At 36.5% G+C, this 144,179-nt stretch overlaps 1 protein-coding gene across 2 annotated transcripts; it reads left to right on the top strand.

Annotated features, from left to right (window-relative positions):
• The first annotated feature begins 28,007 nt into the window (after positions 1–28,007).
• On the top strand, positions 28,008–83,878 carry Drl-2 (tyrosine-protein kinase derailed 2). Of its 2 annotated transcripts, none has more exons than XM_074101289.1 (13): positions 28,008–28,367; positions 54,813–54,940; positions 56,177–56,283; positions 57,139–57,269; positions 64,421–64,607; positions 72,100–72,227; positions 72,505–72,620; positions 76,487–76,664; positions 77,119–77,278; positions 78,359–78,502; positions 79,039–79,198; positions 79,277–79,413; positions 80,280–83,878. In XM_074101289.1, the coding sequence occupies exons 1-13, from the start codon at positions 28,259–28,261 to the stop codon at positions 80,389–80,391; spliced, it is 1,797 nt and encodes a 598-aa protein (XP_073957390.1). In that variant the 5' UTR covers positions 28,008–28,258; the 3' UTR covers positions 80,392–83,878. The 2 variants fall into 2 exon arrangements, with proteins under 2 accessions (XP_073957390.1, XP_073957389.1); XM_074101288.1 differs by having other exon boundaries at positions 77,116–77,278.
• Positions 83,879–144,179: the final 60,301 nt, after the last annotated feature.

Genomic DNA, 144,179 nt, shown 5'->3' with positions numbered 1-144,179 from the left:
TATATAAAAATCTATACTTATACCTGTCAATTAAATAAAGATAGTGTCAGAGTTTGGAAGAGTCAGAAAAATTGAAGCATGGTCTTTCACACTTTCATGTTTCAAAACGTGCTTGTAGATCAAACTCTTTCACTTTTCAAAACTCCACCATGTCGTTCCGCAACTTGTGCGCAACACGTTTAAGGCCCATTTAAAATTTCCCAACACAAATTTGCTAAATGCCTGCAATGTTTTCACTACAAGTTAGTAAGTACTGAATTTCTTAACTCGGTAATTACTTATACGGAGTTCTTAATAAGTTGTGGGTTTCGGAGTCCCGAGTAGTTTGGGTAGACGTGCAGTAAGGCTTAATTATGGATGATGAAGGGTACTTAAAAGCTGTGGAGAACCGATGTCGATCATCTCTTCGTTTAATTTTGGTAATGTTGGGTTAATCAGTACTTCTGTATAATTATGTATTGTGTAATTACATATCAAACATATAGCCGTGGTGGCCTAGTGGTTTGACCTATCGCCTCTCAAGCTGAGGGAGTTTTTCGAAATTCATGTGCGGAATTACATTTGAAGTTTACCACGAGCTTTGCGGTGAAGGAAAACATCGTGAGGAAACCTGTACAAACCTGCGAAGCAATTCAATGGTGCGTGTGAAGTTCCCAATCCGCACTGGGCCCGCGTGGGAACTATGGCCCAAGCCCTCTTGTTCTGAGAGGAGGCCTGTGCCCAGCAGTGGGACGTATATAGGCTGGGATGATGATGATGATGATATCAAACATTGCAAGGTAAATAAAAGCTCGCAACAATGAATATTTGATTGAATATCTCATTGGCACTTTCCGACATTGTTGATAGAACTCAACAAATCTGTCGCTCTAACCACGCTCTAACATAAAATTCACTGCTCTCAATTCGCTTAACACCGAGCTAAGGTGTCCCAGTGCTCGACTCGCTAATGCCCAATCTGTCTGACGAATGACACTTTGACAGTGGCATTAGGTGTCATCGTTGAGTGTAATTTTTGACAGTTTATGGCTTTAACACAGATACAGACCAAGAATTGAAAAAGTTTTAATGTCGGTCGCATAAAGTGTAGTATTACTTGCTCTGATTCACAGATAAGTTGGTCAGTTTGTAAAAAAATAAATAATGCTGTTGAGCACAGAGATTGAATTAATCAAATAAGCATTGGTGTGGCAGAACCATATTGAACTATGATGTCATCAACCAAAATTTACAATAGTTAATTTTATAAAAGTAATGATTTATATGAAAAGATTCGAAAATTTCTAATAATTGACTTTTTATACAAAAAGGAATAGGTTTTAAAAAACATTGGATATTATTTTTAGACAATCACATTTTTTCAAACAGCTTAATCTTCAAATCTCCAATTTATAAATTCTACACTGAACACCTATTTCAAATTCCAATATATCCATCCGTTTCACATTAGCATATAATATTCCCCAGCGCGTAAATTACTCCCCGAATATAGGAGAAAGGGAATAAGCGGTAATACTCTGACATATTCTACTATCCAAGCGAATATTTCGATTGCGAGGTATTTGAATAAAGTTAACCCCCTTCCGGGTCGGACGCAGTGTGAATATTGGGAGCAGTAATGCATTAATTAATTTAAAAAATGCTGGAAGAACTGAATTATGTTTACTTAATGCACCCAAATTACTGTTTGGTATGTCAAAACAATAATCAAAGTTGACGATTACTACTGAATGTTGAAAGTACTTACGTAGTACGAGTACGTAAGAGTACGTACGAGTTGTCCTTGACGCAAAGGTACCCATCAAACCGACCGCGTTACCACGCTGAATGGCGATGGACAACCTTTGCACCAGGTACGAACTCGCGCGGGTGTCAGAACCTCTTTCCTTAATTCGACGTCCCACTTCCCGAATGATCAATGATAATCAAAGTAGTTTTAGTAATATATATGTTTTAAATAATTTACATCATTATATGTTTTACCTAAAATGAACTAATAACGTAACGCGAGTACTGCCTTTTCGGAACGTTTGGCAACCTGTTTCATTTCGCAAACTCTAAAACTGTAAACATTTCAGGATTTATTTCAGGCCATCTCCTGAAAAAACTGAAATATTTACAGTTTCAGAAATATTAAACAGTTGGAAATGAAACAGGTTGCCAACGTTATTCGCCGAAACGTTAGTAAACCAATGTAACGTCACTGTCACAATAATAATTAAAATAAATATAATATCATAAATATCACGGGACAATTCACACCAATTGACAGTCCAAAGTAAGCTTAGCAAAGCTTGTGTTATGGGTACTAAGCAACGGATAAATATATTTATATAGATATAGATACATACTAAAATACATATTAAACAGACCGAGAACAAACATTCGTATTTTTCATACAAATATCTGCCCCGACACGGAATTGAACCCGGACCTCAAGCTTCGTAGTCAGGTTCTCTCTAGGCATCTGTCGTCTAAATTATAGTAAAGTACGACACTATTTAGTAGGTGTCTTTGTTGTATTTATCAGTGCAATTTTTACGGGACGACTCTAAGAGATTAATGCAATTGTTGTATACTTAGTCATAAATTCTTTAATACAATACTAATCTAACTGACTAAGTTCATCTGCGTGCGATTTGGAAAAGTTTGTAAGCAATATCAAAAGTGCGTTAGTGTTAAAAGTCAAGAAATATACCGACTACTTAACTCCTATCAAAAATGCGAATGCAAGTATATTTGTTTATTTGTTCTGCTTTCACGCCTAAAGTTCTCAAGCGATCAACAATTGAACTCCATACAAAGGACATAAATAAATTCCATTGCGGAAAATTGAGTATTAATTCACGGAGCTCGCTGTTTTAAACCTGTACACTGTTCCTAGGTCGTGATGAAACGATGATTGATTTCTGTTTGCACTGAGGGTGGGTTGCAATTTAATATCTTATTGTTAATCGAAGGCTGCGACCGCGTTTGCTTTGCGGCTCCACGCTTAATTATTGCAAACGCTATTATTGTTTTGGTAACAAATTTTAGTCAAACCCGGAACTCAGCTAAAGGTCTTTGATGTTTGAGTTCGATTGTTTGTGCTGAAATGGATTCTTGATGTAGAAAATTGTTTGTGGTTTGCTCTAAGTACATATAAACTGACAAACTCCCAAGAGATACTTTAAATATTTTTTTTCTGTCTTTATATAGGATGTTAATGTCGCTTGGTCTCGGTGTTTTTTTTTTTTAAATTAATGTGAGAATTAAAAAACGTGTAGATCGCTGTTATGCCCGCCTGCGAAAATGAAACCCACAGATTGCATGTGTAAAAAATTTGACAATACGCTTTAAAAAGCGTTACTTTTATTGGTTTAGTGTAAAGCACAAATCTGCGAGCCCGCATGTTACTTCAAACAGCCAGTGACCTACGTTCCCTCTCCAAGTGAAAATATGTCCTTTAGATCCTCAGTGACCCAATAGCCCAAATATTTAAATTTGGACACCCTAGACAGGGGAGTACCGCAGAGTGAGACTTTAGGTACTTGAGAATAGGTCTTGCTCCCAGCCTCAAAGATCATAAGCTCTCTCTTTTAGAAAGAAAGGGTGGTTATAGGTTTGGAGCAGGGATGTCATAAGTTGTCTGCCTGTCTTTGGCATCGCAGCTCTCCAACGGATGGGCCGATTAAGATGAGATTTTTTACGTGTAGTAAGTTTTTTACACGAGTACTTGTGACGGTTCAGCCGTTCAGATATTTAACTGTGAGATCATTACTAATTTTATGATTTAAATTCGGGTATTGTTCCGCGTACCTCGTACCTCACCTCGTACCTCGTACGAGTCGTCTCATGATCATGGCGCATGCAACCGTGCAGAAATATCGAGCTTCTCTAAAATCAAGGTACGCGGAACAAAACTCGAATTTAAATCATAAAATTATAACTGTGAGATGTTAATATCGGGGGTTTTAAACTTAGGTTATGTAGGTATAAATGATATTCTTAAAAATCTACACTCCTTAAAATTATTAAAACTAAAGTTGAACTATCTATCACAAGTTTTAGTTGCACATCTTGATGGATACCCCATGCGGTATTTTAGTCGTAAACATGATTCAGTCGTTATTATATTAACTCTTCCTTTCTAATGATAATTTCACATTTGACGGGATTAAAATAGCATCAATCTTCATTAGAGTCAGTGAGTTTTAACAGAAACTCTGCTGATTATGCCTTAAGCTGTGTTTAGATGGGAGAAAGGTCGTGCCGGTAACGTTTATATTGCGAGTCTGTCTATTATTACAACCGAGACTTCAATGTCAATACTTCAAATTATTGCTATACTCTGTTTCTAAGGCAGGTGAAAAAACGTACCTATTATGGGCAACCTTTCGCATGTATCAATGTCATTCTAAAACATGATACAACCAGTTTTATTGTCTTGAGTGACCACTTACAGCCCGTACTTTGAAAATTTGTACTAAGAGCAAATGATAAAAAGTGCATCGGACAAAATATCTATAACTTCATTAGAAGATACGAACCTACATCGAACATCACCGGTCTGATAATAGAATGAAATGTGTTTTAGGTATAATACATACATTTAGTATATTACAAAATATTTTAGAATTGGGTGTGCTATTTTTTAATGATTTTTAATTCATCATCATGTCATCCGAAAGACGTCCACTGCTGGACATGGGCCTCCCCAAAACTATTTGAAAGAAAGAAAGAGAAAGAAAGAAAATACATTTATTTAACGCCATAAAAACAAACATAGAACAAATGCAAGAGATACATGACGCTAAAAAGGTCCCTCAGCTCAGCATAATGCCACGGCAAGCTGTGGCGCTAATTTTCAGTGAAGACCATTTAATTTACAATTTTTAATTACATTCATACAACCCTATATCAACGTGTTCACAATAAAACAGCACTTACGTTGATATACAATTTGTTATATTATCTAATCAAGTGGAAGTAACTGTGGCATCGACATACCTGTTTAAGTTTATACCTACCTGGCAACCCAGTAGTTCATCCAAGTAAACAATAGAAAACTCAACGTCTACATATCCTACGAGTATAGGTTTTACTTTAGTCAGTATATAATTTTGCAACAAAAAGTTATTAAAAGTAATTTTTAAAAAAATAATTATAAATAGCCTGTCCAGGATTTTTTTAGCAAATCCATTTCTAATATATTTTTCAATGTACTAAATTTATTACAAAATACGTTTTATTCTATTATTTATGATACGATCGATCGAGTGAAGATCGATTTAAGTTAGGATCTTAGACCATAAGATTCTTATGTCACACATGTAATCACATTACAATAATTGCAATGCAAGGCGGAAACGAAGTCCATTACGTTATTATTGATGGGTTTCAAATTGCATTCATCCCTGGGGGACATACTAAACGTAGGGCGACTCGAATTGTTTAGATTGGCTTGCATGCTCAAAGGTTAAAAGTTACAACGTAATAACTAATAAGTTTTAGGTAAAAAAGACAGGCTTATGTCCAACAGTGGACGTCCTGCGGCTGTTGATGATGATGATTCGAATTCAGGCACCACTACCAGTACCACTACCAAGAGTTTACAGTGACCGTACTCGATAGCGACGGCGTAAATAATTTGTATGGAGAATATACAAATAATTTACGCCGTCGCTATCGAGTACGGTCACTGTTAACTCATGGTAGTGGTACTGATGTTACAACATCTCGCAAGCACGGTGAACCATTTGTGTTGCTCTGAAGATGAGCTCTGGTTGAGTTTGAAAAACGTCGTGTAGTGTAGTGGTGGTGAGTGATAGATGGGTTAGTGTGATTTGTGTATGTTCTTACAGTGGTTTTCGTCTTTCACGTCGAAACGGAGGACTTGGCCATTGTCTTTACCAAAATTGAGTTACTAAGGATGAGTTGGTACGCTGCCAAGTAACAGAAATGCATTGAATGAATTTATTTAGTACGATTCCAATGTGTATGAGTTTTTATATGTCGAATAATCGAACTTGTAGGTTTATTTAAATGAATTAGTGCAAAAAAAAATATTTAAACCAATAAACAATTTTTACGCACAGGTACAGGCGACACCCAAGATGCACGACAAAATATTAACCAGACAATGTTTTATTGTTTTTTTCAGCGTAATATATTATGTTTTAATTGCAATCTAAATAAAACCACAAACACAAACAAAGTGGGCGACATTAATTAATTTTCAAATCAGTGCTCAACACAACAATTTTATTTAGAACAAAGTAATTACATTAAGATATTTTCTAAAATATAAGCACTAGACTAATTTCCTAAAAGTGGTGTCGGGGTACCTGGGAATGTAGAATCTAATTTAAAAAGTAAGCCTATTTTTAGAGTAAATTTCCGGCCGAGGTTACCACAGGTTGAAAAAAAGAAGAAAGCTCATTCTCAATAAATAAAATATTAATAACTAAGTATCGTAGTTCCTTTCAGCACTGCCATAAATTGTTCGGATGTCGTAAGAAATGACGAAAGTTTCCAAATGTTCCTAAACAAATATAAAACTAAAAATATATTTGTAAGACCAAATATAAAAAAAAACTATACCCAAAAGTTGATAGATAGCGCTATTGTCACTAAGATAACACCAGTTCTTACCTTAATTAACTGCGTTACCTACATGGCCAAGTTTCCACATATTAATATTTTTTAGTTCAGCAGCCAATGTTGCAAACTTTTATTATCTCACACAAGGAATCAAGAGACTGTCACGGTCTTCTAAAATTATAAATAACACTTGTTTTAAAATTACGTAAAAATAATTATTTTAATTATTTTATTTTTGCAGGTGGTAGGACCTTGTGCAAGGCCCGCCCGGATGGCTACCACCATCTTGCTCGCTAACCAGCAGTGCTTGCACTGTGTGTTTCGCGTAGAGTAAGATAGCCGGTGAAATTACTGGCACTTGAGGTATTCCATCTTAGGCCTCTAGGTTGGCAACGTATCTGCAATACCCCTGGTGTTGCAGATGTTTATGGGCGGTGGTGATCTCTTACCATCAAGAGACCCACTTGCTCGTTTGCCTTCCAGTCGTATAAAAAAAATATATATATTTTGTAAAAAGATCCCTCTTCGAATAGAGAGCTATGTCATTCTCTTCTGAATTTGAGCTGCTGCCAAGTTTCACAATCACAGCCGTATGTAGGCCAAGAGGCTGCGCGGCTTAGGCCTCCTTACCAGAAAAAAGTTGGCCGCTGCTTTGAATGCAATGGCTGTTAATATTTCGTCTGTAATAAATTAGAAAATTGTTAGAGATTTTATTTTCATGTTTACATAAAATAAAAAAAGTTTGTGGATGAGCAAAAACAATGGATCGCTTTTCACACAAATCTGTATGGCTTCTAAACTAACTATTGTACAATCATAACAGAGCTCTCATGGTCGTTGGTTTAAGAATTGCTAGTGATATCCATGACGACGTTCTTGGAAACATTTTGTGGTTATTTATTACCCTTGTCTTTCACGCTGCAGTGTTGGAGTTGAAAGTGCATTGTTGGGTCAATATTCAATTCGAGCGTTTCAACCGCCTGATTTTCGTAGTCCCATTTTTAGGGTTCCGTAGTCAACTAGGAACCCTTATAGTTTCGCCATGTCTGTCCGTCTGTCCGTCCGCGGCTAAGCTCAGAGACCGTTAATACTGAAAAGCTGTAATTTAGCATGAATACATGTCAGTCACGCCAACAGTGGTAAAATAAAATAAAATGTTTTTAGGGTACCTCCCATAGACGTAGTGGGGTTTTTTTTTCTCGACTAACCCTATAGTGTGGGATATCGTTGGATAAGTATTTAAAAACCATTGGGGGTTGCCAGCACGATATTACGATTCAGTGATCTGTTTACGAAATATTCAACTCTAAAGTGCAAATTTTATTTAAAATCTAACGTCCCGAAAAAAATAAAAAAAAACAGGATGGTCTTACTACCATCTACTACTACGTATGAAACTTACAAGGAAAATTATAACGGCTAAGATTTGTTTAGAATTATTAGTAGTTTAAGAGTAAATAGCAGCCTAAGGTATAAAATATACCTAAACTTGGAAGATTACGTACACAAATAGGTAAGAAATCCTTAGAAAAATATTACTTGATATTTTCGTAATGGCTACAGAACCTTATCCCATGATAAGGGCCCATGCGTGTCTGACACTCTCTTGGCCGGTTTTTTATAAAGAAGTAGAATATGTAGAAACTATAAATTGTAACAGAATCTTCTACCATATAAACAAAAATGTGGTCCCGAAAATCACACGTAATTAACGCTCCAATAATGACCCAGTCCTTGATAGTGCTACTATCTACTCTTCCTACCCTTAGAGACAAGACCCACAGGAAGAGATGATATTCTTAAATCGGGGATGTCACTATGGAAAGAAATCTATTATTTTCAGAGTCGGTGTAATTCCTGATATCTCCATGTCCTATTGATAACTCCGATAATAACGATATCATCTTTTCCTGCCCATGGCATATTTGGCCCCACATCACGTATATTCTAAGCCGTGTATACATTTTGTCGGTAAACATGTCTCGCCGATCAAACAACATATCCGAAGGAATATTTGCTCGGAACTATCGACATTCTCAAAGTGTTCTGGTTTAAAATAAGAGCGAGGAGCCTAGCTTTCTCATTTATCTGTCGTGTTGTGTTGTGATTCTCTCTGTCTCGCTCTCTCTCTTTCTATAGCTTTGATGCAACACGACACAACACGTCAGTTTAGATAAATGTGAGTGCGGCTTGATTTAGTCAATAATTATTAATTTATTTGTCACTTAAGCATCCAACTACTTAAGCACTACCTACTTGCGGGGCAACTAACAATACCAGAACTTACTCGTCGTCTAAAAAAGAGACGAGATAACTTTGATCATGATGGTCAGATCAGAACATAAACTGACCACAAAAATATAAAGGGCTGTACGCCGCTGGGAGTATCTCCCTACTCATACGCCACTGACATGACATCTGCTTATAGCCATTAGGGCTGATCGCATGATTTTATAAAAAAAAAAATTGTCACTTAAGAATTACAGTAAAAACCAATGCGCTGTAAAATTGAAATTATACAAAAAAAATTAACAAATCCTCATCATCTCAGCCGTAGGACGTCTACTGTTGGATATAGGCCTGAACATAGACCTCCAGTCGCTTCGGTTGGCAGCGGCTTGTATCCACCGTGAATCCATCTCCATCTCGTTGGTGGACTCCTACGCTGCGCTTGCCGATCCGCGGTCTCCACTTGAGAACTTTTCGGCTCCAACGGCTATCTGTGCTATATGGCCTGCCCATTGCCACTTTAACGAGCTAATTCGCTTGGCTATGTCAGTGACCCTTGTTCTTCTACGTATCTCCTCATTTCTGATTCGATCCCGTAGAGAAACCCCAAGCATAGCTCTCTCCATAGCTCGCTGAGAAACTCTGAGCCTGTTCATAGGCCTTAAACTGGCAACGCTGGCAACATACGCGGTTTGAAGACTTTCTTCTTAAGGCGTTGAGGAAACTTGGACGAAAAGACTGTATTATTAAATTTATACCAATGGCTTTGTGACTTTTCGGTTTTTTTTTTCGGTGCCCTATAGTGAGTGTGTCCGTAGGCCCACATTAAGTTGTGTTGTGCTGTATTGAAAACGACCTGTTATTTTGTTCGACAGCATTATTAATAAAATTAAATATTTATTACGCTTAAGTCTATCTCTCACATCCCGTCGACGTCGTGAAGAGAGAATAATGTTCGAAATAGTTTCACTTTTCTGCACCGCTGAACTGCATGCCATGGTTATACGAAACTTTAAAACCGGAATCATTATTGTCGCTAGTTTGAATTTTAAAATGCACTTGGTACGAAGAAGTTTGCCAGATGTATTTTATGAGACATTTCGCGCTTGCCTCATTGAAGCGTTGCATTCTGCACTGGCAACCTTTCAAGTTATTGATAAAGCTTGCTCGACGTATGGTAGTAAAATATTGTAGATACTTGTATTTACCAGCGGCCTCGCTCGGGTAATTTATTAGAACCAGCAGTTGCATTGAAATTCTGGGATATTACTAAATTCTCGTGGGAATTCCCAAAACTTACATCGTAATCTTTTATTGACTTCATATTATATACAAGTGTCAAATCTCGGTCCCGTGGGAATAGTGGTATAAAAATTAGCTAATGCTTTATTCCGGATGTCGAGGTATCTACGTATAAAATGTACGTTTTACCGTGAAGGAATAAAAAACGAAAATTCCCGTGGGAAATCCCATAAACTAGATTGTTATCTTTATTTAATTGACGTTGTCTTATAAACAATAGTGCTTTTCTTGGAATCATATTGGTTGACAGTAAGTACCTACAACAGAAACTGAAATCTTAGTAAAATGTATTTCATAACTATGGCTGAAGTTAAACGAGATTGGATTCTAAAGACAATTTCCATGTTTCTAACTTCGACGGTTCTGAGGTGAACAATGCACTTGACACTACTTCCAGTTTGAAAGTTGCAGAGCGGGCAAGGACTTTGTCCTATGAATTCTGAGTGGAGTTTGCCTCTAGAGGAAGATTGATTCACGATTACCCTGGGTACGTACCTAGATGCGGACAGACGGTGCAGTCATAAAAAAGTAAAAAAAAACAAAGGAAAAGTCATCCGGGAATTGAAACTGCTAAAAATAAAATTAACACTCATTATTCGCACTGTTGTTTAGCGGCAGGACGGGAATTTTAATGGTAGAAACGATCTGAAGGGACCTGTACAAGGTCTTACCACCCTATCAAAAGTAGACTATTACCGGTGCTCAAAATGAAAAACACAGTCGAAATTAGTCATACCTTCAAAATTACATTTACCACTCTCCTAATAATTGCCAGAAGGGGACAAAAACGTACGCAAAAGCGTCCATTTCCTAGTTCAAAGGCAATGGTCGGTATCGGCTCTTATGGGCCAATTCTCCCGCTTCCCCAATTAGGGGGTAAAGCGGGGAAATCGGACGGGGTAACAAAGGGTAGTTGCCATTCCGGCCACTTAGCCTCGCAGTTTCTCGCGCTGGATAGTGCATTTTAAAATGTAACCCCTACTTTTTATTACATCGGGGGTTGGCTAGCTTAGAAACTATGAATGGACTCTACTACTAAGAACAAACTTCTGCAGTCAATACAGTCAAAGTAAATCAAAGCCAAAATAAATCCTGACATAGCACATCTATGTAGTTTTTGAATATTGACAATGTAATGTATGTTGTATGATGTATGTATGTATATATGTATGTATGTGTGTATATGTGTTGTATGTATGTGTTTGTGTTGAAGAAGTGCTATATACCTTGAATACAGTCTTTTTAAAAGCTTTTTATTAAATTGCAATGTGTGTTTAATGTATGTATGCACTTATGTGTGGGTCAAATCTTGCAAGTTAAATTTCACCCACTTCTAGTAGTCGGATTGTCTTAAAATTTGGCATACTAATGTAAATTGCGTGACAATACAATAATCTGGTAGTGTAGTGCCATCTACACTTCTCGTCAACGGTTTTAGGCATCGACTTGAAATTTGGTATGCAAATGTAGTTTCGTTAACAATAAAATAAAATAAAATAATCATGGGACACTTGACACCAATTTGACCTAGTCCCAACTAAGCAAAGCTTGTACAATGGATACTAGACGACGGATAAACATACTTTATAGATAAATACATAACTTTCGTATTACAATGAATTCTTATGACAATGCAAGAACAGTCAACAAAAGGTACAGTCAGCAAAAAAAGCTTGCATTAAAAATTAAATTTTTACCAAAACATTTTTTTTTACATGCTTTTAGTTATTTTGTTTGGGTCAAATCTTGGAAGCTAAATTTGACCCACTTTCAGTGGTCGGCTTGACTTGAATTTTGGCATACTTATGTAAATCTGGTGACAATGCAATAATCTGACAGTGACATCCCGATAATCCGGCCAGAATCGTCTCCGCAGGACGCAACTCCTCAACAGATAATGGCAGCGACTCGAAATTTGGTACGGAAATGTAGTTTTGATGACAGTGCCAGTACAGTCAGGAAATTTGTACTCAAAATGTTTTTTTTTAACAAAAGCTTATTTTATTTTAAGTTAGCTTATTGCATTTATTTTTAAGTCAGTCATCGAACTTAATTTCTAACTGCACTTGTAGTTTGTACTAATAACATAGTTGCGCATCGCCGTTTTTGGAAGAAAATTAAACTGACAGAAAACAGCCGGAGCGGTTTTTTTAAGAACTACAAATTGATTCGAAACATGTCTAGCACACTTCAATAAATAATACGCCATCGATAAATAATATAATAAAGAGTGATCCGTGTGTTTTATGTTAGTAGTTTTTTTTTCATACAGACGAATTTTAGGATTGTTTTATGGAATAGGAAGTTCTGCAAGCGCATAGACAAAAACAAGTAACATTTTGTACGGTGTGAACGCAAACTATACCAGAGATAACTGAAAGTGCAGTGCAGTTTCCACTCTACCAATTATTTCAGTTTTGACTTCACCGAGTGGAAAAATCCTTGGATTGGAAACAAAGGTTTTGTACCAAAAGGTATCGTTTCCGTTTTATTTCAACTTGTTTATTTTCAGAACGCGCAGACATAAGATACTCAAATATATTCGGTGATACTGCAATAACGCATAACTAGCTTTATCCACAAGGTATAATTTCCAATGTACTAACAGTACTAACATTGTACTGTTCTGACAGTGAAAATTAGACCTTATGGAAAATGTTAATTACGCGGTATTGCAGTATCGACGATATGAGTTGCTGCAAAACTAGCTGTTTCCTGCGGTTTCGTCTGTAAAGAATTTGTTTGTGGCTGTCCCGCGGGAAATACTCCTATATTTTTCGGAATAAAAACTAACTCTTTCAATGTGAAATGTAAGAAATACCGCTTTTGCATTAGTAGTGTACCGAACGAATATAGAATTTGTAATTTTTAGGGTTCCGTACTCAAGGGTGTCAAGTGGAAATCTATAGATGTCGACACTGTTCTATCGTCCGTTTTGTTCTTATGTCCATTCATAGAGCTATAGACTCAAGAATCGTTATACATACGGATAGACAGTTGAAATTAATAATTACCTACATATCGATGGTGGAAGTCTCAATTGGCGTAAGGGACAAAATACCGAAAATCACTTTTAAACATAGAAAATAAGAGTTTTTTTTTCTCTGTCGATTGGTAGTATTCAAGTTACGATACGCCCCTTACTTTTGCTGTTATCAACATTTATTATTTTAAAATAAAATAGCTTAAGGGACATGATATAAAATATTTGAGCTGAAAAATGGCGTAAATGTATTATTTTTTTAATATTTGGGTCGTAAGGGGCTGTGGCAGTCTCATATGTCCTTTACGACTCGGCTCATTTCGTTAAAAAAAAACCAACAAATATAATTAAAGGGCGTATGGGTCAATTATTGTTTCATTGCCCTTTTGATATGTACGTATAGTTATAAGGTACGCGCGCCGATGCAAAACCCAGTAATAAACTAGCTATTGAACTAGACGGTGGTTTAATTACAAGGAATACCTCACCTTTACACCCCAACATTTTATAACGAATTTAAGATAAAAAAGCAAGAAGTTGTTGGGCGTAACCTTACCGCCTGTACCTATTTCTTGTACCTAACATCAAAATACTAACGCGTCTACCTACCTTCCACGCGCCGAGCGTTTGCGCATTTCACATTCGGTCAGTCGTACCAGACACGTCAAACACGGAGGACGTATTTGATTGCCTACGTTTGTTCTTTGTCAACGCGCGTATTTTTTATAAGATGCCAAAAGCAAAACAAAAAAAGATTAAGTTGATGGATCCTCTAATGGCTTGACGTCGAGCTAACATTTCCGTATTGGAATTTCAGTCAAGGATGTTGAGATAAATTTCTCTTAGCTACTTTGTTTATTTTAAGCTGTCCTGACAGATCCTAATAAAGGAAGCCTGTGCCCAGCAGTGGGACGTATATAGGCCAAGATGATGATGCATACATAATAATAATTGGCCCGTATAATTAATTATGTATGTTGAGAGTTAAAAATGGTATAATCGGAACGTCGTAAGGGACATTAAAAAATAGCAATTTATAAAATAAGAAATACTTTTATGGGCGTAAGGGGTATAAAAAGCAAGAGCTAGAGTAAATTGTCGCTCGTAAGGGGCAGTAGCAAACAGACATTTAAAAAAAGGTGTAATTGGTACGTCGTAAGGGGCATTAAACAACAGCAACTTATAAAATAAGGAATAATCTTATGGGCGTAAGCGGCATCAAAAGCTAAAACTAGAGTAAATTGTTGGTCGTAAGGGACAGTAACAAACAGACATTTAAAAAATTGAGGTTACTTTATGGGTGTAAGGGGCACTTAAAGTAAAATACCTTGCTTGCTTCTTTTAGTTCATTAAAATTTCTGTTAATGTTAGGTCGTAGGAGGCATCAAAACAGATGGTTTTTAGAACTTGTAGTGATTGAAACAACAACTCAAGCAAGCATACTCCCAAATGTGCAAGAAATAGTGCAAGCAAGCATGCAAGCAAGCATGCAAGCAAGCAAGCAAGCAACAGCAACCACCTAAGCAAGCTTGCAAGTGAGCATGTAATTTTGTCAATTAAATCAACAAACATGCAATTTTATCGGCCTGGGTTAGATGAACATCGCGGGTTACCCCGATCCCGCGATGACCGGTCTATGGTATCTCCTCCAGCGCTCATGAAGCGAGCTGGCGTCCCACTCCCTCACAGCTGCAAGCAGTGTGTTAGAGGAAGCATAAATAGTGCAAGCATGCATGCAAGCAAGCGTGAAGCCAGAAGGCAAGCATGCATGCAAACAACAAATCAAGCAAGAATACTCCCAAATGTGCAAGAAATAGTGCAAGCAAGCAAGCATGTAAGCAATAATGCAAGCAAGCAGAGTTAGTACGCCAGTGGTGGTAGTGAAAATCAGTTCATCATCATCGTCATCAACAACATCATCAGTTCGTTTATCGATATCCCGCCGGAACTATGCTATTTTCCGGGATAAAAACTTATTTACTTGGCGATTTTTAACAGCTGCAATATCTTCCTTGACCCTCTCAGCTATAAACAAACAAGTCAGCCATAGCCAGCCGAGCATTTGTTGGAGTCAGGACCAAACCACTGGATTGAGGTTCACAATCCCAAAATTCTGTCCACGGAACGTCATTTCTACTCAAGAATGGTACGTGAAGCAGTTGAAATAAAAAAGCATAAAAATGACAACCGGGACGATGGATATAAGCTTTCATCTTCGTGGAACCCTGTTATTAATAAGTGTCGACGTCGGGATGAGTGTTGTGAGTTGGTGTGATGGGGTGACAAATAAAAATCACCAAGTGCGAGTAGTTCGTGATACGAGTGCTGGTACTATTAGTGATCAAGTGCGGGTAGTTCGAAGGACTCGCGCTGCTAGGCAGACTTGACACCCCTCACTTCAGTCCACTCGTGACCACGGCCACTGCAATGTTGCCGAAACATCGAGGTAAATATTACTCGTGTGTGTTAGCGTGATAAGTCCCGTTGGTGGTATTTTGACTATGAGTGAGAATCACGAAAGTTTAAAACGTTATAAAATTTATTTGAGTTTTATTTAACTTTTAACTTATTATGTCCATTTAAAGAAAATATTACAAATTACATATTTTTTAAGGGGACGTGCAAAAAAATATAGCTTTTGCGCGTTATTTTAAATAATTAAAGTGGTTCTTTGAGTTAATTCACTATTTTTTTTAATTTTACTATAGGAACTTACGTCCAAATATGTAGCAAATAAAATATATAATGTCCTATAAGACCAAAAATCGGTTACTACATTATTTATTTATTAACGGTTTATGAGTATAAGGGGCTATGACACCTGTATGTCACGGGCGTAAGGGACAGCTATTTTTCTTATTAAGCTTTTTACGAAAATGTCTATAGTTTCACGTTGAAAAGCAAGAAAATTCAAGATTTTACGTAATTATAACGTCCTGCTAAGTTAAACATTAACAATGCTGTGAGGGTTTGAAAATTACCAAAAACTTCTTTTTGCTCTCCTGGAAAGTAGCATTTTGTCCCTTACATCAATTGAGACTTCCACTATCGATATCGTATATTTGTGTTAAAACCGGCCAAAAGCGTGTCGGACACGCCTAAAATAGGGTTCCGTAGCCATTACGAAAAAATTAGGTAATATTTTTCAAAGGATTTCGTAATTTATACGGAATATTCCAAGTTTAGGTATATTTTATACCTTAGGCTGCTATTTACTCTTAAACTACTAATAATTCTCAAGCAAACTTAGCCGTTATAGTTTTCCTTGTAAGTTTAATATACTTACTACCATCCTGATTTTTTTTAAATTTTTCCACCCACCGGTTTAGATTTTAGAGAGGGGGGGGACGCTCGATTTTAATGATAATTTGCACTTTAAAGTTCAATATTTCGCAAACAAATCACTGAATAGAAAAATCGTCTTAGCAAACCCCTAATGGTTCCAACGATACCCACTATAGGGTTGGATGAGAAAAAAAAAATCACCCCCACATTACGTCTATGGGAGGTACCCTAAAAACTAGCTGTTGCCCGCGGCTTCGCCCCCGTTCCAGTTTTTTTTATATTTTGTAACGCACAAACCATGTCCTGACAATAACAAATACAACGAAGAAGTAACTATCTAATTCGGTGTTTTGTTCGGAAGTTATGTGCGTACATACATTTCGGCAATCCATTTATATATATAAAAGATATATAGATATAGATAGATTAATTTGAGCTATAGAACTAGTTGCAGGCAGGCAAAACCAGTTACTTTAGTCTGATATACATAAATATAAAATAATTCCACACTAAATGCTGCTGAGCGCACTTAATGCTGAGAAGCAGGGCTGTGCTGACACATTTTTTTATATTTTAGTGTATATTTTGACACAACTACAAGTTGGTCTTATCATAATTATCACTGTTAGTTGTTCTTGTATTCAGCTTGCAAGCAACCGTACAAATATTTCATTAAGTAAATAAGCTTACTAAGCAGACTTATGGCGCTGAGACGTGGTCCTTGACTGTTGGCCTCTTAGAGAGGCTCAAAGTCACGCAACGAGCTATGGAGAGAGCTATGCTTGGAGTTTCTTTGCGCCATAGAATCCGGAATACGGAAATTCGTCGAAGAACTAAAGTCACTGACATAGCTGGAAAAATATGCAAATTGAAGTGGCAATGGGCAGGCCACATCGCTCGAAGAACAGATAACCGTTGGGGGAGAAAAGTCCTCGAGTGGCGACCACGAACCGGAAGACGAAGCGTTGGCAGGCCTCCCACCAGGTGGACTGACGACATCGTGAGAGTAGCGGGAAACCGGTGGATGCAAGTGGCGAGTTGTCGTTCTAAGGGGGAGGCCTTTGTCCAGCAGTGGACGTCTTCGGGCTGATGATGATGATGATGATGAAATAAGCTTAAGATGATTTTATAATTTAATTAGAATAAATCTGTTATAAATATATTTATTACTTATGCTGAATAATCTACTGCAGTTTGTAATTGTTTAGCCTCACCGTTCCGTGGCGTGAAACCGGCCAGTCAAAATATTTACGACGACGCGACATGCCACAGGGTTCGCATGACTGCCCACCGTTTTGGTAAACGATTGCTTGTGGCTTAAGTCATCAGAGATTCAAGTAAAACTTGCACATGGGTCAGCGCTGGGTTGACAGTGAAAATAGTCATCTTTTTATTATTATTATTTATGTATTTAGGTATGTGTATCAGTGGCGTAGCGTCAGGTATTTTCATGGTGAAGCCGAAGCAAAGCGCATATGTCTTTTATACATATTCTGTAGTCCTATTTTGTAAATATTGAGCAAACCGATAGCTATTCCTAAATAGGGTTCTATGGACGCTTAGCCACTGATGTGTATTTATCTCTTTAAGTATGTTTAACCGCTGACTGGTACCCTTAACACAAACTTTGCTTACTTCGGGACTAGATCAATTGGTGACGAGTGTCCCGTAAAGTGTATTTACTATTCATTATTATTTTCGTTTTTATTTGCCTCAGTGGTTTCAAAAAATAATAAATAAATATGATGGCGCAATTAATAGGCAATCGATTAACAGAAAATTATGATATTTTCTTTTGTCAATTAAACAATAAATGATGAAGAGCCAGTTAAAGTTTCGCGTACCATCATGTCGTGTGATATCTATAGTCGGAGCGACTACCCGGAACTGCTATCAATCCTCCTGGCCCTATACCAAGAAGTGCAAAACTCGAACCTCGTATGTTGCTGTCCCGCTCACGCTTATGTCATTTAATACGCGAGTGAAAGGGACGGTGCGATACGAACTTCGATTTGCGAGTTTCGTAGTAGCCCTGCTGGCTCGTGCTGAGGCATTGACTTCAAACTGAACGGGATATTTAAAAAAAAGTATATATTTTTAATTTTCCCCCATTTCTAAGATCCATTTCTAATATATTTATATTATACTAAATACTTATTAAATTAAATCTAAAAAAGGCCCCCATGGCATGGTGCCCAAGAAGCTGGCAGCATTACCTCGTTGAATGGCGATGGCGATTCGTTGAGAGAGTCAGTTGATAGTTTATTTGGTATTTATTCTTACAAATTGACTTGTACCTCATAAAATACGCGAGGACTTACGTGGTTATGAGCGTATTTATTTTTGCATTGCCATGAATATTAATAAATGGGTCTAGACAACTTTATGCGAAATACTTGCTAAAACTCTACTTACTCTATCGTTTGTACTTTAACCCAATCACTAACTCAAAGGATTATAGGTTTCTAGGTTTACGACTTTATAACTACCCGACAAACAGGAAAAAGTGTGTATCAAGAGCTTATCTCGCACCAAATGTTAATACAACTATTACATGTTTATTGTAGTTGAAAATAAACAATAAATCATAACGTTAATTGAATATATGGCACGTGGTGTGGAAACTAAAAAAAAACCTGTACAAGGCATCAAAAAATAATCTAGAATAAGCTTAAAAAGTGCAAATAAACACTACTGCAAAGATTTTCACAATTTTTTTTAACATGTCACGTTTTTCACGCTTTGAACTTTGAAAATTTACAAAAAGTGGCCAACTTGGAATCCAACTCGCGCACCGAGGGCTCTGTAAAAATTTGTTGGTACCCATGATCGTCCAGGGTAAGCAGAGCCCTTGCTCCTAAGCAAAATGTGCCCAGTGTAATGTAATATTAGATTGGTCACCAACGCAGACAAACATAAAGAATTAAAATTTCCAGACTAAAATTAGATACTTACCCAAGGGACCCCATACATCCCTGAAAAATTTAGGTGTTATGGATGTTTTTTATTTATTTTCTTTATATTTGTAATTTACTTTATTTTGGTTACTTTAACAGCTAAGAAAACTGTAATACATATAATTTTTCTTTTGAAAAAATTACTTTCTTCCAAGTTTCTTGCAGCTCATTCTTCTTGGCAATGATGGTATTTCTAAAAGCACTGGTGGTTTAAAAAAGTGACATGTAAAATAATCCTTTGTGGCCTACTTACAGAATAAACGTTTTCAGTTTGTTGTGATTTTTAAGAACAAACAATAAGCATTATTAAACGGTTCTATTTAAGCGTCATCCAATTTATGGCAATCACTGAACGATATTTGAAACTCCGTTGTAACGTATCATCGGTACGTAAATACGAACTTGTAAATAACAACCACCACACTTTAGTTTACCAAGGTCTTTGAACAAGCAAAACCATACTTTATTCATTCTTGTCATAAGATTATCCACATGTGCTTCAGTTTATTTGTATTATTTACTCAATTCTGAACCTGTCGGTCCGCGCTCATTTTACTTGGCCGGATTTAGCAAACTTCGGCTAAGTTCGACAAACTTCGGGAAAGCTCGGAGAACTTTAGTAACCTCCGAACCGGCCTCGGTTGAGAAGAGCAAACAATATACTTAACATGTTATTGTCTGCTGTGAAAGGTAGCTAATTGAAAATAAATGTCTCACTTTAGTAAACCAATTGTGTAATTTGATATGTAAATTCGTCTCACTTTCTCATAAGAAAGAGAGACAGAGAAAGACATTTGTTTGCACATGGATATTCAATACATAAGAAAAAATGCATAATAGTACATTGTGTCTTAAGGGCGGTAAATAAGGAATTACGAACGAGAGTCTATTAGAAGCCCGAAGTCGAAGACTGAGGGCTTTAATGAGTCGATGTTCGTAATTCTAGTACCGCCCGTGCGACATACAATGTTTTTCATCACATTTGCAAGTAAAATTTTATATTTTTAAAAGAAAAAATATAATTCTTCCAAATATTGGCGATACCTTAGGCTGTGCTCTTGGCAACGTCGCCCTCTACCTCCCTCGGCATGCGCCGCAACGTGCGTGTGCATGTGGTGGTCCATGTAGTCCTGCAGCAGCGCGCGCAGCGCCATCAGTACGGGCACCGACTCATTTACCGACCTTGGGCTTCATGACAAGAAAATGTGTACGGGCAATGACTCATTTACCGACCACGGGTTTCATGACAAGCACATTAAGGTCGAGGGTTTTATTTGGGGGGTTGCAGCCAAGGTAGCCTGCATGTTACGACACAGTTTACGAGCAAGTGTGATGAAAAATACATGTTGTATTGTCTATTGTCTGCTATTGTGAGTAGAATCACGAATATGCGTATCGATGTCATTAACATTAGGTAACTTTAATGCAATTAATCATTTTTTCTTTATTTTTGAACAATAAAGGGTTTGTACATACGAAGCTTTTTAATTAAAAATCGACTATTTTCCTGAATGACTCCATTTCGAGGGTCAGTTTTGTTGACACACGACAGTCGAACTTTTTTTGTTGAACTTGAGACACGAGATGTGTTTTCAAAGTCACTACTTTGAAAAAAATTGAGGATATGTTTTTTCTGTGTTTGGCAAACGCGTTCAAGTGACAGGTAAAGGGCAAAGACCATCGGATGTTAACTTAACAGAAGCTTAAGAAGCGTATAAAGGGTTACGGAACAGTATTATCATTTCTTTATTCAACTCACGGATAACCGTTTGTTTACCCTGGCCACATGGAACGCGGAGTATCCGGGTATACCCGGGAGGGGATTTAAGGCTTCGCCTACCAATATTTGGCCGGGTACTGTAATTCGAGATAATGTATTTGGATTACAATTACAGCGAATTCGATAACGGGTAAGCGGATATTTTTGCTTAAAGGTTATACCGGTTAGTGTTACGATATCTGTTTGTCTTGAAAATCGTTCAAGGGTACGATACGAACGAAGGAAAAAAGTAGGATACGGGCGTTTAAACTGCCTCAATTTTCGTGATCACATTTTTATATGAATGTAGCTGTATATATACGTCCCACTGCTCTGTCTTATAATGAGAGGGCTTAGGGCACAGATATAGATTACACTAGATAACGCAAACACCTTAATCTGTATGAAAACCAACCGTGTCACTTTTTAGGGTTCCGGAGCCATAATGGCAAAAACGGAACCCTTATAGTTTCACCATGTTTGTCTGTCTGTCTGTCCGTCCGCGGCTTTGCTCAGGGACTATAAACGCTAGAAAGCTGTAATTTTGTACGGATACACATGTAAACTATGTCGACAAAATGGTACAATAAAAAATAAAAAACATTTTTTAGGGTATCTCCCATAGACGTAAAGTGGCGGTGATTTTTTTTTCTCATCCAACCCTATAGTGTGGGGTATCGTTGGATAGGTCTTTTAATTTGGGTATCGTTAGATAGGTTTGCTAAGACGATTTTTCGATTCATTGATTATTTTGCGAAATATTTAACTTTAAAGTGCAAATTTTCATTAAAATCGAGCATCCGCTCTCTAAAATCTAAACCGGTGGGTAGAAAAATTTGAAAAAATTCAGGATGGTAGTAAGTATATCAAACTAACAAGGAAAACTATAACGGCTAAGTTTGCTTGAGAAATATTAGTAGTTTTACTCTTAAACAGCAGCCTAAGGTATAAAATATACCTAAACTTGGGAGATTCCGTATAAAATACGAAATCCTTAGAAAAATATTACTTAATTTTTTCGTAATGGCTACGGAACCCTATTTTGGGCGTGTCCGACACGCTTTTGACTGGTTTTTTATATCTACTGTGACGTCTCAAGAGCGAATTAGCGATGTGAATTCCCCGATGTCCCCGCAAAATCGATTCAAATGCGCCGCCCACCCGCGCCGTGGGGCTCGAGTCAGTCACTAGTCATGATTAGTCAGTTAGCGGTCAGTCTTTGTATGGGGCCAACCCCGACGTTTGGTTGGGGTTCGGACACGCGAAGTAGATGCATTTGCGTAATCTAGTGTAATCTATATCTGTGGCTTAGGGCTTAGGTCGTGCACGAGCATTTAAGCATTTAACATCAAGATCTACCTATGGGCCATGTTGCCTGAATTAAACGGTTTATTATTATTATTAGGACATTGTTTCCACGCGGGCCCAGGGCAGATTTGGAACCTTACACACACCATTCAATTTCTTCGCCGGTGTATGCAGGTTATGTCATTATTACCACATTAAAAACCTTTTTTGCAGTTAAAAGCTTATATTTTTAATTTGAGAATCGATCCGATGTTTTACAACGACGTATAACTTCTGTCAATTTTATACAAAAGTTCGATATATGAAGTGACAGCGACGAGGTAGTAAAGTGTAAATATATCTTTGACCTCGACGTAGGTACTCAGTTTCATTTGCCATTAAACATTTAACGATCTACAAAAAAAATGCATAATGTTATGATCGGATTTTGTCCACAGGAAATTTAAGTTTAGGTAGGCAGTTAATTGCATACAGTGCAACCTAACTTTTTTTTAAAGCAATGTATGTAATTTAAATTCTTTCTTAAACAAAGATTTGAGCAATAATTGAACGCGTAGAAATTTCATAAAAATATTACAATCCCATTCTTATCATTAAGAAGTATCGATACATTTATAAAAAATACTTTTCCAGATAAAAAATATTTACAGGATGTTGTTGGCATTTCCAACGTTGCTGAAACAAATAGGTCGTCCTGATAAACACGCTTTACGCGACTTTATTTACGCAACAGACCACGTCGTTGTTAAAACATGAACATTCATTTGTTTTGTGTTACTCGCTACTTGTGCAAGTTACCTCTAAATTAACAATAGCTCATCTGAATAATTATTATCATTGAGGAAAAGTTTATGTATTAATCATCTACTTTATTATGCGAAAACAATAAGTATATAATTAGGTAGCAGTGGCGAAGCGTCCACAGAAAACAGAAAATAATTTTCTTTATATTGTTACTGATTTCAAAGAAATTTTATAAGTAGGTACAATTTTAATACAATTCAATTGTCAACGCTTCGAAATATCAAATCAATAAATGTGTGTCTCTATGTATATACTTGTGTTTTCTGTACTGTTAACTGTATTGGTGTGCAATAAAGAGTTATTGTATTGTATTGTATTGTGTGTCTTAGTACAGGTAATCCCTACTATCCCTACTAATATTATAAATTCGAAAGTAACTCTGTCTGTCTGTCTGTCTGTCTGTTACGCTTTCACGTCGAAACCACTGAACCGATTTTGATGAAATTTGGTATATAGGTATTTTGAACCCAAGGATCAACATAGGATACCTTTTATTCCGGTAGAGGGCGCCACCGCGCGATAACCTAGATCCGCGCAGACGAAGTCGCGGGCTTAAGCTAGTACATAATAAAAAAGAGAACCTTTTTTCAAAAACTTTTGAGGCTTCTCAAATGATTGATGGTGATTTTGGGTGGCGGCTAGATAATGAATGTCACAACTTGGGTAGATGGGCTAATGACTTGGCGACGGCATTCTTTGAGAGAGACCTATGTCCAGGAGTGGATGACTGTCAGCTGATGATGAGGTTTAGATTGTCATCCAATCCTCAGCATAGGCCTGCAGCAGTGCACGACATTTGTCTCGGTCTTGTATCTTACTCAACCACCTCTTCCCAGCAATTTTGTCCAGATCATCGGTCCACCGTACCGACCGTACGAATAGTTTACCGACATTTCTACGTCCTGTTCTAAGATTAGGAGCAATGCAATGTAAAATTTTGAAGGTTGTATTCGACAAGCTTCCATCTTAATACCAGCCAGCATCCCTTCTATTATCGTAAAACATCTCCGCAAACAAACCGTCCAATATTGTAAGAGATTGCTAAATGTTTGTGTAGACTGAACAAATATTCCCTTGTAAGTAAAGCAAAGCGAGTCACTTCGATACCTCACTTGATTGTTTGTTATTCTGGATAACGAGAAGCAATTTGTTTGAAGACTTTAGAGTGAACTTAGCTCTATACATCACTAATCATAATTTTCGACAAACTGAGTGTTGAAAGTTTGAACAAAACCTTCAAAATCTCCTAATAAAGAAAAATCCTGAAAAGACTCTCATTTATTATGTTCATGATGATGATGATGATGATGATGATGATGAATTCCTGTAGTCCCTCAGCAGGGACATAGGGCTCGTAATAGGGACTTCCATGCGTCACGGTCCTGTGTTGTGGCTTCTAGGTCTCGCCACTGGTACCCAATTAGGGAGATCTCCTTCTCAACCGACCGTCTCCAGGTGATTCGGGGTCGGCCTGGCCTCCTACTACGAGCAGCTTGCCACTCCAGCGCTTGCTTGGCGAGATGAGCATCGGGATCGGGGATATTATGTACATAAGGAATAAAAATTTTGCGTTTGATAAACAAGACTCGCGCGAAATCCGTACAATAGTGTGTACTGTACTCGCACCAAACTAGTGTTAGCACAGCTTCTCTGCTATCCAGAATGTAGCCAAAGTGGGTTCTTTTTAGATGGTTTAGTTGGTTTTAGTGTACTTAACATAAAAAAATATTTTTGTTAGACTTTTTTTATTGGTTGTGCTACAAGAGCAGCCATACCAAATTTCAAGTTTCTAGAGGACCACTGCAAGTACAAGCACTCTATAGGTTTTGACTCTCAGAAAAATTGTATGGAAACACCTTTTTAATGACTGTATCTTTTGACTGCATTGACTTGAAGTATGATTTATTAGCTATCCACTCACTTTTGAGTTGAACTCTATTTATACATATAACAACATAAAAAAATATAGGTACGCGTCGACTTGAGAACCGTTTTTTTTCACAGTCAACTCTAGTTGCCAAAAGCAAGTGAGTGGATAGAAGATGTAACAGATTTGAGTATTTGATAATTATTTCAGCTTGATACCTTTACTTACGCACAACACACAAACACACAAACATCACGCCTGTATTCTCAAATGGGGTAGGCAAAGCACACGAAACCACAGAATAAGTAATACGAAACTTCACCGCTTCGGAGCCACTTTTTGCAATTTTAGGTTTAAAATTTGACAAAAAAAGGTACAACAGCAGTTTACTTACGCATTCCTGATAAAAAGGGTCTTGACAAACGGACAGCGAAGTGAGGGTTAAGTTACTTTACCTAGTACAGAATCCTAAAAACGTGTCTACTACACATTGAAATAAAAAAAATTGTAGAAATGCCAGGAAAGTTGTGCACTGAGCGCACGCTTTGAGTTTTCCACATTTTACGGCCGAGTGCGCGACGAGCATTCTTCGCGCGAGGAAGCTTCGTAATAATATAAGTTAAGGATGACTATTTCAATCCTTTAGCCCTGTTTAAATTAAAAAAAAAACCGTGCAAGTTACGTTACATTGCTGTCTTCATCAGTTACGCGGGACACAAACTTCCACATTATAATATTGGAAAGTACTCGTAGTCATAAAAAATATTAATCTTTATTTTCAGAATGAGTATTTAGTAAACAATTTGTTATGTTATTAATAAGGTATCAATGGCACGGTAGTCTATCGCTTCAAACGACATCATCAACGACATCAATCAAGCATCATTCATCGGGTTTCAAAAAAAGAGCGTACTCCTACCTAAAAGGCCGGCAACGCACTTGTGACTCTTCTGGTGTTGCAGGTGTCCGTGAGCGACGGTAATCGTTTATCATCAGGCGATCCGTTTGCTCGTTTGCCCCCTATACCATCAAAAAAATACAAAAAAATTACTTTTATATCATAAACAATAATTTTGTATAATATTTTCAAAATAAATTTAAAATTAAATCATAATAATGTAAATAATACAGAAATATGCCAACATTAAATTATTACATCAAGTGATAGGGTCAAGGCGGGAACAGTGGTGCATTTTTTTTGTAGTGGCTTAAAATCCAAGTACGTAGGTATAGTTATTTCGAGAGGACTTAGATTTTTTTACTAAGGTAAAAGCGAACAATAGTCTAACTTTTAGCATAATTAAATTATCATTGCGATAGTTAATCGATAAAAAAATAGAGATTGGTTTTTTGGAATCTCGTTGTTTTTTTTGTTACTTACAAGTAACACAAAATTTGGATTTGAAATAAAAAATACAAAAAGATTCCAAAAAACCAATCTCTATTTATATATATATATTTCAAATATATAAAATAATAAGTAATAATAATAATATATTGCATTCAGTTTGTATTTTCGATAAAAAAAAGAGCCATTTAAAGAAAAAAAAATTGACCCACTGTGCACTTGGTGTGGCGTACTACAGTGACTCGTCTTGTTGGCGAGTGCTTTCAATGCGTGAGCAGGTAAACAGATAGCTCCTCTCATTTTAGTAGTAGCATAAGTGAGCTACGAGTCAGTTCACGCCGAGTCACTGTTTCCGCCTTGACACTAAAATACAAGTCTCATTTAATTAAACTGTTTTTTTTATCTTTGTCTCACTCGTATACAAAACAGGTGTGAAAGTGACACGTAATAAATAATGCCGTAACATAAGCTTTACCACCGTTTATGAATAAGGTATTAACTCCTATTGTAAGAAGTAAGATAAATTGCTAAAGGTATAAAGAGTAGTACAAAAGCTTACACCACAGCTTGCAATTATACAGCGTTGCCGAATGCATAAGTAATACCGGGCATTGATGGATCGATCTCAGGAAGAAAAATCTATGTATGTATTGCACCAGTACCAAGCGTTCTACTTTTTTAAAGATTACAGCTGTAACTTTGGATGTTTGATTATAATGTAATGATGGATTCAATGAATAAATAAACTAAACTAAACTATGTAAATACAGACAGGAATCCAGGGGGCAAAATTGTATGACAGGTAGAGAGTTCCTATATCGATAAACTCAATCATCGATGCTTTTTCTTTATGCTATGGAATGGTATGGAAAAAGGCTTTTTTACTAACTTAATTTAATTTAAAAAAATGCTGTAATTCCTATATTTATATAGGGGTACCTACTCCAGTCGAGTCGAACTAACCTGTTGGAATATTCTGGATTAATTCGAAATGTCTTGTACGGATCGTAAAAAAATTACTTTGTTCAATTAAGTCAGCAAACATGTTTTATTCCATATATATATGAATTTGTTGCCTATCTCATGAAAAGTACGGAATATCCTTAATCAATTTATGAAGCACTAAAGTGCTCACTTCAACTCCATTAAGGACATAATGCAAGATATTACAGTACAATTACACTTCGTTTCCTGAAACAAATCTATTTATCGCCATTCTTACGCACTGTCGCGCCAAATAAACTTAACAGATACTCTGTACAGAGAATAGAGCTTTATTTCATTAGTTCTCTCCAAGCGGGCCTAATGCAAAGCGGAAACTCCCTTGAGACAAACTCAATTAATTCCCTTTAAAACACAAGTCGCTTTCAATGAAAGACTGAAAATTTAAACATTTTCTGATACAGCCGTAATACACGTTTGCAATCCACTGCGTTTTCCGAGCTACAACGCTAGGATTTACCTACGTCAACGTCGATGGATGCGGTGAATGCTTCTTGAGACTAAGAAAGGGCTGCGCGAAGTGCGCATGTCAGCAAGTAACTTGTTGGCTCTGGAAGCGTTTTTGAACGGCAGTGCGGCGCTCGACGTCCTCCGCGTATCCCGCTGAGTTTTGTCCTTTTCCAAACGAACAGTTTTCGAACGCGAGAAATAACCGCGAAAAACGTTCATAATTTAAACGGGTAGCAACAGTGTTTTTTTATTCGCGATGGCTTTTCGGCCAGTTGCATAACAAGTTTGAAAAAGTTTATAATGGATACTACGTGACTGTTTTGAACTTGGTTTGACGAAATTTGGAGTGGGATTGAAATGATTGAACAGTAAAGTGATTGTAATGGCGCTGAAGAGTTTTGTTATGGCATGGGTGGTTTGGTTGGGGTTGCCATTGGCAACGGGCCATCTCAACGTGCTCATCAGCCAGGCCGAAGTGATGAAATTGTTAGGTAAGTCTGATTAGAAGGAATACTTCAAATATCTGTCTGGAATGTTCGCAACTTGATTGGAGTTGCGACTTGATATTAATCTTGATCATCCATGAAGCAATGTTAATAATTATTGTTAGCTTGAAGTTTTGTTTACTTATTTGAAAGTTTTTTGGTTTGTTATTAGAATTATTGGCATTTTAACTAAATATAGTTTTCATGTAAAATTTTGTACGTTTTTACGATTGGTTCTGAAAAAGTAATACTTATGAAAAATTATCGAGAAAATAAACGGCCATGAATTGCTCTTGCCTTGCGCTGCAATAGCGACGCAGTGTATGTATGGCAACCGCAGTGGCCAGAAGCATTTTGCTAAAATATATTTGGCAACCGTAGTTGCTCAAAGCACCTGAGTGGCTAGTAAATGTAAGAAGTTGCAAAGTCGACCATGAAAGATAATTGATTAAAAGTAATACATTGGAATGAAAGTGTCATAAATAGTAGGTACATTTAAATTATTATTTAATGAAACTATTAAAGTTTATTTTTAATTTGTTTTTGTATTTAAGGTGCTTTGGGGTAATTCTGTAAACGGGGTTATTCCATTTATTTAAGATTTCTCCTAAACGTGTTGATGTTTAACCACTGGCAGCACTTAAATGGACGCCCCATTTACCGCTCCTCGCGTCTCTCCAGATGATGCGAGGCGCTGACATCGGTTGGACGTGCAATATATATATTTTTGGGTCGAGTGCATTTTCGTGCCAAAAAGTTAAATACGAAATAACCCCAACACCGCTAACTCTAAAACCTGATAAGTTACAAGATTGAACTATTAATGTTATGACAAATAATCGTTTTTTGCGAATGACTGTGTCAGTCTAAAAGGCCTAGCTATAGTTTAAAAAAAATTCCCGAATTACCCCTTTAGGGGTTATTCCAGTGAAGTGATTCCCGAAATAACCCCAGCTTACTTTAGTATGGTAATTGTCTGAGGTATTCAAACTTTCAACTTTTCAAGATTTACATTTTTTTATTTGTGGTGCCAACCTCCATCTATGGACCCCAAGCCAACCTTACCTGCCCGTGGTGCACCCTGCCGTCTGACAGACTGGGCTCTGGCAGCTGGCTGATTGCGGCATAGCGCAGCCAAAATCGGCACAGTTAAGTCCCCGGGCCCCGGATGGGCTGCAGCATCGGCGGGGCAATAAACCGTGCCCTACGATCGCCAACTCGCATGCCCAGTGTGGGTATTATGGGCAAACCCCTACCAGAATGAAGCGCACGGCAAAGAGATGGCCCCCAGTTCCCGGTCGCCCCGCTATTCCTTGCCATAGTAGCGTTCATGGTAACGGTGGGCAGAGGATTCTAAGAATCCCGGTCGATCCAAGGCTACCTAAGTAAACTGACCCTGGCTGTAGAACGGACGGACTTTTAGGACTCTTCTAGCGCAGTTGGAAGTGGAGCTGGAGAACATAAGGTGGCATATTCAGGAGTTAAGTGAAATACATAGAGAGGGAGAGGGCACCATCATCTTAGACTCGGGCCACCTTCTGTACTTCCGCGAGGATGATCAAACATCACAGGGTGGCGTAGGGTTCCTTGTTAATAGATCCCTCTCTAACAACATTAAAGAGATCTCCAGTGTGTCGAACAGGGTAGCGTACCTGATACTTCGGCTATCAAAACGATGTAGCATGAAGTTTATTTAGTTGCTTGCATACTTGCTTCTTTGAAATCATTATGTTTCACGCGAGCGAAGCATGCTCACTTGCAAGCTTGCTTAAATGTTTGCTTGCATGCTTGTTTGCTTGCATACTTGCTTGCAAGCTAGCTTAAATGATTGCTTAAATGCTTGCTAGCATGCTTGCTTGATTGCTTGCTTCATTGAAATGTTTATGGTTCACGCGAGCGTAGCCGCGGGTAAAAGCTAGTTCAAAATATAAAAGTGACATGGCATTTCTAATTGTTTTATATACTTACTAGTATATTCCGCGGCTTCGCTCCTCTCCCCTATTCTGCTATTCGGGCGGAGACAAACTCTACAATCCACACATCAAAGATCATAATAATCTGTCCAGCTGTGCTCGAGTTATAAATGGTGTAACTAATCCAGCTTTGTTCTATAATGTATGTAGATTTAATATTCCTTTGCGGCAAATTTTGAGAACCACATTGCGTTTTGGGGTTTTTTACAGAATTACAGAGATTGAAAAAATCTATTAACTGTAAAATTATTAACGAAATAAAAAATAAAAATGAAAAAGTAATAGCTTAAAAAAATTATAATAAAGCCAAATTTAATAACACGCTTTCAATAACACGCAGTATATTCCGAAAACCGCTGTGCCAAAAAAATAAGTAACTAGTTTTTGAATATCAATATTTCCATAAATCGATCATATTTTAGAAATTTTATATAGTATATAAGATCGATAAGTTGAAACGACAGAAATATCCTAAGACTTTAAATATAATGTACCAACTCGGAGTAATTAACGAAATTACAAACGTCATGTCAAGTCATCAAAAATCCACGTGGAATTACCCCAAAGCACCTTATCTGGCCTTTGCCCAGCAGTGGGACACCGTGGAGTTTATTAAAAAAAAACCTGTCAAAATCATTATAATATCAACATTAGACTATACACGTATTATATTTTATATAGAAATAATATCTACGCTGTTGATTGATGAAAACTTTAAAGCACTAAACACACGAGGAAAAGGAATCACAAAAATACTCGAAGTGGAACTTCCTTATTTTGAATAGTTTGGTTGTTAATTTGTTTTTTGACAATTTAACATTTGATTTTGGCTAGGCATAGATAAAACAATTTTGTTACATCTGGTAAAATTAAAACTAAATCTATACTTAGATGACAAAGGCCGAGACGGAAAACCTAATTCACTACAATGGCACGAATTTCGTGATGCCGGTAGGTACTCTGTCTTAATGTAAACTTTAAGTTAACGTTAAGTGTAAAGTTAAGTTTAACCGATGTAATAAGAATTAAAGAACGAACGGTACCTTTTAGGATTTTTTAAGTATGATTTCAAGTTTGAATGTATATCGAAAAGTCCATAAGGTGCGGCTACTCTGTTACTCTATTGTATTGCTAAATGGAAATGATGATAATTACTTGATTGAAGATAAGCTTACTTGTGGTCAATGAGCTGTTTTTTTAAAGTAATCTAATTAGATCGTCAGTTAATATTGAGTTTTTTATTTTATTTTGTTAATCAAACAAAAACTGAAAAAGATATAGCTAGTAAAAGTTCCATGTAACAACACACGGGACTCCCACTTCCAAACTTTGTTACACTTCGTCTTTGTCAGTTTTTGTTTAATTTGCAAAAGAAATAAAAACCGGCCAAGAGCATGTCGGACACGCCCAAGATAGCCATTACGAAAAAATGAAGTAATATTTTTCTAAGGATTTCGTATTGTGTAGGTACGGAATCTCCTGAGTTTAGGTATATTTTATACCTTAGGCTGCTATTTACTCTTAAACTACTAATAATTCTCAAGCCATCTTAGCCGTTATAATTTTCCTTGTAAATTTGATATACGTACTTACTACCATCCTGCTTTTTTTTAAATTTTTCCACTCTACATTTTAGATTTTAGAGAGGGAGGGGGGGGGGGGGGTATGCTCGATTTTAATTAAAATTTGCACTTTACGTGTAAAGTTGAGTATTTCGCAAACAGATCACTGAACCGAAAAATTTCTTATATAATATTCTTGCGACCCCATCCAACGATACCCCACACAATACACAGACGGACAGACATGGCGAAACTATAAGAACTGATATGTTGACTACGGAACCCTAAAAATACGTGGCCAATGTTTTATGATTAATTTAACTGACGAACTAACCAGGATATTTTTTCAGCCTATTAATTTTTATGATGCTTTAAATATATAGAGCAGGACTGTGGTTGCATAAATAACACGGTAATCTGAGTGCAAAATACGGCACGTGTTCGCTTCGATACCGAAACGATTTTTCACAACATCGACGGGTATAATCGTGTTACATTTCCATGAAGACGTGTTGTTTTTCTCAATGTTTTTCTCTCACGTCTAGTTCCCACGGTATAGTTTTCCGAGAATCCATTATCATTCAACATGATCCTGTTTTTGTAATAAAAATATCTTTAATAGTGTACGTTGTGTGGTTATGTCAATTGAAACTTGTGGTTCTGCGAGTAGTAGACTTACGAAACTATATTTTATAATCTTTGTTCCGTCCGCCATTTTAGGAAAATTCCACACACAGTAAAAGTAAAAGTACTCGTACCATTTTAATTATCGAACCCGCTCACAAATTGTTACGAGAATTGTTCACTTATTCCTCGTAGTACCACCACCATTTATTGGACCAGTGGTACGAGAAGAAATGTCTTTCCGCGTGGTAAAGTACAGTCAAGTGCATAGATATCGACACGGCCAAAGTTACAAAAACATATATTATATACACGACTTTATGCACTTAATGTTAAGGTTGTGTATACATATTTTTGTAACTTTGACTTTGTCGATATCTTTGCACTTGACTGTACCACTGAAAAATAATGGTTAGCATGGTTGCACTACTAGCAATAAAATAAAAACTTGGGAGAAATTTTATTTCAAATGCCTACATCCTACTAATAGTAAATGTGAAAGTTTGAGAGTTTGTGTGCGTGTGTGTGTGTGTGTTCTCGCTTAAACAGTTGGACGGATTTGGATAAAATTTGGTATGCAGATAGAATGTTTGGAAACGCGACCTGTAAAGAACAGACAGCCGGACACACAAAACCATTTTTAATATTTGGCATTAAAAAAATAGTCATTTTTTAATTTCAAAAACGTGCCCTTCAGTGTAATATAATACTCACAGTTAAAAATGTCAGAATGTGTAAAAAAAATCCGTGGTGGCCTAGTGGTTTGACCTATCGCCTCTCAAGCAGAGGTTCGTGGGTTCAAGCCCCGGCTCGCACCTCTGAGGTTTTCGAAATTCATGTGCGAAATTACATTTGGAATTTACCACGAGCTTTACGGTGAAGGAAAACATCGCGAGGAAACCTGTACATACCTGTGAAGTAATTCAATAGTAAGGACGTAAATAGGCTGGAATGGTGGTGGATGGTGTAAAAATAAAAATTACCAAGTACAAATTAAAAAGTGGATGGGAACTGAAAAAGATACTGTTGGTGACGATACTTTTCTAATCTTTATTTTCAAATTTGCAAAATCCCGAACATATCAGAATTAGAACACAATTTTGTACGATACCTAGTAAGTACCAAGAAAATCAGTAAATGACAGGTTGTCAAGTATCCAATTTCCTCCAGAATCGTATCGAATAATCCCTCTGCGTTTGACTTGCGTCACCTTCGAACAAAACCTTTGACAGAACTGATGGTACGTCAAACACAAAGGCGTGGACACCACCCCCGCTTCGGAAGATCAAAAAATGTAATTATCTACCCTTGATCTACCCTCAACCATTTATATTTGTTCTACAAATTCGACGTATGTACGCAAGTGTACTTGTCCACTGCTTTGTAGCACGGGAAAGAAATGACGTGTGACGGTGAACAATGTTTTTTGTTTCATTTCGATGTCGATTTGATATTAAATATATTTATCATCATCATCATTATCATCCCAGCCTATTTATGTCCCACTGGGAGCCTGTGCCCTCTCAGAATAGAGGGCTTGGGCCGTAGTTCCCACGCGGGCCCAGTGCGGATTGGGAACTTCACACATGCCATTGAATTACTTCACAGGTATGTGCAGGTTTTCTCACGATGCTTTCCACGAGCTTTACGGTGAAGGAAAACATCGTGAAGAAACCTGCAATATATATAATATGAATTTTCATAATTACGATAGAACAGTGGGTGTTATTATCAGTAACAGTAACACAAATTAAACGAATATTAAATTAAATGATTTTTTTAATGAAATGGGATTTGATGGAAATTTACAGGACAACGAGTAGACAGTAGAAGTCATTTTAAGCCAGACCAACTAAGTTTACGTACCGTGAAATAAGTTATTATTTATCCTGTTCATTTTTCAAAAACAATTTTTACTCTAATTACAAAATAACAGAATCTTGTCTGCGTACATTTTTTTACGTACTTACGATTATAGTAGTTACATTTTTCTGAAACAGAAAATAATTTCCGGTAGTTAGGCTTAGTACTCAACTTTTGTACGTTCATTATGACATGCTATTTATGTATTCTCTCTTCCTAATTGGCTGTTTAGTAGAGATCATTTTCACACAGTTAGTGCGTTGTATCTGATACATTTATATAATTCTCTTTTAATATCATAGCACGGTATAGTTTCATGGATTGTTTATATTGTATTAACGTCTTCGTGTCGACAATGGAAACAGAGCAATATTACTCGCTAGTTTATTACTTTAGGGAGTACGTATACGACATCCGACCATCCGAATTCGAATCTTATTAGAGATAAAAGAAACTTGCCACCGTGCAATGCATACGGAATAAGCATTCGAGTCATAAACTACCCCGTCAGATAATGCAATGCGGTAAAATAATGGTCACTGCATGACGGCATGAAGGATGCATTCCTCTGATTTAATGCGATAGTCTTAGTTATGTCTGGATGGAGCTTAAATGAAACGTGATATACATTGTGATCAGAATCAACACAGAAAAAAATGGCCAAGAGCAAGTCGGAAACTATGGGAGGTACACTAAAATTTTTTTTCGGTCCGTGCAATATTACAGCTTTGTAACACTGATTGTTTCTGTTCTGAGCAAAGCCGCGGACAGACAAACAGAGAGACAGACATGGCATTCCGTTTTTGCCATTTTGGCTACGAAACCCTAAAAAGGAACTTCACCGAGTGATTGACAGACAAATAACACAGCTTAAACCACTGAAGCTAAAGACTTGAAATGGCAGACATGTTCCTTGATTTTGGAAGCAGTTTAAAGTCAGTTTTTCTGTTTAATTGTGGTTAAGTTAACTCGGTCTAAGTACCTAATCTTTATTTTATTAGTCACCCATTTGTCCATACTTGAGCCACATAAAATTGTTTTATTAAACTTTATTGCTTTTAATTCCTTAGTTCAACGTACCTATACATCATACGATTAAACAGCTACAGCATAAATCATTCAATGACAAATGACAGTCGCATGTGTCAAAAATAATAGACACATGCGACATCTGTCGGCGGGGGAATTAATGACTGTTCAAACATCAATTTAGATGGAGTCTTATCGAGTGGTTGCAGTAGGAGGGTCGTACGCCTTACCTAAGGGGTAACTCTTTTGTAAAAAGTTGCAGAGCTGAGCCCAATTGCACAATAAAGTACAACTAAATACCCAGTATAGCGATTTCGTATTGAAATCCGCTTGATTTATTTTTTTATACTTTATTATTTTAGTTGATTCTGTTCTAGAAAACGTATAAATTCGCGTCATTTTTTTAAGTACAGTAATTCTACTAACATAACTATTGAGAAAATTAACAAAGTTGTTTATAATTTACACAAAATTTGGTGTGAAGGTAGTTAAGGTGTTAGGAAAGGAAATAGATCGTCCAGATAGTTTTATTCTGGAAAATTGCATATTTCCCGTGGATTTTTTTTTATCAAACATGCTCACGTAATTTCATGAGAGTCGGTTAAGTAATGCAACTTAAAGAGGATGACAGACAGTCGGACATACGAAAGCATGTTTATCGAAGTTGAAACGGAGACCTTTTGCTCGCGCTTCGTGCTAGCTCACTTGTATTTAGTAGGTATGACCCGTTCATGTTTAAATAACGAGTCTACTTTTTATATTCTCAAACTGCGTTGTTTATTTTAACAAATCGGAACTTTTTCCATTATTAGGCCATATTCGCAACTTTGAAGTCGCAATGTTACGACTTTCATTCCCCGACACAAAATAGAACAACATACAGTCGACGTCATAAATAAGTGATCACTTTTGTACCTTGTCACTTTAAAGTCATGTTTGAAAAGCCATACGAAATCATTTAACGACCTAAAGCGACGAGGTACAAAAGTGATCACTTATTTATGACGTTGATTGTACCTATATGTAAATTTGAAACTTGTGAGTAGGTACGTGTGTGCATATAAGCGAACGTATAGTGTGTGTTTATAACTCTTTCACGCTAAAGCGCTTGGACGGCCATTTGGTGTGAAAGCTGAATTTCATCCACTTCTGATGATTGGATTCGCTTGAAAACTGGTATACCATTATCATAATGTAAATGGGATGACAATACAAATATGTCAACTCAAAGTATAGTTAACGAAGTACCTATGTATTAAAATATAAAGCATAGACTTACCTATTATTATATATAAATGCTTTCTAAGCTAATGTCAACCTAATACTTGTTTATCTTTGTGTATTTCTTTTTCATTTTGCTTTGGTAAATTAATTAATTTATCTATCAAAAAAAAATTACAGAATTACAGTTGTTACCAATGCGATGTAAATTTCAAAACATGACAACAATCACATACAATCATCATCATCATCATCCCAGCCTATATACGTCCCACTGCTGGGCACAGGCCTCCTCTCAGAACAAGAGGGCTTGGGCCATAGTTCCCACGCGGGCCCAGTGCGGATTGGGAACTTCGCACGCACCATTGAATCGCTTCGCAGGTTTGTGCAGGTTTGCTCACGATGTTTTCCTTCACCGCATTTCTGTATTGTATGTAATCACATACAATAGAAATACCAAATAATAACTATAAAATAAAAGCTATATTAAGTATTTACAGGGATAAAGACAGAACAGAACAACAACAGATACAATGGTTTCAATTCTATTTATACGAGTACCATAAAACATTTCGATAAACATACTCGTAAGTACAATTTATAGGTGCTCTATAATAAGTCACAAACCGTTACGCAACCCGCCCGTAAACTACTATCATAAACAAGGTTCAAGTACGTTTTATTGATATGATTCCGCCACGACGGGGGTTAGTTCAGTTACGACTCCCAACAAGTGGTTTATTTCCTTAATAATGGGAATAACACCCCCGTTTACGAGAAGCTAATGGTAGAAAGGTGGAGTGAATTAATACTTTCGTGTTATAGCTAAGGGAGAAAAGGTTGAGTATAAGCCACAGGTTACAGGTAATCATTAAAAATCTTTCTCCGAACTATAAACAACTACTTTTGCACACCCGCGAGTATGATAACTACATCTTTTGTTTCCACGCTAACCCAAATAATACCACCACCATAATACGCTGACGCGTTTAAAACTCAACCAGAGTTCATCATCAGAGCAGCACATCCGTTCACCATGCTACCAGATATTACACTCAAACAGTCTTTGAGTTTGCAGTGAGTTTAGTAATTGTTTATACTTAGTTCATTTAATATTGAACTCGGCAAAGTTACATCTGATTCAGTAAATTCTGTCTCGGAAGTATTTTTGTGAACCAATTAGCCCGCTAGGCCCGCATTAGATAAACGTTGATTGGTATGAACAAAAAGCAAAAGCTGTAAACATAATTTCTTCGATCACATGTTCCACAATTTCGCTGTACCTATATGCCAAAACTTGAAACAGAATAAAAATGTATTGTGATGGGATATAAAAATATCCCAATTTAAATATTATCTAATAAAGAAAAACAACGTGTGAAAACAAGACAACGTACTTGTATATAAATAACATCAGGGAAATTTGATAAACTCAGTGTAAAATATCACCAAAAAAACACCTTTTCTGGTTGATATACCCCGCTACAATAATCATTTTTTGAAATTTATGATCACAAACCATTATAACAAAGCATTGATAAGCAAATGGGCAATCAAACGAGCCTCCAAGGACCGAAGCGGGCCAAAAGCGATAAACATTGCAGCGAATTTGGCCCATGACATATTATTATGATTGTATACTCGTATTAGTTATTATTATTATTATATTACATTGCATACACTTTCACATAATCATCAAGGAGCGGAATTCTCATAGCAAAAAACAAATGTCACGAGGGATTGACCACTGTGTTTTATCGACTATTCCAGTTATCGATTTTACCCATGTTACCGACTTTTAACATTATTCTGTAACATTTGACCTCTTTGATAAGCCACTTTCAACTCTTTATTAAAATAAATTACGTCACGTCACATTCGACATTTGATGTCGCTTGAGTTTTCATTTAAGTATTATTTTATTAGGAACACGGGAACTTGTTATCCAAAATAGTTAATCGTAAAAGAAAAACGATTAACAAATGGATAAAGTAATATCCTTGTCTTAATTATAAATTATTCTCTTACTTCTCTTAGTTTAAATGGTGACAATGTAGAGAAAATAATGAAAATTCTTTGTTACCACAGACAAGATGAAGAAAAAATAATAAATTAGTACAGATATAGATTTCGATTCTGTTATTTTTAATGAAACTGAATGTCGTCAGTTACACTGTTTAACATTTCCGTTTCGGGTTTATGTTTAAATTGTAACAAACACACATGTCTTTTTTTGTAGCCAGTAGTGTCCCACTACAGGACAAAGGCCCCCCCATTACAGGTATAATTTCATTACCTAAAACATATCGTGCTAACTAACAATTAAACATCGACGGTCGATAAAACACAATGGTCAATCCCTCTTCACATTTGATTTTTGCTATGAAAATTCCGCTCTTAGCATATCATGTTACAAACAAGAACAAATCAAATCAAATACTCAATCACTTCTTGTAGTTCCTACATCGTTATTTCGGGCATCGCGTATATTACCAACTAGCGTTTACCCGCGGCTTCGCACGCGTAAACTATTCGATCTGGTAGTTGCAATTGAAATTCCGGGATTTTATAAAATTCCCCTGGGAATTCTCAAAATTTATATCGTGGTGTTTATTGAGGTTGTGTTAAGAACAACTGCCCCAAATTTCAAAGCTCTAAACCCAGCGGTTGAAATTTCAAGATTTTATCCCTATCCCGTGGGAATATCGGGATAAAAAGTTGGTAGCCTATGTGTTATTCGTCCAGCTATCTACATACCAAATTTCCTGTGTTTTAATCCAGGTTTTAAACTAACTTTTTGCCAAATTTCATCCAAATCCGTACAGCACTCACTCACTCACTCATAAACTTTCGTATTTATAATATTAGTAGGATACATAAAAAAAGGATTTTATTTGAAGGAATTGTATAAAAAGAACAGTACATATTTATTTTCAAATTGTTTGATCAAAACTTAAGCGTCGCGCAATTTTTCAATACTTCAAACTAATCGTCCGCAACAAAACTAACGACCAGTCATATAAATAATATAAATTATGACGTCTCATGTGTCGGCTAACCCCATCCGTCATACATGATGTATTACTTCTCGACTGAGCCACGTGAAAAATGACAGGAGCAAATCTGTCCAATTATAAAGTAACGTGAGACGGAGTCAATGGTTGTACATTAGTTACTCGCCTGTTTTAGGATTTCGTACCCAACAGCGGCGTAACGTGAACATTTTCGTTAGGAAACGTTTTCGGAAGACGAGTCTTCCGATGCACCTCCTCAGAGGTGTAGGTATCTTAAGTAAAAAGTTTTTTGTTTAAAAAATCATTTTTAATACAAGCTTTTTTGTTGACTGTACTTGCACTGTCATACTACATTTCCGTGCCAAATTTCAATTCGATGCCTATTACCGTTGAGGAGTTCCGTCCTGCAGAGACGATCCTCATACTTATTATAAGTCTAAAATGCATACTTATTACTATTGCATGCCGGACGACGGCATCCACTGTGATGGACTTTTAAAATATTGTAACACCACTGTAATGACTCACATTCAAGCAATAAACGTTTCATGCAATCATTCCAGAATTAAGTGTCTTCTATGAATGCACCCCAAACTTTTCCATCTTCATTATTTAGATTATGTTCCTTGAGCGGTCAAATATTTCCGCGATATATTTCCTCTACATACAGAAGCGTAAGACCTATATTCCCGAGGGATGACGCCCTCATTACCATAAGCATAACAAGAGACCATAAAACTGACCCAGTAAGGCATAAATTGAGGGCATGCGTCTTCGTTAGTGGATTCTGCTGAAAATGGTTCATCAAAACTGCGTAGCCATGAAAGGCAACGTCAGATTTTCATCAAATTTTTATTTACTTACATCCCTTTAACTACAGATTCATCATCATCATCTGCGAGCTATTTACGTGCCCTAGCTCCGCACAGGGTTTCTCTCAAATTAAGAAGGCTTGGGCTTCAGTTATACGTATATTATTCATTAACTATGATTCTACAACTAAACAAATCACCATTGGCGCAAGTAAATTTAAACAACCAATTAGATGCATACACAATCGCGCGTTTGCGTTCAGGGCTGCCTCTATAAATAGTACGGACAAAGAACACCGTGGGAACCATCTGGTGCGGACCGTTTGTCAACCCTTCCGAGGCAATTACAACTCCGTGGAAAATTAAATATAGCCTAGACTATTGCAACCATAAATTGACGCATGTTCGCGGTAAAAGGCGGTGTTTATTCGCTGTTGAAAGGTTTGACAACCCTAGCATTGATTGACAATGGTGATTTTCGCTTTGGTTTTGACGTCGATTGATATGAAAAAGAGGTTATGAGAGTTTGTGGTGCAATCAAATTCATCATCATCATCATCATCATCATTAGCCGGGAGGACCTAACGGTAAAAATATTTATTTTCATACTCATACGAGTAACATATTTATAAAAGAGTAGGTATGCTAGTTCAGTCGAGTCAGAATAATCTGCTACCAATGAATTGTTTTTCAATGTTCCAAAGAAAACAGCTGAAATGCTAAAACAGGGCAACAACGGTTTACCTTTCACGCCTGACTACACCGAAAGTGTACAATTTTCTCGCACGTGTACATTTTATGCCACTGCGTGACGGAGTTATGGCTTGTTTACCTTTTCCATTACACTGCCAGGCAAGTTAATGGCTTTTAGATTATGAACTGTAATTTGTTAAAGTGTTTACTAAGTTTGTTTAGATTTCTGTATTTTTAGAATCGCGACGGTGGGGCTTAAAGATTTTTTTGAATTATGTTTTGTGATAGTGGATGGTAAGGAAAACGACACTAGTTGGCGTCTGTCAACGACACATTTAAAGTTTCAGCGGATATAATATTGAGGCGGTTATAATCGGCTTTTGTAAAATAAATATAAATTATAAATCATAAGTGACATTGTAAATAAGATTTTTAAATAATAACAGGCTTCGTTCGCCCTAAACAATAGTATCTCTCGGAGTGGTGATACGGACTATAGCGGATCATGTATCGAAGTTACCGTCATTGATAATATCAATGTTATTCACGATTGTTCTCTAGACATAATGCCGCCTGCACACAAGTACAAATAAAACACAGTTTTAGTAAAAGTGACTATTTGAAGGTTTAATTCAACAGAATTTAACAAATACAAAATAGTTGGAACATTATTTGGTGCACTCGAATCAACGCCAGTGTTTGCGGTGGATATTTAGTTGGCGCAGTCTTTTGTTACAAAGTTAAACGGATAAGATTCTTTCTCCACTGAACTAAGAACAGCTAACTTTCTAACTTTTCTCGTCGCATATCGGCATCGTCTGAAACAAAATACAATCAAAGAGCGAACACAAACATCCTGTGAAAGCCAGGAGGAAACTTAAAAGTTATTTTAGTTCAGATCCAATGACACTTGTAGTTAGGTAAGTTTTAATTTTTATTAATTTGATTTGCTTCGAATGTTTAATGATAACCGTTGCCTGCAATTTTGTCTACGCATAATTCTTCTATCGAGCATCTGCGGGAACTGTCTTTTTCTGGATCTCGAGGATCTCGAGGTAGAACTTGTACATACCAAATGTTATCATGATCGGTTAAGTATTTCAAGTGTGAAAGCGTAATATACAAACAAACACTCACATTAGCAATGAAAAAAAAAACAACCAAGAAAAAAAAGAAGTTTGGTAAAATAGTGCTGGAAGGGAGACGAAGGCCTTTTAGTTTTCGCTCAATTGCGAATGCGGGTGCGACATCCCTTCTATAAATTTATGAAGTGCTTGATTATCGCCACAGGAAACTACAACTCGCGCGATATTTCTCACATCTATTTAAATAATAGCTTTTACGGTAAGAGACATTATATCAATGGACTATGTAGAGATAGTTATATTTTGGCTTCACTCACTTGTTGCCAAAGTGTCACAGCGGTTGTGACCCGAGGGGACAGCAATTCCACTGATTTGCATGTCGTCTTCAACATTGCCCTGTCAGTTATGGGAAATTGTGCCATTTTCTGCGCGGCTAACAAATTGTGAGGAGTTTAGACAGGTAAAATGAACATGGTAAATTAAGGGGCCAACTACGAATTATGTCACTAATTTTAGTCATTCTATACCCTTCCCCCCTCTTTGTCTCAAGTGGTGCTGTGAAAATCGCAATTATTTTGCTCTTGTGTTTCAAATCGTAAGACCCCCGCTGAACTAAATGTGTAACTTATGGATGGACTCTATAACCAAGTTTTAATCTTACTAATATTAATAAAATTTGGTATTTATGTTACATAGCTGAATGTTACAAATAATAAAATAATCTAAGATAAAGATCGAGGGGTCAGCAAGATAAAGAAAGAGAATACGGATAATATAATATAGATAAGGGATCGAGATGTACTTACGCAAGTAAAATTTTAACTGCACGTCCTACCGGCCCTAGAAATTGAGTCGTATCAGATATCTATGAACGATTTGTTGTCAGATATTGGTGCTGGTGAATGAACCGTATAGAAATACATAATATATACGTGTGTGTCTATTCACATGCGATCACATCACAATCAACGTCAGTCTTTATGAGTAATAATTCACACAAGTAATTACAAAGCTCCAACAATGAAAATAAACATGGTGACAGTTACAATTGAACGTTTGAAATGAATAATAAAATGAATGATGACGCAATAAATGTTTCAGCTACTGCTGTAGCTTTCTTTTTGTTTATGTTTCTCTGTAACCAGTGCGATATAATATATAGTTATATAGACAATAGTTTTAAATTTTGTATCTGTTTGATCAGTTTTATTTTTTGGAATTTTATTATAAAAACGTAAGCGATTTCCCGAGAACGATTTTTAAGGTTCCGTAGTCGACTAGGAACCCTTATAGCTTCGCCATGTCAGTTTGTCTGTCTGTCCGCGGCTAAGCTCAGAGACCGTTAGTACTAAAAAGCTATATTTTGGCATGAATATACATATCAGTCACGCACGCCGACAGTGGTAAAATAAAAAAAATGATAAGTTTTTTTTCTAACCTAACCCTATAGTGTGGGAGTTGTCAGAACGATTTTTCGATTCAGTGATCTGTTTGCGAAATATTCCCTCCCCTTCTAAATCTAAAATGTTGGGTGGAAAAATTTGAAAAAAATCATTATGGTAGTAAGTAAGTACCTACATCAAATTTACAAGAAAAATTAAAACGGCTAAGATTGCTTGAGAATTATTAGTGTTTAAGAATAAATAGCAGCCTAAGGTATAAAATATACTTACCTAAGTTTGGATGATTCCGTCCTTAGAAAAATATTACTTGATTTTTTCGTAATGTCTACGGAACCCTATCTATGACGTGTCGGACACGCTCTTGGCCAGTTTTTTGGTTTTAGCCAAGTTTATAAGTTGGAGTTCCAAGCTTCCTGTATTTCTAGTAGCCTTTGGCTTATCGCCGTTTGTGGGAAAATCACGTAATTATATATTTCCTAACATACACAATTATTTCAAATACATAAAACGACGACAGGGTTAGGATACCTCTTTCCTTAAAAAAAGATTTTAAAGATTCTCGCGTCTTCAAATTATAGATTTCTCTAATTTCCCTCTTTTGCAAGATAAAAATCGTCTCATCTGCAGCAGATCCCTATAAAATAAGGCCGCACGAAATTATGCAACTAAAGTAGGTAAGCAAAACACATTCAATAATATTCATTCAATAATAATTATTCTATAATATACATAAAGATTCCATGCAGAGTAACACTTGGATATTGTTTTAAAATATAAATAATGACTTAACAAAACTTCGTTTAGAGTTTTGAGGTAAAAATTGTAGTCATCGTGCAATTGTAAAGCGTGTAATACAAGCACCGCGTTAGATTGCTTCTTTTGTCCCATTCGTCGTGGGAAAAGCGGTGTGCACACGACAGCAACCATTAGTTAAATCTTGTGACCGAGCAAAAACAGCTATAAAGGAATGTTACATTTAAACGTTTTCAAATGATAAGTAGTTATAACAGTTTTGAACAATAGTTCGATGTTCTTGTTTTTGTTGGATGCATCACGATATTATTCTCTCATTAGACCTTCTGATATTTTCGATGGCTGATAATAACGACAATAGGGGAGGATTATGGGGAGGCCTGTTATCCAACAGTGGACATCCTGCGGATGATAATTATGATGATGATGATGATAATGATGATAATGACGATAATGATGATGAACGACAGTAAGATGACGCTGCTCGATTAGTCGAAATATAGGATTTTTAATAATAATAATAATAATACGCTGCTCGATTAGTCGAAATATAGGATTTTTAATAATAATAATATTATTCAAAAATATTTATTCTACAACTCTTGCTACATTTACTTGGTGGATAACCCGTAAATGTAGTTAATACCAGCCTAGAGCTGAGAAAAACCAATCCTTCGAAAATAATAATAATAATACACATATTACACACACAAAGGCGAACTTATCATTTTAAGGGACAAAGACTAAAGGGTAAAAGTCAGTGAATGTGAAAGCTACTAATACATAAACTCATAACAAAAGAAACCTGGTATAAAACTAAACTGCTACCTATAAATATATAAATAAGCATAATACAAGTGATACAATATGAATCTAATACAGTAAAAAACAAAATTATAAGACACACAGGAATTCCGTGAACGATGCTAAAAGTTGATTATGTATAGGAAATAAAAAAATATATAGTTTTTAAAACATCAACGTCGTAAAAACGTAACTTTCTAGCACGTGGGATCAAAGAGTAGGCGGCTGGTTTATTTATTTCAGTTCATTAATATTATTATTACCGAAAGGTATCGAATATATCCCCAAAGGACGTGACCCTGGACATAAATAATCTGAGGACGCCGCAACAAGTGGATATAATGTTATTGGGATAACAACGTATTGCTTTATAGGAGTTTATTGGTTTATTTTTTTATTTGCTTTTCCTGTAAATTTGATCAACTCTTTGTTTGTTTGTTTATACTCTTTATTGTACAAAAAGGAAAAACAAAAAGGTTACATAAAAAAAGTTAAGTGTTAAGTACAAAGGCGGATGTTTGATAGGATATCTTGTCTTTGTGTTATTTATTTACGTAACTTCAGCAAATGGAATTAAAAATAGATCATCAATATCGTCATCAGCCAGAAGTCGTCCTCGGCTGTACAAAGGCCTTCCCCTTAGAACGCCACAATGAACGACAACTCAAAACTTGCATCCACCGGTTGCACGTAACTCTCACGGTGTCGTCAGTCGCCTGCCTGCCATCGTTTTTCTTGCAATCATGGGCGCCACTCGAGGACTTTTCTCCCGCAGCGGCTATCTGTTCTTCGAGCGATGTGGCCCGCCCATTGCCACTGCGTTAAAAGTAAGTAGATACTAATACTATGTTGTATTACAATGACAAGTAGAACTACTGTCTTATTTCTGTCTGGATAGAGGCATTTAAAATGACTAGTAAACTTTCTTCATCATCTTTATTTTTGTGGTAGTGAAAAGATTAGTATGTCAAAGTACATTTAAAAATTGACTGCCTGTTTACGTCACTATTAAATACAAACAACATCAAGAGAACCATTTATCTACACATATTCGATCCACAGAAAAAAATACATTAGAAGGAAAATAAAATAAACATCAAACAGTACAAAATTGTGCCGGTCTCAATTGACATAATGGTGCGGCAAACCGCAACGCTGTTTTTCAGTGGGACTCGTTTAAAAATCTGAATCGCGTACGAGGGTGGGACCTTTACATAATCAATTTCGCTATCATTTCTTCAGCAGATGTACGGAATGTCAATATCACATTAGCAGCACTAAGGTTCCACCCTGGTCTGCAATTCAGTTTCTTTGATTTACGTAGTTTCAATTCTACTAACTTGTTTAGTTATCAAAGCTTTTTCGAAGTGCAGTAAGTATACTTAAGAAACCTCTTAAACTTGTTGGCATCAGAATTTGGCACCATTTAAGCTGGTAGTGCGAAACAATGTAACCACTCCAGCAAAATTGCGTTGTGTTTTTAATGGAAACAAAATGGCTGAGTCTTTGGTAGTTTCAGCCAAGAAATGAAGATGCTAATTTGTCATTGGTGTAATGGCTATTGTTTATTGTTGAATGTTGATGTTCGTCCTTACAATTTTGCTGGGGTTGCGGGACAAGGAATCTTGTGTAATGTAAGTTTGCAAAGCGTCGTTATATTGTGACTAGTGTTTACCCGCGTTTTCGCACGCGTAAGTTATTAGATTCAGTAGTTGAATTGAATTTCCGGGATTTTACTGCATTTCCGAGGGAATTCCTATAAATTAAGGGTACATCGGGATTTTAACTGAAACACACAAACAATACTCACGAACTTTAATATCAGTAGTAATTATTCGTGTTGATGCTGCATAGTTGGTTTCATTAGAGCTGAAGTTGAAGAACTTAAATGTATAACTTACCTTTTCTCCTAAATATCCAAAATATACCATTTTCAACAATTACTTATTTTTTTGGCATCAGCAATATTATGTGCCATGAGTCACTAGAACTAACAAAGGCTGAATGGAAGCTGTTGAATTATTAACGATTTGTTTAGTCACCACCCTTGACGGGCTTCTGACACAATAATGGGCTAGAAACTCAATATCGGTGGGCACTAAGACGTACCAAATATTTTCTTGTAAATGATCTTTAGGGATCCCTAAATTAAAGGTCAATATCAATGTAATGTATTTTCAAACAGGTGGGACGGATTACAATAATGGTCAAAAATAATATAAGCTTTGAACGGTATGCTTTACCTATGAGCATATGAAATGCTGATAGATATTAAATAGTAGCAGAATTTAAATTGACAAGATTTATATAAATAAGTAGTCGTGTTTCAGTCTTGATATTGGTAGCCATTTTAGCTGAATCAGTCAGTTGTTTGTCTTTATTTTAGCTGAAAACATTATTATTTATCTTTTTTCAGTTTAGTACGTCCTAATTTCAAAGAACAGTGCAGTTCTTAGTATCCCAATTAAGCTGAATAATTTTCAGACTTTAATCTGAAACTTTTTTAAATTGCACAAAGCGCACGGCCACGACTATTATAAGACTGCGATGAAATTATACGCGCGACCGGGTGGCATGACGAGTGTTTTCTCTGTTCATTACGAGGCTGAGGCGCTCATTGGCAACTGAGCAAACATTGTAGTTCCCATTTAAATTTTACGTTACACACTTCATTACTACCACAAGAAAATAAGGTAGAACGTTGCAACAGAACTAAGAAGAAAGAAGAAATTATTGGCGAGCATTCCTCGCTGACGATCATAAGGATGCTAATAAACTTGAGCATTCACTTCTAACAGAACATGCAGCATTCATCATTTTTCAATCTTGTCGAATTAAACAACTAACTGAGCCAAAAATAGCTATGAAAATTTACACGATCATTCTAGGGAACACAAACGAAATAGTTTGGCAGATGCTCGGTAAAAAGCCTGAAGCAAATTTTCCGTCGTTACGCTTGAATGCGCGCTAGAACGCCAACCAGAATGCTTGCTAAAACGCTCCTGTTTATTTTGTGATATTTGAATTGTAAATTGTAATATGAAATTCGCTAGAATGCTCATTACAAGTGAATGCTCAAGTTAGTCAGCATCATTAGGATTTTATGAAATTTAAAAATTCTCAGTACACGCAATGAACAGGGAAAACGCTCGCCGCTCCACGGATCGCCCGTACCGTGGTCGGGCTATAAACGAGTTTTTTAACGGGCATTGAAAGCAACGGTTGGTCAATTAAGGCGGTAATGATGAGAAACTTATCAAAGGAGATATTTCGAAAAAGGTGATAATTAAAAACATAAATTTTAACGAAGCCGATTGTGCTATGATGAGACTGTCCTTTGAGTGTTTTGGAAATTGTTAAGTCAGGCGTTACTTTGCTATTTATAGGTAAAAGTTTAAAAGCTTCTCTGGCATGTAGTAGTAACGTGTCTGCTTACACAAGATGTAGATTCATTATCAATTTCTATATCAATTTTGTAAGGATGTTGGGTTATTGTTTAGGATTTTTATCTATACCTAAGTCATTTACCTACGCTACTTTATTCCAACATAATTTAACAAATAATTTTGTATAAAATAATTGTGTTAGAGCAGGTAAAATCAATATTTATTACACCTACTAAATCCAGCAATATTAGAAGTAGGTATGGAATAGATTTTTTTTAAGTTCGTCTAGATTTTTTCACTGTTCTAATAATGCTGTGAAATGAAAAAATGTTTTTTTTTTTAAACTTCGGTTAGCGATAATTTTAGCACAAAAATCATAAATACTTAGGGTATTTTTTTCTCCTAAAGTATGTATCTATTCAATAGTATAAGTGAAATTCAAAGCAGAGCCCCAAACTCTCTTAGCTGTGAGAATGTCTACGCTGAGCACTGTGACGTAATTAATTAGCATTATTACCTTTATGTGCTATACCAAAAATATTCATTTAAAAGGTGCAAATGACGCAATTGTAGAATAATAACCTAAAGTATCCAACATGAATTAAAAAAAAGAACGGAATTGTTTACTTATTAAAATTGGAATCGCAGGCTAATAAATAATAAGCCTGAAAAGCACTCGTAAGTCGCATTCAATTATATTCAAAAACCAGAGCAGGATGGGAATTCGCGAATATTCCGCTCGTGAAAATAAGGAACAAACTCAAATTTATAGCGGCGATAACGGAACTTCGAAAAGGCGGCATAAATTTCGGCTGAGTGTACTTTGACTTGTACATTTTGGAGTTACGAGCTCCGAAAAAGTTTCCAGCAGAAGCATATTTGGTCTTTTCTGCATGTCAAATAGTTTTCAGTGTGGGAAGTTACTAAATGGCGATGTTAATAGTTACCACAAAAAAATTGGTAATGTTATTACCAGAATGCCACCAGAAAGGGCGGTTAAGTAGTAGTTTTAGTTGTATCCCCATTGTAAAGCATCGATGAATATGACGAACCATTAGCAAAAATGTTTTGAATAAAATAAAAGAAAATATTTTCAAAAACATAGTAACATTAAAGTTAGCATACTTTTCTTAAAGCTAGATTAGGTATTTAAATAATGAAATTAATGAATAATCAATTAATTTAAAAACGAGTTTTTCACAATAACTATTTTTCTTTATCTAGGTACCTCAGTAACGTTTAAAAACTATAAAAAGCTACGAGTATTAGGTACTTACTACTTGTTCTCAATACTCGAACTGATCATGTAGGACCTAACATTGTATATTTATTTTCTCATAAAATAAATACGAATACTCCAAAAGAAAGCAAAATAATATCATCATTACAAACTCTCAACTCTCGTACATTGCAATAAAAAGGCAAATAAAAACCTATTCCTTTAGAAACGGGTGATGTTTTTCAACATTAATATCGTTTTGCTACAATCACACCTTAGGCGGCCGAAATCCGAGAGTCGCGTGCTTACGGCGACTTAAGGAGGTAAGGAGACAATAAATATAACGTTATCACCATTTTAATAAATGCTACCCCGAGTTTTGTGTGTAAATAAGCGTGGTAGGCAATAAAGGTTTTATCTACTGAAGTTTCCGAGCGACAAAACGTCAAGGAGGTTTATGCTGTTCGTAGATTAGGTTGAGGTAATTGTAATGGTTTGTACCAATTTCTTTGTGATGGAAGTTCATATTTGAAATATTACTATAGTATATACTATTAGAAATTGTTTAGATGTATTAGATAAAAACTTCAAATGCCTAGAAATTCTTGACAATGACCCTATTATGCGTTCGTTTTTAGTTTATGTTATCCACATCAAAGTAACTCCTTATATCGAGGTTTGGTAAAACCTACAATACCTCCCAAATTTGAATGAAAATATTATTACAATATTATATTTAAAGCCAGCCAGTGACAGCTCGTATGTAATTATGAAAATGCACTAATGACAATACGGAACCCTCGAGCCATTCCTTTGTATTAATGAGTCAAAGGCGCTAATACGGAGCTCTGTAGCAACCATTTTCACCTCAGTACCGTGCAAGCTAAGTCCAAAGTTCTGTGGCGAGGTTTTACTAATGAGACGGTGTTGCATTTCATAAAGGTGTTAGGCAAAGTAATATGAAATTAACTGTATTTGTGTACAAGAATTGTGCTTTAGATGGTGTCTGAGATTGTTTTGGACTAATGAGGGAAGGAGAATGATCAAAGGCGACCGTGAGACGACAGCTTTGGTGGTAAAATAGTTGTTAAAAAATTTGTTATATTTTTAAACATGTAATCTTCAAATACATACCTACCGTTTACAGTTTTATTTAACCAAACTGTATTGTCCTTGAAGGTTTTGTCTGACAATTGAGTATTTCTCAAAAAGTTCTCCCGTCATGAAATTGACAAGAAATCAGTTTTGACAAGAAATTATTAACCCTAAGGACGAGATCATAAAACGTCACGAAATCTTGTGAGGATAAAATCGTAATTTTGTAACTACATCAAAACTTTTTATTGGATCCAGCAACAAAGATTATCTGACTTTTTAACATTTTTACCTCAAGGTTTTGTATATATTTAAAAACAATATTACTTATTTTTTGTGGTGAAATAGCGTCCGAAAATATACTTTTTTTTTATAAGTGGACAACTGAAAAATTGAAAAATGGACAACTTTTTGAGAAATAGTCAATTAGAAGTTCTCATGATATTTTTTCTACTTAAGTCTACTCTAATAGTTTAAAAAGTCATTATAAATAGATGCTCCATGCAAGTGATATTATTTTCTATAATTAAAAGCCTCTAAATAATTTAAAACCAAGCAAAGAGTTAGCTCTCCGGTTGTCAGACAGCGGATAGATGATTTTATTAATAATCATAATAACCTAGAAGATAAGTATGGAGCATTTATGACTCATGTACTCGTACTACAGGGGTTTGAACAGGATATTATCTACCTTAAAAATCAGCTAGCCAAGGTATACGAAAACTATATTGTAATGTGCGTTTTGGTTGTTAAAATATTTCATTTCCTTTAGAAGGGACCAAACCCTAAAATTTTACCATGTAACTGGTAAAAAAACAAACAATGTAGCAAAAAAAAAAAAACAGTAACTTCACGTACTAAATCTTCCAAAAGTAAGTCAATCTACTGTCGCCCCTTCGATCAACATAGGGTGTCCCGAAAGTTGATACAGAGAGGGGTGATTCATCAATCGAGCGGAGTGTCGCTTCATATTCGGACCATTTCGGTTCGCTGTGACGCCTCTGAATGCGTGATTGGATCATCAAATCGGTCGCCTTAGGGTGCTTGGGTCTCATAAAATAATGTTAGAATGTGATTATAGGGATTTACGTAAGTTAATACTTATATTTCAAATGATTGTTGCGTTCATGAAGGACAATATTTACAAACTTCCTAGAAAAAAATAGTAAATAATTTTACCGTATATTATTTACCTACTTAGGTTCATGAAGCGAGATCTTTTAAAATAATTTACATGAAAAATTTACTTTAGAAAAATAAAAAAAAATGTACTTACTAAGTCACACCTTCGTAATCAAATTCACAGCAATTAATTAGTATTCGTCCATAACAAGTTTCGTCAGGTAATTAAAAAAATAAATTAAGCGAATAAGTACGCACCTACCTACAACAGCCTCCTTAAAGACGATAGTTATTTTACTATAAAAAAAATCTCAAAATACAATTATGTACCTAAGTATAGAAAATGAGTAATTGAAATGAAAAAAGTTTATTCAGCACACACATAATAGTTACAAACAAAAATACAAAAATATTTGAAATACAAAATATGAAAATAGGACTAAATGCTCTAGAAAGAACTATTGAGTTAGACTGCAAGGTGATTTACATTATCAATCTGACTTTTTTATTCTTTTTAACTGTCACAGCTGATGCTCAGTATTGAAAAAATGGAAATTAGAAGCCATCGAATCACCCGTATAGATACAGGGTGCGACTGATTGAGAATTTGTAATGCTGAATCGAATGTCAAAAGAGATGGATGTGTCGGATTGCATGGTAATGAATTGGGTTCAAACAGAATGGAATGTATCCGTGTATATGATGAAATGTAAAATTGAAATCGCTGCCTCTTCAGAATATTGATGAAGGTACGAGTAATCTATTATCATGTAAGAGTCATGCGTATATTTTAATTTATTTTCCGCTATTTAGGTGGTTACTTATGATTTAGAGGCCGTAAATGCGTTTTATTGTCATTTTTATCCGCATTTTTTTTATTCGACTAGATGGCAAACGAGCAAGTGGGTCTCCTGATGGTAAGAGATCACCACCGCCCATAAACATCTGCAACACCAGGGGTATTGCAGCTGCGTTGCCAACCTACAGGCCTAAGATGGGATACCTCAAGTGCCGGTAATTTCAGCGGCTGTCTTACTCTCCACGCCGAAACACAACAGTGCAAGCACTGTTGCTTCACGGCAGAATTAGCGAGCAAGATGGTGGTAGCAATCCGGGCGGTCCTTGCACAAGCTCCTACCACCTGCAAAAGCTTAGCTAGCTATTCCAAGTTTATTTCACAATTTTTACCCACGATGGAGCGAAAAATAATAATATGTGAGGTTGAAAGGCAAGGTTTGTGTATGTTGTGTTCGTAAGAACGAAAACAGTTTGGTTATGACCGGAGATGGTTCTTAGATAATTATGTGTTATAGTTTTAACTCGCCAGGAGGTATTGCAACAATTTATTTACCCAAAAATCTCACGTTTAAATCCGTTGTGAGCACTTTTTACAAACTGGCTATAAAAATGAGCACCCGAAAATATTCTAACGCTAGCTGCGCTCATAGAATTCCCTCAACAAAATCGTATGCAGCTAGAGCCCAAAATTTTGAAATGAATAATAAAAGTAAATAAATTAAGCGACTGAATTAAATGATTTATTTGAATTTGCTAAATAAATAAAATGATTATCATTCTTGAATATATTTTGTAGTATGAATTACTTGGTTACGGAATAAATTGCAACTTTTTTTGGACGCTACTTTGGAGCTTAAATCTTTCGAGAAAATCTTCTTAGTAATATTTTCAACTCTTAATTCGCTACAGCTAGAATATGACTTTCTTTACTTACCTTGCTTACAATTTTGATAAAAAGTGTATGTACCTAAACTCTTTATTGTACAAATTTAGTAAAAAAACACAATTGACAAACAATGAGATATGTACAAAGTCAAAGATATATAAGGATAAGTCAAGGATAGTCAAGGATATATGTGTATGTCAAAGTCTTAAAATATGACGTTTTAAATGTCTCGCATGTGTAAGAAATGGACGATCTGATATAAATTTATACAAAGTCATATATTATACAAATATCTGTAGAATGCACCTACTCAATTCTTTCTTTTAACTCTAAATCATCAGCCCTTAAATGTCAATGTACCTTAACGAATTTACTCGCGCTGCACATTAATTATGCAAAAATGCACTTTAGAAAAAACCAAGTTACGCCGAAAAGCTTTTTCACTGTTCAATATTTCAAATGGGTACAGGAAATCTTATTATTCTAATTCGGCGCACGATTGCAGGGTGCATCCCTAACGGGTCCCTATGGACATACAATTATCTGACTTACACTATTTTGCTTTGGTATGTATCGAAAAAGGCAAAGGTTCCCAAGCTGTCAGCGCGATATTGCGAAACTTCTGCGTAAGTTTGGACATGAAAAATGCATTTGAGCTTCAATTTGATGATTTGTCGGCATCTTATATTTTTAAACGAGCACTCTTGTGTATTTTTTTTATTTATATATTTTTTTAAATCGGGGATTTCGGGAACGGCTGTAACGGCTTTTGAAGGCTGTAACGCGTGTTTCTTTCTGAATTAGGTACAATAGTTTTTTTAGTGAAAAATTTACGCTCAATACGATCAGTAATTTTAACACTTTTGTCACCAGCGCAGTGGTTCAACGTTAAAGTTCCAATCAAGGACGGACGCGACTTAGTTTTTTATTTATTTATTAAGGTTACGTTTTACTTTTAAAATATATTTAAATACGTTTCTTATCCATAAAAATAGATTTAACAAAAAAACGCTGCGTACATGCCGTCCAGGTACTTCTTTTTCAAAAATACTAACAGTTTTCATTTTCACTAGGACTTATACACACTTTCATTTTGTTTTGTCACTCAGGTTTGGATGCAGAGCTTTACTACGTGCGGGAAGGAGTAGTCAACACTTACGCTACCGGCTTCATAGTGCCTGTGCCAGCCCACATTGCCGATCTCGAGTTCATGTGGCAGTCACTGGGCAGAAAACCGGTAAGTGACGATTAGCCTAAAGCTGGCGCTTAAAACCAATGCAAAATACCTTACTAAGAATTACAAGCTTTTTTCTTCATATTCTTAACATAGTTAAAAAAGTGACACGTAAAAAAGCCCTTTGCATACTTACAAAATACTTAAACGTTTTGATTTTTTATTTTTTTAGCATTTTGTATTCTATGAAGTTGTTTAAAAATCTGAAAACAGGACAGTGGGTGGTTTCATGAAACATTTACAATGGCAAACGTTGTTATGACAAATATAGACCACGTCTAGATAGACGTTTTCTTCTTTTTAGTTTTTTTAAAGCAGTCGGATTGCAGCACGCCATAATTAAATATAAATCATAAAAAAACAAAACGACATTTATATAAAAACTTTTCCACCTCTCTTTTATCAGACAAATCCAACGGCGCTCAAACCTTACTAACGACACTATTCACCATTTGTATTTGTTTTTGCATTCATCCAAACGCTCGGTTCCAAAGGTCGTAATTGCAGGAGCTTCCTGTGTTTCCAATTTGCCATGAAAGCAATTTAATTTCAGGAAACAAAAGGGCAGATTAAGTATTCGTTTTTCACGTTCTAACGACTACGTTGCAGCGCTGAAAAGGCTGAAAGTAGCGTCAACTTCATTTAGTACTATAAATTAAGCGTATGAGTGCTCGGCACTCTCTCAATAGTTGTCATCTTTAATTTTACAGCATTAACAATAGACGAGCTATGGAGAGAGCTATGCTTGGAGTTTCTTTGCGCGATAGAATCCGGAATACGGAAATTCGTCGAAGAACTAAAGTCACCGACATTATCTGGAAAATATGCAAGTTGAAGTGGCAATGGGCGGGCCACATTGCTCGAAGAACAGATAACCGTTGGGGAAGAAAAGTCCTCAAGTGGCGACCACGAACCGCAAGGCCTCCCGCCAGGTGAACTGATGACATCGTGAGAGTTGCGGGAAACCGGTGGATGCAAGTGGCGAGTTGTAGTTCATTGTGGCGTTCTAAGGGGGAGGGCTTTGTTCAGCAGTGGACGTCTTCCGGCTGATGATGATGATGATGAACAATAGAAGTAACAGCAATTATTGTCCTACTAATCCTACTAATATTATAAATTCGAAAGTTTGTAAGTATGCTGATAGCTGGAGATCTGGAACAACACTTTGGCCACTTACCCAGACGTCGAACGGCTGATAGGTACATAATGATGATAAGGATCATAATTTTTTTGTTACAGTTGCCGTATGTGATGGGCATAGACTATGAGAGCCGGGGGGCGATGCTGCCTCCTCAAGTCAACATCTCTGAAAGGGGGATGGTGCCTACCACGCTACAGGCTTTCAGGTGAGCATACAGATGTGAAAATTATGGAAGATTTCCAAAAAGTTGGAAAAGTACTTGTTAAATTTCTAGAATTTTTCACATGATATATGTATAGGAAATGTAAATTATAATAATAATAACCTTACCAACAAAAAGTTGGTAAACCCCCGACTTTGTCACTTCAAAGTTCAATACCTCAAAAACGGCAGAAACGATTTTGATAAAACATGTCTAAGAATCGCATTTAAATCGGTTCACCCGTTTAAGAGCTACAGTGCCACATACACACACACACAGACACAATATAGCGGTCAAACCGATAACACCCCTCTTTTTGCGTCGGGGGCTAAAAACGGAAAGTATCAATGAGGAAACCATTGTTAGAGAGCTGAACCTCGAAGGGAAAACATACCATTGTCGGTCAATCACCACAAGTAAAGGAACTTTGCACACTGCGCTTTTTATTCGCGCCGATGACGCGCGTTTGTTTCGATATAAACGCAATATCCACTCGAGTTATATAGCTGTTCTATCCAGACGTTTAACTATACTTACAAACTTTCATCAAAATCCGTCTGGCTGTTTTAACGTCAAAAAGTAGCAAATAAAAAGACTGACACTCTTTCTCGGCCCGGATAACACTGACATGGAAATACCGGCCCTGTTTTTTGTGTACTCGCCCATAGAAACTGACAGGAGCTTCTATGGGCGTGTACACGAAAAACAGGGTCGGTATTTCCATCCCGGTATTATCCGGGCCGGGAAAGAGTGTCACCCAAATTAAAACACACACACACACACACACATGTCATATTCAAAATCTTTCACATTTATAATATAAGTAGGATTATTGCAACTTACTATATTTATCATCAGGGTTCGACTACCATGTACGGGTAGCAGGAGCGCCGAGATCCTAGTGACGATGCAGATGAACATCTCGGCTCCAGATCGCAACCATAAAGACGTCAGACTGGTTTTCAAAAGAAACAAGATCTGCTTGAAAGGTTAGTATATCTATCGGACAAAAATTAGGTTAATCTTCAATTCAGCTTCTTCGTTTCTCCGCCGTACTATCAGGTGTGGAGTGAACACATCCATTATAACGTCATAGGAGAGTCATATTCCGGTTACTTTTGACAAGGATGTATCAAACTTTTTGATGACACAATACCTTACAATAGTCTGAGGCCGTGGTGGCCAATTGATTTGATCTATAGCCTTTCAAGCTGAGTTTAAACTCAGACTAGCACTTCTGAGTTTTTCGAAATCCATGTGTAAAATTACATTCGAAATTTACCACGAACCTTACGGTCAAGAGAAACATCGTATGACCCTATACTGCAAAGTGCAATTTGTGTGTAAAGTCAATCAGTGAAGAGGCCTGTGCCCAGCAGTAGGACGAAAGGGATAGGTAGGACGTATTGGGATAATAGCCTAAGAGTGTTAAATTTCATCACCCAATAGACATGATCGTAAAAAAAAGGAATGGAACTCATAGCATTCAAAAGCATCGAATGATTTCAGTTCCCTCTCCAATAAATTATTTTACAACTACCAATATAAAACCGGGGACAATTTGTTAAAGTTTCCTACACTTTCCCTAGCAATAATAATAACTATAAATCTACTTGGCAACATCGAGGATAGAGGGTATAACATCGAGGATAGAGGGTAGTTACTGCATTATTCTCTACCACTATCGAAGTTTTGTCATTTCGCGATATGAACGGTGTTTTATTTGTCAAATAAGGAAGTGTTTTTTTACAAAGTTGGTTCAAGATGAGTCATATTATTTCCGGAAGGTACCTACTATATAGCAAATTGGTGCTTTTGCTGGAGTCTACCATTGTTATTTACCAAATTTGACTACTAAACGTGAACATAATCTGTAATTTAAAGAGTAGCCAGAGCTATTTACTAGTACTATTTATTTATTTATTTGCCAATAAAAGATTACAACATTACAGTAAAATCAATGCGGTGTAAAATTCAAATTATACAAAGAAAAAAGACATTATAAATACAAAAAATACGTAACGAAAAAAAAAGAAATTTAGGGATTTTTATTTTTGCTTTCCTAAAGCGACGGTAGAGCACGCCCTCCGGCCAGAATTCGGAGTGCAGGAACATCTGCTGGTGCCTAGCCGACATTCGGAGTCTAAAAAAGCGAAATTTGTTGGCTCTATTAGAGTCGAGCGGGTGGATAAAAACCTCGCCTCCCTTCAACCGACCCCGAGCTGCCTCGCGGATGTGCTCGAAGACCTTATAGCTAATAGTTATAAATTCATTAGTAAATGGATCTCTATACAAGTAGTAGTACCAAAGATCCATTAAAAGATATTTCCGATCTAAAATGTTTGTGGTCCATTGATTTGTCTATGTTAGTAAAATCAATGGATATAACAATAGTATCTACAAGGAATTCGTTTTTTGCCAGTTGTCGCTTCAGAATCATAGAATAATATCTTAACCTCGTGCATACAAGCAGTTTAATCTTGAAAATATCTTCGTATTCGTCTAATATTGACAGGCGAAAGAAAATCACAATAATAAACGTTTCGAGATCCCAAGTATCTCCTCACATCTCATTGGCCACTTATCATTGCAACAGCCGATGTTACTTTACAATTTCGTCCCCTTGTACCTACCCAACGTCGCAACCAAAGGGATCAAGACATAGGGACGATCCCCTTCTTAATGTGTTTACAACGAAGTACCGATTGTTCTATTGTGCTTTTTATTTGACTTGTAAATTTTCCGTTTCTTTTTAAGGCGTGTAAGTACTTCATAATTTCGGGATGTATGTATAAATCATTACGTTTGTGTATGTGTGAGCGTATCTGAGAGCGTGCGTCATTGCGCGTGTTTGAGATTGTGTGTGTGTGTTTTTACGACATAGATTACGTAGTTAGGTGGTTTTAGGAAATTTTATTATCATTCACCTGAATGAGTCTTTAGGGTTTGGCCTAATATCAGTTACGACAAAGTTCAATATCTCAAAAACGGTTCAATCAATTTTCATAAAACATGTCTAAGAACCATCGCTAGAAACCCTGCTTTCAATTTTAAAAAACCGCATTCAAATCGGTCCACCCGTTTAAGAACTACGGTGCCACAGACATAGACAGACACACACACATAGACACACATAGCGGTCAAACTTATAACACCCCTGTTTTTGCGTCGGGCATTAATAAAGATGGTACGGTTGATTATTCAGAACACCAACTGCTAAGCCTGATCCTGAATGACTGCGAAGAAGACGGTCAAACAAATAAGTAGTCCGACGTGCACTCGGTCCGTTTTATTAACCCCCGACGCAAAAGGAGGGGTGTTATAAGTTTGACCGCTGTCTTTTATTTGAAAGCAGAGTTTCTAGCGATGGTTCTTAGACATGTTTCAACAAAATCAGTTAGGCCGTTTTAGAGATATTCAACTTTGAAGTAACAAAGTCGGGGTTTTCCAAATTTTGGTTGGTTAGGTTATTTATTAGTGTGTTGCTCGACTTGCTTCTTGCTAATCATCGGCTCTGACCTATTAACGAATGTAGCAGAAATTCCTTGTAATTAAATATGTATTTTTCTATGTTAACTAAGGTGTAGGTTTTTATTAAGTACACATCACAGAATAATGTAGAACTGGGTTTCATTCCCAACTCTAGTCATTATTTTTTGCTTTTCTACGTGTTCTAGTTACGGAGTAATTAAAAAAATCGATGGCTTTTTTATTTACTTATGCGTTTAAATGACTTGCCCCATTAAAAACTTTCTCTTAAACAAAAATGGTGTCAAGATTTTCACTCCGGGAGAAAGATTACTTTCAAATTGTTTCCGCAAAGTGATTCAGTAATATCCTCTTAAATAATGAAAATTTAGTTGAACGAAGTTATTTTCGGGGGAAATTTGAAATTACTTCATAGCAACTTTAGGCGAATGAATACTTGTGTAGGTATTATAGTTTGTTTTTGTAAGATATTGCAGTTAATAAAATTTACCTAATTTAAAAATGTATACAGATATAATATATTTACATATTTTTTATTAATTTTATTTATTGGTATTACATTTTAATGGGTCTTGGGTGTTTAATATGTATTTAAGAAAAGTATTTATTGTTGAAATATTCCAATGTTTTATTTATTTATTGCACATACACTTTTTACACATAGCATTACAGTAATTACTAATACACTGTGAAACTACATTAAACATATAAAATTAAACAATATAAAACATAAAAACAAAATAAAAACAGAATTAAAAAACCCCCGACACAAAAAAACGCCAGCAAAATATAAAAAACGCCCGAAAAAAACGCCGCCAAAAAAGAAAACTAATAAGTAAAAAATAATTATGCACTACTCGTACTACCTAGCTGTTGCTCGCGACTTCATCTGCGAAGAATTCGTTTATCCCTATCCCGCGGGGACTATGCTGATTTCCCGCAAAATTAGCCTAAGTTAATTTAGTATAAGTACCTAGTAATATGTTTTATCTATACGTCGTCGGTGTCGGGGGACCGCTAAGGTTAACAGGAAACTAAAGTACAAATGTTGTATTTTTTAAAGTATTAACCTTAGCGGTCCCCCGACACCGACGACAGTCGCCATCGCCTCTCCAGCGAATTTATAAACAATATTTTTAAATTTAGTATAATAATAATAATATTATGGGCATAGAATCTTCTTTGTCTAGTCTAGACCGAGACATAAGACAATTTTAAGTTAACTTTCATGCTAAAATTATTTACCGGTAGGTAATTAATTTAAAATAGACATCGACAACCCTAAGCGTCCGCGTCGGAGTAAGCAGTTAAGTCTCCTAAAGGGTCGGAGTTTACATACTTCTCCTATTTTACTATGCCATCACGGCTGTTTTTTAAAGAGCGAATTTAAGGACTGAAATCGGAGCAGATGATCTTAACTAACCATGAACGGGCACCGTCATATTTAAACTGACTGAATATGAAAAGCCAAACATGTAAACGAACCAATTTACCATTAGGACTATTTCATTAAAAAATCATGTAATAGTACTTTCATATTCATATTAAGTCATTTGAACTGTTATATAATTCATAGTATTGCTTTTTTATTTCCAATTCTTAGGGATCCATACCACACAAAAAACCGGCCAAGTGCGAGTCGGACTCGCGCACGAAGGTTCCGTGCCATTATCTATACAACCTTAGACATTAGCACTAAATATGATCATCAAGTTTGAAGAGTATACATTTTTAAGTTATAAGTATAATACATCTAAAAGTGAAAATAAATCTCGAATCCGGGGGCACGTTTGTAGCGATAATTAGTTTCACGCAATAGGTACTTAACTTAGCACCTTTTCAGATACCACTACTTTTTTTGTGACAGGAGAAAATGACTATTTTTATCTTAGATAATTTATCTAAGATTTTTATGTGAAAGAAGAAGTTCATTGGAGAAAACATAGACCGTTTTACATCGATGCTTATGGTAGGATTTATTTTTACAATAGATGTCTACACTGTAGACTATACTGTAATACTTGATTTAGTGTGTCGTTACCTACATTTTACATTAAAAACTGTCTAAAGGTCCTCCAACGTCAACATTTAATAAAAAGACGTCTTACCTACCTTGTTATATTGCCATCACGCGCTCCCCTTTCAGAAGTTTTTCTATTATCTTTAATATTTCATTTAGTAGGTTTCGGATCTAATAACATAAAGCGAAAAAAGGATCTGCTGAACAAATTGGTTAAAAGTAGATTCACGTGGCTTCTCAGAATATTGAGAGATAATAAGCTGTAAAGTCATATAGGTACACCTTCATTTTGGTGTTCAAAGCTGTCTCAAAAGTCTCATAAAATCTCGTGTCTGCACCGGTCAAAGGTCAAAGGTCACAGATATCAGTTTTTGTGATTGTCTCGCTTTCTAAAGGTCAAGTGCGGTTAACATACTTATATTATAAACAAAAGTAAAAATTGCAAAAAAAATATAAGCTGTGTTTAACAGTGACAAAATGTATGGAATTGTCAATGTCAATGTTATTGTTATGACGCAAGCAGCTGCATCCAGATATCGGGAGTTCATTAAAATTAATCAGGGTCTATTTTCCGAAACAAATATATTTAAATCCATAGTTCCTGCAGGTCGTACCGTCCCTCTCACTCTCGTATTAAGCTGCGTCTTCATTTGTATCATTTTGTCGTTTCGTATCTCCGTCGCGTTCCGCCGACGCGTATCAAGATCGCTAGTGTGGACGCAAAAACAGCGCGATCATGCGGCGCGCCGTATCTGGATCGCTTGGGATCGATGTTGATACGCGTATATTTTAAACCCCGCACACTCGCGATCGGATACGCGTATCAAGATCGGTAAGTATAAACGTGTTTTGATACTGTATCACGATACGAAGTTATGCGATACACCGTGATCGGGATCACTCTCGAGGCGGTTTTTCCCCCATCATCAAAGGGATACGGATAGCGTCCACATTTAATGGTACGGCGTTATGATACGATACGCTGCTCGCTACGGTTAGTACGGACGCATTTTTTCACGCGGAGATGCTACTAATACCTACGGTGTCCTAAAGTGAGCGTCCATACTTAGGATACGCGAACTCGATACGATACCTACGCGTGATCGTGATTGGCAAAATGATTCAAATGTGGACCCAGCTTTATAAGCGTCGGCGGGACGGTACGATGCGAACTTCGGTTTTCGAATAGAAATAATAGAAAATACGGTATATTTAATAGAAAATACGGTATTTGACAACTCCTGATTTTGCTACATCTTAATATTATTATGAAAATATAGATATACAGATAGTGTTTAGCGAAGAGAAAATTTAAATCGGTTGAAAATTGGATTTATAGTGATTTTTTGAAAAATATATATACCTGTCTCTTTCTCAAACGCTTTTCTCTATGCAGCAAGTATGGCGGTACTGGCGTGTGATGTCATATGCCAGTATGTCTTCCTCTGTCTAATCTTGAATTTCAAACCTTTATAACCCTGTTATTTGTAAAGGTAGCTTAAAAAATATTTTTCTATTCGATAACACAAAAATTAAATAGTCAAATACAGTATTGTGTCGGTTTCCCTTTATTTAACTGTGGCTTATTTATTTGTATGATAACCAGATGGTCCCAAAGGAAGATCAACGCTGTTCGCAAGACCAGCAGATTGCTGATTTGGGACCATTTCGTGACAAATGCATATTTTAATTTTACTTTTACCCATTTTTCCCATGTTGTCACGAATAAATGTTTTCTTCTTTCTTTCTAACAATTTGAAGTGAAATTGATGAAAGTTAATTTAATTTAGACGTGAGCGCTCTCTCTTAATTATTTTATGTACAACCTAATGTTATTTTGGTTAATGGCGTAATTAAGGCTCGAGGCTTTTCTGGTTGTTCTATGAACTTGGAATTGAGTTCAAGGCCAACTGTGGAAATGGCTCTGTGAGAGACAATTTGATTAGGGACGTTTATAAATGTAACGGAGACAAAAAAGTAAGCGAGGGCTAAATAAAAAAAAGGGCTAATTAAAGTTGCCTTTATTCGCTGATAATAAAATACATCAAAATAGTTTGTTGACACCAGCCACATTCGTATCAGGTTGTCTCCAGGACGTAGGCCTCCTCCAGCCGCTGCCATTCTCCTCTATCCCTCGCTTCTCTTCCAAAACGAGGGCTACTTACCCTTAAATAGTCAACACTTGAACTACATTATTAACATTTTCAACTAGTCTTATTATTTTGTCGTGTAATATTTCTGTATTTCATTTTTCATTTGCTTGTTGACTTAAAATTGTAATGTACTATTTTGTTCTGTGTATAGATAGAAAATATTTTTTAATTATTTGTTTACGCTATACAGGTTGGATTTTTTTATACCACCGGGAGGGAAATATTCTTGTTTTTTTTTAAAATAAAAAAACTGCAGCAAAATCACCGGGTGTGAAAAATGTATGTATGTTTCCGAAATCTTTAAATAGCTTCTTTTTATTTATATGATTTAATTTAAGAATATTTCCTCCATTTCTTTTATACTACTTTCCTTACAAGTGGCGTTAAAAATTGATATGCTTTATACCTTACTCTACGTCAAGTTCCACATAGAAGACAATACTACCACATTTGACAGTATTATACTTTTTTTCACCAGGCTTATCAACAATAGTGACGCACAACGAGACAGCTATGCTGGCCGGTGACGCGTCCCGCGGGTCAAGCGGGGTCGCGTTCGCGGCGGGGGGCTGCGCGGCGGCTGCGCTCGCGCTGCTGGCGGCAGCTGCGGCGGCGGGCACGCTGTACCGGCGCGGGGGCAAGGCGCGCCACCACGACTCTATACAGTAAGTAGCAGAGCTACCAAGACTCTATTTAGTGAGTAAAGCTGCGTTTCCACCAACAATGAGCGAGGATGTGTTGCGAGGGATGTGTTTTTCACTAACCAGTAGAAACGCTTCATTGACACATCCTCGCACAGCACATCTCTGGTGGAAACAGCTGAGCGGAGCGAGGCGAGGTAAATGAAGCGTTTCTATTGGTTATTGAAAAACATAATCCTCGCAACACATCCTCGCACATCTCTGGTGGAAACACTGCTTTACAGGGACAGTAGCTACCAAGACTCTGTACCTCTTACTCTAGACCTAATTATTAACTCGGGTTAAGCAGTGTCAACATTTATGGAATAGTCATCCATAAGCCAAGGTAAACGTTTTATTTTTTTTACTCTGGTCTGTGCAAGAGGCTCTTTGCATGTTTTTTGACGTGGTATATTTTGCAATTAAGTCAATATCCTTATTTTTAATTGATATTAAAATTTGGAAAAAATATTAAAATATCTTAAAGCACCCCTTATTAGGTACCTACTTAGACGACTTTAATTTAATTTTCCTTAAAAAAGGTGAATTTTAAAGAGCTTTGCGGAAATTATTCCTCCTTTGAACTTCATTTGAATATACCGTTAAAAGGTTAACCGGAAATTTGTATTTTAAAAACATATTTCTATCGCTCAAAATTATACTCATTCTGCTTGACTTCAATTTCAAACGTTCCGTTTATCGTTCTAATGAACTATTGTGTGGCAAATTTAAATTAAATTCCTCTTGCCATTTTAGCGTAAAACAGTAACAAATTATATAGACCTACTTGTACACATCGGCAAAGTCTTTAGTAGTATTTCCGTAAAAAGTTAATTTCTTGTTTTTTGATCATTTCAATGTAAATACTTATAAGGAAAGTAGCTGTTGTCCGCGACTCTGTCAGACCTACCGAATATACGCAAAAAAATCCATGAAAATCGGTGAAGCCGTCTTGAAGGAGTTTGGTCACAAACATTTTTGACCCGAGAATTTTATATATCCTACTCATATTATAAATGTGAAAGTTTGTAAGTGAGTAAGTGAGTGTTTGTGAGTGAGTGAGTATGTTTGTTACTTCTTCACGCTAAAACGGCTAGACGGATTTGGATGAAAATTGACAAAAAGTTAGTTTATAATCTGGATTAAAACATAAAATACTTTTTATCCCGATATTCCCACGGGATAGGGATAAAATCTTGAAATAATAACCGCTGGGCTTAGAGTTATGAAATTTAGTATGTAGGTATATGAATGCCTAAAATAACACATAGGCGACTTTTTGACCCGATATTCCCACGGGATACCTAGGGATGAAATCTCGAAATAACAACCGCTGGGCTTAGAGCCATGAAATTTGGTATGTAGGTAGCTGGACCTTTGGAATAACACTTAGGCTACTTTTATCCCGATATTCCCACGGGATAGGGATAAAATCTCGAAATAATAACCGCTGGGCTTAGAGTCATGAATTTTGTACAGTTATTCACAACACAACCACAATGAGGACCACGATATAAATTTTGGAAATTTCCAGGGGAATTTTGTAAAATCCCGAAAACTTCAATTGCAACTACCAGACCGAATAGTTTACGCGTGCGAAGCCGCGGGTAAAAGCTAGTTAGAGATAAAAGGCGGTAAACAGGGAATATTAGGACGGTAGAAAAACTGGATTTCCGAGTGGCTAGAGAGAACCCGACTACCAAGAAAGAGATCCCGCGTTAGATTCAAACGGACAGAGTTACTTGCACATTTATAATACTCAAATTATTATCAGAAAAGATAGTAAAGATGTATGTGAAAGTGATGGAATGAGGCGAAAAGGGCGGGTGAGGAGTGGTGAGGGAAATAACAGTTCTAAATTATAAAAGCTAAGGCAAAAGTACAACTGGCCATTAAAAGTAATTCAAACCTCGAAATACAGGCCAAGGCTGAAAGCATAATTCCTTTCCCAAATTATAATAAGAACTTACTAAGAAGAAATATCATGTTTCAAGTGTAATTCTCATTTCCTCGTTGATTTTCCACGAAAGTGGAGTGAAACTCGATTGTCTGCCCATGCGCAAAGTTATTTAACTAGAAAAACAAACAATCCGGATTGGATTTACTTCAAACTTTCTTGATGGAAATGAAATGAAATCCTTGAATTATTCTACAATGAGAAAAGTTTTATTTTAATAACAGTGTCATTCGACATTCACGTAGGTAGAGTCGTTGTTTTATAATTAATTCGGAGTATTTCAGTAGATGCTCATGCAGATTACTTTGACTAAACCTAGTATTTATTTTTTCGTGATTTTTTAGCTCTTATCAACTTTCCATGTTAGTATGGATCTATTCTTGGAAATTTAATTTACGAATGAAACTATGAAAAGTACAAATTATAAAAAAAAGTTTGAGTAAAATAGTACATTGTGCATTAAGGGGCGTAATAAGGGGATTACTAACGAGAGTCTAACGACCCGAGTTTGTGATCCCCTTACGGCCCGTTATACACACAATGATTTTCATCACATTGCGAGGAAAAAATGCAAAAAAATAAATTATTTTGTATCCAAACACTCGATCAGCTCAGCTAAAGAAAGACGCTAAGAAAACAACTGAATAAAATATGGCTACCCGCCAATACAGGGGGCTACTACAAAATTCGAAAACCGAAGTTCGTATCGTACCATCTCACTCGCGTATTTAATAATATTAGCGTCAGGAAAACGATATGAACTTCGATTTTCGAATTTCGTGGTAGCCCCCTGATTGTCACTTTTTTCGAGTCGTCTACCATAGATAATACTAAGAACCGTGTTTAGTTAAGAATTCGAATGTTGTTACGGCCAGATTATTTTAACATCCTAAAAAAATATCTTTTATGGTGCAAAATTATGTTATAGCTAAGTTTTAAAGATGTAAATAAAACGTTGGCTGACTTGAAACCTCTTTAGTCTGAAATGACGTACCTGCTATTTTTTAAAAACTAAAGTCATTCCTCCCTTGGGGAGGAAAACTATACGTAAATCCATAATTCCCGCGGGAATAAATAAGGCCATTGTCCTTTAGTATACAGACATGGAATAACATCATTGACGAGCAAGTGTGATGAAAATGATGTTTAATTGTACAAAACATACCATGTGAAGGGCTTGACTATGTTCTGAATCAATAACAACTTTGAAAAATCTTTACAATGTCAAAGTACCCCAACTATCTGATTTCACATACAATGCAGTGGTGGCAACACGACGCGCTGATGCTGCAGCCAGGATATCCAGCACACCAGTATACTTTTGAAAAAAATAACAGCAGATATGTCGTGTTTGATTACTTTTGATCAGTATTTGATTCTACATACAATGCAATGGTGGCAACACGATGAGCTGATGCTGCAGCCTGGATATCCAACACACTAGTACACTTTAAAAAAATAATATACCAGATTAAAAAACATGAAATAAAAAACTAATTTAAAATTTATAAAACCCCGACAAAAAAAGCCAGCAAAAATATAAAAAACGCCCGAAAAAAAAGCAGCCAATAAAAACAACTAAAAAGTAAAAATAATTATGTACTACCTAGCTTGCCCGCGACTTCATTTGCGAAGAATTCGTATATCCCTATCCCGCGGGGACTATGATGATTTCCCGCAAAATTAGCCTTAGTTAATTTAGTATAAGTACCTAGTAATTTTTTTTTTATCTAATCGTCGTCGGTGTCGGGGGATCGCTACGGTTAATATTTAAAAAATATACGACATATGTACTATAGTTTCCTGTTACGTTACGTTAGTTGACGGCCTTTTTTATCCCGGAAAAATCTAGCTAAAAACGGCTTTTGCCTCCCTCTCATGATAATTAAAAAAAAAAACTAAGATATATATTTTACCTTTGTACATGGATTTCTTAAATACCTTGTCAAATGTACAAATTTCCACAGTCCAATGAACGAAATCAGCTCAAACCTAATCGAAACGAATAATTGATGTTCTTCGTATCCCAGGTAATATGTAACAAGGTATAACGATATAACGTACCGTAAATAAAATTAAAGTATGTATATTCCGAATAGCAATTTCAGCGTGGGCTAATCTCCAATTTTATTACACATGAAATGTATTCATAAGAAGATACTGATTGAATCAAGTGAATTTGAGATATCACTTAGACAGGTATTACTGTACGACAAGGTAATTTCGTTCTCTATAGCACTCCCTTAAAAGAACCTTTAAGTAAGACTAAAAAGGTAACTACTTGGCTTGCTTTTACCTGTAATTTACTAGTAAACTTCAACAGAGTGGAACCATTACGGAGATTTTTTGAGGTATGGGTCCCGACAGTTGAAGTTTAGGTTACTTAACAGAGTACTAGACTACAAGGCCAACCAGAGATGAGCGAGGGTGTGTTCCGAACAATATGTTTTTCATGAACCAATAGGAACGCTTCGGTTCGCTTCGGCTCTCGGTGCTGGGCGAGGATGGGTACACGGAAAAAAAGGATGTCGTAGATTATGACAATATACTGTAAGGACTAGGCTGTATACCGCTGGCAGGTAATGAAACTGACCACCTGGCAGGCTAGATTGACTTTATTTTGTATAATGATAGTCCGGGAGAACGGTTAGTTCCAATGGAATGCCGAAAGTTTCTCGATGAGGGCTACGGTATAGATGTCGCTAGCGTCACTGCTTAAGTGGCTTAATAAGAAACAAACAAGCTGAGATATGTGGTGCATAGGGGAAATTCGTGTCTGTACCGCTGACCAGCAGTGGTGTAGCACGCGGTACGGAACACCGAGGACCTGGGTTCGATTCCCAGTGCTGGTCTTATTTTTCTGGTTTTTCTGTGCACCTATATTTCAGTTTGTATTTTCAATTATTGGTTTTACGGGATGACCGTAAAAGTAAAAAAAAAATGGAATTGAAACAAAAAATACAAAAATATTTCAAAAAACCAATCTTATAATGATAGTATTTTTTATCGAGTACTGCCTTTTCGCAACGTAACGTTTGGCAACCTGTTTCATTTCGCAACTTTTCATTTCGCAAACTCTAAAACTGTAAATATTTCAGGATTTATTTCAGGGCCATCGTGTAGAACCCTTTAGGTTAGGTTAGGTTAGTTTTATGAAAATCCTGAAATATTTACAGTTTCAGAAATATTAAACAGTTGGGAAATGAAAAGTTGCGAAATGAAACAGGTTGCCAAACTTTATTCGCCGAAACATTAGTAAACCATTTTTTATATTGTATGATTCCAGAATTTGACTTTAAAAGATGATTGACAGCGGTATACATAATATGCCCAGCACAGATTGCTCCCGACAGCCTGAGCGGCTGGACCTATCTCTGTAAATTATATTTATATTACAATAATATAAAGCAAGTACTGAAGAAATATCATTTTTATTTGAATTGAGTTTAAAGTCACGCGCTTAGAACCCCATTACCTAAGCTCTTACCAAGTTACAGTCCCCACAATACCTACCTTGGTCAAGACAATAATAGTATATAGCCGGACGCCATATTGTATTGCATGAAGACAAATATTTGTCTTGGGTTAAAACTATTATTTTACTTAATGAAAATAATTATTTGGATTTAAACAATATTCCTGAGACTATGAATATTCTTGGTCGAAGAATTCCTTTTTTTCCGTGTAAATGAAGCGTTTCTATTGGTTCATGAAAAACACATTCCTCGCAACACATCCTCGGACATCTCTGGTGGAAACACAGCCTAAGTTCGGTTTTGGGATAATAAAATATTTATTAACACACAATATGTAGGTACAATAGATAACAAATTTAATACGTAATTACAAAAACAAGGAAACATAGAACGAAAACTAACTTAATATTCTAAACAGAAAAACCTATATTTACAAAAATATCACCCAAATCGCTACTATTGGGCAGGGTGCCCATATACTGCTGTATGACAAAGCCAATATGTACCTACGTCGGGTTTTTGATTTTTTTATGACGGTGGAAGGATTCTACACTTCCACTGAACGTAGATATAGTTAGTGTTTAGTTTTGTAACTAAGGGACCCCATACATCCCTGTATTATTATTCTTCTTTTGTATTTTTTTCTTTAATTTTTTACTGTAGTTTTTAAGTATTTTATTTTTAATTATTTTACTTTGAAAAAAAAAACTTTCTGCCATTTTCTTGCGGCGCACTCTTCTTGGCAATGATGGTATTTCCGAAAGCGCTGGTAGTTTAAAAAATGACGTGTAGAAGTGCCCATTGCGGCCTATTTACTGAATAAATTATTTGAATTTGAATTAGTTAATTTCTTTATTTAGGTACCTATTATTTACTATTCGATGTCATATGCTTTTATCTACGCTCCACATTTCCCAAAAACCAGGCATTAAATGATTGTCGAGAATATTTAGTTCAATAGATCGTAACGTATATAGGTCGACCCCTGTCTACGACTGATTGATGATGTGGTTCAGAGATAGACACTCAATGTGTCCAAGTTTAATTATTATGGAGATTTAGGCGGTCACGCTTAGACAGATTTAGCCGCAAAAATGGAAGCGATAAATTTAAAGACGCATTAAGAGTTGATCAGGATAAAAAAATGTTTGCTAATGACTTTGATACTTTACTAAATATTTGTGATATAATTGATGGTTGGCGTTTTCATTGGTGTTTTCGGTATTTGTTAAGGTACTTAGAAGATGTCATAAGTAGTTTAGAAATAAATAATTTTATTGAATCAGGCTTTAATTTGCGGAGGTTTATATCAACTCAAAAATATTAACTCAAAAAATTACTTTGCTCACCCGCCACCTTGCCAACCCCACGATCAAATTATTTGGAGAATGTAGTAAACAAAAATTGAATATTAATTTTAACTTAGAAGTTAACCACTTTATATCGATTATTAATCTCTCGATGCGACCTTCCACTATAATGTTCTAATGGCTGACGAACTAACACCAACGAACAAATACGAACTTTTCCAACAAAATGTGATGGGAAAGGATTATCCACTATAATCTATAAAAGGCTAACCATAGTCAAACATTTTATTTTGTATTGATTGACCTGAGTATTTCTCAAAAAGTTGTCCCGTCATGAAATTGACAAGAAATCAATTTTGTCAAGAAATTATTAACCCTAAGGACAAGATCATAAAACATAAATTATTCATAATTTCTTGACGTCAGAAAAACGTAACGAAATCTTGTGAGGAAAAAAAATCGTAATTTTGTACCTACATCAAAACTTTCTATTTGATCCAACAACAAAGATTATCTGACTTTTTATCACTTTTACCACAAGGCTTTGTATATTATATTTAAAAACAACATTACTTATTTTTTGTGGTGAAATAGCGTCAGGTTTTTTTTTAAACATGCGGACAACTGATAAATTGAAAAATTGTCATTTTTTTGAGAAATAGTCATCTGTGACTTCGACATTAGCAGCAAAGACATTTTACATAATGTATTAAGTATTATTGTCATTGTCACAGCACATCGTACACTACAGCAGCCTACGGCAGCCATCAGAACGTGTTGCTGCGTCTGGACACCCTCGGCCGACCGCCCAGTTCCACTGGATCTTACGCAACTATAGCAAGCTTGCACAAATTCCCTTTCGGTACGTTAAACCCAGTTTAAATCTGCAAGAAAAATCATGCATGTTGAACTACATTGCGAGTCTGTTAAGCAAACAAAATGCAAACATTAATGCAAGTGGTCAATCCAGTGCCGCAATATAATGCAACTTAAAAAAATATATTAATATAAATAATACTTGAGCAAAAAGCCATGCCCGTACATTATAGTCTTGCATGCTTGTTTCGTTTTTAGATGACATTTCCAGCTTATTATTATATTACGGTACTGTTTTACGTTAATATGCTGTTCTTGAACAGGTAGTAGAAGATCTCCATCACCATATGCGACGACGCACATAGGGGAGCATGTGTACGCCAAGCCCGAATCTCGAGTGTCATACTACGCAGCTTCTAACCTCACACATGTTTCACAGGTAGGTTCTGCCTCGTATTAATACACACTACTATGACATTCCCTTCACAAATCAAAAGCTAAAGATAATTAAAATTGGGTATTTAATGCGAGTAATATCAAACCTGAGTTACATTTTTGTCCTGTAGTAATATCTGTAGTAATATCTTAAACAGTAGCATAGATAAAAATAAACCAAATTATTATATCTCTGTCTTCGTTGTCGTTTTCTCATGACTGAGGCTCGTGGTCATTAACGGATGATTTACACTTAGAACTGATTATTTGTATGGCGGTCCTAACAACTGAGCTACAAATATTATAAAGACTGGCCCATTTTTTGACAATCTTTTTTATTCAAGCAGCGAACAAAATGACTCCTTTATCTTATTAAGGATCCAATTTAAGACGAGTTACGTCTCCCTGCAGGTGATACAAATAATGCAATTATTAATGCTCGCTCCAAGTATTGAAACGGAGTTAGAGCTCTGGAAGTGATAAAGTTTGTGAACTCCGTTTGATCTAAGAAAAGTTAGCTCCCTGAAACTTACACTGTGTTAATCAAAATTCACGCTTGCTGTTTACTGGGGTACACTATATCACAATTACAGTTTGTAGAAAGTTTTGAACGTGTGATGTAATATCTTGATAAATAAGATACTTTTCAAGATACTCTGCTGAAGAAAAGCTTTTATATTACAGATATACCTATCTCCATATCGATATTTTATTTAAAGCATATTAAACCAGTGAAAGTGGGTGAAATTTTAATTGCGAGAATCATAAAATATATACTTAACAGCGATATTTTTAGTGAGTATGATTTTTTTTCTCTATAATGAAAGTGACGCGTACTGGGATTAAACAAAATCAATGAAGCCAAAAAAATATCCAAGTAAGATTTCTAAGGACCTCTTTACAAAGGAACAAATAGGATAATAATCATTCAATATTTAGTTTTACTATGCCTGTACCACCAGACCCCGGTTACACGGAACGATATAATAGAAGTGTTACGATAAAATCAGTTTGACGAATTTCAAGACTGCAATTTCACAATTCTTGTTTTTTATTATTTGGTCTTGTGGGTTTGGCGCAGAGGCGAATAATGATAACAACGAGTAAGGAATTTAGGTCGTAAGCAGGATAATTACGCGGGACCTAGTCGGCGCGTACGTCACTGCCTGGAAGCGTCTTATTGTAGGTAGTTAACACCTCAACAAAGAGTGTACCCACTGTACTAGCATTACGCTATTACTAAAGTTTTAATTTAAGACCCTCTTTTGTCCTTAAATTTACCGCGCCGCTGGATATCTCCAGGAAACATGAATTAGTGCTCTTTAGTAAGGGAGGCGGTAACGAGTCCGGGTTGTAAATAGGGTGTATCAACAATGCACAAAGATTGTTGAAATGTTGTTGATTCAGTTCACAGACTTAATGAATTTGCTGTGTCTACTTTAGTTACAGACGTTTTACTTGTGCTACTAGTTTTTGATTAGTATCAATAAGTTTTTTTTTTTGCATGTCATGTTCAAGTTGCATAATTCCACTTACATTGTTGTTTGGTCCTATACTTATATAGTGAGGATATCTTGTTTATTTGTTTGTATTATGTAATAATATCTAAAACTCATCATCATCATCGTGTCAGTCGAAAGACGTCCACTGCTGGAAATATGCCTCCCGCAAATATATCTAATATCTAAAACTACTGAATCGAAATACGCTATCTTTGATCTACAGTGTAATTTTTTTTATGACGGGAAAGTGGGTAGTTGCCGCTATACACAGACTAATTTAGTTAAAACAACTGTCTAGTGTTATTTTTGAAATAGCTTTCCTTGAACACCTACCAAGTTAAGTTAGTTTTTTAAGGAAAAGTTTTTCTCATGCACTAGGTACAATTCGTCCAGCCAATGTTTTGATCATAAAAACCAATATTCTTATCTAGTTCATTATTTTCTATATTAATTACCAAAAATCCATACTAATATCGTAAATGCGAAAGCGTATGTGTTTGTATGTTGGTCCGTCTTTCACGTTGAAACGGAGCGACAGATCGACGTGATTTTTGGCATAGAGAGCCAAAGAGTGACATAGGTTACTTTTTACCCGAAAAGGAGGAAGTTCCTGAGGAAAAGCGCGCGATAACAGAATTCCACGGGAAAAAGCTAGTCAAATTATAAAAGCAAGCACTGCATTCAATCTTTTAGTAAAATGTGGTAAGATTTATGACGTGTTAGTAACCACATTAAAAAATGTTGATAAATCTAGGATAATAGGCTAGACGACTAAAAAACTGTTTAGTCCGTCAGATAATTAAAAAATATGGTGCACGTATTTTTTCTTTTGTTTGACAAACAAAAAATGACGAGGATACAGTGCTTAGAAGTTTCGAGTGAAGTTACTATATGGTACGATTTTTACCTAATAGTGACGTCACAAGCCCCCACTCCGGAAGTTTGATGATCTATACCTTTGTCGATTTTTAATAATTTGATAAACCAAAAAATACGTGTCCCATATTTTTCCATAATCTGTCTGACTAAATAGAATGATAATATTTTTAACCCAGTCGTCATCTCTATTGTGCTTAAACTTGCACTATTTTAGTATCTTTGTATGGCTAAAGTAAACTCTACCAACATGCAAAACGTCGATAACGATATTGTACTATGAGATGGGAGGACCTTTTCCAATCTAGCTACAAACTCGTTTAACGATGCCGTTCAACGTAGCTTGGTGTTCAATGAAATTACACGTCCGGGCACCTGCCAACTAATGAGTTGCACTTTGGGGCTGGCTACGATGAAACAGTCCTAGGACTTCATGTGTTGAACCTTTGAAGGATCTCTTTGCAACTGGACGTTGATTTAATAGAATTTGAGTTAGAAAAGAGCTCTTTGCTATTTGCTATCTGCACTTTTTGTTAAATATGCTTACATTGTCATCCTTACAATTCAATTCGATCGCCAGGTTTCCACGTGCAAGTTTTGAAGAAAGCTCACGTACAGTAGAGGAAACGGAATCGCGTACCGGGTGGGACCTTTCGACAATCCATTTCGCTATGATTTCTTTCTCAGATGTATATAATGTCAATATGACATCAGTAGGTGTGTTCCCACTAGTTCCATTGACAGTACTATTATATAGAACTCTATTATAGTCTTGTCAATGGAACTAGTTGGAACTGGTTCCACCTTGTTGCGCAATTCAGTTTCTTTGATTGTACTAAGGAACATTGCAAGCATCTGCTGAAATATTACAGACTGATATTTAAAAAACCGGCCAAGTGCGAGCCGGACTCGCGTACGAAGATTTCCGTACCATTATCTATACAACATTAGACATTAGCAAAAAAAAACACGTTTGTTGTATGGGAATATTTCAAGTGTCTACCTGTTGCCGTTATTAATATCGAGCAAAAAACGGCAAAAATATCACGTTTGTTGTATGGGAGCTCCCCTTAAATATTTATTTTTTTCTGCTTTTAGTATTTGTTATTATAGCGGCAACAAAAATACATAATCTGTGAAAATTTCAACTGTCCAGCTATCACGGTTTATGAGGTACAGCCTGGTGACAGACGGACAGACGGACGGACAGCGCAGTCTTAGTAATAGGGTCCCGTTTTTACCCTTTGGGTACGGAACCCTAAAAATGTCTACAATACTTTTGATTACAATTACTATTTTAGGCTAACAACCTGTCACTATTGTAACGTTTTTGTCAAACTTAAAACCTAAAATTGCCAAACGTGGCTCCGAAGCCGTAACGTTTCATGTGCTCTGCCTACCTCATTTCCATTTGGGAATACAGGCGTGATGTTGTGTGTGTGTGTGATTATACTTTTGATTCATGGGTATTTGATTAATCCATCGTTTCCAGAATACTGTCACAAAAGATCGCATCACCGACCCAGCGGAGCAGCTTCGGTATTTAACTACGCCTCGCTCCAACATTCGTCTTGAGATATTAGTCCACGAGGGTACCTTTGGACGAGTCTATAAGGGAGTATTCAAGCGAGGCGATACGTATGAAGAAGTCATAGTAAAAACTGTTTCTGGTAAGGTCATATGTTAATTAAAGTAAATAATGACATTGTTATTTTATAGTAGACTTGTGTAGTACATGTAATAAGTACTAGAGCGCCTGAAAAAATCTATGAATGTACTAGATTGAGTAAGAGCGAACCAGCAGAAATAAACGGGACGGTTCTTGGAACTGAATGAGCACGCAAAACTCTATTTTACGGTACAAACTATTAAAGTCACAGCCTTGAAATTTCGCGGGTATAATATATCGTGAGTCTGGTGTATGGTAAAGGTGCACTGAAGACTTTTTGAAAACATTTGTGGGATAAAAAATCAGCTTTAAAAATAATAGCATAAATACCTACATTACATGGTGATTTAGGAGACGTGGGCAAGACTTACCCTACCAAATTCAGTGAGTTAAGGCTACATCGTACATTATTTGTGAGATTACCGTTTTTTTGACACAATAATTTGTTCTAGAAGCTGCGTCAGCTATGCAAGCAGCATTACTTGTTGCCGAGGGCCTAAGATTTTGTGGGCTTGTTCATAACAACGTCTTAGCCCCGTTTGCCGCCTGTGCTGAAGAGGCACGGAAACCACTTCTAGTGTATTGCTGTGCTTCTCACTCTTCTAATCTCAAAAGGTATCTTTTTAATTAAGTTATTCCACAATTACCACAGACACTGTTCCGGTGAGGAAGTTACGGAGGGGAGAGTAAGATAGCCGGCAAAATTATTAGCTGAGGCAGCTGACAATACAGCTGCTATCATGTTTAATGAAACATGTCAAGCTTAACTCTATTTAAGACGTGAGTTATCCGATTTTATTTCATTAAATATGTGTAAGTCTCACGGTACTTTCATGTTCAAAGTCACAACTGCAACCTTTAGGTGCTGCAGGTCATTGGTCACTAATCATAAGCTATCCCAGTTAATCATTTGTAACTTTATCTATTAAAAGAACTCGTCGGCTATTCTCATACATGTTGATAAACAGGTACAGTGAGGAATTGCTACCTATAACTTGTTTAAGGGCTCTTAAGCTGCGTCCACATTTGTATCATTTTGTCGTATCAAGATCGCTAGTGTGGACGCAAAAACAGCGCGATCATACAGTGCGCCGTATCTGATCGCTCGGGATCGATGTTGATACGCGTATATTATATTTTATACCTCGCACGCTCGCGATTTGATACGCGTATCAAGATCGGTAAGTATGGACGTGTTTTGATATTGTATCATGATACGAAGTTATGATTTTATACGCGATTCACCGTGATCGCTCTCGAGGCGGTTCTCCCCGATCATCAAAGGGGATACGGATAGCGTCCACATTTAATGGTACGGCGTTATGATACGATACGCTGCTACGCTACGGTTAGTATGGACGTATTTTTTCACGCAACGATGCTATTGATACGGTTTGCCCAAAGTGAGCGTCCATACTTAGAATACGCGAGCTCGGTACGACACTCGTGATCGTGATCGACAAAATGATACAAATGTGGACCCAGCTTTACGCATAAACACGATACGATATTGCGTCGTGCTACGACGGGGTCTCGTTTCACAATGCGACGTCGTGTCGTAGAGATCTACGAAGGATTGCACCCGGCACGATGTCGCCCCGTGAAACGATGCCGCGCCATAGAACGACGCGATGTCGTATCGTGATTATTTATAAGAGCCCTAATAAATATCAACTTTTCTGCGATTCTTGACAGATTTCTGACGTCTTGTCGTCTGGGCCACCAAGCAGCGCCTGCGACGAGGGAGCTAGTAGAGCTGGGCGCGCAAGTGGCCTGTGGTCTATCTTACTTGCACGTTCAACGCATCATTCATGCAGACGTCGCTGCCAGGAACTGCATGTCAGTATTTGTAGCTATTATAGTCATCGCAGAAGGACCCATGTCAGCATGTTTTAATTACTTGAAAAAATGTGAAATTAGACTTAAATTTTTAAATTTATTATTAGTTTCGGCCATCTATTTATTTTCCACGCCTGCAAATTAATTCAACGGTGTACGTGTAGTTTCCAATACGCACTAAGTCCACGTGGGAACTATAGTCCCAATCCTCCTTTCATTCAGAGAGGAAGCCGGTGCTCAGCAGTGGAACGCGTATATATATATTTTTTTTAACAGTAGACCACAATCACGCCTGATGGAAAGCGAGGATGAGACCTACGATGGAGTACGTATATGCCGAAATGATGATGAGATTATATCATATTTTACCTTTAAGAATATAGACTGCTTTCAAATTACTGAATATCGAGGTGTAGCATTGAATGTTGGTGATAAAGGACAGGCAAGATTTCCTTACATTCTTAGTTAATTAGAAGAAAAGCCTATAAAAAGGTGTTTTTTGATTACTAAGATTCTTATTCTAATTTTATTTCTAGAGTGGATGAGAAATTGAGACTGAAGGTGACAGACAACGGCCTGTCCAGGGATTTATTTCCCGACGACTATCACTGTCTTGGTGATAATGAAAACCGACCGGTCAAATGGATGGCGCCAGAAGCTCTACTTCAGAATCAATACACCACATCATCAGATGTGGTAAGTTATGAAACTTACGAACAGAAACATTTAGTTAAAGATTTATTTGGTCTAGTAACGGTAACATTTCATTCACAGTGGTCCTTAGGAGTTGCTTTATGGGAATTAGCAACCCTAGGAGCTTCGCCGTTGGCAGAATTAGATGCAGCCGACGTTGGGTCTTTTGTTAGTGAAGGGTACCGACCGTCTCAGCCGCATAACTGCCCAGATGAACTGTAAGTAGACTTGGATACTACAGGTGCAAGGTGGTCGTAGTAATTAAATCCAGTAGGTGTGTGAAAATATACTTATCTATCGATAGAGGCTGTACCTTCTTGAAATTTACGAAGAATATTCTGGAGTCCTGCTAAATTGCGCCTGGCTGTTAATTTTCTTACTGTCATAATAACACTATTTGTAATAAAAAAAAAACTGGGCAAGTGCGAGTCGGACTCGCGCACCGAGGGTTCCGTACACATTTTTTTTTTATTTTTATATTTGAGTTGATTGAATGAAAGGTAAATTGCGGTTTACGACTTATGACGTATTAAAAAAAACTACTTACTAGATCTCGTTCAAACCAATTTTCAGTGGAAGTTTTCATGGTAATGTACATCATATATTTTTTTTTAGTTTTATCATTCTCTGATTTTAGAAGTTACAGGGGGGGGGACACACATTTTACCACTTTGGAAGTGTCTCTCGCGCAAACTATTCAGTTTAGAAAAAAAATATATTAGAAACCTCAATATCATTTTTGAAGACCTATCATAGATACCCCACACGTATGGGTTTGATGAAAAATAAATTAGAGTTTCAACCCCGACAATTTATTATTTCTTTTTCTATTTTTGTGTGAAAATCTTAATGCGGTTCACAGAATACATCTACCTACCAAGTTTCAACAGTATAGTTCTTATAGTTTCGGAAAAAAGTGGCTGTGACCTACGGACGGACAGACAGACAGACAGACAGACGTGATGAATCCATAAGGGTTCCGTTTTTTGCCATTTGGCTACGGAACCCTAATTACGCAAGTACAATTTTGATGGCTCCTTCTTAGAATAAATACAAAAGAAACTAATTGATATTCATTTTACAGTTACGGCCTAATATCCTGGTGTTGGACTACTTCTCCCCCGGCCCGGCCAACGGCTCCTCAACTATTGGCTGCTCTCCATGACTTCAGACAAGCACTTAGCACTTACATCTAACTTCAAGATCTTCAAATAATTATTTTTCCGAGATACAATATTTATCAAAACTCTTGCAGTCTAACAGAAGCATAAACAAATCTTTTTTTTTAACTTCTTCGTCAATTGATAGAAACTCTCGGCACTATTTTCATAATCTTGATAAGCCCAAAGTGCCTGCCAATGAATTTGGATCAGTTGGTTAGTCAGAGAAAAAAAGTAGGTGAAACCAAAGATGTAGTCATGGAAATTAGACGCCTAGCGCACGAGCTAGCTAAAATAGGATAAATAAGGAAACGCAAAACGGTGATATATTTATAATTACATAAATAAGAGCTACTTTGAAGAATTCATAGATACTAAAATAAATGTACTAGAACGAAGCTAGTTAGATAGTAGCAAATGAAAGTGACTATGTGGCATGAATTACAGAAAAACAACGTTTTCATAATCTCACCAAATTATAGTGAAGCATATTGTAAGTAAACCGTAGGTAAGTATTCAAATTAGCTGCAAACTTTGTACAATATCGTTCCGCAGCTTCAATAATGCGATAAAGTAAAAAAGTGATCTACTAGTTTTGAAGTTGAGATATTGACCGTATAAAGCAAAATATATATATACTAAGGAACAATTTAACATACAATGTGGTCTCAAAATTGTCCCGAATACAGAATACTTAATTTTTTTCTTTAAGGTCACTTAAGACGGTAATGACAAGAACTTGAAGACAAAGCTATACTTTTTTCATATAAAAATACATGTAATATGCTTAGGTGTCGTACTAATGTCGGCGGCCGATCGTAAAATCCGCCAGATCACGAAATTCTAGGCACACGTGAAATGGCGCCATTTCATGATATGCCTAAAAGTTGGCCAGACATATCACGACGGGCCTGAGAAATAACACGGCAGATCGACTAGAATAACGCATTCGTCGATATTCCTAGCTCTATAGCGGGCACATCGTTAAACGCCGAAAAAAATAAAAATTTAGGTACGACGAGCGAAGCGAGGAGTGGTTAGTATGAATTGTGACTAGAACCGATGATATGCCTAGGAATTTAATGATCTGCCTAAACTGGCCAAATCATGAAATGGCGGCGTTCCATGATATGCCTAGGAATTTCATGATCTGCCTAAACATCACTAGGCAAATCGTTTAACGGTGAGTTTTGAACGATAGGGCGGATTTCCCTTAGCCAATTCATGAAAGGGCGCCATTTCACGATATGCCTAGGAATTTCGTGATCTGGCAGATTTTACGATGGGCCGCCGACATTATCACTAGTTTAATTTTTACCCAACTGCGCGATGCACAAGCGGGTAATCGCACACTTGTTTTGTGCAAAATCTGGACCAAATCGTCCAAACTATGTAAATAAAATTACGAGGTCGATGCAAAAGAATTTTTAATTTTGATAAATAAAGCCAATGGCTTTGATTACTTTAGTGCGATGTTAATCGTTTTAAAGATAAACATTAGAATAGAGTTCCTGAGGACATGAAAGTCCGTCCAGGCACAAAGGATACAACACCAAAAACAGTAGTTAGTCATGATGTTAATGTCGAAATGGACTTTGAAGAATGTATAGACAAAATTTTATGTATAACAGAAGAAACTGTCACCAAGCGAAGTAAATGAGTGAAACAAATAAAGTCAGACAATTTTATAAATAATTCTTCAAAGTGACCATTCGTACAAAATACATGAAGAAAATGTCTATTATACCACAATTATTATAGAAAGTACATACATATACTATACAATATATCTGTGTAGTGATGAATGGAAACTGATCAATATTCAAAATTAAATAGTGTAAATAACCTAAGTAACTTTGTCATGGTCAAAGTTACCCGATCGTTTCAATTGCGATTTTAATGTAAATAATGATATTAATACTTAAAAGTAACACTTTTAAATCAGTGTCGTCATTCATCGTCATGTTAAAACGTATATTACAAAGTGAGAATAAAAGTAGATAGTTTTAACTAATTAACAGCAGTTGCATCATAAAAAGTATGAACAATATAATGAATGCATTTGTTTTACACTAATTATTTCGTTATCTAAGATTTTCTTCACTTCAGAGATGGTTTTTTTTTTAGTAGATGTTATAATATCTCTATTCATCATTTACTTACATCAAGTATCTTCTGTGTTCTTTAAAGCTCCCCACGGCTTATTGTTAAACCTATAGTTATATTTTTGTGTTATACTTAAACGGCAATAGTTACCAATTTGGTTGTCTTACTACTGGCTCATTGTAAAGATCTTTAATAGTGGGTAACTTTAATATTACATCTCCAACTGCATCTCTAGTTTTGTAGTTAGCGTTTTTCATTGCAAAATGTTCTTTAAAATGTTGTTCATAACTACGACTTTTAATGTCATTACATGTGTACATGCTATTTATACTTGTATCAAAACATGTTATGGATCAAACAGGGTCTTTAACTCTTAGGCATTAGGTACGTGTTTCTTAATTTTAATGTGTTGCGCTTTTTAACATGCTTTGTAGCTAAATGTTACCTTTTCTATCGTAAAGTCGGTGTTCTTATAAAATTGTATAGATAGACGGCACCTGAAATTTAATAAATAATATAATTTGTTTCACAATGTGGAGGCTAAAAGATAACCTGAAAAGTATTAGGTAGATAAAACACATATTAGTGAATAAAACCAAAGAAAATTCTACCATTTTATTATGTTAGGTACATGTTTAGAACTTGTTGAGTTGAGCTCTTCTAACTTACACAAACAATATTGATACCTAAAATAAAATATTTGGTAACGTATCTTTTGTATTTATCAAAATCTCACATGATAAATTGTAATAAATATTTAATAACCTAACCAACAAAAAGTTGGAAAACTCCCGACTTTGTCACTTCAAAGTTCAATATCTCAAAAACGGCTGAACCGATTTTGATAAAACATGTCTATGAACCATCGCTAGAAAACCTGCTTTCAACTAAAAAAACCGCATTCAAAACGGTCCACCCGTTTAAGAGCTACGGTGCCACAGACAGACACACACACAGACACACATAGCGGTCAAACTTATAATACCCCTCTTTTTGCGTCGGGGGTTAAAAATGTCAGCTGACACAGAAAAATAGTTGTTCGATTCTTCTTAAAAAATCACAATCAAAATGTGTACTTTCAAGTGTGTAATTTTCAGAACGCCCCAATACTTGAAATATAATTAGCTAGGTTAGCTGGAAGAGATCCCTTTTAGGGATAAGCTCGCCTTTGTTCTCCTCTCTGTGTATTTGTATTTTTATTTTTATGTGCAATAAAGAGTTTACATACATACATACTTGAAATATAATACTTATAAATTGTATAGTTACGAAAATGTGTCATTTTAGTAATTTGACTGAGTGCCAGATGAATGTGATTTGTATGTTACATGTTGAACTGTGTTTAAATTATAATAAGTAACTGTTTATAGTGGTAAATGAATGTATGTAATCAACATGGCTTAAATGGCAATAGAAACGAAATAAAAAGTTATTTTATATTAAAAATTGTTTTTCTTCTTTAGCTAACTGATATCATCCTATGGTCAAGGCTTCACAAGTTTTGGTTTTTTAAATAAAATCAAATCAGGTCAGGATCAGGCTTTGCAGGTGGTAGGACCTTGTGCAAGGTCCGCCCGGATTGCTACCACCATCTTGCTCGCTAATCCTGCCGTGAAGCAGCAGTGTTTGCACTGTTGTGTTTCGGCGTGGAGAGTAAGACAGCCGGTGAAATTACTGGCACTTGAGGTATCCCATCTTAGGCCTCTAGGTTGGCAACGCATCTGCAATACCCTTGATGTTGCAGATGTTTATGGGCAGTGGTGATCTCTTACCATCAGGAGACCCACTTGCTCGTTTGCCATCCTGTCGAATAAAAAAAAAACAAATCATTTATTTGCCACACATACACAACTATACATGCAAATATATGTACAATATGAAGTCGGCTTAAAACTGAGTCACACAAATTGTCTGAAAGTTACCAGTGTTATGAAAAATCTGTAAGCATTGCTTCAAAAAATAACCGCGTATTCGCGTATTTGACTATTTGATAAATTATGAAAAAGAAAAAGTAATTTTAATTTAGGTAACTACTGCACCCTTATTTCAAACTCCAGCGAGATTTTATTATTTGCCATAAGCTTTTCAGAGAAGGGATACATCACGAGGAAACCAGCGTACTCTTGTAACGTAATAATTCAATGGCATGTGCAAGATGCACCCCAAATCCTCTCTGTCTAGGAGAAGTCTTGTGCCTAACAGCGGGACGTATATAAGCTGAGGATTATGATGATTAAACAGGTTATTTAACGAACATACGTTTTTTAACGTATTAAATACGTTATATAACCTGTGCATTTCACCATCATTTTCCCTGTGCATTTTGTAATCACGTATTTTGACAAAAAAGATGATTTTTGTTTTTCTTTTTGGTATAATAAATAGTAGGTAAGTACAGTATAAACAAATAAAAAAACAAGGACCATGGTTTGAACATGTTTCACTCCCAAATGCGCGAGTGACCCGTGCATTTAATGTTTAATAATCATACCCATTTATTTTCTGAACGATATTTCATTGACCATTTTAAAATAAACCCTTAAACGTTAGAAAACTTAGCAAAAATATATTTTTGTCCACAGATTACAGGAAAACCTATCAGATATCTTAAAGACACATGCTAAATCTTTAAAACTGTGCGTATTTTATCTAAGTATATTATCAACAATTAATGCGCGATTTGTTCTTTGAAGGGCACAATTACCTAGTGAACTGTTTACTCGATATTTTCCTCTTATTTATTAAAGAGCTGTAACTTTAGTAGTACCTTGGCTAAAAAAATCCTCTACCACTTTATTTAAGTTTCTTGATGTGAACTTTTTTTATCTGAACAAAGAAAATGACTTGGTTTTAGCCAGTGACCGAATATTTTTTAAACTGGAAACAAAAAAGCAGAGAGCGTATAACCGGCCAGTATCAAAGTTTCAGGGCTGGCGCATAAATCAGGGCAGTTAATGGTTGCCGCTCCTCTGTGACCGTTTATTTAGTATCAGATAACAGTGTTGTGTGACCAACTTTCAGTTGTTTTTGTTTGATAATGGAACGTTGCTTTAGGCTGGTGTTATAGGGCAGTTAATGTTTTGGTGTGTGTTTCGAAGTCTTGAAATTTCATATGATCAGACTATGATTATAGTTACACCATGATTTTTCGAGGTTGATTATAAGTTTGACCTATGGCTTTTCATGCTTGACTTCGAAATACGAAAGCTTATACCTATGTACTTGCTCAGAAATACATATTTCATAATTATATACAATTTTGGTACATCTTCAATTCATTTATTAATGGTGAAAGCACATGTCAAAAGAATAATATCTATTAGGTGATCTGCTTTGTCTCATAACAAAATGCTAACATTCGTCTAGTCTTAGAAAATCTGTCAGGGTTGTCACTAGAGTTGCCACGAATAGTTGTTGTAGCGAATAGTCGAATAACCCCCTCGCCGTTATTTTTCGACACAAAAATGAGTAGGTATACGAAATAATTGATTTGTCAAATGATAACAAAATATCACTTCTGTAAATAGTGTACTTACAAAAACACCGTTTTTTTCAAGCAGGCGACCACTAAATTTTTGAAAATTATGTCGAAATTGACATTATTAATAAGTTGATTTTCGAACAATTTGGCATAAGTGCACATGGCTGGTTCTTTCTAAACAACTCGTGACCATCAACATAAATATTTCGCTTGCTGTCACTAAATCCGTTCATCCGGGAAGTTCAATTTGAAAAATGGCCGAAAAACTCGACATAAATTACATTACGAGGATCAACGTCGGAACAAAAAACAGCTCTGTCGTTTGCGATTCAATTAATTTCGACGCCAATCGAGGCAAAAGTGCCGGCCCCAATGATGCGCCTCTGTTAATAATCCGATTTCTACTAATATTATAAAGTAGCTGTTCATCCCATCCATATACGTCCCACTGCTGGGCACAGGCCTCCTCTCAGAATAAGAGGGCTTGGGCCATAGTTCCCACGCGGGCCCAGTGCGGATTGGGAGCTTCGCACGCACCATTGAATCGCTTTACGGTGAAGGAAAACATCGTGAGGAAACCTGCACAAACCAGCGAAGCAATTCAATGGTGCGTGTGAAGTTCCCAATCCGCACTGGACCCGCGTGGGAACTACGGGCCAAGCCCTCTCATTGTAAGAATAGGCTGGGATGATGATGATGAACTTTTTATTGTAAATAAAACACATGAAATTAATAGTTAACCATAGAAGGTGTACAAAGGATCTTGTATGTGTGTGTGTGTGTGTGTGTGTGTGTGTGTGTGTGTGTGTGTGTGTGTGCGTGCGTGCGTGCGTGCGTGCGTGCGTGTGTGTGTATGGGTACAAGCGTGCGCGGGTTTATCTAGTTTTGATCCCGGTGTTCCTATGACATAATAATAATAATAATAATCATCTTTATTTCAAGTAACTGTATCTCATTTTGTTAGTAGACAGGCTTATTTCATAAGCCATAGATCTCAATTTTTACGGGTAAATCCTCACAATTTTAAACGCGATATGAAATTTTGCCCGACTATTATTCTTCATACATTATTTAATGAATATGATTAAAGAAAAACAAGTATCTCGCCAAACTATTATCAGCAGTTATGAATAAATTTTATTATTTGCTCAAAAATTTCACTTGAACGTGTTATGGTTTAATCCTTTTTCACGGCATTCGATTGTTTTATTTGCGAATTTGTCGCAGTCGCTTGTTCCTCATCGAACAATTTGTGAAAAATATTCGTCAATTGAATGAAACGAAGTTAAATTAATTTCGAGTCCCTATTGTGTACAAAGTTAACGAAGTAGGTATAGGTAGATACAGTCGAAAACTAACTTTCCATTAAAAATGGAAAAGAAGTTGACTGTTGAAAAGGATACATTATACATACCTAGAGTAAATATGCAATGTTGTATCCCTATTTTAAGCAGAGCTTAGTCAAGTGATCGCCTATATATCAGAAAATAACTTCAATACGGAAATATAACAAGATGTACAGAATAGAATAAAGAATTATTTAAATGCTAATGATAAATGATGAATTATTTTAGTTCTATGTATCAATTTAAGAATAATGCTTTTATTTTAAATATCGCAATGCCCTAGCAGGGCTTAAAGAGGGGCGAATTATATTGTATACTCTTAAGATCTCATGTACCAAATAAAGCGATAAATATACTTATAATAATTTAAAGAAATTGACATTAAATTTTAACATAAATGGTATTGACATTAAATATGAATTATTTAAGATAAATATGAATTATATAAAATGTGTCATAAATAATTTTATGTAAATATTTAAATAAATAGCCATTCTATACCCTTACAGGGTGTCATGTATGTACCTACGATCTTGTAAAACTACCATCTCATAATGTAATGAGCATGAATTTGTATGAATAAAAATTAATATGAATATGAAGAAATAATGTAATACCTACTAGTAATTTGATGTTTTCAAGATTAAGTATTGGAGTTCTTTGGGAAAGTTCGGTTCAAAGTATTTTTTAACTGATCATAAAATAGTGTGAAGCTATCATAAATTTTAAATTTTAGTCAATCTTGGATTGCGGTTTTCAATATGATTAGAAAATACTTTACGCAATACGATTCCATTACATACATTTTTACTATATTACAGATAAATAAATAAAATAAATAAATATCATGGGACACTTGACACCAATTGACCTAGTCCCAAACTAAGCAAAGCTTGTACCATCAGCCAAATAAGTGGTCTATCAATTTTTAAATAAGTTCCTATCAAATGCATATGTCGCTAAAGTCGAACTTTCAAGTTGGACACGTCTATTGGCATTATTCTTTTGTGACATGCAAACGATTATTAACTTTAGGGTGGTAGACCACATATTTGGCTGATGGTACTATGGACACAAGGCAACGGATAAACATACTTATATAGATAAATACATACTTAAATACATATTAAACATCCAAGACCCGAGAAAAAACATTCGTATTATTTTACAATGAACCGTCCGAGCTTGGATAATAGCAAATTAAAACTTATAAATTAACAGACAGCAGTGTTTTATGTTAAGAGAAGAGTATATGAAGTTTTCGTTGTCCCAGGGCATAAGAACTTTCAGCTATTTCAAACCCGACATTTCACATCAGTGGCGTTGAAATCACTCCCCGACGAGCCATCCCAGCCACTTAGCAATCATCTCTAAACAGGAGAGTATCACTTTTTTCCACAACTTTCTCCATAAAGCGTCCAATTTTTTTCAAACGCCTTCATTTGGCCGCAATCTCAATTCACCTTAAGACCCTCGAAACGTCGAGCGTGGTGAAAGTAATCGGCGTATCAAAGAGTAATTTGTCAAAAACACGACTCGGCGTGCACTTCCGTCAATTCTCTCCAATTAATAACTTGAAACTGTCCTGTTCTGGCTTAAGGGGTGTCGCATAAGCCTGTCCTGTTCATGTCCCCTTGTTTGAGAAGCCCCGCCGAGATAGAATATTGCCACTTTGTCCCGTCACCTCCCGCAGGCTGTTTATACGCGGAGAAATTGCAATATTTCCGAGCGAGACTGGCAAGTATTGAAAAATTCAAAGTTTCACAAAGCGAAGAAAATGGGGCTAGGACCTTATTAAATTGCAAACCTTGTTTACTTTATCGCTTTATGACTGGCTGACCTTTAGTCGTCTGATGGTCGTCTGAGTGCGAAACAGACCGAGCCTAAATATAATATTAACCCCCGTTTTAGGGTTCCTTAGTAAATATTATGGGATTAAGAAAAAAGGACCCCATCACTGTAATTTTATATAAAAAATTTAGGCGACCCGGGGGGTATCGAGTTGTTAAGACGCCACGCCAATGATGTCTATAGATATTAAAGCGTATTTTTTTTTGTATAAAGTAGAGACAAGTTAAGTTTTTGACATTGATCTATCGTTTATTTTGTTCCCAATTGACGCTCGTCTTAAAGATTTACGTGTTAACGTTTTCCTTATTTCTCTTTTTCCTTTGGGCTTAGGAAAAGGGGTTTAATAGCCTAAATGTTCTTAAAAACGTCATTATTTATTGATGACTAGAAAGTGTTTCCTATAAGGGCGTTAGTTTTCAAGTGAAAAGGAGAATATAATACGTTTTTTAAAAAAATATGCAAGTAAAAGTAAAGTTAGACAAATACCAAGGAAAGCTTTTACTAGTAATCATGGGTACTAACTTGAGTAACTGATAATAAATACGCACTTTTTTACCATGGGTTCCAACGGTAAGCAGTCATAAACTAAAAACAATGTTGTTTCATTTAACACCTCACACTTACAAATTAAAGTAACACCTATAAATTGTTAAACTGCTGCTACTTATTTTAAAACCGTCTTAACAAACTGTAAAGGTGAATATAAACTAAGCAATTCTAGTCAGTTGGCCACGGCTCGTGTGGGTGGTCTATAAAACAATGTTTATGAGAGTTGCAACTGAGCTTTTATGACCTCTACCACGTGCAAAATGAAGAAAACTTCAGTAGGCTATCTTTTAAAAAAAACCCGGCTATAAATGTGTCTGCATATTAAACGCATAAATGTATGCGCGTATGTAGTAAAGTTAACATCATAAATAAGGTGATCATTTCTGTACCTTGTCGCTTTCATTCGTTAGACAATTTCGTATGGCTTTTCAAACATGACGTTAAAGTGACGAGGTACAAAAGTGATCACTTATTTATGACGTTGACTGTACCTATAGATACGGAGATAATAGTAGATTGTTCAAAAAGGGACTAAAACAAGCCATAATGACACGAGATTTTTAGACGCCCGAGTAGAGCGAGGGTGGCTACAGTTCGAGCGTCATTATGGTTATATTTAGTCATGCGAGGGAAAAAAAGACGTTCTGTACAAAATTACAATATTACTTTATAAAGTCGTATGCTCGATACGACTAATGGACATCTGCTCAAAATTCAAATAGCAAAAACAATCTAAAGCGGTTTTCTTTTATTTTTTTGTAAAGTGACGCTTTTAATTCTTGCATATTTAGCCAACAGATTCAAACTTAAAAGTAATTTTACTATGCATAATAAAATGAATTCATTCTTAATATAATAAATAGATTCGTAATTGTTCATCGTGTTTCGCGAAACTATTTTTTTTATATTTTTGCACGGTTGTTATTTTGAGGTTATTTCCACGCTCTAAAGTTGTCTATACACAATCACTGAAAATGGCGATAATCCCCCATTAACAAACACCGTTATTGGCTGTTTAGGGGTTTCCATAGTAAATAAAAAAAATACTTTAATCCCTAGAGATTAATGAGGAGCTTTAGTCCTGATATGCAGAGACTAAAGTAACATTTTAAGAGCATGACATGTGAAAATAATAAAATAACAATTTAAATTGCTATTTTTCGAATAACAGCTGTTAGAACTAAATTCGTGTATGATTGTCTAAATATTTAATCAGTGACGACACACGACAAGTATGGCAAAGACGTGTATAGTCAACCAATTTCATTCCTAGACCACTACAGAACTTCTCAGGCAATATTTGCGTAATTCGTTAAGCGTTGTCATAGTAGACAAATAAAATTGTTTACTAAAATAAATTAAGATTGGTTTTTGGTTTTTCTATTTTTTTATTTCAACTCCAAATTTTGTTACTTTTACGGCCATCCCCTAAAATCCTGCGGACCTCGTTTCGATTCCCAGCGCTGGTCTCTTTTTCTGGTTTTTCTGTGCATTTATGTTTCAATTTGTATTTTTGCACAAGAATGAAATTGGTTGACTGTTACACTAACTGCGAGATATTATCCGAAAACTTACCTAACTCATGTCTTCTCACTCTCCAGAGTTTAACTGAAATATTCACTCCATGCCACTCATCAACAAGACAACACATTTTGTTTTGCTTGAATTTTGCAAGAATTTGATAACAAATTATAAGTCTTTCAGGCTTACAATACAGGCTCAGTCTTAAAATTATATAATAGTAAGTACGGAAACCTTTACGAGTCGGCAAGCGCAATGAAAGATGGTTTTAAACTAGGTGAGAATGAAGTAGCTAGCAAAATCTGGATACGACAATCCGAAGACAGGGTAAAAGCCTTTTTGTACTTTTAATACTATTGTCGTGTCATGTATTGTGAATAAATGTATTTTCTTTCTTTCTTTCTTTTTTATGTTTATAATAAAGTGGTCGTATGTCAGATTCATTTAAACCTTTGCAGTCAAATGGTATAATGACATCCAAATAACTTTACCTTCTCTATCAACAGACCTTCTGTTTTCAAGTATTTTAGTCGCACAATTTTGCAGTCTATAACATGTAACGACGTGGGAATAGTCTGTCCTACATTGTTTCATCGTTAGAACTACAACATTACTAGAAAAATAGTATTTTTTTTACACCTTATAATTCAGTTTACTACTTACCCGGCCGCTTTATAATTTTTACTGCATATTGAAATGAAATTTTGCACTGATGTACGTCATAATGGTATAAGTAAAGAATACGTAATATTTTAGGCATTCCAATGGAAATGTATTACAATCCCAGAGAATATCAATTCAACTGCAAAATCTTATTACGAGTATTCATGCGAACAAAGCTGCAGGTAAGTAAGTAGGTACAATACAATTTATAATTCGAAATAGATCAAACAAGATTATCTAAAATTACACAAGGAAGTCTTTACTGCAAAACCGGGTTAGATTTTTGGAATAAGGAGTATTTTTCCGTCCCTTTATTATAGCACCATACCGCTTTATACTGATACAGATAGTTCCCGAAAATAAGTGAAAAGCAATCTCTTAACGGTCGATTGTCTCTTTATAATTGAATTAAACACGATGGACTGAATTGGGTTTCAGGTTAATTTGAACAAATTGAACATTCAAATTGACAAAATTCATTAAGAATTTGTAGGAAAGTTAAAACAGCAATCAATAAAGTTAATGGCTTTGACAAAATCGCTTTGTCTGCGTCTCCTAACGTGCGCTTTCCTGTCCGTTAAAGTACAGTCGGCCAAGAAAATGATAAGCAACTTAAAACCATGTCACATTGAAATTGACAACCTATTTCATCACGCGTACCACTATGCCTTGATCTGGTTTAATTTGACAAAGTACTAAAGTGGTCAACATTTTCACGGGCCGACTGTACATGAGCTGCTTGAACATGACATTGTTTCTTTCCTCTAGAGCTTGTGCATAGGAACTATCGAACCAACTGTATTGTGACCCACTGTGGAACCTTTTCGTAGAAAAAATCATAGTGACATCGCATTGCTTGATAAGTGAATTCACTACTTATATTGTTTTACTGTGGGAACGTTCTACGGTGGGTCAGGTATCAAATGGTTCGACTGTACTTTATGCGACAGTATTGTTTGAGTATGTAAAATTTACTTGAGATTTGTTATACGTACAATCACCTGTATTAATATCCGTCACAGCGGAGTGTGCACAAATGCCTGTAGAAATTAAGTCACTCAAACACACAAAAGTTTTGCCAGCTCTGAAAAAGTTTGTTATCGAGTTATGTCCCTATAGCTTAAATGAATATTATAATTTTAAATGTTAGTTATTAAGTGAAATGTATCTAGCTACTCACTGGGTACAATTGTATTGATTCTACCTGTATTGCATAACATCAGCATGTACCTTATACATACAATTTATGGCTTTAAAAAAAAATCTAACACATAACTACCGGTCCTAGAAGTAGATTAATATCAGATATTTATGCACGCTTTTTTGTGTCAGATATTGGTGCTGGTGACTGTACCTAATGAAGGTAGGTTTTTCTCAGTTCAATGGTTACTTGCTGTTACGTTACGTTAATAGATTTCATTGGTAAAAAAAAATAAAAGTACGATGAAAATGCAAGTGCATATCAACACAAAGGAAAGTCATCAAATACAGCTTGTATTTTTTTAATAACCTTTTTTTTATTTCCACCTGTCCCGTTGTCTGTCTGTAATCAAATCTTACAAGTTAAATTCGACCAACTTCCAGTAGTTGGATTGACTTGAAATTTGGTATACTTATGTAAATTGCGTGACAATACAACTACAGTCACACAGTTTACACGTCACATTACTACAGTTTGTACATCTTATTATCCTGTGTTCTGTTATTTTCATGTATTTTATGTACAATAAAGAGTTTTACAATACAATATAATACAGTCAACAAAAAGTACAAATGAAGTTTTTACCAAAACACCTTATTTACTAGGCTTGTTAGTTACTCAAAAAAGTGGATAACTTGATGATAACAAATAAACTATATAATTCTAAAAAAAAAACATGCGATCGCTGCTATTGAGGCAAAGAGAAGACTTTTAAAATTAATTAATTACCTAAATAGTTTAATAAATCTACACTTTGGATTTCTATTAAGAAAACATGTTCGTATCAATCCCCTTTATTTAAGAGATACAAAAATACGGCTCAGGCCTGGAATGTCTGTTTTCCTAAAATGTACAATTCTCAAAACGTCTGCGTTTTCACAATGTTAGTACCTCTATTTTGTCAGCTTTCTCAAAATGTCTGCTATTTAAAATGTGTACAATCTCAGGAAGTCGTCTATTCATAATGTTTACATTCCTATAATATTAATTAGCATTACCATAATTTCTGCTTTCCCGTTATGTTCACTTTTTTAAATAGGCTATAGTCTTGTTATGTTTGTTTTCCCATAATGTCTGCTTTATTTTCAAATCAATGTTCTAAATGTAAAAGGTTTAATTCCTTGCATACCTACTTACTCTTTGATAACATAAACATCTATACCAAATATAAAATTACTGGCATTCAAGATAACATTAATGACCGTTTCGTACCCGAACCAAGGGATTTGCGTAGTTCAGTTTTTTACTAAAATCAATGCTTATAAATGTGAAAGTAACTCAGTCTGTCTGTCTGTTACTCTTTCACGGCTAACCCGCTGAACCGATTTAGATGAAATTTGAAGACCATGATTGGAGACATTTTGGGATTAAGACTTTTCTGGAAAGCCAACGTTATAAGAAGGCGGATATTTTGCGGTTGCAGACATTTTGAGAATAAGCACTTTCTGAAAAGCGAACATTATACAAAAAACTGTAATTCTTGGAGACAGGCAATTTTAAATAGCTGACATTTTGAGAAGCTGACATAATGCAAAAAACGTGTGGACATTCTGAAAAGCAGACATTTTGCGAAAAATACATTTTAGGAAAACTGATTTTTCAGGCCTGAGCCAAAAATACATATGCAGATACAGGTTTTATAATGAAATATTACCCCTCTACCTTTCGTTTTGGTTTTGAAAACTTGCATCTCATAAGTTTTCCACCTACGACAGTAATAAAAACGTGACAAAAGAACTTCCAAAACACTAGGTCAACAGCCTCTCGCCTCTAAAATTGATGAGTTTGCTCAAGCACAAAAACTACCCTACAACCCTTACTTACATATTGCGAAAGTATCGTGCGAGTTTTGTTACATTGCAGGGCCTTGAAGCTGTGACTTTACGAATAGTCGACCACCAACGGCAATGTACTTCGACTTGCACAAGTTTTGCAACATCAAATTTTACCATTGTCAAACCCATAGCGCTAGTTCCACCAATCCGAACGCAACCCTATCTCAAACCAGTACAACTTAAACTCTCGGCTCTCGTTATGGTAAAGTTAGGTTGTTCGAGACTTGAGCGTAGAAGCATTAAGGACAAATGCTGCAACGAAGGTGAGGCAAGGTATGCCGAGATTGTTCCAGAGATAAGTCTTGAGATTGCCTACCGTTGACCGTTGGGCAGTAATGAACCACATAAATCGCTGGAAACTGTGCTGTTGAAGTACGAGTACGTCTTAGAATATAGAAATAAACCAGAAACCGCATACCTATCTGTTATTGAAGTTAAAGTCGAAGAAACAAGGAATAAAATGTCAAAAAAGAATCAACCACTAGTTCGGAATAAGCTTTGTTGAGAAGATCCTGGCAAGAAACTCAATGAGGTAAGGTAAGAAAATATTATGTTTTTACAATCGGTCCTTCGGCGAATAAATGCAATTGAAAATACCCATGTCATCATAATATATATGTCCTGAACGTTTCAGCTGTGTTGCAATTTTTACGGGTACATCGAATGGGAGGTTATTCCGTCCGTGTTTTTTTGCTTTGATTCTGGACACAAATAAATGTTACAGTACCTAAAGGCTAACCAGAATTATAAAAAAACCTCGCCATATTGCGGAAAACCAATAGAACTAATTTCTTGCACTGGTAACACTAAATTCAAATGTCATCTGTCTATGTCTGTCAAAGTTAAACGTTTTTGGTTTTTTAAAGTGTTATTTTGTGTTTTTGTACCTCAAAATGCCGAAGATTATCCATAGCCTTGGAAAGAAAATAATTCACAATGTATAAAATTATTTTACATAGAAAAAGTCCAAGGGATTAGAAAATATTCCATCAAATAACATCACCGACACCGTTGTCAATATGACTGATAGGTTTCGTATAGTATTTAAGTATAAAGAATGTAGCAATATAAAACGTAGAAGTGCTGCCCTCGCGTCAGGTTTTTTATATTCCTGGTCAGCCTTTACCTACGCACGCTAAAATTACGACGTGAATTCTGGTTTATTCTGCAATCTAATGAAGAGTATGTATAGGTGTAGTAGGTGTAGTATCCACGAAGACGCGTGATTTTGTCAAAATTAGACATTAATGACATTGTAATAAGAACCACGGCACGCGACATCGTGAATGACTATCAATAATAGATATTAATGTGTTATTATGTTATGTCAAATATGTGTCATGGTTATGCTTTTATACTTAAAAATCCGTGCGGATAACACAAAACAACCATCAAGTATATGATTTTTTTGCAATATTACTTAATGTAGTATGTAGTAGGTGCAAAATGCTCCTTACGCCTTGATAATATTGTGTTGTTTTCACTAAAACTTACAACAACAGTCCAGTTGTTTGTAGTTTATTAGTAAACCAGTCTCGTTACTCTTATAATTAGGTAAGCGTATAAAAAAGATTGAAGTCAGGTTTTTCCCAGATATTTTTTGTTATTATTAAATGTTTTGAGTAAACGAAAGGTTCAAACTCTATGGAGATGCGGAAGCTGTGGCGAAACGCTACGGACCTCGCCTTGGCTGATTTTATTTAAGATAAAGGAAAAATGCTCCAGCATTTTGCGCGAATCGAGATTTTCTTCAGATAACTGTTTTTTCTGAGTAAGCGGAATATTTTTGGTCACCGTGTTACTCCTAAAAGTGTAATACCAATTTAGGGAGTTTAAAAAGAAAATACAATTTTGAATAAATAAATATCGATACAAAGTCGATATCGATCGAGAATCGCTCCAAACGAGTGGAAAGGGAAAGGGGAGGCCTTTGCCCAGCAGTGGGACACCGTATCAGTTATTGAAAAGAATATACAGACAGTGGCGAGTTGTTCATTGAGGCGATCTAAGGGGGACCCCTTTATTCAACAGTCGACATCTTCCGACGATAATGCTGGTGATGAAGTTTTGTGGGAAAAATAACATTAGTTTACCTTGTTTTAAACTAAGAAAATCATATGAATAAAATAAATAAATAAATATCACGGGACAATTCACACCAATTGACCTAGTCCCAAAGTAAGCTTAGCAAAGCTTGTGTTATGGGTACTAAGCAACGGATAAATATAATTATATAGATAGATACATACTTAAATACATATTAAACACCCAAGACCCGAGAACAAACATTCGTATTTTTCATACAAATATCTGCCCCGACACGGGAATCGAACCCAGGACCTTAAGCTTCGTAGTCAGGTTAGGTTCTTCTAACCATGGTCATCCGGTTGTCATATTTTGGGTAACAAGTATTTGGATAAACATATAGGTATTAACATACAACTATATAATTTTGCTGCACCTGATTCAGAAGTATACCTACATAAAGTAACCAAATAATACGCATTTTCAACAATAACACATCATCATCATCAGCCTATGTTCGTCCGCTGCTGGACATAGGCCTCTCCCATGGCACGCCACTGAGCACGATCCTCGGCCACTCTCATCCAGCTCTTGCCAGCCGCCCTACATATACGGGTTCAATTCATTATCTCCACAAAAATAAAACGGCCAAGCGCGAGTCGGACTCATACACAAAGGGTTCCATTATCATCATCATTATCCCAGCTTATATAAGTCCTACAACTGGACACAGGACTTCGCTCAGTATGAGACGGCTTATGCCATAGGCACGCGGGCCGAGTGCGGATCGGGAACTTCACTTACTTGGCAGTGTGGGTTGGTTTTCTCAAAATGTCTTTCTTTACCGTAAAACTCGTGGATTTCCTAAGTTGGTTAAGTTATTCATCATGAATTGTTAAAGTAACTCAATTATTATACACACCCCTCCCCCTACCCCCTTCCTCCCTTCCTCTCTCGTGTGGACAGGTGTCCATGGGGTGATTGCTTCCCATCAGGTGACCGGCATGCTCGTTTGCCCCCTCTTATATAAAAAAAAAAATTTTAAGGACCATTGCGTATCAAAATATACAGCCTTGTGCCAGATAGACAGACAGCCGGCCAAGCCTTACTTAACTCTGGCAATATTTGGCTACGAAACCCTAAAAACGACATAAAGTGGAAAGGTGGACTTAGCTTAGTAACCGAGAAGACTACTCGGAATTTCGTATACATAATACATACGCCGGTTGCTCCTGCTCATGCTAAATATTTAGAACTGGGATAGTAACATTGTATGTTTGTCTCTCCACTGCGACTAGCCTTTAATATTTGACAAGTTGGAGTAAATCCTTTAAAAGGATTACTGCAAAGATATTTTTATTAACGTAAAGCGATACTTTAAAAAAATAAGTCACTAAGTACAGAAACTAAAAGTGAAGCCTGAAAAAGTTTCGCTGTGACACGAAAATTACATATCAGGGGTTTGGGTGAAATCGGATTTACTAAATTTGATTGATCTCTTAAATAATAACTTGATCTCTAAGTTTAATGTCATATGATAATAGTCATATGGTAATTAAAAATATTTTTTTTTCTTAACTATCCGGTGTTACCCCCCTTCTCCTATATATTTTATATAGTTGTATGCTTAATTGCCTGACGCATAACTAGTCGTGTCGCATAGCTTATTGACAGTGGGAAATGCAAAACAGCGGCCAAGTGCGAGTCGGACTCGCCCCTGAATGGTTCCAAGTAGCAAGTAACAAAGTTCTTATAGTTCGTTGTAACTTTGATCGATGTTTTAATAATAGTGTAATAGTTTTAATAATTTGAGTTGATTGAATGAAAGGTATAATGTTGATTGAATAATATACGTATACTTATATTCGAGCTTTGCAAGTAATATAAAAGCTTGTAAAAAGTAGGTACGGAGGTCTGTGTTAGTCTTATATTTATTACCACGTTTTTTTTTAAATTGGTGCGTATCGCCAGCGTCAATCCCAAAAAATCTAAAACATTCAGAAACGGTTGGCTAATCCTAGTATGGCAATATTGGAAACAAAACGCAACGTGCGCTTTATGAGAACGGGCGTGGTAGCTAGGGCTGTCACCCGTTAATTTGATAGTTAAAAATCTTTTTCATCACACTTGCTAGTAAACAGTGTCGTAACATGCAGGCTACCTTGGTTGCAACCCCCCAAATAAAACCCTCGACCTTAATGTGCTTGTCATGAAGCCCAAGGTCGGTAAATGAGTTTGATACGGCATGGCGTGCTGGTCGGGCAGATGCTGCGGAGAGCTGGCGCTGCCAAGAGCGTAGTCAGCGGTATCGCAATTTTTGAAAAAGTATTAGTTTTTATTTTTCAAATATACAATTTTACTCGCAAATGTGATGAAAAACATTGTATGTAGCACGGGCGGTACTAGAGTTACGACCATCGACTCTTTAAAGCCTTCAGTCTTCGAATTCGGGCTTGTAATAGACTCTCGTTCGTAATTCCTTATTTACCGCCCTTAAGACACAATGTACTATTGCGCTTTTAAAATATTTTGCAGATTAACGTAATAATTGAGGAAAAAGAACTTATTATCCTTAGATTAATTAAATTATACTGAGCGGCAAAAAATGTGGCCCTCAAATATATGCAAAAATAGGTAATTTTGTATGTAGAATGGGCCAAATTTTGTGTCGCTCAGTATATAAATACAGAATATGCGTCTCGGCAATAACATAATAATGGCTGCTTCTTAGTTTCATGTCACCACGGGATTGGAATGTATAATATTATATACCTACGAATGATAAACCCCTTCAAAAAATAGTCGTCTCGATCTCTAATTCAAAGGACATGACATTTTTAATGGGAGTTTTCTTATGAAAAGTCGTGAAAAATCCTTTATAAAATTTACTTACAATTTAATAAATTTAGTCATTTTTATTTTACATACTAAGAATTTCTGAAAATTCTCATACGAAAAAGATAGTTGTGTACGCAAAATCTCAGTCGTGAGTCTGACGCGTCGCCACAAAGCCTCGCGTCTGTCGCATTATTCTTTTACTTTATCGACAACACTCGCAACCCTAACACAGTTGATACTAAAATTTATGATACGGCCACACCGTGGGAAAAAACGACCGCAACGGAACGTAAATAGTGATTTTACTGCGTTGTAAAGTTAATGCTGTTTGTTGGGTCTCGATTGATTTGCTAGTGCGTTTCTTGAACTCTTTTGTGTACATCTTGTCATGTTTGTGCTATAATTATTATACGAAGTGTACCTATTTCGGAAAATCTATATTTATTACGCAAGCTAAAGGCCGTATAAAATTGTTGTAGCATTACAACATAATTCATGTCATGTGTTTTCGATAATAAATGTTTTTTTTTCCTGTTTCCTTCTTATAGAAAATGTTCTGGCAGAAAATCAGCGCTGCAGGCGTTTAACGCTTCAGCATAATGCTGAGTCAGCGACCGTTTCACTTTCGCGGGGACACACAACATTGTGTATATTGTATTTAATATTTTCATGTGTTTTTCTGTATTTTTTTTATTTTATTTTTTTGTTTTTATTTGTGTTAATTTTGCTGTATATGTGTGTCTTCTGTGTTAGTGAATAAATGTCTTCTTTCCTTCTTTCTTTCTTTCTTTCTTATAGAAAAATGCTATCAAAATTGACGGAGAATAGGAACCCTGTCTATTTTCTTTTTTTGCAAGACAAACCTGTTTCAATACTTTGTATTAAATAACACTTGATTCCGGTTAAAAACTTTAATGCCATTGCGTAATTGAGAACAGGAAACTATGTCAGCAAAAATACAGCAGAAATCTCCTCGAAAGAGAGCTTTTTCAAATTTAAAAGGACAAAGAAACTAAAAGCTGCACGTGTCGCCTTTGAGTGCAGTGCCCAACGGAAGCTGCGAGCTTTAGAGTTGGCTTTCATATCCGGTCGCTTTCAGGGCAAAATAATAGCGAATTTTGCTATCTTTTGCAGATTGAGGTGTGAACTACTTTCAATGATACTGTTATCTGGAAGTTGTTGCCTGGAATATATCGCTCTGAAGGAATAAGGCAGCTTATTGCTTACTATGGAAAAATTGCAGATATTCGTGTTTTCTGTACTGCTATAAAGGTGTTCATAAAGAGTCATTGTATTGTATTGTATTATTTTCCTAATTTTGTGTAGTCGGTTAAATATGTTATTAAAAAATATATAAGAAGCCGACGAAATGAATAGAATCACTAAGTATCAACAATAGTTATGGGAAGTATTTTATTGTATTGAATGAACCTAAAGCCAGAGCGCACTCAGCGGTATCGGCAATTTTTGAAAAAATATTAGTTTTTCTTTTACAAATTTACAATTTCACTCGCAAATGTGATCGACATCGACTCATTAAAGCCCTCAGTCTTCGACTTCGGGATTCTAACAGACTCTCGTTCGTAATTCCTTATTTACCGCCCTTAAGACACAATGTACTAATTCTTTGTAACTATCGAAAAGTATGAGATTATACCCACTAGCACATTTCCTAATCAACCGTCGCCATCACCTGAAGTATGCGCTTGACATTCCGTTCCTGACACGTTCCTATTACGATCATGGCATGATACGATGTATTGAGTTCTCAGAGTTAAGTTCAAAATATTTTCCTTTATCTTGGGTGACATCACAGACTAATAACGACGACAGGTTGACAAACGCGCGATGCCCCACCCATTAGACTAAACACGATTGATGCTCGGCCGGGCACACTCATAAATTTCAACAGGGCAAAGACCTTTGCTTGAAGGAATGGAAGTTTTAGACTTTTGAGGGTTCTTTTTGTCAAATTGCTTGAAATTTTGTTATTAGGGTGTTTTAAAGAAAAAGTGTACCTTTTCTATCAAAATTCATTTAATTTTTCGTACAAAATTTCATGAGTCAGTTTCGTGATGCCCATACTGAGTTTCTTATTTTTTTTATTTGACTGGATGGCAAACGAGCAAGTGGGTCTCCTGGTGATAAGAGATCACCACCGCCCAAAAACATCTGCAACACCAGGGGTATTGCAGATGCGTTGCCAACCTAGAGGCCTGAGATGGGATACCTCAAGTGCCAGTTATTTCACCGGCTGTCTTACTCTCCACGCCGAAACACAACAGTGCAAGTACTACTGCTTCACGGCAGGATTAGCGAGCAAGATGGTGGTAGCAATCCGGGCGGACCTTGCACAAGTGTATGAAAAAATGTCACAAAACACAGACATTTTTTAAACTAACTGAATCGAATTCTGAGTAGAAAAAACCATATTTTTTTCAAGATTGAAAAAAAAACTGTTTTTGTGAAAATGCCCGTTAATCATGTCGTACTCTGCAATGGTGCTCAACAGACATAATTTCTATATAAAAAAAATGTATGAGTACTCGCACCTATCTATATCTTTGAATTCAACTGCTCCTTAAATATAGGTATGTGACCGTGAAAAATTGCCTTGTTCTTCGTACTTAATGGGCCAAATATTTCCTACTTCAAAAAGATTTTGGCCATGTAAATAATTGATCACTTTTTCTATCAATATAGGCTCTGTAAAATTAAGTACCTACAACCACGAGTAAAGCAAGGAGGAGTGGTACAATTGCGAACGTAACGTGCGAGCCGAGGTAGCGAAGCAAGCGTGCCGTGGCAGCGGCCGGCAAAGCGCCAGGACCTATACAAGTTAAGAAATAATTTGGTCCCTACCTTTTTACGTAAGATGGTTACAAACAGTGAAAAAAGGAAACATTTACTCGTATTTTGATTGCACGAAATATTGTAACAGAACATTTTTATCACGACAAAATAATTTCATACAAAATTAACTTCATCAACAAACCCGTGAGATGATAAGATAAGGGAATTCATGCTTCAAATGATTTATTGGGATTGTTTGAATGAAGCTTAATCGTAAGAACCTTTCAGCCTTCCGGAAGTTTCATCAAGATCGTAACACTAAGAGATATTTATCGTTAATGAACATCTGAAATCGGGTGCCCATGCTTGAAGGAAGAAGGAGCAAGGGATTATAGATATAGACTGTTTTCGGGATTGTTATGTACTAGGTATTAACATTCATTGGAAGATTTTTTTCAAAATGGCGCGTCATTTTATTGCTTGTCAAGTACCAATAAAACGGCAGTTTCTAAGTCTGTTTGTTTGTTACCTCATCACGTCTAAACCGCTGAACTGATTTAGATGAAATTCGGTATACAGATAGTTTGAGTCCCGGGGAAGGATAATAGGAGTTTTTATCCCGGAAAATTGCATAGTTCCCGCGGGATTGCGTCAAACGATTTCTACTCAGTCGGAGTCGCGGGAGTAGGATATATATTTATTAACAATAAACCTACTTCTGCGTTAAAATGTTGAGTATTTATCGTATCACGTTACCAGTATAGATAAATGTTAGTGTACTGTTATTAAACAGCTCTTCAGATGCTTATTTATTATCTTAACAAGAAGCATTAACCCCACCAAACCATGTTTATGTAAAATGTTGCCAAGACGAGACCATGTGGAGGTGGCTCTGTCAAAAAGTTATCAGATTTCATGTAAAGCCAAGCTTCTAAGTAACTCTACATGCCCTTACTTTACAACTTTACGATGAAGAGTTTTGACTTAGGTCAAAATAATATGTGGCTTGGCCGTTTTGCATCATCATTATCATCCCAACCTATTTACGTCCCATTGCTGGGCACAGGCCTCGTCTCCTAATGAGAGGGCTTGGGCCGTAGGCCCAGTGCGGATTGGGAACTTCACACATACCATTGACTCACTTCACAGGTGTATGCAGGTTTCCTCACGATGTTTTCCTTCACCGTAAAGCTCATGGTAAATTTCAAATGTGATTTCGCACATGAATGTCGAGAAATTCAGAGGTGCCGTCCGGGGTTTGAACCCACGAACCTCTGCTTGAGAGCCGATAGGTCAAACCACTAGGCCACCACGGCTCACTATAATACTACTGCCGCGATCAAAATCATGAGCAAAAAAGCTACAAGTTACAAGCTACAAGCAAGTGTGGATTAATTTAATGATGGTTACACTAATTCAAAATTTAATCCCTAAAGGGATAACGCCGAAGTAACAACGTAACGAAGAGAATAGCAATTGTCACGCAGCCTTTATAACAATAACGATTCGAGTATTCCGATCCAGTGCGCCTTGTAACGTGAAACGACATGGCTTTAACGCGTTTGGTAATTATCATAATCTTTGATATTCTTCGTTAGGCTAAGCTTTCGATTTTCACTTCGTTAAACAGAATTGAATACTAGTTGATTAACTTAGACTTTTAGAGCTTCTCTACCTTCATCATCATCAGCCTACCCTACAGCAGTCCACTGTAATTGGACATAGGCCACTTCCACGGCGCGCCACAACACTCTGTGTTCAGCCCTTCACATCTTACGACCCTCTTAAGGACGTCCGTCCACCGTGCCTCAGGATGCCTCACACTACGTTCTTTACCTTGCTACACAGCAAACGCGCGCTTAGGTTCCTGTACCTAAGTAGGCAAAAACGGAATGTAGGGTCGCTTTTGTTGTCCGTGCGTCTGTCCATCCGTCACGACTCTTTTGTCAGGAACGCGTGGCGGTATGAAGCTGAAATTACTTTCAAATATTGAGACCAAACTTCTAAGACAACCCATTTTTTTTGCATAAAACAAACCGAGATTGACCCTATCTCACTTGATGTTATAAGTGCAGATGAGGCCAAAGGTGTATCTCACCGGTTCAGTAACAGCCTATTCACTCTAGCCTTGAAGAGACCTAGATTGTATGTATCCAGAAAAATAGACGACGGGAGCGAATTCCATTCCTTAGCAGTTCGCAAAGTTGAAGCAAACCGCTTCGTGCGGGCCAACGGAATACTAACTACATAAGGGTGAAGACGCTCCCGTCGCCTAGAAATCCGTTGGCAAATTGGAGATGGAGGAATAAGTTCATGTAAATCCTGCAATTAATAGATAGCGTCATTAAAAAAGTGCTTCAAAACAAATTGCCGGGGAAACAAATCGAATGTAGTGCGTGGTCCTAGAAACTTAAAATTTGGTCAGTTAGATAGGTAAGTCTTTAAATCTTAATCTTGATTGATTAAGAATAAAAATGTATACTTAAATAATAATTAGAATGACCACACACCTGCGCACATTTTGCTTACGAGCAGATCTCTGCTAACACTAGATAAATTCACAGATACCTAAACATTTTTACGGAACCGTTTTTGCCCGAGTCAGACACGCACTTGACTGGTTTTTGATTATAGTTAACCTATTGCTAATGACAAAAGTTGCTGATGCTAAGATGAGATTAAAGATGCTAACTATATACTGCGGATTGGGAACTTCACACACACCATTCTGCTTCGCAGGTTTGTGCAGGTTTCCTCACGATGTTTTCCTTCACCGCCCAGCTGGGCCCGCGTGGGAACTACTGCCCAAACCCTCTCATTCTGAGGGGAGGCCTGTGCCCTGCAGTGGGACGTATATAGACTGGGATGATGATGATGATGAACTGTTTTGGGACAGTGACGAGCGCTTGCACGTTTACCTTAGTTAGTATATAGCAGATATGACAATCGATTTCAAACTTCATTCAAATTCATCCCGCCGTTATAATAAAAAGTGTAACAAACAAACATTCGGAAAATTTCGTATTTGCTATATTAGTAGGGTAAAATTTATCTTAAATACGGGCCAAGCAAATAATACTCGTATTTCAAGTCGGTCAAAAGGTAACTACGGTTTGCTATAGTACATTGGGCATTAAGGGGCGTAAGAAGGGGATTACCAACGAGGGTCTATTATTAATAACCCGAGTTTTTAATCCCCTTACGGCCCGTGATACACACAAGTATTTTCATCACATTGCGAGGAAAAAATGCAAAAAATTCAATTATATTGTGTCCAAACACTCGACAGCTCAGCTAAAGAAGCTAAGAAACAACTGAATAAAATATGGCTACCCGCCAATACAGGGGCTACTACATAATTCGAAAATCGAAGTTCGTATCCCTCTCACTCTCGTATTAAATAATTCGAGTTTCGTGGTAGCCCCCCTAATTGTCATTTTTTTCGAGTCGTCTACCATAGATAATACTAATAAGAACCGTGTTTAGTTTAAAATTCGAATGGTCTTACGGCCAGATTATTCCAACATGCTTAAAAAATATTTAGTAAAATTATTGCAAAACAATTTGATACAAATTTAAAATATAAAAATAACGAAGTTTCATGAAGCGTGACAAATTTTTATGGTGTAAAATTAGGTTATATACGAGTATAAGTTTTAAAAATGTAAATAAAGCGTTGGCTGACTTGAAACCTCTTTTGTCCAAAATGACGTACCTACTAACTTTTTAAAACTAAAGTCATAACTCCCTTGGGGAGGAAAACTATTCGTAAATCCATAATTCCCGCGGGAACAATTGAGGCCATTCTCTTTTAGTATACAGGCATGGAATAACGTCATTGACGAGCAAGTATGATGAGAAACTACTAACGTCGTTCGTGGAGCTGAAGTTGATCAAAACAAAAGAATTTGCCTAAAATTGTCACACCACGAACCGAGCCGAAGCCGACCGTGTTGTTTCCAAGATAAAGTTGAAATTGGAATTTGAGCATGATAATGGCATAATTGAATTGATGGCGTAATAACTGCGTTGTTTACGAGAAGTTAGTTAAAGTTTAATTGAGTCGGGCATGGACGAATCGGTAAGGGAGCCGATTGTTCCTCGCTGCACCATTCAATTCGTATCGTATTCACTCGCATAATTTTCGGAAGTCCTAATCATAATGTAATGTTGGTAATAATTTTTGTTAGTCATATTTTTCCCCCCGCCTAAACCGTATTTTTTTTGTTACTAATGAATACAGCTTAAACCGTATGCAGTGGCGGACGAGGGACTACTGAGGCTACTTTAAATTGTCGATTATGGAGACGATAAATTTTGACATTTACTATGATGTCATATAAGTATGACACTAACCCATAAAAAGTCCACACCAAATTTCATTCATCTAGAAAAAGATAGAACGCGTAGGTGCTTCGAATGCTTGTATCTTCTAAATAATTTACTGAATCAGGCATTACTTTGCGGAGGTCCATATCAATGAACTAAAACAATTACTTTGTTCAACCACGACCTTGATGATAGTTCGCTCGTGTCTTCCTTATTTTTCTACAGATATTTTGATGTTTTTAGAGTTGGGGCCGCAGTTATTTAGCAAACTTTAACCTATAATGTATCATACGTTAAAATGTTTACCTATAACAAGTAAATGCTTAAGTTACTGTATACTTAGCACCTAAATCTTTTGTTTCAGGCGTAATGAGATTGACCCACACTAGAACAATGACCTACATTAGGTTTTTAATCTTCAAAGGCTGTATTAACCCGTCGCAAGCCGAACAAACCAGGGGAGCTGGGACTGGGAATTACCTATTCCGGCATAATAGGGACACTGGCTGTTGGTGTGTTGGCGTAATTAATGTAAAGCAAATGTTTGCCCGACAGATTTTAATAAATAAATAATAATAAGTTTGTGCTATTAAACACGTTTGTATGACGAGCGGCCGGTTAATGTGTGGTGTGACTTATTAGTCAATGCTTTCTGTCTCGCTCTTTATTTGGTAATAAAAAGAGGTGCATGATGCATTGGTTTTGATTTTCGCGATTTTTAAATCTCAGAAAGTAATAGTTATTTCCGAAACTACTGGGACTAAAATTTTTAAAAATCGGAAAATGGTTTTAGGAAATTCTGTTTGTGTTGTTTAACTGTGGAGGATACGATAAAAAAACATAATAATTAAACTAATGATGTTTGTTCTACATAAGCTACTTACCTATGTAGTGTACGTCGTATAAATATAGAAATTGCTTTCGTTTTCCTTGTGGAGACGCACTAAAGATTAATTATTGTTCGTCTTTATGTTAATTAGAAATTATATTATAGACTACGATAAGAAAGATAGAACGGTCTTCGTCCACTACCGGCAAAGCTAATGTTTCAGATTCAGTTTCAAGATATGTTAAAAAAAATTTTTTTTCAGCTTTTTTCAATCGTATTGTATTGGATTATATAAAATACATAAAAATAACAGGTTACCTTAAGAAACCGATGCACTAATCCGACCATTTCGTACAAAGGATCTCTTCCAGATAAGCGACTATGATTACGACACATCTAAGGCGCTATTTGAAAAAAATCGTAGCACTAAAAACCGTAGCATGCGTGCTACGAGTACGCAGCTGCCAAATCGTAGCACTAAAAACCATTAGCATGCGTGCTTCGTAGCTACAAAATCGTAGCACTAACAATCGTAGCATGCGCACTGCTAAATCATAATTATAATAGCACTAAAGACCGTAGCGCACGTGCTACGCACAGCTGCAAAATCGTAGCGCGTGTAGAGTCGGTCTAAAAACACATTTAATACAGCAACTGAACTTTCCCTGTAAATTAGACCGAAGTGGAAAATCTTTGTATAAGAGGACTATTTGCTACAACTTGGAGCGGAAGTTTTCTAGACTAAATTAAACTTTGAAACTTTTTATCTTGAGGATTAGATAAAAATATTATTCTGTGTAAGCTACTATGGAGTTTTTAATTAAAACAAAAATCGTTTATCATTTTTTTACTAGAAGGCGAAATAAAAGCGCTTATGTGAGTGTTAAGCCTCGCTCAGTACAGAGTTCCTTGCTAATATAAAAAAATACAGACACAATTTATTAGCAGGAGTAAATTAAAATAATGCGATAAGTATAGCCTACATCCTAAATCAATTCCCACTAAGACACTCGTAAGAAAATCTACATACATACGAAACAGTTGAATAGACTGGGTGTGAATTGTACAAATCACACTTGGCCCGGGAACTACAGACCCAGCAGTGGAATATGTATAGGATGTGTATGATGCTGATATATTACGATATAGGTATTTACCTACAGTCAAGTGCAAAGATTTCGACACGGTCAAAGCTACAAAAATATGTATACACGACTTTATGCAGTTAAAATTAAGGTCGTGTATACATATTTTTCGTGTACACATATCGTACGATTGAGTTATGGCGGTGTACTTCTCAACAGATGATGGAAATGATTGAAATACGTTTGCAGCAAATAAACACGAATAAAACTAAACCTGTACCTCTGTGTAAGCGGTAAACGCCTATTAAAATTCCAAGGCTCCTCGCCAAAACTCCTGTAATCGGAACCCAAATCTTCCAAGACATTATGCTAACGCTCGCACTAAATTCAACTAATCCCACAACTATTTACGATTTAACACATGCAAATCGCGCCCCGATCGAGAATCAAGCATCTCAATGATGGATAAAACCGGATAAAAGCGACTTAAATCCGGTTAAAACCGGATTACACCGCTTCGAGGCGGAGGCGTTCATTTATTATGTAAATACCCGACAAATTAAATCCAAAGGGAATTCGTTTGACAAACGGTTAGGTTGTACGATGCATTAGTGAGTGTATTTGGTTAAATGATGCGGAAAATTTTGTAAACATTTTTTTTTAATTATTGATACTCCTTAGCACTCCAGATCTATAATTTATCATGTTTAAAATGCTATGTTTAACTTTGCGCGTGTTTATTGCCAAAATAAACTAAAAAAAAAGTACGAAGCAACCGAACAATTAGACAACTTTTGATAAAAAGTCCAACCCATTTATTTAGAGGTGTATAGTTACGGGTACTACCCCGTATAGAAGCACGATAGGGTTTCCATGTCAACAACTAACTATAAACTAGAATTTAATGGACTTGAGTTGCGTCACAGCTATTAAGCCGTCATGATGGGGCAAACTCAGTAAACTGAATTAACCAACCCGGGAAATGACAAGGAACATAGCTGTTGACGAAGAATTTAAAGGGTTTTCGGAAGCTTAAGGCTAATCGAAAAGCGTTAATCACTCTTTCTTACGATAGATGGCGTCACTAGTTTGATTAAATGTCAAATGAAAGTGTCTTACGTAGGCTGACAAGAGCTTTTTTTGTTGTTGTTGAAGAGCTGGCTCTAAATCATGGCGTAATCTGGTTTTTGAGACCAAGATCCACTCTGGATTACTGTACCCTGATAGTAAGTAAGTAAGTACGTACCAGCAGATGTTAGGCTAGGTATTAAAAAAAAAGAATCAAAGATGTTTTGTCTAGTGGCTAGTGTGTTTTACATTGCAAAGGTTCATCGAAACTACATGTACTCATATAATGGAATACGTTTCTTTGAAAGACTGCTTGTACAGTGTGTGGATTGTAAAGTTCTAGCTGCAATTTCCATTCCATTTTCAATTTCAAATAATATTTCTTATTATCCTAAGAGTAACGCATAGAAAATAGGGCGAAAGCCTCCTTTGATAACTAACCAGTTAACCACCATTGATCAACTCGCCTAATTCCCTTAATTTAAATAACTCATTCCATTAGCAGTGAATTGATGATACAATATCGTATCGATCCCCCGCTCAACAGTTGTCCACTGGCATATTATTTGGACTGTTGTATGTGTATATAATTTGGACTAGGCTGTATACAGGATGTATAGTACAATACTACAATGTCGGTGTTTCAATTACGTGTGTAGACTACCGCACGCCTCCCAGCTCCTTTCTATCCAATTAGGATTAAAGGTAGGCGCGAGTGCGAGCGGATTTGCAAAAAAAACGTAAATTATTATGATGCGCTTTGCACTAAATCAAATAAATCACGAAAAAATCATAAAAGCGAAGCAAATTATTATCGTAGTTAAAATTGTCATGAAATTTTGAGCAAGGTATGTATTACTGATTATTTTTAAAATTGGGAAGAATTAATTATTGACGTCCGCTTAAGAATTATAATAAGTATTTCATATTTCATCTCATATTATTATATTACACAATTTAATAATTTTCGTAAATCTTGCTTTTGTGCTGCGTTTTTAAAGTATACATACAACTGTTCTCACAATAGTCTCATCTATACCTTCTAGGGATTTAAAACGTACTATTACTTTCACCTCTAACTAACTACGTTATAATTAACGACACTATAATCTGTGCCCTTATGGCAAATCACATTACATTTTTATTTTGGTACCTAGAACGTTGGGCTCAAAAACGTGGCTTAAAATTAAGCACGTTTGCCTGATAAATACTTATTCACACAGTTAGATCGTAACTTTCAGTGCAAACGGACGCAAGCAAGTAATTCCTAATATAAAAACACATACACGTAGATACGCATTAAGTGTGTATTATATATATAAATGATACCATGACTTAAGATGCAGCCTATAACTAAAACCGCTTACCGCTATAACTGTCACCACTTACCTTAATGGGATCTCATCACAGGAATAATGCCCGGTATTAGTGGGCTTTTTGAAACTTCCCGTGATTGGTTTTTAATTATTTAATAGTCTGAGCTGGCTTAAAGTGTTTGTGTGTGTCGCTGATATTAACATAAATATAAGCTTTGAGAGTGATTGCTTATAAAAATTAAGACTTTTAGGCGACTTTCAAACAGTATTGATACCTAAGTGATTTTGCACATAATATTGTTTTAAACTTTTGTGATTCTATCTCAACTAATATTATATTTCGGGACTTCATCACGACTACTAATTTCAACATCATCATCATCATCATATCAGCCGTCCGTAGGACGTCTACCGTTGGACATAGACCTCCCTCGTAGACCTCCAGTTCATTCAGTCGGACGCGGCTTGCATCCACCGTGCAGACTTTTACCAGGTCACCTAATAAAGTAACAGTTATTTTTTTTATTTTAATAGATTATTCTTTAAGTCCATTCTTTTGTTCTAGGTTAAAAAAAAAAATTTTTTTGCCATTACAAACGTTGGGGGAGAAAAGTCCTCGAGTGGCGACCACGAACCGGATGACGAAGCGTTGGCAGGCCTCCCTCTAGGTAGACTGACGACATCGTGAGAGTTACAGGCGAGTTGTCGTTCATTATGGCGTTCTAAGGGGAGGCCTTTATTCAGCTGTGGACGTCTTCCGGCTGATCGTGATGATGATGATGAAATATAATGATATTATTAGTAGATATTAAAATTCACTATGTTCTTAACATAATATTCATAACATTTTCATATTCTTCACTAATATATCTTCAGACTGCTCTCAATACTAGCAAAAAGCAATATCGCATAAGAATATTAGCACATTTCAAAGGAGCGCTGGCAATCGAGACAAATTTCGAGCAATTCCAGTCGATTCTCAGATAGTTTTATTCATTTCAGTTGATTTTATGGGTGAGAGGATCACAAATTGCACTCTGCGCGGCCGTAATCGATTGTGCTGCCATCTGTTGGCAAAATAATGACTCCGTCTGGTATGCTTCGCCTTTATTTCTGCGCAGTATATGCCTGGTTTCTGAAGGGGTTAAAATATTTAGTTTTAAGTTAACAGGCCTTATCGTTGGAATTCGCAACCAAAGTGTGTTAACAATAGGACCGTTGGTTAGAATTTTCAGAAAATATTCAACGCGTATTTTTTTTCTTTTACCAATCCATTACCAATCAAAAAAAATGACAAAGAAGAAGCGCGTCAAAGTTCCAGAATGGGAGCCCCTGACGTCACAACTGCCTTTGTTAAAAAATGGCTATAATGGATTTTTTGTTTATTTGACAAAAAAAAATACAAGATTCACGGTTTCTTTTAAATAGCCACTTTTTATGTCCCACAGCTGGGCAAAGGCCTCTCCCTCAGATTTCCAACTTCCCCTGTCGGCGGCTTTGTTTTGCCAGTTGTTTCTGAATGCGTCCAAGTCGTTCCGTCCGCCACCTCCGTCTCGGTCTACCGCGCCTTCGTTGACCATCTTGGGGCGTCCACTGGGTAGTAACCTGTGCCCATCTCTCCGGGTGCATGCGGCAGACATAAAATAAAGAATGAAAATACATTTATATAATTTTATTTTTATTTAATACTAGCGTTTACCCGCGGCTTCGCACGCGTAAATCATTAGATACAGCAGTTGAATTGAAATTCCGGGATTTTATTAAATTCCCGTGGGAATTCTCTAAAATTACATCGCGGTTTTTATCTGAACGTAGATATAATTTATTTTAGATAATATTTGAAAATAAATCAAATTTTGTTTTTTTTTTAAATTCCTTATTGAAAAAAGCACGTTTGGCACAGTTAGGAAAGAGACGCGGGTTCAATTCCCGGCTAGCGCACCAGAAAAACGTAAGCTAAAAATAAAAACAAAATTGTACTTCTGAATCTGAATTCCAAGCGTTGACTGTAAGAAAAGCCCGCGGAAAACCAAAAGCTGGCCGTAATGAAACTATTTATCTCCCGAACACAGATCGGCACGTTTGATCGGGACCCTCCGATACAAAGCTGGTTTACTTCCTTTGCCACCACAGTTTACAACACAATATAAATATCTAGGGACAATTCACACCAATTGACCTAGTCCCAAATTAAGCTTAGCAAAGCTTGTGTTATGGGTACCAAGCAACGGATAAATAAAATTATATAGATATAGATACATACTTAAATACTTATAAACACCCAAGACCCGAGACGAAATATTCGTATTTATCACACAAATATCTGCCCCGACACGGGAATCGAACCTGGGACCTCAAGCTTCGTAGTCAGGTTTTCTAACCACTATGCCATCTGGTCGTCAAACTTTTTAAAAACTGTATCAAAAACAATCTTTTTTTTATCTACTATTAATTAAATAACACAGATTAAAACAATTAGTAAATTTAGTTACAATTCAAATAAAAACTATCCTAAAAATAACTTCATAGTTAAAAAAAATCATATTGCCAAGAATAACATAGATAACCGTTGGGGAAGAATAGTCCTCGAGGGGCAAACATAACCTGGAAGATGAAGCGTTGGCAGGCTTCCCACTAGGTGGACTGACGACATTGCGGATGTTGTGGATGATGATGATATTGCCAAGGGAGATAAATTCAAATACCTTTGAAGTATAAATGTAATAAAATAATTTTATTTTACCGATAATAATTTGCATTTTCAGGCTTATAGTATGAACCAACTCGCCTGTAATGCTAGGATGTCTAAATGTATTTTCAGTTTACTAGAGTTGTATACAATGTGTTATTTTTATTTCCCTTAAACTTTAGGCTCTGGTTCCACCAGAGATGTGCGAAGATGTGTTTACAAGAAAAGTGTATTTCATGAACCAATACAAACACTTTATTTACCTCGCTTCGCTCCGATCATCTGTTTCCACTAGGGAGGATGAATCAATGAAGCGTTTCTATTAGTTCATGAAAACCACAAACCTCGCCCCACATCCTCGCACATCTTTGGTGGCAACGCAGCCTTAAGGGAACAATCAACAGGTCAAATAAAGTAAACTTCTCCAAGACAGTAATGGTCTCTCTTGCTGTTTACAACATAATCAAGAATTAAGATATTTTGCTATGGGCAGTAAAACAGTGTAACGATTTTTAATTCATGACTTAACTAAAGTAGATTTTTAATTCACACATGCTTGACAAAAATAGATCAAAAAAGTGAGTTTTTTGATGTCCCTCTTATGTGAATCTTAAGTCAATCTGACTTATAACTCGGTTTACGAATCAGCCAGCTGTAACTTAGCCAGCTGTAATAAGGTTACCGAGTGTCCGGTAAAAAAAATGTTTCATGCATATTACTTAGGTACTGTACCTACTAACGTAAAGTTTAAGATCTTGAAATGTACAATATTTAATATTTAATGAAAAATATAATGACTTTATTGGCGACAAAAAGTAAGCAATATAATAAACAGAGGTACGCGGAGTAAAATTTACAACGTAAATAATAGGCGGCCTTATTGCTTCTGAGTTCCAGGCAACACTTAATAACACAAAAGAAGTAAAGTAAGTCAAAGTGAAGCACCAGGTGGAATCAACTTGTGCGTTACTACAAGTTCGTGTTGTCACCTCACCCAGCACACAATCTATGTGTAATTTAATACTTACTGAAATTGGGTCGTACCTCGCTTCTAAATTATAATCAGTGTTAGGGTTTCATTAATTAAAATGGTTCAAATGTTCGTGGAATTTAATATGGTTGCCGTTGCTATTGATGTCGGGGCGCCTATTTCTAATTTTCTCTTGGCAATGTACATATATGACTTGGATAAAGCTAAATTTAACTTATGTTGCCTAATGCTTATACACCTTCTAATTTTCTCTCTGTGTACCTGTTTTCTTTATTGCTTACTATTAAGAATAAGTTCGCCTTTGTACCTACATCTCTTTCTCTTGTTAACTATTATTTTCATATGTTTTATGTACCTACATAAAGTTCCACACATATTTTTGTAAAAGGCGATCCGTTGTTTTTACTCGTCCAGTCCACAATATATTTCTATTCTGTTATGTAATAATGAAAATGAACAAAAACGATTTTCTAATTTCATCGTCATCTTTATCATTATATCGGCTGTAGGACGTCCACTGCTGGACAAAGGCTTCTCTCATAGAATACAGTTGGCTCGGTTGGAACCAGCCTGCATCTGCCGTAAACCTGCGGTTTAAACCGGTAATCCGTCCATCTCGCTTGTCTATCCTAGGTCTCGATTCGAGAACTTTTCGACACCAACGACCATCTATTCTCCGTGCTATATGGCCTGCCCATTGCCACTTCAACGAGCTAATTCACTTGGCTATGTCGGTGACCCTCGTTCTTAAAACGTATCACCTCATTTTTGATCCCATTCCGTGAATTTAAAATACCGGATTTTCAATTTAACTGCCAGATAAAGGATATATGGAAGGACACATGCAATGCTGTCTTACTATTAGCCAAATTCTACCGCAACTTAAGTCAATGCAGCTGCTTCCCAACTAATCTAAGATGCAGATGCATACGACGTGGGTTTGCACAAAGCTAAGGGATGCCTGTGTAACCTAGTTTTGAAGCCAGGCAATATAATAATAAGTCCATAGTAATTGTATTATGTGTATGATTTACCTACTAGCTGCTTGTAGCTTCGTTTGATTCCCGGGAGAAGTTCAAACCAAATCTGTTCATTCGTTTTAAATCGAAATCGGAATACCTAGGTAGTTTAATTCGCGAGATTTCGTATCTTGCAGTTCCGCTGACGCTAATATTATTTATTACGAGAGTGAGAGGGACGGAACGATACGAACTTCGATTTTCGAATTTAGTAAAGAAATAAAATGCGTTTATTGCCAACAATTAGGTGGGTACCTACTCTAAAACTAAGTTAATTTACTAAGTATATGCGGGTTCTATAAAAGTTCGTGAGACCTTATTCTAATGTTGTTGGTGAAGGGGTTAATGAACTTTTACTGCATGTTGTGTTTCGGCGTGGAGAGTAAGACAGCCGGTGAAATTACTGGCACTTGAGGTATTCCATCTTAGGTCTCTAGGTTGGCAACGCATCTGCAATCCCCCTGGTGTTGCAGGTGTCTATGGGCGGTGGTGATCTCTTGTCATCAGGAGACCCACTTGCTCGTTTGCCATCCAGTTGAATAAAAAAAAAATGCTACTCGACCCATTAAATTCCGGCATATGGTTCGGGCATCAGCATAATGCTGACAGTGTCAGGTCTACAGACTGACACTCGTAGTAGCCCTCCTGCCTTTTAAAGCCGAAAACTCAGAGGTTTATAGGAAAATTAAATCACGCTCTGTGTGTCCACACGCTCTGTATTTAATAATAGTGTTATGTATGCGCAAGCGCACTGAAGTAATTATTTCCCATGCAGGTTAGAGCCGTTTTCAAAAAGCATGCAAAACGCGGCTGACAATGTTTACTTTTGGTTTAGATGAGCAGAAGTTCAGCTTCAAAATGCATCGTTTTTTTTTTGTTTAGTTCGTTCACGGGTTCAATTTGCACTAGACTAGGGGAATAAATTAAACTTAGCAAAAAATGCTTGTTATGTATCTTTATTACAATTCAACAATATTAAGGCTTTGGTTTATCAAAGTAAAAAGTGTTTTGACATAACTTATTCTTCTTTTTAGGGTTCCGTACCCAAAGTGTAAAAATGGAAACCCTATCACTAAGACTTCGCTGTCCGTCCGTCTGTCACCATACTGTTATCTCAAGAAAATTGGCTAAAGGTCTGCTACTGGTCCTCAAAAGATGATCTCGAGCACTCCTATGTCAAGAGTGTATATAGCGACTTAGAAAAAGAACAACAAGAATAAAAACAAAAGTAATCAATATAAAGTCAAATAATGAAGTAATATCAAACATGTTTTATAAAGATACTGTCAGACAAGCATTTGTTAAATTTGTTAAGTTTATTTTATTCTCCTAGTGTTTTGTTTTTTTATTCGACTGGATGGTAAACGAGCAAGTGGGTCTCTTGTGAGTGGGTGGCTTCCCTTTGCCTTCCACACCGCAGTGCCGTAGTCGGAGTTAGTACAGTCAAGTGCAAAGATATCGACACGGCTTAAGTTACAAAAATATGTATACCGACTTTATACACTTAACATTAAGGTCGTGTTCATATTTTTATAGCTTTGGCCGTGTCGATATCTCTGCACATGACTGTACTTGGCAATAGAGAGCGCTACTGCCCTCCTAAATGTGAGGTCTCTTGCCCGTTTACCTTTACATGCCCGAATTTCACTTGCCATAGGTACCAACGTTTGCTATTAAATATATAGGACGCAATAAGTTAAATTAGGTTAGCCGTGGTGGCCTAGTGGTTTGACCTATCGCCTCTCAAGCAGAAAGAAGATCGTGGGTTCAAGCCCCGGCTCGCACCTCTGAGTTTTTCTAAATTCATGTGCGAAATTACATTTCAAATTTACCACGAGCTGTACGGTGATGGAAAACATTGTAAGGAAACCTTCACAAACCTGCGAAGCAATTCAATGGTTTGTGTGAAGTTCCCAATCCACACTGAGCCCGCGTGGGAACTAAGGCCCAAGCCCTCTTATTTTGAGAGGAGGCCTGTGCCCAGCAATGGGACGTATAAAGGCTAGGATGAGGTTAGCTTAGGTTAGTTTAACATCAACTCTGAAGAAATGACTATTTCAGAAATAAATTACTTTATGGCAAATGAAAATTCTAGAAAACGATACATTCGGGCATATGAAATTCGAGTAAACGATAGATCTTAGCCGCCTTAGCCACGGGAACAGATAAGTCCACCCTATTCTAAACTAAGGCCGCAAGGAGAAAAAAATAGGGCCCTCGCAATAAGCCCACTTAATTTAACACGTAATGTAATTACTCAATCTTTATCTCAAAATAAGAGATAATAAGCTGAAAACTCGTATACACTTTTTGATGATGTCCTAAAAGTGGTCTTAAAAGTCTCATAAGAGCCTGCTGCTCTCTATCTCAGAAACGGTTGGGCGAGTGAATTTTTTTTAAACAATATTGTCGCAAATTGTATGCTCTATAATTTTTATAATAAGTGTTAACATCACTGGGGCTATAGAAACTGAGTTAATCCCGAACAACTGTTTTTTGTGACCATTAACCTTGTATAATTAACGACGCAGACACAAGATTTTATAACACTTATGAGACAACATTTGGGACACCAAAACGAAGCTGTACACGAGTTTCCAGCTTTTATTTTTCATTCCGAAGTGAAACTCCTAATATCTGCATTAATTGGCTATTTAATCATTTAACAAATCACAGCCGTGATGCAAATGTCATAGTTAAGTATAAAACGGACCACACTATACTAGCACAATAAGTCTGTCATAAAAACTTTCATTAAGGTACTTAGAACGTTTGTGCTTAGTGTTATTCATTCAGCTTTAAGTTTTATTCACGCTTATATTGAAAACAAGCGAAGATTAAAAATACTAAACGGTCGCTTAACTTGGCAACTGAGAGCCTTCGTCACTTCCACAGAATAACTTTAAGGTCTCATGCCGCAGTCCTCAAATAAGAAGCAGTATGCATTCGTTTAGACATACATTGTACAACACTAACATCTGCATATTATTTTTTCGCAATTTAAATAGAATATTTCAATCTTTTGTGAAAATATATACCGACTTTAAATAATTGTGACATTTTGTATGTATATTGACGATTGTTAAAATACATTACTCATCCCTAAAATAGTTTATATTCCTCCATTTCGTGTCAAAATATGAAGGTATGTGTAATACATAGATCTTTAGTTTGGATTTTTTCGAAATTGTACTACTTGTAGTTTATTAAAAACGATTGCAAATTCCTATTAAACGCGTGTGTCCGGTTTGAAGCAGCTAGAAAACACGTTAAATATTTATTTATTGAAAATCATAGTCATGTTTTGTTCGTGTCTTCCATTAGCAGAAACCGACAAAAACAAACAGAACATAAGATCAAGAGCTGACTACTGCATGTGTAGTTTATATTTACATTCAGTTATAGTCAGGTTCTTCGTTCGTAGGCATTGCAGGTGGTAGGTCCTTGTGCAAGGTCCGCCCGGATTGCTACCACCATCTTGCTCGCTAATCCTGCCATGAAGCAGCAGTGCTTGCACTGTTGTGTTTCGGCATGGAGAGTAAGACAGCTGGTGAAATTACTGGCACGTGAGGTATCCTAGCTTGGCAACGCGTCTGCAATACCCCTGGTGTTGCAGATGTTTATGGGCGGTGGTGATCTCTTACCATCAGGAGACCCACTTGCTCGTTTGGCATCCAGTCGAATAAAAAAAAGGCAGTTTTTGCTACAACGCAGAAAAACACTGCTATCGGCTACGAGTGTAGCACGTAGCGACGCGACGGGATAGCGAAAGAGGAATTATTGTAAATTGGAATCTTATAATTCTAAACAATAGGGAGTTTACTCCCTGCGTATTGTAAGTGATTCATTGATTAAGCCGTTACTTTGCGGAGGTCTATATCAATGAACTTAAATAAATTACTTTGCTCACCCATGATCTTATGTTAGCAACATCTATGCAAGTTATTTGCTTTTATGCCGTTATTTAACCACACTACACTGATGCGTTTCGAAATCAACCAGAGCTCATCTTCAAACCAACACAACCATTTACCATGCTACCAGTTGTTGGAGTCTAACATCTGGAGGCGGAGGAACTGCATGAACACACATTGCGAGCTAGCATAAGGTTGAAGGTGAGCAAATTTTTTAGTTTATTTTACTGTTAGTATTCTAAGCACTGTGGAAGCGTGTCGTTGAGACGTGAAAAGCCCTCACCCCAAAGACATCGGCCTTTGATCTCCCAGTGACAGAAATCAGGCAATGAGTTAATTAAACATCAATTTGACTCCCTCCGAAATTATTGGCGGCATGTATTTGAAAGGACGCTTATGTATAACTTGTAAATTATGTTCCAGTGAAAGTACCAAGATAATTTGCGTAACTGTTTGAATATTTTTGGGAATAAAATTAGTGCGTTAGGTGATCAAACTTCTGATGGTTAGTTAGTTTAAAAAAATAAAGGTATGGCTTCGTCCATCGGAGGACAATTTGCCAGTATCTACAAGTGGGTTTCATCGTTGTACGGTAAAAAATCTAGAAAACTAAATATGAGTGGTAATGGTGTATGAACGATGACAGCGCGAATCCTGCCGGTTAATAAAAAACATTATTTTACAGAATCCATCAAACTAACAGCAGACTTCACTGAGTATGAACAAGACATTAAAAAATGTATTAACCTAAGTAGCCTTTTGAAATTTTTAAACTCTCCGGGAAATGCTCAATTAACAAGTAAGAAAACAACAAAATAAAATCACTTTTTTAAAGGTGGTCTTACTCCGAAACCATTTCGAGGAATAGGTTTATTAAATCATTTTATAACATTTTAGTTAAAAAATACTTAATAACACTGCCAGGTGACAGAAGACACTATCTTTTTTTAAATAATTGCGACGGGTAAAGATAAACGCAGTTTTTAACGCCATGATGCCAACAATGGATAGCCATAATTCCGGTAACTAATAAATAGGATAAAAAATTTAAAACCTAACTAAAACCAAAATCGACTCTGAATCAAAAATCGAACCGAATCGGTCGTAAGAGGTGACAAAGGATATAGATTAAGGTATACCGTAGGCGACAGGCTAGCAACCTGTCACTATTGTACCATTTTTGTCGAACTTTAAACCTAAAATTGCTAAAAGTGGCTTCGAAGCGGTAACGTTTCGTGTGCCCTGCTTACCCCATTTGGGAATACAGGCGTGATGTTTGTGTGTGTGTATGTGAGTGTCTAAAACCAAAGTCCTTCAAATAGGTGTCTTAAATTCGCCAATTTTATGAAAAAAATAAACATTGTTTTTTTATGATTGATTTTTTGGAGTCTTTTTGTATATTTTATTTCAACTCCAAATTTGTTACTTTTACGGGTATTCCGTAAAATCCCGTAAATTCGTGTCTAGATTCCTGTCCAGCGGTGGTGTAGGGGTTATAGCACGCAGCACGGATTGCTGAGGACCTGGGTTCGATTCCCAGCGCTGGTCTCTTTTTCTGGTTTTTTCTGTGCATCCATGTCTCAGTTTGTATTTTCGATATTGTTTTTTTTACCAATGCCCATTAAGCGTACCCTACTAAACTACAAAGGCACAGTACATCAATTTAGCCGTTTAAAGAATGCCTCAGATAAACACAATATATCTCAATTTAAGGGCGACCTTAGCCGATGGGACCTAATTAAGTAATTCCTTGTGTTCGGCCGACGGTGCTTTTACTTAATTACGATTTAACGTCGTGAATGCGAGCCTTAAGCGGTTCTTGAGGATTCAGTAACACTTTGTTTTCATTTGCGGCCTTAGTTTGGGATAGTTTATTTTTAAATCGGGACGGGATGTGGCGTGGTACAAAATTTACTTTGATTTTACTAATATTGTAAATGCGAAAGCTTGTGTGTACACGTGTGCATGTCGGTGTTTGTTGCTCCTTCGCGGTAGAATTGATGAATATTTGAATGATATTGGTAATTGGTATGTAGGTCTGGGGTATCCTGTCTTTTCGCATAATTATTGTTTGCCAAATGTCAACTGGCACTGGTTCACTTGGCAACTGTTTAATTTCCCAAGTCTCAATTTTCTCCGAAAGTAAAAAAAAAATCTCAGTGTATTTTCTTATGCTTCTAACTATAAAACACAGTAAAGTAGGTAACATTAGGTTTGTTTTATGAAAGTTCCGGAAAAAATATGGTTTCAGAAAAAATCTTGACCTGGGAAATGAAACAGTTGCCAAGTGAAACATTTGGGAGGTTTTTTTGAAAGAATAATTGTGCGAAACCGCAAAGATCCAGGTAGCTGGACATGTACTTTAATAAATATGCTAGGTACCTATATGGTAGTTATTAGCAGAATCACAATACTCAATAAATTCGTCCGCCAAATTTCAAGTCTGTGTCTCTTTTCAGCTATGCGATAATGAATCAGTCAGGACATGTTATTTTGTAAGTATAATACCTAAGTAGAATAAGAATATAGTCGTAGATGACCCAGCCAGCATTATACCAGCCTAATGAAAAATATTCAACCATAAACATCAAAATTCACAACAGCAGCGAAAATTACAAAAAACTTCTCGTCATTAAGTCTCAGAAGTCGCGAATTCCTTTTTCTGATTATCACTAATTACAACAGGGCGTTTGAAAATTGCAAGAGGGAGATACAGTTCAGTGACCTCTAATGGGTCAGCGTGACGGAATCGATGCTTTGAAAGTGACGAGAGAAAATTAAAAGGTTTTTTTAACCTTTTTGGGCAGTTTTGTTAGTGACTATTGAAGCGCAATGTTTAATTGGATTAGGTATAATAACGGTTCGAAACGGCTCTTCTAAATTTCTATAGATAACGAAGAAGAGTAGAAGAAAAAAGACATGCTGTAAATGTAAATGTATCACTAAATAAAAAAAAAACAATTATTTTAAGGTACTTATATAGATTTTCTAAAGTTAGAGTAACGAGAAATAATCCCACTAATCCTACGTATACTCGTATTATAAAAGGGAAACTTTGTGAGTGGCTGGACGGATTTGGATGAAATTTGGCAAAAAAGGTAGTTTATAACCTAGATTAAATAAAATAATGCTTTTTATCCCGAAACTCCCAAGGGATAGGGATAAAATCTCGAATTAACAACCGCTGGTTTTACAGTCATGAAATTTGGCATGGGTGTTTTAATTTAACGTCAATGAAAACCACGATGTAATTTTAGGGAATTCCCACGAGAATTTAACAAAATCCCGGAATTTCAATTTAACTGCTGTATCTAAAATGATTTACGCGTGCGAAGCCGCGGGTAAACGCTAGTAAAAAATAATGGCAGGAGAGAGAATTGATGAAGAATATCTCGTCTTGTTCGTTTTACTTAAGATCAGGATACATCAACTTTAACCATTTTTAGCCCGCTCTCCCCCTCTTGTCACACCCTCACACCTATCATATACAGGATGTTAGGTAATAAGTGGATAATCCTTCAACTAGGGATAGAGAGCACTTAGGACGTTATAATAAAGCTATAATAGGTTAGTAAAAGTGGCACGGTTTCCGAGATATTTGGACTTTTAGGTTTTCTTCGTAAATGAACACCCTTGTTTAATGTCTTTATCATAGCACCATTTTAAGCTATTTTTTTATTTACATTTTTGCTCAATATTCTTGAGTACTTGTGTTATCAGATAGGCATCACCATTTTGGTGATACGATACGATTTTTGGATGTTAATATTTAAATAACCGTTTGAGGTGTGTATATGAAATTTGGAGCACAGATGTATCTAATAAGTCTCAACAAATGAGCCAAATTTGACATGTTTATGTGAAATAGTTTTTGAGTTATGAGGGGGCCAAAAGTGGCCCCAAATGGTTCGGGTAAAATTACACATGGCTCGCCAGTTCTGTTAGTTTGAACTTGGCTTAACACGCTACCGCGTGTCTAGATTCCTCGCACGACACCCTTCTTGCTACAGCATAATATCACATTTCTAAGCGTTAAATTTCTTTCACATAAACATTACCCTTTCTCTCAAAACATTTCTTCACAGGTCACCGAACCCTTTTTAAATTATACAAAAATTCCTCGAAACACGTAACACGAATGTTTCGCATTCACCGAATGCCATCATGTAAACCTGACACGTTAACGTTTTGACCTATTCACCTTAAAACAGCTATAACGTTGCGGTTTTCAACTCTATTCTTACACTCCTAAAGTAAATTTTGCGGTGAGTTGATTAAAAACGAGAGAGAGAGACACAAAAGGTTTTAAGAGTTTCCTTACAAAATATTGCCTGAATATTTAAAAATGTCGTCGCATTTTTGGTATTTCTTTCACTTCGATTGCGAATTATAATCAAAATTTTTCTAGAGCAAAGACATTAACATTTTAGACGGGGGCTTTATGCAATATTAATGAAATCTATGTTGTGATTTTTAAGACCTCACGGACCGATGGTCCAGATTGATGTAAATTGAACTCAGTTGTGTAGTACAGTCTTTTCTTTTATCCGGCATATCACGATGTGCCCGGTAGGAATATCGACGAATGAGTTGCTCTAATCGATCTGCCGTATTGTTTTTCAGGCACATCGTGATATGCCTGGCCAACTTTTAGGCATATCATGAAATATCCCTAGGAATTTCGTGATCTGGCGGATTTTACGATCGGCCGCCGACATATAAATATTTGTGCCCTCGACTGTACATATATGCTACTTGTAGATATGTTAGTGTGTGTTATTATTATTATTATATTCTTTAATTGTATATGAGTCTTTGTAACTTGAAATAAATGAATTTGTATTTTTTTTAATAATTCCCAGTGGAAATTTTATTTTTTATCTTTTAAAATACAACCAGCGTTAATTTTCTTTTTTCATACAGATCAAATACAATTTTCAACCTTATTAACACAATTACTAAATTGACAACACATTGATAAATGTTTATCTAAAACAGACATCAAATGTCAAATTTATTTAAAGACCCCTGTAGGTACCGAGGAAATTTTGCCATCGTATCACGAGACAACTATAACACCGCCACCGACATATCCGATGCGCTGATTTAACGATTAAACTTTGAAGATCAATAAATTTTCTATAGTACATTGTGTCTTAAGGTCGGTAAATAAGGAATTACGAACGAGAGTCTATTAGAAGCCCGAAGTCGAAGACTGAGGGCTTTAATGAGTCGATGTTCGTAATTCTAGTACCGCCCGTGTGACATACAATGTTTTTCATCACATTTGCGAGTATAATTTTATATTTCTAAAAGAAAAAATATAATTGTTCCAAATATTGGCGATACCTTAGGCTGCGCTCTTGGCAGCGTCGCCCTCCCCCTTCCGCAGCATGTGCCTGAGCCGCGTGTGCATGTGGTCCTGCTGCTGCACCATGCGCAGCAGCGCGTGCAGCGCCATCAGTACGGGCACAGACTCACTTACCGACCTTGGGCTTCATGAAAAGAAAATTTGTACGCGCAGTGACTCATTTACCGACCACGGGTTTCATGACAAGCACATTAAGGTCGAGGGTTTTATTTGGGGGGTTGCAATCAAGGTAGCCTTCATGTTTTGACACTGTTTACGAGCAAGTGTGATGAAAAATTCATTAACATATCTATGTACCTTACGGCACTAGAATGGCTGTTTGGAAGAAAACGCGCGGCGCATCAATCATCAATATTACTTTGACACAACCCCTGTCACGAATATCAACAAACCATAGTGAAACCATCGGGTAACAAGCAATAGCCACCAATTACCAACTAAAGTCAAGAGGAATAATCAAACTTATGCATAGCATCGTAAGGTTAATATTCCACTAATCTTTTTTTCTGCAATTAGTGACTTTTGCTTGTCACCCGACGAGGTACACAAAACTGCGCTGTGAACCAATTTTGTGCGACGTTTTGATGTAAATAAACATGCAGTCTATAGATAGTTAGATATCGATGTGTAAAATGTCGATCTTGAAAATTTTACAGAACAAAAGTAGCTCAGTTATCGAAATAGAATCAAACTATGCATTTCATCCCAGCCTATTATACGTCCCACTGCTGGGCAGAACAAGAGGGCTTGGGTCATAGGTCCCACGCGGGCCCAGTGCTGATTGGGAACTTCGCACGCACCATTGAATCGCTTCGCAGGTTTGTGCAGGTTTCCTCACGATGTTTTCCTTCACCGCAAAGCTCGTGGTAAATTTCAAATGTAATTCCGCACATGAATTTCTAAAAACTCAGAGGTGCGAGCCGGGGTTCGAACCCACGACCTCTGCTTGAGAGGCGATAGGTCAAACCACTAGGCCACCACGGCTTCACTATATAACTATGCATTTAAAGAATCCGTTGATGTAGTACACACCACATTGCCAGCAGCACATATTTTATGGTTATCGATTACCAAAAGCTGTTACCATTACATTGCAGCACTAAGAGCTGCGAACCATCTATGCATTGTAAACATCGTAAATTTCATTTAATGGTCCAAACGTCGTTACTACAGTGATGTAACGGAAATCGATTCTTATATTGCATGGGATTTTTATAAATCTATAGTGATTCTCTGAGCTGTAAACCTCATTTATTTGTGTATAGCTTAAAACTGAATAAATTTTCACAGCATCGATTTAAATCCCCACGACTTTGTGTCGAAAAAAAAGCCGATTGCCTTAAAAACTAAAAAGAAAAAAAAAACAAGTCCAGTGGTCTAGAACTTTGTTAACTAACAAGTTTATCAGTCAAGATCCATTCAAAATCATGACCTGCTCAAAATTTCTGAGTAATGGGTTCCATCTATTGAGGTTTAGGCACAGGGCGGACACGCCATACAAAATACGCGTTCTGGAATCTACATAGGCACGACGACGTCTGTACACGCGTCAATGTGTGCGTTAGACACACAGGGCTGACTATCGCAAAACCCTAGCGGCCTTATTAATAAAAAACATCTAATTCGAATTTAATCCGAACTTACACTTGGACTAGTTACTCCTTGACTAAATAAGTATTAAGTCAGTTTTAAAATTTGTATTAATAAACATGGACTAGTGAGGTATTAGTTAAACATTTCTTAAACCTAGACTATGACGTAAACAATGGCAACCCAGCGTGAGAAAAAAATAAAAGAATGAGTCATTGAATGAACGAGGAATGAACCACAGAAAAAAAACAAGAAATGTCTTTAATCTGTGGTATGAACCCCCATCCGAAGTAGAAAGAACCAAATATAACATGCGGCTGAGCACGGCGCTGTTTTGTAGTGTATCTCGCTCACTCTTGTTATAGTCACAATGGTGTAAGTGTAGTGGTAATTAGTTCTGACGCTGGCCACCAGAACATGTATATTTGCATAGTCAGCCTTTTGAAAACAGCAGGGCTACTACGAAACTCGTAGTTCGTGTCGTGCGGTCCCTCTGACACTTATACAATGTAATACGAGAGCGAGAGGGACGGTATGATACGAACTTCGATTTTCGAGTTTCGTAGTAGCCCTACAGTCACTTCAACATCATTGTTTGTTATTACGGGATTAATACTGAATGAAACTGAAATTGTTGAATAAAGATCGCATATTAATTAAATACACATTAAAAATAATTTAGTAAAAACGAAGATATCACGGCCCCAGACTCTTATGGCAGTTAAGACTTTGATATGAGGCGGTATGTGACCACCTCTCGCATCACCTGCTAACTCATTTTTCACTATATCAACTATGAAATTGGCAGTATCACGACTAAATCGGTATTTAGTTTTAAATTCGTGTTCTGAAAGCTCGAAAGGATTTTTGCGGACTTTGTATAATTTTACATGCCTAACCACCTCCTGTTCTAATTCCTCGAGTTCTTCAAGCTCTTGCACGACATGCAAATCTTCGGCATAATAATCCATGCTATACTATGCTATTTGCATGCAAAAATAGTGGTTAGGTAAATAAATTTACTACAATGAATTTCAAATAAATCCACAGGCAAACCACAACCATCAATCGAAACTGAAAAGTTAGGTTACTCCAATATTACTCCATCGTTAAACTAGGCATCGCCAAGGATTAACTTTTAGTCCGAGACTAAGCCTGGATTAGTTTACTCTTTCCTTACTTCTTGTTTATTAATACTGACTTTTACTAATCTCAAGTTCAACCTCGAATTAAAGTTAAACCTACTCTACTCCACGTTTATTAATAAGGCTGTAGTAGTATAGGGTATGTAGGTATGGCTTAAATGTGTAAATAAATGTAATCGTTAATCATATATTTTTATTTCAACCTACTTAAAATGTGTCTGTCTATGTATTTAAGCATTATTATTTTACATTACAATAAATATATGACTACAAACTAGAACTAATTATTCGGTACCTAATTAGTTATTTCATGTCGTATTAATCGCGATACTTTTAGAAAGCATTATTATTAAGAAAAGGAAGTAGGCAGGGTAGGAACCTCAATTTCTCGCGCGCCCACTGACAAGTTGGCGCTTGCTCGCGGACTCACGGCCACCGAGCCGAGCAATGACCTGCCGGCGCGCGGATTTCACGGAAAATTATGTGACTTTGTACGAGCGACAAATTATTAGAATATGACTGATTTTCGGGTTTTTAGGAAATAAATACAAATAAATGTTTTATAAATTAAAGTTTATTGGTTTAATCATTTGAGACCTTATTAATTAAAGATTACTTACACTAAAATATTTCCTTTTAAGGGATTTGTCTCTGAACATTCGATTGTTAAATCGTATGTAATATGTAATTATTGCTCCCGAACTTAGTGCCGTGCGACGGTGCGGCCGACATACATCGCGTTGCGCGCCCGACTGCTTTCCTACGGTTTTCCTACAATCTGCGCTTGAGGGGTGGGGTAACTCGAACCGGTGCGGGGCGGAGCGTGTCCATTCTGTATGCCAGTACTATTATATATTCTGTGGTTTAGGTTAAAGTTTAAACAATACAATCACAAACGTGATATAGATGTCAAAGTTGTCAACCGGACCTCACAAAGTAGCGCCAAATAAGCACAGTTCATTAATAATACGGAACCCTCAAAAGCTGCCACAAATACCCTCATTCTTAAAAAAAATACGGTCGAACATAGAACCTCCGTTTTTGAAGTCGGTTAAAAACGATTTTGATATAATATACTGGATAAAAAAACTATCGTGAATGAACTGGCGCTACTAAGTACGCCATTACTGAAAAAATGCAAGTGAGTTTCAGAACAGAATGGCTAGTAAAGAATTACCTACCTACTACTCTATTGCTTTGCGCTCGATTACTATAAGTCTATGGTATGATATATGTATATGACACGTATGTACAAGTGCGCACACAATTATTGCATTAACCTGTCATTGTATTAGATGACAGTACAAACAGAGAGGAGTCCCTTGAGAGAGTTTAATAAGGGGCGACGGTGATTCATCAATTGAAGTCCCCCTGCTGCCTTTAACTTGAGTGGCTGATACCTCTGCAAGGGTGGCATATTGCGTATGCGCAAATATTTGAGTCAGTTATAGTGTTACACTGAAAAAAGCTATCAATCTCAGTAAAATATGAGTATTTTTTTCTGTTAACATCGACCGATGGCTCAGTTCTTGACATGACATAAAAACCTTGACATATTTTTTTTTCGTTTTAGGCCGCATTTCAGTGTTTTCGTGACAAAAATCAATACCACCGAACGTACCACGATCCAATCGAGGACATTCTGAAGAAAGGTCGGGTCAGGACTACCTACTCTAAACCGACATGCATGCATGAAAAAATTGATGAATGTAGAGAAATAGAGACTTTGGGAAATAGGCGTGATCTTATCTATGTAATGTAGAACCAATAGAAACGCTTCATTTACCTCGCCTCGCTCCTCTCAGCGGCTCCACCAGAGCAGTGCTGTGCGAGGATCAGTAAATGAAGAGTTTGTATTGGTTCGTGAAAAACACATTCCTTGCAACACATCCTCGCACATCTCTGGTGGAAACGCAGCCTAAGTGGAGCTATGACCACTTCCAACAAAACAAACAAATAAGGTGACCCGGGGCTATTGTATCTGAGCCGTCTGATGGCGTCCTAACGACGTCATGTTCTTCTCGGCCATTTTACGTGTGTTCGCCAGAAGACTGTCTTCACACAACACACATGAACATGGTGAACATGGCGTCGTAAGGACGCCAACAGACGGCTCAGATACAATATCCCCCCAGCTACAATAGCCCCGGGTTACCTTACTGTCTAATAAAGTTTAGTACATGTCAGTACCTACTAGTAATTTAATATTCCAACCGATGCAACTGGAGGTATACGGGTAAGGCCTATGTCTAACAGTGGACGTCCTACGGCTGATATGATAATGATGATTGAACATTGATTTTACAGTCATGGCGTGATTGTGGTCATAAGCAAGCCTATTTCGGTGTAAAAATCTAGGACAAAGTTTAATATTATTTTCTCATGTTTTATGCAGTTTACTTCCCGGTCTCCGTTTGCTGTAATTTTAAAGCAAATGCGCCCCAAGCAGTGCGTCGCGTAAGCGGCTCAACCGGAACAGAGACCTCTTTTATATCACTCTGCGGAACGTGTACCGATTTAATATTAAAAAACATCGTCTAAGTTGTGTGCAGCTGTGTTTAGTGTGTAATGTGCTAAGTTGTGTAGTGTGTAGCTGGTTGTTAAAAAAAATGGACTGGCGACATCGTGAGAATTGTGGGCAGCCGGTGGATACAAGTGGCAAGTTGTGGTTCATTGTTGCGTTCTAATTAAGAAGCTACCCGAGGTTTTCATCGAGTTTGACAAGTTTTGAATCGTGTCTCCTACTTTTGCATTACAGATAAAATTATAAGTCAAACGGCTACCGGTTCTTCAATCTTTTATATCCATTTTTATCTATCGGATTTTGAAAAAAAATAATACTTTGCAGGTGGTAGGACCTTGTGCAAGGTCCGCCCGGATTGCTACCACCATCTTGCTCGCTAATCCTGCCGCGGAATAGCAGTGCTTGCATTGTTGTGTTTCGACGTGGAGAGCAAGACAGCCGGTGAAATTACTGGCACTTGAGGTATCCCATCTTAGGCCTCTAGGTTGACAACGCATCTGCAATCCCCCTGGTGTTGCGAGTGTCTATGGGCAGTGGTGATCTCTTACCATCAGGAGACCCACTTGCTCGTTTGCCATCCAGTCGAATAAAAAAAAAAACCATAGCAACCAGACTTCATAAGTTTGAAAAGCTTTACAGCATAATTTTTAAGGAGTTCCTAGATTTTTAAGTGGCTATCTAAAACCGGGTAGAAGTGTTGTGGACTCAAGTTAATGACGTTTACTCTGGCTATCCTACTCTACGAAACAAATTGAGTCTTCCAACACACACAACCAAAATCCAACTCTATCACTCACAGTCTTAAGTCAGAAGCTCTCGAGGCGTTCAAAGTCTGGGTGTACTTTAAGTATTTCTTGAAGAAGCAACTAGAATTTTGTTTGAAATTCATTTCGACGATCAAAGTTTGTCCACTACTTTCCAGAAACTTGATGCTTCGGATTAACATTAAAATGCAAAACTTTTTTTTTCAAATGAACGTAATTAAGTTCGTTTTTAATGTGTTTACTCTTAAATGTTTTGACAAGCTTATTTCTGTGAATTTCGCCACTAGCTCGCTCGCTCATGTCAAAGAATGAATAAGAAAATTATAAATTCAGTCGCTACACAATTTCGTGTGGCTTTCCAAACATGACGTTAAAATGACAAGTCACAAAAGTGATCACTTATTTATGACGTTGACTGTACCTGCAATGGATCCTAAACTAGGCGAGACTATCCTTGAGGCCTGGAGTTAACATATTGACAATATTATCGATTATTGATTATAATAAAAAAATATTATAACAAAATAACTTAACTTACTATAAAGAAATATAAAAATAGTTTTCTACTTGTTTGAAATCTATGTCTCAGCAAGAGCCGCTTAGTTTTGCCATATCAGTTTTGATTCGTACCAGTAAGTTGTAACCGGCTAGCCGGTCGGAGAAATAAGAGGCGTGTGGTTACAAAATAAAAATATAATACAAAAGAAAAATATATACAATTATTTCAGTAAGCACTGCTCTTGTAGATAAATTAAAAAAAAAACCTGCCTGAGACTTGTAGGACAGGTAGGAAAACAGGGCAGGGTGTTAAGGTAGCCTCGGAGCGTCCAGTCGTGCCGGCGACCTGCTCCGAGGCAGCGGAGTGGAGTGGAAGTGGAGATGGGAAGAACAACAGGAAAAAGGAAGGGCTGCAATAGTGGCAGCCCTTATATTACAAGTAGTAGTCAGTGAAATAGCTGTCACCCAGTAAATAATTAATATTTTCTTGGAAATAAAATCAAATTTCGGCTTACGCCTAGCCAAATAGTAGAGCCAATGACAGGTAAAAACAAAAGAGTATCAATAATTTAGAATTCAGTTTTTTCTTCTTCTGTAAGCGGCCAGTTGCGCACCGCGGAGGTTTGCCATGTTACAAAGTTTCTTCATATACTTACCTCCGAATGGCTCCTAAAGCTAAAAAACGCATAATAATATGAAGTTCAACTGATGGTTAGTGCTCACCGCCACGGAGTTATTTGCACTGCTGGTGCGTTGCCGGCCTTCATTAAAGTACATTAAAATTAAAGTGTTATTTTTGCATATATTACACCCAAATACCTAAAAAAAGCGTAGCATATTGTATAAGTGAAGTTAATAATACATTGTACACACAATTTTATTATTAAAATTTAACAAAGCATTTCAAAAGCCATGTTAACTCATACGTTATTACGATAACTGTGAAATATTTCAGTTAAAAACTAACAACCACGGCCATTACCCTGTCACACACCGGAAGTGGCGGCGACGCCCCTAACGACTTCCGGCGACATGCTGCTGACACTTACAATTACCTGTACGGCTGCGACTCGTTTTGTCGCCATGTCCGTTCAGTTATTTTTACAAGGAACAGCCACAATACTTACATCCCTCAAATCCCACTAATATTATAAATGCGAAAGTTTGTAAGTCTGTTTATTTGTTTGTTATTTCATCACGTCTAAACCAATGATCCCACAAAACAGATAGGTTTGACATTCATAAGTGCTTGTTTTAGTCTAAATTGAATAAAGATATTTTGACTTTGACTTTGTACAGAATTCAATCTACATACAAAGGGTCTCGAGCAACGCACACATAGACACTGCTAACGGACACGATATATCGGACCGGTTGGGACCAGTGCGAGCGCGAGTGCCATCCGCTTGAGACACGCGTCTGTGAACTTTTTTGTGCAATAATGGAGAATTCGAATTTAAAATATAATAATCGTGCATTTCGCCAATGTCGAAATAGTCGCAAGATATTTTCTGTGACAAATTTGTAATATAACATTGACATTAACATTAAATACCAAATTTCATCGAAATGATTAGAGCAGTTTCCAAGATCCCAGAAATAAATAAATATTCAAAAATTGCTCGTTTAAAGACATAGATACTTGAAAACCTGCAAGTAGCTTATTCAGAATCGAGAATTGAATCGATTCTACATTGCACTTTAAAGCAAAATAAATATGTTTTTATAAACTAATTTGCCGTGCCCGGTCCAATAGATACGAATGCAATATACGCCAATCAAATGTTTAAGTGAGGTCTATTATAAATCCATACTTACTATTATTATAAATGTGAAAGTGTGTGTGTGTTTGTATGATTGTAAGTTTGTCCATCTTTCACATCGAAACGGAGTGACGGATTGACGTGATTTTTGGCATAGAGATAGTTTATGGGCCCGAGAGTGACATAGGCTACTTTTTATCCCGGAAAAATGCACAGTTCCTGAGGGAACAACGCGTGGTAACCTAATTCCACGCGGACGAAGTCGCGGGCAAAAGCTAGTAGTTAAAAGTTTTTCTGACAGTTTAATTTTATGGGAATTCGTAAACCAAATTGAGACATTAGGAAGAGGCCTAAGACCAGACGGCTAACAAATTCAAAATCCACAATGGACTTTAAACTTGGACTTTAATTTATTCAAGGCTGTCATCTTAACAACAATTTAAGAGGAAGCTTTCCATTTATTTCTATATTAATATTAAAAAAGTTTGCTGAGAGGTTTTACTTATTCATAAGAAATGAAATAGCTGTTTACGATTTTGCTAAGCAGCTTTACAGTTAATCATTTTTAAGACTTAGCATTTAATCCATATACTAATATTATAAATGCGAAAGTTTGCGTGTTTGTATGTTTGTCCGTCTGTCACGTCGAAACGTAGCGACGAATCGACGTGATTTTTGCATAGATATAGTTTATGGGCCAGAGAATGACATAGGCTACTTTTTATCCCGGTAAAATGCATAGTTCCCGAGGGAACAACGCGCGATGGCGAAGCCGCGGGCAAAAGCTAGTAATGCTAATAACAATTATTTTGCTTACTCGCGACCTTATGATATCTTATTCTGTCTATGTCACCAATGTGTTTCCATGTGGCTCCTCCACCTTCACACCATAAGAATACACGCAAACCGAACTATTTTCACCATTACACTACGCTGACGTGATCTTACTGTGTTGAGGTGGAGGACCTGCCTGAATACACAATAAATAAATAAATATCATGGAACACTTGTCACCAATACCCATACCAATGAAGCCGTGGTGGCCAAGTGGTTTGACCTATGGCCTCTCAAGCAGAGGATCGTGGGTTCAAACCCCGGCTCGCACCTCTGGGTTTTCCGATTTTCATGTGCGGAATTACATTTGAAATGTACCACGAGCTTTACGGTGAAGGAAAACATCGTGAGGAAACCTGCACAAACCTGCGAAGCAATGCAATGGTGTGTGTGAGTTCCCAATCCGCACTGGGCTCATTCTGAGAGGAGGCCTGTGCCCTGCAGTGGGACGTATATAGGCTGGGATGGACTTGTCACCAATTGATTTCGTCCCAAACTAGGCAAAGCTTGTACAGTCACGGAATTTAATTCATGGGCCACCATGGAACCTTTTCAAAGGAATAGTCATAGCGACTTTCCTTGTTGCGATGAATGCGATGAATGCGATGTCACTATGACGTTTACTGTGAAATGGTTCCATGGTGGTCAATGAATTAAACTCCTTGACCGTACTATGGGTACCAGGCTAGGGATAAACATACATAACTAGATAAATAAATATTAAACATCCAAGATCCGAGAACAGACATTCGTATTATTCATACAAATATCTGCCCCGGGCGGGAATCGAACCCAGGACCTCAAGCTTCGTAGTCAGGTTGTCTAACAACTTGGCCATCTGACCGTCAACATTGGTTGCATAAACGTCGTAACTACCATAAAGTGTAGTGAGCAAAGTAATAGTTTATAGTTCATCATTGAACCTACGTAAAGTAACGCCTGATTCAAAAATTGTTACATTTAATCCACTCTCACCTTCAAAAACAACGTTGCATTGACACTGTACGACTTTATAGACTTTAACAAATCTTCTTCCGATGACACAGAAACTTGTCTAATATGAGAAAGATACCCACATGCCACTTTTTCTCACATTTCCCGCAAGTTTGTGAATGCTAATGCTGGGATAAGCCGGGTGTTGCTAACTTCGTCACATCAGAACTATTGATGTCCCTAGAGATAGTCTTGTGTAACAGATATTAAACGCGTAAGTTGCAGTTTACGTGACTTTTTGGTTGACATCAAAGAGAACAGTACAAAACAAAGTATTATTTTCACTTGTTATGCTTGTAATATTTTTGCTGGATGTAGACATAAAGTGACTTTTTATACTCTAGTAGGACCAAGGCAGTCAGGCGTCAAGACATTTTATACGCCGCAGAAATGGTGCTGAGTTCGTGGTTGGCACTAGAGCAGTGGTTCCGAACCTGGGGGTAAATCAGCTATTCTCTGGCGGTATTAAAGAACTTAATAATTTAGACCTCATCATCATCATCATGTCAGCCAAAAGACGTCCACTGCTGGACATAGGCCTCCCCCAAGGCTCTCCACTCAGACCGGTCTTGTGCTTTCCGCATCCACCGCGATCCCGCGATCTTAACCAAGTCGTCGCTCCATCTTGTTGGAGGCCTACCGACAATTAAGACCTAATCTAATTAAATACCTAAATAGTAAAAAATTAAAATGACAGATCGCCGCTGAATAAGTACCTACTGCCTACCTACCGCACGTGGCATCTCTTATTTTTACTTATTCCATTGTTAAAAAAATATATATATTGTAAGACTGGTTTTAATTGTTCAACGTATTTTTGTGATTAATAAAGATATTTTTATTTGCTTGCGTTGTATTTATTTATAAAATTTTAAGGGGGGGGGGTAAATTCAGTTTTCCCAGAAGGGCATATGGGTAACAATATTAAAAAGGTTAGGACGACCCACTGCACTAGAGGGTGCTGCCGCCAACTCACTCATTAAGTCCCTTAGTCGCCTTTATAACACCCAGGGGAAGAAATTGTGTTCATCCTCTTCTAAAAGCAGACCCGGCACGGAATTTGTGCATTCATTCAGTCTACCCATGATCATCATCATCAGCTGGAACACGATCACTGCTGAAAAAAAGCATCCCCCTTAGAACGCCATAATGAGCGACAAGTCGTCACTTGCATCCACCGGTTGCCCGTAATATTCACGATGTCGTTAGTCCACCTAGTCAGAGGCTTGCCTTGATTCGTCATCCGGTTCGTGGTCGCCACTCGAGAACTTTTCTCCCCCAACGGTTATCTGTTCTTCGAGCGATGTGGCCCGCCCATTGCCACTTCAACTTTTTTACACTATGCCGAGTTATCATGGTCTAACTACCCTATAAAAACACGTCTAATATACTGCTAGCAGCTAATACTGATAGAAATTGCCGATACCTCTTTGTTTTCCATTTCATTTGGAAGGAAATCGATGGCCTCAGGCCATTGTCAGGATTACAATGCGGGGTGCCGACTTACCCCAGTTTTTAATAAATGAAATGCCGTAGGCGACCACTTGATACTGTAGAGTGTAGAGGGTCGCGCTGAGTGAAATTATATCGAAGATTTGCGATGATAACATCGAAATCGAAGGCATTTGAGAGAAATGCTGGAACAGTAAAGTTAGAGGGACTGTTTGGAGTGTCGCCGTGCACGACAGAAACCGTGCGGTACGAGTATCTAGATAAACTTAAGTACCTAAGTAGGGCAGAAGTACCGGTTTTTGCCAACTTAAGCCCGTTTTTGGCCAGTTGACATTTGCAGTCATATATAAAAAGTTATAGTGTTAAAATAATATGTTTAGTGAGTTTTCAAAAGTTTATACTGAAACGAATGAAGTACATAATGATTTATAATTATAAATTTATTTCAAACGTGTTATTTAAACAATAAATGGCCGTAAACGGTACAGTTGGCTTAGTGATTGCGGATCAGTGATTTTTGGACGTTTCCTTTTTATAATTCTCTGTAAACAGAAAATGTCGTATAGGTTTTAATACCCTAAGGGGCTGTTTAACCACCCATTAATTAATTTTATTTGACAGATAAATATGATGCCGTCTCCGTCTTTTCCAACAAAACAAACAGAGACGGCATCACATTTATCCGTCAAATAAATTTAATCAATGGATGGTGAAACAGGGGGTTAACTAAAGTACGATAGCAGAGCAAGAAGAATTTCGTACAATGACCTTCACTACTTCTCTCTGCCTTCAAGTGAGTGAGTGTGAGAGCGATGGCGAATATAATAATAGCGACAGAGACACATAGTGGACGGCTGGACGAATTTTGATAAAATTTGAAATATCTGGAATTACATGTAGGCTACTCTTTATTCTTTGTTCTCACGGGATACACGTCAAACCTCAGGATTTTGAGCACTAAACTTAGTATTTAAGACCTTTAGTTTTGACGTTCTCTAGACTTATAGACATGACATTTAGAACGAGAGTGTTCTTCATACAATGTAAACTACCACCACTGTATACGTTTTAAAAATGCTCATAAAAGCTCAGTATAAACCTGGAATTTCATTTTGACAGCCAGAGCTAATGTTTCACGCGCACAAAGCTGCGGGTAAAGGCTTCAAATAACTTTCATATCAAAGACGACGATGTTATTCTTTTCGCAAACGTTAGGTCATTCAACTCTGTAAATATTTGTCGATAATTTACCCTCAAAGCTTGTGTTTAATGAAACATTATGCCAGGTAAAGTCCCCTTCCAAATGAATTGTATCGCGAATTTCATTAGGCGTCTACTGGGTGGAAAGAGAATTTCACACTCGGAAAAATTTCAAAAGAAATTGAAATACTCAGTATTGCGTTAAAAAGTGACCGCAGTTATAATAAAATTGTGTTTATTGCGGTTGGAATAGGACTGTGGAGTAGCTTTATCTTTCTTTTTTTTTACTAAGTATTAATTATTAAAATAAAAATTATGGGAGCTCAGTTATTTGAACTTAACCGGGCTCAAGCATGCGGTAGTGGGTTTGTAACCCACTACTTTTTCGAAATAATTTGACCGGTATAATAATAAGTACTAAAAATAAAATAAAGTTAAAAAATAAAGGGAGTCGTCATAAAAGAAACGTGCTTTTTCGACGTGTTTTGGTTGCTAGGCAATATTAGGCATTGCTAGGCGGCCAAAGTGACAACCGGAAGTTGCTAGGGGCAGCGCGATTGACCCTATCTTGTTGTTTGGACTCGTTTGATTCGTCTTAACGAGTCCTTTGGTAACCACACTCATACACACAAACATCACGCCTGCATTCCCAAATGAGGTAGGCAGAGCACACGAAACGTTACTGTTTGGTAACCAAGGGCAAAAACAACAGTCAGCAAAAAAGCTTGTATTAATTTTTTAACAAAAACTTATCACTGAACTGATTTTATCCATAGTCAAAATACCACGCACAGGACTTATCACGCTAATACACACGAGTAATATGTACCTCGACGTTTAGGCAACATTACAGTGGCCGTGGTCACGAGTAGACTGTTTTTTACCCGACTGCGAAGAAGGAGGGTTATTAAAACATTGTGCGGAGGTACGTTCATGTACGATTCCGACTCGCACATGACCGATTTATTGTTTTAAATAAATAATATGGGGACAGTGAAATGATTAAAGACAGCATCTCCTTGTTTTGACTTTTTTGCTACATCTCTTTTAGTATCCAGTTCCTTATTGAAATGAAGGTACTCAGTCGCGATAAAATGTCTTTAGTTTCGCTCAAAGCCCCTTCGAGCGTAGTGAATTGGCGAAAGGGATGTTTTATTAAAAATTTCAACTTCGTTTCCTACTTCAGGTTTAACTTGGAACAATTGAAATGAGTTTTAAAAAATATATAAAATAAAGCTTATTTTGTTTATGGGTTGATCGCTGCGGGATTCTTATATCTTTAAGTTTAATTACATAGAATTTCCAAACGACAGCCATTTGCTTTATTTCTTTAATGTTATATTTAACCAGGCTAAATAGGCCGAGATGAGATGATAACGAACGAAATTTGTTCGTTATCGTCTCATTTATATAAATAACCATTCACGGAAGTTCTATTAATACTCGAATTCATACGATTCATGTTCCAGCATAATTTGAATGGCGCGTCAGCGTTCGAACTCAATCCTTTTAGCAAAAAACTTGAGCAAGCAGTAATCACTTTAATAACAATTTGCGGGCTCGGAACCTAGCTGTACAAACAACCCGTTCAAAGCTTGGCTAAACAAATGAAAAAGAAGTTTTGTTTTTAAATGAAACTGTAGAAATAATCACATTTATGTCTGTGTTGAAAATGATAGAGTTAAATATTTTATGACAGTTAAATAATCAAGAAACTGTTCTTAGAATATAACCAGTCCTAGTAAAACTATACTGCGAAAATCATAAATTTTTCGTAAGTTTTGGTGTTCTGTTATTTTAGTCAACTTTGATTTTAACTTATCTAACACTAGCTATACGCTGAATTCATCTGGGGTCATTCAAGTATTACGTAAGCACCGAAAGGGGGTGGGGGGGGGACTTTGCTTTGCTTATTTTTGAAGACACGGTGGCCGGGGGGGTCTAGATGGTGCTTACGTCAGCAATATTTATTTATTATTTCTTGTTTTTTTGCAAAATGATGGTTTTAATTTATGCAAATATGGCTACCGTAATTGCAACAAATTCACATTAATAACAATAAAGAAACCTGAATAGATTTAAAAATATATATACCAATGTTTACGTAAGCATAAGGGGAAGGGGGTTGGGTTTTGCTGACTTTTGGTGAAAGGGGGGGGGGTGAAAAATGACTAAAATTCTGCTTACCTACGTAATACTTGAATGACCCCCTACCACGGGAACTAATTATAATTTTTCGGGATAAAAACTACCATCAGTACAGTTCAGTATGTAAACGTAACAAACATACTCAGATTTAACATTTTAGATATTACTTAAAAAGGACAACTATAGACATAGTAATAATTATAATGTTTATCCAGCTCAGCTAGACTAGAACAATAAATGATGTACCTATATCAAAGTCATAAATCAAATTGTCCTTAAAAACTGTCAACGGTCTCGCCATTTCAGCTTCTCGTCTTACGAATTACAACGCACTAAACTGGCCTTTAATTTTTTATACAAAAAAAAGGGAATCCACATTGAACTCAAACACGAGGGGTTCCGCAGATATTTCAATTTCGCAGCTTGAGGTCCCGGGCTCGATTCCCGGCCGGGGCAGATATTTCTATGAATAATACGAATGTTTGTTCTCGGGACATGGATGTTTAATATATATTTAAGTACTAGCTTATGCCCGCGACTACGTCTGCGCGGATCTAGGTTATCGCGCGGTGGCGCCCTCTACCGGAATAAAAGGTATCCTATGTTGATCCTTGGGGTTCAAACTACCTATTTACCAAATTTCATCAAAATCGGTTTAGTGGTTTCGACGTGAAAGGGTAACAGACAGACAGACAGACAGACAGAGTTACTTTCGCATTTATAATATTAAGTAGGGATGTATTTATCTATAAAAATATGTTTATCTGTTGTCTAGTATCCATATTACAAGCTTTGTTAAGTTTGGGACTAGTCAATTGGTGTCAAGTATCCCATGATAGATATTTATTATTTATATATTATTATATTATTATTATTTTTGTCCGATTGAGGTGAATTCCATAATGATGTGGATTTGACCATTAAGTGTGTATTTATAACCGTTTCTACGTCCTCTCATAACTAAACAACGGCTCAACCGATTTCGATACTGTGCGAGTGTTACTGTCATGTTAAAGAAAGTTTGTAAGTCTGTTTGTTTGTTTGTTACTTCATCACGTCTGACCCACTGAACCGGTTTTGATGGAATTCGGTATACAGAGAGTTTGAGTTCCGGAGAAGGACATATGTCGGATATTTCTTATTCCGGAAAATTACATACCTAGTTCTCGCGGGATCGCGTGATGGAATCCTGCGCGGACGGAGTTGCGGGTAACGGCTGGCTAAAATATAGCAGAGAGGTGACAATGGCAGCCCTGACAGATTTTTGCGTTTGTTATCACTTTTAGTCGGGGGATTTTTATAAAAATTATTAACCCTTCTTTTATTAAGAACCGTCGCGTCATGACTTTTTTCCTAATTTTTAATTTTGCTTTTTTGAACGCTTCGTGCTGAAACTATTAAAAGCTCTGTTTTAATTCCAAAGATAGAAATCTGTGACAGACGGACAGACAGATATACAGACAGCGGAGGTTTAGTAATACGGCCTCGTTGGGAATCCTCTAAAACAAGACACGGAACTCTAAAACAAGATTTATCTCATTCCAAGCAAAACTCTGCGCAATCTAAAGACAAAGTGTCCTTCTTGACATAAATTTAAAATGAGCTACAAAGGCTTGTCCCGGAAAGAATTTAATTTAAGCCACTAATGAAGACGTTAGGCATGTACTAGGTTTTGCGGGAAGAGAGCGCAATTTCCGGTTTTTAGTTTCAAAGAGCTGCTTCGGGCTTCGGTAACCTCTTGCGTGCGGGGAGGGGTTACTTGCCGTTCTCGAAACGTATGGGATCGTACATATTAAAACTAATTTAAATAAAATTCGTTGCTAAATACAATACTTTTGTGAACTATAAATAAAATAAATAAATATTTATTGCGATTGTAAATCGTAAAAAGCAGTCAAAGTATTTTATTTGTTAAAGTAGGTATAAATTACTGTTTACAGTAGTACAAAAAAACATTCACCATGTTTTGCCAATTGTCGTACAAGAATAAATAACAAAATAAAATAAAGAAAGAAACGACCAGTCGACAAAAAGAAATTGTTAAATTGAAGTTAAAATATAATCTATATACTACTGCCGCCTATATATTGTTCACCTTGTATTTTTTTTTCTCTGTGTATCTGTTTTCTGTATCGCTTACTATGTCTGGTGTACAATCTCTGTCTGTGTGTGTCTTTGTATTGTATTGTATTGTATTATACTATTTTAATATTATAAAGAGTAAATATTTGGATTCTTGGATGTTTGTTACGAAAAACTACTAGACCGATTTTAAAAATTCTTTCACTATTCGAATGCACAATTATTCCAAAGTGCCATAGCCTTTATTTTATTTCCAGAAAAATTAGGGTTCCGTACTAAAACCTCAATAATGTAACTCAAAGTGTATAAAAAGTTGCCATGAAACATCTTTCATCGCATGCACTGTGGAAATTATTGATGACAAAACAAAAAAAATGTTCAACGGTATTAAAGAATATATTAATATTAATATATCCAAATATTGTAGTTATGTCACTATAAATACTATTTTACATTTCAAAAGTTGACTGAAATGCCGACTAAAATCAGACCATGTTATCCATACCTTATCCAAATAAATAATTTAATATTCAAGACGGTTCCAACACATGTAGATCTACTACTTCAAATTATTCAAATTGGACATTCCATTCAAAAGATATTACGAAATATTACAAATGAAACGGAAACTAACTTACTTTAATCCATAAAAAAAATGTTTAGCGTTAAATAAATACTATCTAACATCCAAAACTAAATATATATATAAACTAAACTATGTTACAAAAATTATTAATAATAATATTACGAAATGAATAATATCAATCTAACCAAGAAATTCATTTACTCTACGTTGACGCGCCCCGGCTTCGCGCGGGTCGGGTTCGGGTGTAGTTTTTGGGAAATAGAGCTAAAAATGTGAGTAAAGTGCTGTTGATTTGAAACCTTTTTAGAGTTCTATGCCCAAAGGGTGATAAAAACAGGACCCTATTACTAACACTCCTCTGTCCGTCTGTCTGTCTGTCAATAGGCTGTATCTCATGAACCATGATAGTTAGACAGTTGAAGTTGAAGCTATAACAACAAATACTAAAAACAGAATAAAATAAATATTTAAGGAGGGACCGCATACAACAAACGGGGCTTTTTTGCCGTTTTTGCTCGATATTCATGACGGCAACAGTTAGTTGCTTGAAATATTCACAGAATATTTATTTTCATATTAATCATCTTTAAAAATAAAAAAATAAAAAATAAAATAAAATAAATACTTAAGGGGGCTCCCATGCAGCAAATGTACTTTTTGCCGTTTTTTGCTAATGTCTAATGTTGTAATAGTTATGGAACCTTTCGTGCGGGAGTCCGACTCGCATTTGGTCATTTTTTTTTATTTTGCCCGTGCGAAGTTATGTAAATAATCTAAAAAATATGAAAATAATACATTGACAGAATATTGCATAGTAATAAAAAAAAAATTGTTGTTACCTTTAGATACGTTTTCTTTACTTTGTCATTAAGTCGTTCTAATGAAGTGTGGTTTGTGGAAAAATATTAAACAAAATAAGTTGAATATAATGCGATCCTTTATTTAAATCACATTCGTTTATCGACTGATTTAATAACATTCGAGTTCTCGTGGTACGAGTAGCAAGGAAGCTCTTTGATAAACACTGATGAACACAGATTTGGTTTCGCTGTTAAACCGCCGAATTGCTTGGATTTCTTGGAACATTATTGATTGGATTTCTGTGTTTTTAAAGTCAATTTGTGGCTTTGCTTTGGAATACTTATTTTAATCATCATCGTCGTCCAAAACTATATACCTCCCACTGCTGGGTACAAGCTTCCTCTCATAATGAGAGTGCTTTTGCTCGGGTTGGGCCGTAGTTCCTACGCCGGCCCGGTTCTGATTCACACATTGAATATCTTCGCAGATGTTTTCCATCACCGAAAAGTTCATGATATTTTGTTTAAATGTAATTGCGCATGTGGTGGGTCCATAGATTTCTATGGATTTACTGCGTTCGGCATTCCGGATCGGAATTTCAAATTGAAATTCCGAAACGGAATT

Source organism: Choristoneura fumiferana, chromosome 18 (genome assembly GCF_025370935.1).
Source record: "Choristoneura fumiferana chromosome 18, NRCan_CFum_1, whole genome shotgun sequence".
In the NCBI taxonomy this organism is placed as follows: Eukaryota; Metazoa; Arthropoda; class Insecta; order Lepidoptera; family Tortricidae; genus Choristoneura; species Choristoneura fumiferana.
This window is presented reverse-complemented; position numbering and strand designations above follow the sequence as displayed.

Excerpts from the sequence above, each read along its gene's own strand:
- Drl-2 (XM_074101288.1), top strand. The coding sequence starts at position 28,259 with ATGGCGCTGAAGAGTTTTGTTATGGCATGGGTGGTTTGGTTGGGGTTG. Across the intron at positions 56,284-57,138 it reads ACCACGCTACAGGCTTTCAG|GGTTCGACTACCATGTACGG; the intron begins GTGAGCATACAG and ends ATTTATCATCAG. Across the intron at positions 78,503-79,038 it reads GTCGCTGCCAGGAACTGCAT|AGTGGATGAGAAATTGAGAC; the intron begins GTCAGTATTTGT and ends TTTTATTTCTAG.